Source organism: Cylas formicarius, unplaced genomic scaffold (assembly GCF_029955315.1).
Source record: "Cylas formicarius isolate icCylForm1 unplaced genomic scaffold, icCylForm1.1 PGA_scaffold_10__41_contigs__length_53128322, whole genome shotgun sequence".
NCBI lineage: Eukaryota > Metazoa > Arthropoda > Insecta > Coleoptera > Brentidae > Cylas > Cylas formicarius.
In genome coordinates this window covers 25,418,719-25,534,673 of record NW_026844214.1, presented here as the reverse complement: position 1 = coordinate 25,534,673, position 115,955 = coordinate 25,418,719, and the positions used below count along the sequence as shown (strand labels likewise).

Genomic DNA, 115,955 nt, shown 5'->3' with positions numbered 1-115,955 from the left:
CCTGGTATACCACTCACAAAAATGTCTACGTCGTTCGTCGTCACCCGGTTTTAATCCTTGACATATTCTGAATTCATTTTTCCTTAAAATAAACTGAGATTTAGCTACCCCATTCTGGTCTTCAATTTCTCTGGTAGAAGTTTGTGGATTTTCGATAACAGATTGTAGAACAATGTATTGGTTTTCTTCATTGGAAGGTTTTTGTCGGGATAATGCAGGCTTCTTAAATGATCCATATTCTTTTAGATTAAATAACAAACGCCGAAAAATACTCTTGTCAGGTTGTCTCCGCTCTGGGTATTTGTTAGAATACATACGCTCGGCTTCCACACAATTTCTTTGGCATCAGATGTAGCAAGACAGCATATCACATTTTTCTTCATTTGTAAAATTACCTCCCTCCATTGTAGAACAAAATAAATTAGAAAAAGACAACAACAATAAAAATACAAAAACAATAACTAAAGGAATAAACTTATGATCGACTGATAACAAAGACAAATAACATTAATGTGTCATTGAAATTGACTGGATGTCATTTTGTCATGGCCTACTCCATTTAAATGCTGAAATGTATTAAAAATCCATTTTTCTGGATAAAAACATAAGTAACCATATTGTATCGTACATCGTTGAATTCGCAATGAAAAACACAACCTAATACTGTGTGTACTTTTTTTCCGTCCCATAAGAAAAATCAAAGTTGATGGTGGTTCCATGGAATCGAAACGCTATAATGAAAATTTGTTAACGTCAAATTGGAGAGATTAAAAAGTGCCAATGGAAAAGTGTTTTCCGTTTTTTCATATCTTTTCAAATAGCTTTAAAAAATAATAAAAACGAAATCGCAATATTTCGGTTTTTCTCGGATATTTCCGGAACGGCTTGGAATTTTCAAATTTGTAAAACGGGATCTTGTTCGGTATCAAAATGCGCAACTTTTGTCCAATTTAACCGACACTGTATCTCTTATAGTTTCCGAGATCCCCATGCTGTGCATCCTTATCTTGGACACACTGTATATATATATATATATATATATATATATATATATATATATATATATATATATACATGTATATATATATATATATATATTATATATATATATATATACTATATATATATATATATATATATATATATATATATATATACTATATATATATATATATATATACATGTATATATTATATATATATATATATATATATATATATATATATATATATATAGTATATATATATATATTATATATATATATATATATATATATATATATATATATATATATATATATACATATACATCTTGGAGCGTCACCCTCGTATGTCCTTCTCAAAGCCCGCCATATAGCGCCAGTACACTTGATAAACATTAGGGCGTCACTGGTATACGTTTTTCCATATATATATATATATATATATATATATATATATATATATATATATATATATATATATATATATATATATATATATATATATATATATATATATATATATATATATATATATATATATATATATATATATATATATATATAATATATATATATATATATATATATATATATATATATATATATATATATATATAGATATATATAGATATATATATATATATATATATATATATATATATATATATATATATATATATATTCACGACTTGTGTAATAAGGTAAGATGACGATTTACACTACCTTACCTATAGGAAGAATTTCATGACACTAATGACCAATTTAGATGATAAATTTGTGATAAATTTACATATATATATATATATATATATATATATATATATATATATTCAAATCGATAAAATCGAGACTACTTTAGCTAAAAGGGCGGGATCACGCTATTTTTCTCTAAATTAGATGCAAATAATAGGTTTTATAAAAATCAAAATTAAAAGAGAATGCCAAGTTTTGACAACTTTCATTACAACTTTTGGCAAATTCAAATATATTCGTTTACCTTTCGGAATTAATTGCACTCCGGAATATTTCAGCTTGAAATTTAACAAAATTTTAATCGGAAATTAAAGGCGTTGTTCCGCATATCGACGATATTTCGATTTAAGCGAGTACACTGGCAGAACACGATAAGATATTGAGACAGATCTTGACTAAGGTTGCTTGCGAGGAAGTCACATTGAATAAAAGTAAATGTTTCTTTGCGGTTTCAAGAATCAATTTTTTGGGTCACTGGATTTCTGAAAAAGGAATAGAAATTGAACATTTTAGAGTGGAAGCTATTTCAAAATTCCCTAAGTCAACTTGCAAAACGTGAATTACAACAATGGCTGCAATGCTATTGCAAATAAATCGGAAATTTTAGCTCCTTTAAATGAATTACTTAAAAATAACATAACCTTCACTTGGAAATCAATTCAAAAAGAGGCTTTTCAGAAAATAATATCTCTACTAAAGCAGGCACCTTGTTTAGCTTTTTACCATTCAAATAAAAAGATTATAGTCAGTTCAGATTCAAGTTTAAATGGCTTAGGTGTAGCACTTTTTCAGGCTGACGACTCTGGAAACAAAAAAATTGTGACATGTGCATCCAGAACTCTTACGCAGAGTGAGCAAATTGAAAAAAGAATGCTTGGGATTAACTTGGGCATGTGAGAAATTTAGGGAGCATATTTTGGGACTTCCAAAAATATATTTAGGAACAGACCACAAACCGTTAATTCAAATTTTGTCTACAAAAAATTTAGACGATCTAACTCCGCGGTTACAGCGTTTCGAATTCGATTAACGCGATATACTTATACTGTTATCTATACACCGGGTAAAGATTTGACTGTGCCTGATGCGTTAAGTCACAATCCTCTAAAGTATACCTAACCAGATGAGTTGCGAAGTGACGCCGACACACATGTTTCTATGATAATAAAAAATTTACCAATTAAAGACCAATTTTTAAAACTTATGGCGGGGGAACAAAGGAAAGATCCGGTTTGTAAAAAATTGATCGAGTACTCCTCAACGAGTAGGCCTGAGAAACATCAACTTTCACCCGATTTGACTTCTTATTATCAATATAGAAATGACATTTCTATGAACGAAAATTTCTTACTCAAAGGTACGCGTAAAATCATTCCACTCACACTGCAAAAGCAAGTTTTGGATTTTATTCATTTAGGCCATCAGGGCATAACGAAATGCAGAGAGAGAGCAAAAATGAGTGTTTGGTAGGTAGGCCTTTCTACACAAATCGAAATTTTAGTAAAAAATTATTCAAACTGAAGAGAGAATTAATATTAAAGAACCGTTTCAAAAAGATACAAATATCGCGACTAGACCCTGGCAAAAAATTTGTGTTGATCTGTATAAATGTCACGAATAATAACAGATTATTATTCTTGCTTTTTTGAAATTAGTACTCTTGGACAAAAGAGGTTTTTGCTCGCTAAGGGATTGCTGAAGAGGTGCGAAGTGACAATGGTCCTCAATTTTCGAACGAATTTAATGAGTTTGCTAATAAATGCAATTTTAAACATATCACTTTGAGCATTCGGTACCCACAATCCAATGGAAAAGTCGAGTCTACTGTCAAAATTGCAAAAAATGTCATTAACAAAAATAAAAATTCTTTTTTAGAAGCTTTGCTTTCATACAGATGTATTCCTCTTGGAAATGGTTTTACACCGGGAGAACTTTTAACGTTGCGCTCAACTTTACCGATGTTGCCAAGCAAATATGAGAAATTAATTGACACCACATCACCCATTGAATTGGGGGAGGAAAGAAAGGGAAAAGAAAAGGCAATTTAAATATTAAACTGAGTATTTAAAATGATCAAAGAACGATATACATTCCTACAGTCTTTTGTCGGAACTACATCATTCATTATCATTGTTCATGTAGTCGAAATTGCTGACGTTTCGCCAATCATCCTGTTGGTTTCTTCGGAGCAGAGCAGTTTCAGTCAAGCTCTGAAGAAGCCAACAGGATGATTGGCGAAACGTTAGCAATTTCGACTAAGCAAAAACCGACGAAGGAGGAATCCAGAAGTTTTCTAAAAAGCACGGGTTAAAGATGTCAAAATGTGTTAATTTCAGGTGCGGGAAAATTTGGACCCCTTCGAAGGTATTTTAAATATCATTTCGCATCTTAAATAAATTTTATTTGCGAAATTTAAGATAGACAGTAATATTGACCCATAAAGTGGAAGTATTGTCCAAAATTAAACTTTTTTTACGTTCTTATTCATATTTTAGGTTAGGATAAAGATATTGAAATGCGGTTTCGACTGGGTTGTTGGGCCCTTATTTTATTTTCTAAAGAGGTATGAAAAGCGACAACGTTGCTTTTTTTTCCAAATTTTATTGCAATTGTGTGTGGACGCAAACCGTGGGACCATCGCGGTCGTCGGTGTGTCAAATTATATCTTATTTGGTTAGTTTTGGTCAGTCGCTGTTGTTGAATTGAGAGGAGAGAGCATAATAAGCACAATGGAAACTAACTAGCCAAATAGTTACCGGAAAATAGAGTAAATAGAGCCAGTAACATTTGATTACATTAATTACATTTAATGCCTCTTTGGAGGAAAACGCCATTTATTAAGAAAGTGAAACTATTTAAACATAACTTGTATTAGAGGAGTTGGAAAAGTGAAACATTAAATTAAGAGTTTGAACTAAAACTATATCATAGGGGGAAAAAGTCTAGTAGAGACGAATGAATTTCAAGATTGTTGGGGATTGTCCGATTTGTCATAAGTCGCTTTAAATCAGTCTCTTGTTATATGAATATCTGCCTATAGTAAGTCTACACCTTGCTACATAAGCTGTGAATTTGTCAGAAGTTGGTCCAAATCGGCCTTGCTATAAATAAGATGGTCAAAATCGCCATTTTGTTCTATTCCACAGGCTATAAATTTGAACTAAATCGACCTCTTATCTCATGGAATTCTTCCTATTGGTAGGCTGTAAATTTATCACAAGTTTATCATCTAAATTGGTCATTAGTGTCATGAAATTCTTCCTATAGGTAAGGTAGTGTAAATCGTCATCTTACCTTATTACACAAGTCGTGAATTTGACATAAATTGGTCTAAATTTTATGAATTCCTTCATACATATATATATATATATATATATATATATATATATATATATATATATATATATATATATATATATATATATATATATATATGTATGTATGAAGGAATTCATAAAATTTAGACCAATTTATGTCAAATTCACGACTTGTGTAATAAGATAAGTTGACGATTTACACTACCTTACCTATAGGAAGAATTTCATGACACTAATGACCAATTTAGATGATAAACTTGTGATAAATTTACAGCCTACCAATAGGAAGAATTCCATGAGATAAGAGGTCGATTTAGTTCAAATTTATAGCCTCTGGAATAGAACAAAATGGCGATTTTGACCATCTTATTTATAGCAAGGCCGATTTGGACCAACTTCTGACAAATTCACAGCTTATGTAGCAAGGTGTAGACTTACTATAGGCAGATATTCATATAACAAGAGACTGATTTAAAGCGACTTATGACAAAAACGGACAATCCCCAACAATCTTGAAATTCATTCGTCTCTACTAGACTTTTTCCCCCTATGATATAGTTTTAGTTCAAACTCTTAATTTAATGTTTCACTTTTCCAACTCCTCTAATACAAGTTATGTTTAAATAGTTTCACTTTCTTAATAAATGGCGTTTTCCTCCAAAGAGGCATTAAATGTAATTAATGTAATCAAATGTTACTGGCTCTATTTACTCTATTTTCCGGTTACTATTTAGTTAGTTAGTTTCCATTGTGCTTATTATGCTCTCTCCTCTCAATTCAACAACAGCGACTGGCCAAAACTAACCAAATAAGATATAATTTGACACACCGACGACCGCGATGGTCCCACGGTTTGCGTCCACACACAATTGCAATAAAATTTGAAAAAAAAGCAACGTTGTCGCTTTTCATACCTCTTTAGAAAATAAAATAAGGGCCCAACAACCCAGTCGAAACCGCATTTCAATATCTTTATCCTAACCTAAAATATGAATAAGAACGTAAAAAAAGTTTAATTTTGGACAATACTTCCACTTTATGGGTCAATATTACTGTCTATCTTAAATTTCGCAAATAAAATTTATTTAAGATGCGAAATGATATTTAAAATACCTTCGAAGGGGTCCAAATTTTCCCGCACCTGAAATTAGCACATTTTGACATCTTTAACCCGTGCTTTTTAGAAAACTTCTGGATTCCTCCTTCGTCGGTTTTTGCTTAGTCGAAATTGCTAACGTTTCGCCAATCATCCTGTTAGCTTCTTCAGAGCTTGACTGAAACTGCTCTGCTCCGAAGAAACCAACAGGATGATTGGCGAAACGTCAGCAATTTCGACTACATGAACAATGACAATGAATGATGTAGTTCCGACAAAAGACTGTAGGAATGTATATCGTTCTTTGATCATTTTAAATAGTCAGTTTAATATTTAAATTGCCTTTTCTTTTCCCTTTCTTTCCTCCCCCAATTCAATGGATGATCTGGTGTCAATTAATTTCTCATATTTGCTTGGCAACATCGGTAAAGTTGAGCGCAACGTTAAAAGTTCTCCCGGTGTAAAACCATTTCCAAGAGGAGTACATCTGTATGAAAGCAAAGCTTCTAAAAAAGAATTTTTATTTTTGTTAATGAGATTTTTTGCAATTTTGACAGTAGACTCGACTTTTCCATTGGATTGTGGGTACCGAATGCTCAAAGTGATATGTTTAAAATTGCATTTATTAGCAAACTCTTTAAATTCGTTCGAAAATTGAGGACCATTGTCACTTCGCACCTCTTCAGCAATCCCATAGCGAGCAAAAACCTCTTTCATTTTGCCAATTATTATTCGTGAAGTCATATTTTGTCCAAGAGTACTAATTTCAAAAAAGCAAGAATAATAATCTGTTATTATTCGTGACATTTATACAGATCAACACAAATTTTTTGCCAGGGTCTAGTCGCGATATTTGTATCTTTTTGAAACGGTTCTTTAATATTAATTCTCTCTTCAATTTGAATAATTTTTTACTAAAATTTCGATTTGTGTAGAAAGGCCTACCCACCAAACACTCATTTTTGCTCTCTCTCTGCATTTCGTTATGCCCTGATGGCCTAAATGAATAAAATCCAAAACTTGCTTTTGCAGTGTGAGTGGAATGATTTTACGCGTACCTTTGAGTAAGAAATTTTCGTTCATAGAAATGTCATTTCTATATTGATAATGAGAAGTCAAATCGGGTGAAAGTTGATGTTTCTCAGGCCTACTCGTTGAGGAGTACTCGATCAAATTTTTACAAACCGGATCTTTCCTTTGTTCCCCCGCGATAAGTTTTAAAAATTTGTCTTTAATTGGTAAATTTTTTATTATCATAGAAACATGTGTCTCGACTTCACTTCGCAACTCATCTGGTTAGGTATACTTTAGAGGATTGTGACTTAACGCATCAGGCACAGTCAAATCTTTACCCGGTGTATAGATAACAGTATAAGTATATCGCGTTAATCGAATTCGAAACGCTGTAACCGGGGAGTTAGATCGTCTAAATTTTTTGTAGACAAAATTTGAATTAACGGTTTGTGGTCTGTTCCTGAATATATTTTTGGAAGTCCCAAAATATGCTCCCTAAATTTCTCACATGCCCAAGTTAATCCCAAGCATTCTTTTTTCAATTTGCGCATAGCGTTCCTCACTCTGCGTAAGAGTTCTGGATGCACATGTCACAATTTTTTTGTTTCCAGAGTCGTCAGCCTGAAAAAGTGCTACACCTAAGCCATTTAAACTTGAATCTGAACTGACTATAATCTTTTTATTTGAATCGTAAAAAACCAAACAAGGTGGCTGCTTCTAGAGATATTATTTTCTGAAAAGCCTCTTTTTGAATTGATTTCCAAGTGAAGGTTATGTTATTTTTAAGTAATTCATTTAAAGGAGCTAAAATTTCCGATTTATTTGCAATAGCATTGCAGCCATTGTTGTAATTCACGTTTGCAAGTTGACTTAGGGAATTTTGAAATAGCTTCCACTCTAAAATGTTCAATTTCTATTCCTTTTTCAGAAATCCAGTGACCCAAAAAATTGATTCTTGAAACCCCAAAGAAACATTTACTTTTATTCAATGTGACTTCCTCGCTAGCAAGCTTAGTCAAGATCTGTCTCAATATCTTATCGTGTTGTGCCAGTGTACTCGCTTAAATCGAAATATCGTCGATATGCGGAACAACGCCTTTAATTCCCGATAAAATTTTGTTAAATTTCAAGCTGAAATATTCTGGAGTGCAATTAATTCCGAAAGGTAAACGAATATATTTGAATTTGCCAAAAGTTGTAATGAAAGTTGTCAAAACTTGGCATTCTCTTTTAATTTTGATTTGATAAAACCTATTATTTGCATCTAATTTAGAAAAATAGCGTGATCCCGCCATTTTAGCTAAAGTAGTCACTGTCATTTAGTGTTCTATAATCGCAACACAAGCGGACCCCTTCCCTTTAGGAACTACAACAATGGGCGAAACCCATGCAGTTGGTTTGTCAACTGGTACAATTATGCCCAAAGATTGAAGTCGTTTAAGTTCGGATTCCTTTAGGTCACGTTGGTCTGGGCCCGGGTCACACCGGTATCCGGGGCCATGAGGCAGCGGACGCCTTAACCAGGGAGGGCTCCTCGCATAGGCATGTGGGACCTGAGCCTCGCTTGGAGATCGCCCCGTGTGTGAGGCGGGGAGCTCTCGAAGCCTGGGCGAGAGACCGGACCTCCGTGGGCTGGAGAGTTACTCCGAGAATGAGGCAGGCGAGGCTTATGATGGATAGGCCCGCCCCCCCTCGGACCAGGGAGCTGCTTAGACTGACCAGAAGGGAGTGTAGAGCACTAACAGGGGCCTACACAGGACATTGCAGGCTTAAGAGGCATCTTTGCTTGCTAGACATTGGAGACGATCCGCAGTGCAGGTGGTGCATGGAAGGGGAGGAGACCCCGTATCATCTGCTCACTGAGTGCCCTGCTTTGACATGGACAAGATTGGGAGTCTTCGGAACGGCCCTGATCGATCCGGACTCAGTGCACGATATTGGGCTAAAGGAGTTGCTGACCTTCTATAGGACGCCCTCTAGAGCGGCCTGGGGGCACGACGGGCCCGTCGAGTGGCCTGAGTGCTTGGACGCCCGCGAGGGCGCCCCCCTTTAATACCAATACCAATACCCCCTTCCCTTCGGGAACTACAACAATGGGCGAAACCAATGCAGTTGGTTCGTCAACTGGTACAATTATGCCCAAAGATTGAAGTCGTTTAAGTTCGGATTCTAATTTAGGTAAAAGTGGTAAACGTACTACCCTAGGAGCTGTCTGAACAAACGGTTTTGCTCCCTCCTTAACTTGAATTTCAATTTCTCCCTTGAATTCCCCCAGACCGTTAAACAAGTTAGGAAATTCAGGGATTACATTTACTTTTGTTTTCTAATCTGGTAATATCTCTTGAAGCCTCACCTGACATGTGCATTTTAAGATCTCTAGATGAACTGCCTAAAATAGGAATTTTTTTAAACATATACTTTAAGTTGAGATTTTTTGTCTCGATATGTGATTTCCAACTTTATGATATAAATCAATATGTCGATTTTATCTTTGTCGGGCTTGGTATTAAGCCTAGTTACCGCTAGATACCTTTCAAACCTTCTTTTCCATATTGTCCAATATGCCGGTTCCCGGAAATTGAATTTTTCTGGAGCTTGCACGTGCACAATTTGATTTGACATTGTCGAAGTTTTCGTGGTTGGCGCCATCCCTTTCTACAATGTTACCTCCTTGGCTATCGGTCCCAGGTTGTTATATATATATATATATATATATATATATATATATATATATATATATGATGACACTATATTCCGGGATATCATCCGTTCGCTCGTTGAACTCCGACTGGAATCCTGCATCCGACTGGAATCCTGCAAATCTTGCATCCGACTGGAATCCTGCAGACGTTTCGCCAAAATCTCACTTGGCATCTTCAATGCTCGCGCTCCGAAAACACTTCGAACACTGGGAGGTTATCGGCGGTGCGTGCGGTATTTATACTCTGCGCCGGAGATGGTAACGGTGCTGCTTGTGCGTGGGGGGAGGTGGCTCCGCCCCCTGAATTGTCGCGTTGTTAATTTCGCCCGATCGTAGTTGCGATGTCCCCGTTGGCTGCTGCGCATCGCTCTGCTGTTTGATTATCGTTCTCCACGTGTTGGATAAATGCAGAGCGTCGTCTCTCGTATTGAGGTGTCCGGACTTTTCTATTTCGATGGCCTCTCGTATAATCCTAGTCCTAAAATCAGGAATATTAGCTATTTGTTTGCAAGTGCCGAAATCAATTTTATGGCCTGTCTGATGTTGGTGCTGAAACAAAGCAGATGTTGTTTGTTTGTTTCTTATGGCTAAACGATGTTCCTCGAGCCTGGCTGAAATCCTTCTGTTGGTCTGTCCCACATACGTCAGGCTGCACGATCCGCATGCTACACTGTATACTCCTTGGTTTTCGAGAGTAATTTTTTGTTTTGGGTTTCTTAGTATTGCTCCGATGGTATGGTCAGGTTTGTATGCCGTTGATATGTCGTGTTTCCGTAATATTCGGCCGATTTTGTCAGTAACCCCCTTGATGTATGGCAGGACAGCGATCGATCTTCGTTGGGTCTCGTCCTGCACTCTCTGCTGCGGCTGTTGTTGTTTACTGATTGCCTTGCTGATGGTGCGCCTTTGGTATCCGTTTTGTTGAAGACAGGTACTAATTTTCTTCAGTTCTTTATCTCTGTTCCTCTCGTTTGTGAGCCTGAAGGACCGAGCAATTAATGTATTTGCCACTGTCTGTATCTGTGATGGGTGGTGATGAGATTTAGCGTTCAGATATCTATTAGTGTGTGTTGGTTTTCTATAGACAGTGTGTTCCAAGTGTCCATCTTCGGTCCTTGTGATGTGCACATCTAAAAAGGGCAGACTGTTATCCTCTTCAAGTTCTATTGTAAATTGAATCCTTGGGTGAATGGAATTCAGATGATCTAGGAATTTCAAAAGCTCCTCCTTGCCAAAAGGCCATACAACAAATACGTCATCAACGTATCTTGTCCATAGTTTTGGCTTCAGATTTGCCTTCTCTATTGCTTTCTTTTCGAAGTAAATCATGAAGAGGTTGGCAATCACAGGTGAGAGAGATGATCCCATTGCTGCTCCATCTATTTGTCGGTAAATTTTCCCGTTGTGCATAAAGTAAGCGTTTTTCAGGCAATGTCTTGACAGATCCATTATGTATGGCGGAAGATCTTCGTTTTCTTCTATAAGCAAGAGTGCCTCTTCTGCTGGAATACTCGGGTAGAGGGATTTGACATCGAAACTTGCCATAATGTCGTCCTTGTCCATCCTGAGAGAACCTAAAATCTGAGTGAAATGTTCTGAGTTTTTAACATAGGAATCTGCCTTTTCCACTATAGGCTGAAGTGCACTGGCCAGATGTTTTTCCAGCTTGCATAATGGTGAGTTAAAGGCGCTTACGATTGGACGCAGGGGAACCCCGTCCTTATGGATCTTTGGGAGCCCGTAGAATTTTGGGCAACGACTCGATTTTTCCCTCGGAATAAGTTTCTTCTTTGTATTCTCGTTTATTGATGAATCGAGAATTTTGGACTTAGTTGTTTTTTCCAAATATGTCGTGGGATCTCTGTTGACTAGTTTGTATATTGGGTCGTTCAAAATATCCTCCAATTTTGCATTATAATCCGACGTATTCATGACGACAGTGGCATTTCCTTTGTCTGCTGGCATTATTAGAATGTTTTCGTTTTTGTTTAGATTCCTTAAGGCTTGCATTTCTTCTCTGCTTAAGTTTGGTTGCGGTGGTTTTGACTGTCTTAAGACTCTGGCGACATCTTGCCTAATTAACTCCGCATCTTGTTCGTCTATGGTGGAAAGACTTGCTTCGACGTTGGAAACGATCTCTTCGACGGGTACTCTTTTTGGAGCTATTGCGTAGTTAAATCCTTTATTCAGTACGCTGACTTCTGTATCGGAAAGATGGTATGCTGAAATATTATGAACTGTACTGCTTCGGTTTGTATTTGGCACTTGTCCTGATTTTTTGGAATTTGACTGAAGGATTTCTAATTTCTTCCACAGTTTTTTTTGACGTGATGTCCTTATCTTTCTCAGTGCGCCATGATGTTAATAATTCTATGCGGTCCCACAGCAACTGATGAATCTTGTTGCTCAGTTTCAGGTGGAGTCTGAAAAGTTGTAGCTCAGTCTCACTAATTTCGTACCGGGTCCGCCTGATCTGGTCTTGGAGTAGGGCCTTGCTAGCTTTGTCCAGGATAGCTTGTGTCTTTCTGGTGCGTGTGTGATAAGACAACCTTGTAAATGTTGGCAGCAAGTTCTGGTTGCGGCAGCTTTTAAGAAAATTCAAGTTGCACAGCGAAATAACCCTCCTTTGTCTTAGTTTTTCATAACACTTGGTGGCTGTAAAGATCTCCTTCCCGTAAAGGTGTATGATATTCTCACGTATTGATTCACGGATGGAAAAATGTGATGACACTATATTCCGGGATATCATCCGTTCGCTCGTTGAACTCCGACTGGAATCCTGCATCCGACTGGAATCCTGCAAATCTTGCATCCGACTGGAATCCTGCAGACGTTTCGCCAAAATCTCACTTGGCATCTTCAATGCTCGCGCTCCGAAAACACTTCGAACACTGGGAGGTTATCGGCGGTGCGTGCGGTATTTATACTCTGCGCCGGAGATGGTAACGGTGCTGCTTGTGCGTGGGGGGAGGTGGCTCCGCCCCCTGAATTGTCGCGTTGTTAATTTCGCCCGATCGTAGTTGCGATGTCCCCGTTGGCTGCTGCGCATCGCTCTGCTGTTTGATTATCGTTCTCCACGTGTTGGATAAATGCAGAGCGTCGTCTCTCGTATTGAGGTGTCCGGACTTTTCTATTTCGATGGCCTCTCGTATAATCCTAGTCCTAAAATCAGGAATATTAGCTATTTGTTTGCAAGTGCCGAAATCAATTTTATGGCCTGTCTGATGTTGGTGCTGAAACAAAGCAGATGTTGTTTGTTTGTTTCTTATGGCTAAACGATGTTCCTCGAGCCTGGCTGAAATCCTTCTGTTGGTCTGTCCCACATACGTCAGGCTGCACGATCCGCATGCTACACTGTATACTCCTTGGTTTTCGAGAGTAATTTTTTGTTTTGGGTTTCTTAGTATTGCTCCGATGGTATGGTCAGGTTTGTATGCCGTTGATATGTCGTGTTTCCGTAATATTCGGCCGATTTTGTCAGTAACCCCCTTGATGTATGGCAGGACAGCGATCGATCTTCGTTGGGTCTCGTCCTGCACTCTCTGCTGCGGCTGTTGTTGTTTACTGATTGCCTTGCTGATGGTGCGCCTTTGGTATCCGTTTTGTTGAAGACAGGTACTAATTTTCTTCAGTTCTTTATCTCTGTTCCTCTCGTTTGTGAGCCTGAAGGACCGAGCAATTAATGTATTTGCCACTGTCTGTATCTGTGATGGGTGGTGATGAGATTTAGCGTTCAGATATCTATTAGTGTGTGTTGGTTTTCTATAGACAGTGTGTTCCAAGTGTCCATCTTCGGTCCTTGTGATGTGCACATCTAAAAAGGGCAGACTGTTATCCTCTTCAAGTTCTATTGTAAATTGAATCCTTGGGTGAATGGAATTCAGATGATCTAGGAATTTCAAAAGCTCCTCCTTGCCAAAAGGCCATACAACAAATACGTCATCAACGTATCTTGTCCATAGTTTTGGCTTCAGATTTGCCTTCTCTATTGCTTTCTTTTCGAAGTAAATCATGAAGAGGTTGGCAATCACAGGTGAGAGAGATGATCCCATTGCTGCTCCATCTATTTGTCGGTAAATTTTCCCGTTGTGCATAAAGTAAGCGTTTTTCAGGCAATGTCTTGACAGATCCATTATGTATGGCGGAAGATCTTCGTTTTCTTCTATAAGCAAGAGTGCCTCTTCTGCTGGAATACTCGGGTAGAGGGATTTGACATCGAAACTTGCCATAATGTCGTCCTTGTCCATCCTGAGAGAACCTAAAATCTGAGTGAAATGTTCTGAGTTTTTAACATAGGAATCTGCCTTTTCCACTATAGGCTGAAGTGCACTGGCCAGATGTTTTTCCAGCTTGCATAATGGTGAGTTAAAGGCGCTTACGATTGGACGCAGGGGAACCCCGTCCTTATGGATCTTTGGGAGCCCGTAGAATTTTGGGCAACGACTCGATTTTTCCCTCGGAATAAGTTTCTTCTTTGTATTCTCGTTTATTGATGAATCGAGAATTTTGGACTTAGTTGTTTTTTCCAAATATGTCGTGGGATCTCTGTTGACTAGTTTGTATATTGGGTCGTTCAAAATATCCTCCAATTTTGCATTATAATCCGACGTATTCATGACGACAGTGGCATTTCCTTTGTCTGCTGGCATTATTAGAATGTTTTCGTTTTTGTTTAGATTCCTTAAGGCTTGCATTTCTTCTCTGCTTAAGTTTGGTTGCGGTGGTTTTGACTGTCTTAAGACTCTGGCGACATCTTGCCTAATTAACTCCGCATCTTGTTCGTCTATGGTGGAAAGACTTGCTTCGACGTTGGAAACGATCTCTTCGACGGGTACTCTTTTTGGAGCTATTGCGTAGTTAAATCCTTTATTCAGTACGCTGACTTCTGTATCGGAAAGATGGTATGCTGAAATATTATGAACTGTACTGCTTCGGTTTGTATTTGGCACTTGTCCTGATTTTTTGGAATTTGACTGAAGGATTTCTAATTTCTTCCACAGTTTTTTTTGACGTGATGTCCTTATCTTTCTCAGTGCGCCATGATGTTAATAATTCTATGCGGTCCCACAGCAACTGATGAATCTTGTTGCTCAGTTTCAGGTGGAGTCTGAAAAGTTGTAGCTCAGTCTCACTAATTTCGTACCGGGTCCGCCTGATCTGGTCTTGGAGTAGGGCCTTGCTAGCTTTGTCCAGGATAGCTTGTGTCTTTCTGGTGCGTGTGTGATAAGACAACCTTGTAAATGTTGGCAGCAAGTTCTGGTTGCGGCAGCTTTTAAGAAAATTCAAGTTGCACAGCGAAATAACCCTCCTTTGTCTTAGTTTTTCATAACACTTGGTGGCTGTAAAGATCTCCTTCCCGTAAAGGTGTATGATATTCTCACGTATTGATTCACGGATGGAAAAATGTGATGACACTATATTCCGGGATATCATCCGTTCGCTCGTTGAACTCCGACTGGAATCCTGCATCCGACTGGAATCCTGCAAATCTTGCATCCGACTGGAATCCTGCAGACGTTTCGCCAAAATCTCACTTGGCATCTTCAATGCTCGCGCTCCGAAAACACTTCGAACACTGGGAGGTTATCGGCGGTGCGTGCGGTATTTATACTCTGCGCCGGAGATGGTAACGGTGCTGCTTGTGCGTGGGGGGAGGTGGCTCCGCCCCCTGAATTGTCGCGTTGTTAATTTCGCCCGATCGTAGTTGCGATGTCCCCGTTGGCTGCTGCGCATCGCTCTGCTGTTTGATTATCGTTCTCCACGTGTTGGATAAATGCAGAGCGTCGTCTCTCGTATTGAGGTGTCCGGACTTTTCTATTTCGATGGCCTCTCGTATAATCCTAGTCCTAAAATCAGGAATATTAGCTATTTGTTTGCAAGTGCCGAAATCAATTTTATGGCCTGTCTGATGTTGGTGCTGAAACAAAGCAGATGTTGTTTGTTTGTTTCTTATGGCTAAACGATGTTCCTCGAGCCTGGCTGAAATCCTTCTGTTGGTCTGTCCCACATACGTCAGGCTGCACGATCCGCATGCTACACTGTATACTCCTTGGTTTTCGAGAGTAATTTTTTGTTTTGGGTTTCTTAGTATTGCTCCGATGGTATGGTCAGGTTTGTATGCCGTTGATATGTCGTGTTTCCGTAATATTCGGCCGATTTTGTCAGTAACCCCCTTGATGTATGGCAGGACAGCGATCGATCTTCGTTGGGTCTCGTCCTGCACTCTCTGCTGCGGCTGTTGTTGTTTACTGATTGCCTTGCTGATGGTGCGCCTTTGGTATCCGTTTTGTTGAAGACAGGTACTAATTTTCTTCAGTTCTTTATCTCTGTTCCTCTCGTTTGTGAGCCTGAAGGACCGAGCAATTAATGTATTTGCCACTGTCTGTATCTGTGATGGGTGGTGATGAGATTTAGCGTTCAGATATCTATTAGTGTGTGTTGGTTTTCTATAGACAGTGTGTTCCAAGTGTCCATCTTCGGTCCTTGTGATGTGCACATCTAAAAAGGGCAGACTGTTATCCTCTTCAAGTTCTATTGTAAATTGAATCCTTGGGTGAATGGAATTCAGATGATCTAGGAATTTCAAAAGCTCCTCCTTGCCAAAAGGCCATACAACAAATACGTCATCAACGTATCTTGTCCATAGTTTTGGCTTCAGATTTGCCTTCTCTATTGCTTTCTTTTCGAAGTAAATCATGAAGAGGTTGGCAATCACAGGTGAGAGAGATGATCCCATTGCTGCTCCATCTATTTGTCGGTAAATTTTCCCGTTGTGCATAAAGTAAGCGTTTTTCAGGCAATGTCTTGACAGATCCATTATGTATGGCGGAAGATCTTCGTTTTCTTCTATAAGCAAGAGTGCCTCTTCTGCTGGAATACTCGGGTAGAGGGATTTGACATCGAAACTTGCCATAATGTCGTCCTTGTCCATCCTGAGAGAACCTAAAATCTGAGTGAAATGTTCTGAGTTTTTAACATAGGAATCTGCCTTTTCCACTATAGGCTGAAGTGCACTGGCCAGATGTTTTTCCAGCTTGCATAATGGTGAGTTAAAGGCGCTTACGATTGGACGCAGGGGAACCCCGTCCTTATGGATCTTTGGGAGCCCGTAGAATTTTGGGCAACGACTCGATTTTTCCCTCGGAATAAGTTTCTTCTTTGTATTCTCGTTTATTGATGAATCGAGAATTTTGGACTTAGTTGTTTTTTCCAAATATGTCGTGGGATCTCTGTTGACTAGTTTGTATATTGGGTCGTTCAAAATATCCTCCAATTTTGCATTATAATCCGACGTATTCATGACGACAGTGGCATTTCCTTTGTCTGCTGGCATTATTAGAATGTTTTCGTTTTTGTTTAGATTCCTTAAGGCTTGCATTTCTTCTCTGCTTAAGTTTGGTTGCGGTGGTTTTGACTGTCTTAAGACTCTGGCGACATCTTGCCTAATTAACTCCGCATCTTGTTCGTCTATGGTGGAAAGACTTGCTTCGACGTTGGAAACGATCTCTTCGACGGGTACTCTTTTTGGAGCTATTGCGTAGTTAAATCCTTTATTCAGTACGCTGACTTCTGTATCGGAAAGATGGTATGCTGAAATATTATGAACTGTACTGCTTCGGTTTGTATTTGGCACTTGTCCTGATTTTTTGGAATTTGACTGAAGGATTTCTAATTTCTTCCACAGTTTTTTTGACGTGATGTCCTTATCTTTCTCAGTGCGCCATGATGTTAATAATTCTATGCGGTCCCACAGCAACTGATGAATCTTGTTGCTCAGTTTCAGGTGGAGTCTGAAAAGTTGTAGCTCAGTCTCACTAATTTCGTACCGGGTCCGCCTGATCTGGTCTTGGAGTAGGGCCTTGCTAGCTTTGTCCAGGATAGCTTGTGTCTTTCTGGTGCGTGTGTGATAAGACAACCTTGTAAATGTTGGCAGCAAGTTCTGGTTGCGGCAGCTTTTAAGAAAATTCAAGTTGCACAGCGAAATAACCCTCCTTTGTCTTAGTTTTTCATAACACCGCCGATAACCTCCCAGTGTTCGAAGTGCCAAGTGAGATTTTGGCGAAACGTCTGCAGGTTTCCAGTCGGATGCAAGATTTGCAGGATTCCAGTCGGATGCAGGATTCCAGTCGGAGTTCAACGAGCGAACGGATGATATCCCGGAATATAGTGTCATCACATTTTTCCATCCGTGAATCAATACGTGAGAATATCATACACCTTTACGGGAAGGAGATCTTTACAGCCACCAAGTGTTATGAAAAACTAAGACAAAGGAGGGTTATTTCGCTGTGCAACTTGAATTTTCTTAAAAGCTGCCGCAACCAGAACTTGCTGCCAACATTTACAAGGTTGTCTTATCACACACGCACCAGAAAGACACAAGCTATCCTGGACAAAGCTAGCAAGGCCCTACTCCAAGACCAGATCAGGCGGACCCGGTACGAAATTAGTGAGACTGAGCTACAACTTTTCAGACTCCACCTGAAACTGAGCAACAAGATTCATCAGTTGCTGTGGGACCGCATAGAATTATTAACATCATGGCGCACTGAGAAAGATAAGGACATCACGTCAAAAAAACTGTGGAAGAAATTAGAAATCCTTCAGTCAAATTCCAAAAAATCAGGACAAGTGCCAAATACAAACCGAAGCAGTACAGTTCATAATATTTCAGCATACCATCTTTCCGATACAGAAGTCAGCGTACTGAATAAAGGATTTAACTACGCAATAGCTCCAAAAAGAGTACCCGTCGAAGAGATCGTTTCCAACGTCGAAGCAAGTCTTTCCACCATAGACGAACAAGATGCGGAGTTAATTAGGCAAGATGTCGCCAGAGTCTTAAGACAGTCAAAACCACCGCAACCAAACTTAAGCAGAGAAGAAATGCAAGCCTTAAGGAATCTAAACAAAAACGAAAACATTCTAATAATGCCAGCAGACAAAGGAAATGCCACTGTCGTCATGAATACGTCGGATTATAATGCAAAATTGGAGGATATTTTGAACGACCCAATATACAAACTAGTCAACAGAGATCCCACGACATATTTGGAAAAAACAACTAAGTCCAAAATTCTCGATTCATCAATAAACGAGAATACAAAGAAGAAACTTATTCCGAGGGAAAAATCGAGTCGTTGCCCAAAATTCTACGGGCTCCCAAAGATCCATAAGGACGGGGTTCCCCTGCGTCCAATCGTAAGCGCCTTTAACTCACCATTATGCAAGCTGGAAAAACATCTGGCCAGTGCACTTCAGCCTATAGTGGAAAAGGCAGATTCCTATGTTAAAAACTCAGAACATTTCACTCAGATTTTAGGTTCTCTCAGGATGGACAAGGACGAGATTATGGCAAGTTTCGATGTCAAATCCCTCTACCCGAGTATTCCAGCAGAAGAGGCACTCTTGCTTATAGAAGAAAACGAAGATCTTCCGCCATACATAATGGATCTGTCAAGACATTGCCTGAAAAACGCTTACTTTATGCACAACGGGAAAATTTACCGACAAATAGATGGAGCAGCAATGGGATCATCTCTCTCACCTGTGATTGCCAACCTCTTCATGATTTACTTCGAAAAGAAAGCAATAGAGAAGGCAAATCTGAAGCCAAAACTATGGACAAGATACGTTGATGACGTATTTGTTGTATGGCCTTTTGGCAAGGAGGAGCTTTTGAAATTCCTAGATCATCTGAATTCCATTCACCCAAGGATTCAATTTACAATAGAACTTGAAGAGGATAACAGTCTGCCCTTTTTAGATGTGCACATCACAAGGACCGAAGATGGACACTTGGAACACACTGTCTATAGAAAACCAACACACACTAATAGATATCTGAACGCTAAATCTCATCACCACCCATCACAGATACAGACAGTGGCAAATACATTAATTGCTCGGTCCTTCAGGCTCACAAACGAGAGGAACAGAGATAAAGAACTGAAGAAAATTAGTACCTGTCTTCAACAAAACGGATACCAAAGGCGCACCATCAGCAAGGCAATCAGTAAACAACAACAGCCGCAGCAGAGAGTGCAGGACGAGACCCAACGAAGATCGATCGCTGTCCTGCCATACATCAAGGGGGTTACTGACAAAATCGGCCGAATATTACGGAAACACGACATATCAACGGCATACAAACCTGACCATACCATCGGAGCAATACTAAGAAACCCAAAACAAAAAATTACTCTCGAAAACCAAGGAGTATACAGTGTAGCATGCGGATCGTGCAGCCTGACGTATGTGGGACAGACCAACAGAAGGATTTCAGCCAGGCTCGAGGAACATCGTTTAGCCATAAGAAACAAACAAACAACATCTGCTTTGTTTCAGCACCAACATCAGACAGGCCATAAAATTGATTTCGGCACTTGCAAACAAATAGCTAATATTCCTGATTTTAGGACTAGGATTATACGAGAGGCCATCGAAATAGAAAAGTCCGGACACCTCAATACGAGAGACGACGCTCTGCATTTATCCAACACGTGGAGAACGATAATCAAACAGCAGAGCGATGCGCAGCAGCCAACGGGGACATCGCAACTACGATCGGGCGAAATTAACAACGCGACAATTCAGGGGGCGGAGCCACCTCCCCCCACGCACAAGCAGCACCGTTACCATCTCCGGCGCAGAGTATAAATACCGCACGCACCGCCGATAACCTCCCAGTGTTCGAAGTGTTTTCGGAGCGCGAGCATTGAAGATGCCAAGTGAGATTTTGGCGAAACGTCTGCAGGAGTCCAGTCGGATGCAAGATTTGCAGGATTCCAGTCGGATGCAGGATTCCAGTCGGAGTTCAACGAGCGAACGGATGATATCCCGGAATATAGTGTCATCACATTTTTCCATCCGTGAATCAATACGTGAGAATATATATATATATATATATATATATATATATATATATATATATATATATATATATATATATATATATATATATATATATATATATATATATATATATATATATATATATATATATATATATATATATATATATATATATATATATATATATATATATATATATATATGTATGAAGGAATTCATAAAATTTAGACCAATTTATGTCAAATTCTTCATTCTTAATAAATGGCGTTTTCCTCCAAAGAGGCATTAAATGTAATTAATGTAATCAAATGTTACTGGCTCTATTTACTCTATTTTCCGGTAACTATTTGGTTAGTTAGTTTCCATTGTGCTTATTATGCTCTCTCCTCTCAATTCAACAACAGCGACTGGCCAAAACTAACCAAATAAGATATAATTTGACACACCGATGACCGCGATGGTCCCACGGGTTGCGTCCACACACAATTGCAATAAAATTTGAAAAAAAAGCAACGTTGTCGCTTGTCATACCTCTTTAGAAAATAAAATAAGGGCCCAACAACCCAGTAGAAACCGCATTTCAATATCTTTATCCTAACCTAAAATATGAATAAGAACGTAACAAAAAAAAGTTTAATTTTGAACAATACTTCCACTTTATGGGTCAATATTACTGTCTATCTTAAATTTCGCAAATAAAATTTATTTAACATGCGAAATGATATTTTAAATACCTTCGAAGGGGTCCAAATTTTCCCGCACCTGAAATTAGCACATTTTGATATCTTTAACCCGTGCTTTTTAGAAAACTTCTGGATTCCTCCTTCGTCGGTTTTTGCTTAGTCGAAATTGCTAACGTTTCGCCAATCATCCTGTTGGCTTCTTCAGAGCTTGACTGAAACTGCTCTGGTCCGAAGAAACCAGCAGGATGATTGGCGAAACGTCAGCAATTTCGACTACATGAACAATGATAATGAATGATATAGTTCCGACAAAAGACTGTAGGAATGTATATCGTTCTTTGATCATTTTAAATAGTCAGTTTAATATTTAAATTGCCTTTTCTTTTCCCTTTCTTTCCTCCCCCAATTCAATGGATGATCTGGTGTCAATTAATTTCTCATATTTGCTTGGCAACATCGGTAAAGTTGAGCGCAACGTTAAAAGTTCTCCCGGTGTAAAACCATTTCCAAGAGGAGTACATCCGTATGAAAGCAAAGCTTCTAAAAAAGAATTTTTATTTTTGTTAATGAGATTTTTTGCAATTTTGACAGTAGACTCGACTTTTCCATTGGATTGTGGGTACCGAGTGCTCAAAGTGATATGTTTAAAATTGCATTTATTAGCAAACTCTTTAAATTCGTTCGAAAATTGAGGACCATTGTCACTTCGTACCTCTTCAGCAATCCCATAGCGAGCAAAAACCTCTTTCATTTTGCCAATTATTATTCGTGAAGTCATATTTTGTCCATATTTTTTACTAAAATTTCGATATGTGTAGGAAGGCCTACCCACCAAACACTCATTTTTGCTCTCTCTCTGCATTTCGTTATGCCCTGATGGCCTAAATGAATAAAATCCAAAACTTGCTTTTGCAGTGTGAGTGGAATGATTTTACGCGTACCTTTGAGTAAGAAATTTTCGTTCATAGAAATGTCATTTCTATATTGATAATAAGAAGTCAAATCGGTTAAAGTGATAATCGTCGTCGGCCCCGTCGTTTTTCCCTGTTCACGCCGGTATGGAGGCCGGATGGGCCCGGATGGTCCTTGGTGGAAGCGGGGGGAAGCCGATTTTTTTGGTATCGGTCAGAATCGTTTTTTGCTAGCTGAGCAAATTATTGGTTATTCTTCTTCTTTGTACGTGGTGGTCATTGACCAGAAGCGAAAGTCCTCGACGGAAGTCGGCAATGGGCGAATGATCCTAGCAGTCGAGCCCAACATTTTTTTGTGAAACGCATAATTGAATTGAATTGAAGTCAAATCGGGTGAAAGTTGTTGTTTGTCAGGCCAACTCGTTGAGGAGTACTCGATCAATTTTTTACAAACCGGATCTTTCCTTTGTTCCCCCGCGATAAGTTTTAAAAATTTGTCTTTAATTGGTAAATTTTTTATTATCATAGAAACATGTGTCTCCACTACACTTTGCAACTCATCTGGTTCGGTATACTTTAGAGGATTGTGACTTAACGCATAACGTTCCTCACCCTGCGTAAGAGTTCTAGATGCATATGTCACAATTTTTTTATTTCCAGAGTCGTCAGCCTGAAAAAGTGCTACACCTAAGCCATTTAAACTTGAATCTGAACTGACTATAATCTTTTTATTTGGATCGTAAAAAGCTAAACAAAGTGCCTGCTTCAGTAGAGATATTATTTTCTGAAAAGCCTCTTTTTAAATTGATTTCCAAGTGAAGGTTATGTTATTTTTAAGTAATTCATTTAAAGGAGCTAAAATTTCCGATTTATTTGCAATAGCATTGCAGCCATTGTTGTAATTCACGTTTGCAAGTTGACTCAGGGAATTTTGAAATAGCTTCCACTCTAGAATGTTCAATTTCTATTCCTTTTTCAGAAATTCAGTGACCCAAAAAATTGATTCTTGAAACCCCAAAGAAACATTTACTTTTATTCAATGTGACTTCCTCGCTGGCAAGCTTAGTCAAGATTTGTCTCAATATCTTATCGTGTTCTGCCATTGTACTCGCATAAATCAAAATATCGTCGATATGCGGAACAACGCCTTTAATTCCCGATAAAATTTTGTTAAATTTCAAGCTGAAATATTCCGGAGCGCAATTAATTCCGAAAGGCTACCGGTCCCAGGTTGTCCACCTCCAGCGTCTGTTTGATTACCAGCACCTGGTACTTGACCGCCTGTTGTGTGTGTGCCTGGTCGAAAAACGTCGACGTTTTCCTGGTCCACCATCTGCTTACATCCTCTTCACAACTGTACAGACTTGTTGCACATTTACAGCTGCCACCATGTCGTATTGGAGCCTTACAAGGCACTACAAGTCTTCTTCTTTTGAGGTTGGCGCTGCTACTAGGCAATTTGCCAGCACTATTTGGAACTGCCCCAGATTATCGAGAATGTTTTCCTGGGGAAGTTTACTTTTCAGACTTCTGGTTCTATTTAAGAGGCATCTAAAGCTGCTAAGGAGATAGAGTCAGTTAGTAGGCAGGTTCAGAGCTTACAAAAAACACAGACAAACAGGCAAGACTGTCACATCTAAAAACAAAAAAGGACAAACAAATTCCAGTACTTGGGACGAGCGTTCCTGGCCTAGGATCGACCATGGGACCAGGCTCGTCAGATCTGAGACAAAACAACAGAATCAAATACATACAATTTAAAATTCCCTGGTATTGTTACTAGGGAGAGGCTGTCCGACCTCGACTCCTAACTTAAAGTTTTATCCTATTATAATCTAAAAAGCATATGACCATTTGTATGATCTCCGCACTCGGTGTGCTTAACATATTTTCAACACAAAGTGGTAAGTTAAGTCCGAAATTTCTAAAGTTTAAGTATAAATCCACACCAGGGACCCTTGTTATAGGGCACACGAAACATATATGATTAAGTTTCTCAATCCCGCCGTACTCGCAGAAAGGAGAGTCCCTAACCCTTATCCGGGCCAGGTGTTCCCCCACCGCGCAGTGTCCAGTTCTCATTCTAATTGTAGTAGTTATATGGCGTCTGTCTATGTAGGCAAGCTCAGAAAACCATCTTCTATTAGGAAAATTACGTTGTATTAACTTTCTATATCTTTTACCTTTGTCTTGTATTGGGTTTTTCCACCGTTCACGCCATGTATGTCCAGTTTGATATTCACCCTGTTTAGAGGCATCAGTAAAAACCAGACAATGTGTTTGGATATATTTCTTTATTTTCTCTCTAAAATGCGCTTCCGCATTTTCTCTATTTATATTTAGCTTAGCTATTTATATTTAGCTTAGTGGTTCGATAGGGGCAATAGAGTTAAAAAGTCTACATTAAAGCACGGGAAAGTCGCACTCGAGTAAAGTCTGCTACGGTAAGGCAAATATATATTAAATGCCTGGACCAGGTAGGGGCACACTCTGTTCTATCATCATCTCTATATCACCTCCGTACCTACCAAAGTAATTTCGGAGATTCTCTATGAGGTCTGTTAAAGGGTGGTCCGCAATGGCTAGGACTCCAGCCAGAAAGAACGCTGCCAGTTTTCTCCTCCTACCAAAGTTCCGATAGGTGAAAGAAATCATTTTGTGTCCTCGATTAATAAAGTTTCCGTTCTTGAACTCCACGACAATCGGGAAATGGTCACTGTTCCTGCAGTCGTTCAAAACCTCCCAAGCAAGTGAGCTATATTGTTAGGTACTATTGTTAAGTCGACTGTGCTAACTGGTGATTGCGGTGGCTAGAACAGGGTTGGTGAGCCGTCATTTACAATTACATAATCGTTAAAAGTAACAAAATCTGCTATCAGGTTTCCTCCCCTGTTCTGAGGAGCTTCATCCCATAATGGATGGTGGGCATTAAGGTCACCCATAAGGACTGCATTATCTGTGAGTCCTTCGAAAAAATGGTTTGCTTTATTGCTATTAGAGTTAGAATAAATATTAATTATGTTTAAATCGCTTATTTTGATTATAATGTACTGTGTGCTTTCGTCATTAAAAGTTTTTACCTTAGATAAAATTATTCCTAATACATGTTGCCACACCTCCGTATCCGTCCTTCCTATCCTGTCTCAAGATATTGTATGATTTTAAATACAAACTGGATTCCGTCTTTAGCCATGTTTCGTTCAAACATATTATGTCTGGTTTTTGTTCTCTAACTAGCGTTATTAGGTTCGATCTATTGGCTTTAACACCTCTAATGTTCCATTGAATAATTTTCAGGTTGTTGAATTGGATGGTTATTTTTCTTCTTTGGCTGTCCGTGTTAGAGGGCACTTTGCTACCAATACCTTAAGGACTCCCAGTCCATATAACTATTGTTACTTAAGTAGTTTAAAACAATACTAAAATAGAATTTACCAGTGAAGCTTCATCGATAGGTGAGTTCTCTTTTGATCCATAGCTCTGATTCAAGGCACTATTAGTAGGCACTTCATTCGACTGAGAATAGTCATTTATAAATGAATTCCAATCACTTTTTTCTGTTCTTGCGTTTCGGAAATATAATTCTTTGTTGTGTTCTACTTTGTCATAAGATTTTTGTACTATTCTCTTTTTATTTGGATCGGTTGAAGCTACTTGTTGATATGATCTTTTGTTCCTACCTGTATTAAAATCAGTCACCCTTCTCTGGGAAGGAATGATCGTCTCCTGCTCTGGTAAACTTCGCTTCGCGGGTCGGTCATGATTTGGGAAATTTCTGGGGTCATAAAGGTATTCATCCTTTTGAATATATGTTTTTGGACACATTTTTTCTGCAAAATAGTAAGTCAAATTTTCAAAGGCCATCAACTTCTTATTATTTTACTGCCTTATATATTCGGGACGTCTTACTAGTGGTTTTGTGGTTACCCCTACAAAAATAACATTTAGTGGGACATGAATGGGAATCATCATCATCTTTGTCATGTTTCTTATCCCCACAGTTGTCTTTTCCTTTACAGTTTTTTTTGTATGCCCGTAGAGCAGACATGAGTAACATTGCGTCACTGGTGGTATGTAGACCAGCACCGGATAGGGTAGGCCATATAAACTAACTGGTTTCGGTAGAATTGTTCCTTTAAATGTGAATAAAATAGTTTTTGTTGGTATGAATTCTGCTTGTCCGTCTTTCACGACTTTGCGATTATAGCGTTTAGCATAGAGTATTTCTACATTTGCCCTACAAAATTGAGAAAACTTCGTTATGTCTTCATCTAGATCAACTTTTCTAACAAGTCCCTTGCAGGACTCAAAATTTCCAGGAACGTATGGGTTATAACCCCTCCCCGCGAGCGCCTCATTTTTTAAGAAATGGTTTGCCGCTTGAAAATTATTAAATTCCACAGAGATTCTGTTAAGGCCCTTATTATTAATTTTAAAAACATCTTTTAGTTTAAGATTAAATAATTCGCGAGCAATTTTTAGACTGGAGCATCTTCCCACATTACTTTCCTTTTGTGTGGATTCTATGTAAACTACAAATGGTCCACAATCTTGTAGGCCATAAAAGAAACTTTGTTTTAATGCATGATTGTTGGTATCATTCTGCTTATTATTATAGCTTGCATTGTCTTTATTTTTTTGTATGTCTTTATTAATGTGTCGAGAATTAACGCCTATTACTTCGAATATCTTTTCCCTTGAGGCATTTTCGGTCCCCCGGAGGAACCCATTTTGTGTTGTTGGCCAACGGCTACCGTGCCGTACCGAGATCGTACACGTTAAAATTCAAAACAATGAGTGTCAATGAAGTGCGTACAACAAAAGAATTCGTTTTAGTCAGATCCGACTCACCTCCCTCTGGGTTCGGGTAGTTAGTATGATAAAACAACCCTTCTCCGTCGATTCAGCGCACATAAATACAACATTCTAACTTCTCAAGACCATAGAATGGAACACCACAAACCACCGAACAAAACCCTGAGGCAACAGTTTTATCTAGTCACATTTTAGGTCCTTATTTGTCTGACGTAAAAAAGACGTATTGCACTTCACGATAGTAGTGGAAAAACCAACTTTAAGTTTATACATTTATATGTTAAGCCCTTTTGGAGTTATCTACATTTATTTCCGAAGATGTCTGAACACCTTTTACAGATATTGTATTTGTCTCAGTTTTAAAACGATGAGGTAAGACCACAATTACGCCTCCTGTGGGCCATTTTAGAAACTCGAAAATAATTTACTCAATTCTTTTTTTTTTAATTCTAGGACCGTCCATTGACTTAATACCACGTTGCCCTTACTAGGGCAGTATAATGTCATTCATGTTAATGATTATTGTTGCGTATAATCATAAAATTTAAATGTAGGCGCAGCAGATTCACGATATTTTTTTTTACGTGCGCGAGGATATTCGCTTGATTGAATAAGAGACCTGCCACCGACTGACGTACGCACGTGTTCTCAAGTAAACTCCTCGTAATTTTTAGATTTCCTGCCTATTTATACACCCAAGTGAAAGCTTATTATGTACCAGATGGGATCACACCTTCATAAAGGGTCTCACTTAGGGTAGGCTTTTATTATATCTTCCCTACCCGATTTTCATAGTTCATTTCTTACTAACTCTTTTTTCCCCTTTCGGAAACTTGGGTTACACAGCGCAAGACTTATGGTTTGTCTATAACGAAGTTGCCGCTGTTATATCCTATATAATTTAAGTCGAATTAAAACCGAATAATTTTATTTAAAAAATATCAACTTCCCGGACTATGATGCACCATATAACTATGTAAAACTAAAAAGAAAAAAGGTCCAAAATAAAATCATTAATAAAATATTCAAAGTATTTCCACTATTAAACATAATAACTCGGAGGCACCAACAGATCACTCAAAATTGACAACTCCTCTTCGGTAAATTTCAACTTGTGACATTCCCAGTTCTCGTGATGGGTTCTTTTAAATTCACTCATGGTTTTCCTTATCGTAGCCTGAAATTTTCGGCCATAGACAACAAAATGCTCTCGGTAGATTTTACTCACTGGTATAGGCTGAGGATCGCTTAAATGTGATCCTAAATCTGCAAAAATGCCGGGCAAGTAGTCAGGTACGTCGTAAGGATGGGCGCTGATAAACGAGCACAATCCTAAGACACCTGCATGTCTAATCAGCAGGTGCTGCTGCATTGATTTCTTTTCTTTCATTTTGTTAGTCTTCAACTTCGTCCTGGCCTTTTGTTTGAACGTAGCCTTAAATTTTTTGCATATTTTGAAAAACAACACAAAAATTATTTTAATGCATCAATTATGCAACTAACATCGTAATCATTTATATATTACTTTAAGATTTATTAAAAACAAAACTTTTATAATATGTAATTAATTCGATAATACTACAGTAAAATAAAACTGTAATAATAGTAGTGACTTTTGTTAATGATTTTCAAAGAAAAAAAATTAATTAAATTGCTTCTTTTTATTACCGCGACAAAATTAAAACAACTTTCTGTTTTCAGCAAAAAAATTGGTAATGAGACCTTACAGTTAATATTTGGCCAAATATCATTTATTTGCAATCACAGCTTGGCAAATGTCGATTTTGGTATGCAACTAATAATCTTGGATTTCTGGTTTTTACTGAAAAAATTTATAACATCTGGCTACATTGTTCAAGAATAGAAATTTATATATAGTGTTGAAAATAAAAGAAAAAAACGAGGCAATTTCTAATAAAAGTTAAAAATCGGGTGGATTTTTTTTTAAATCAAGGGTATATGCTTTGCACTGTGAAGGGGTTCACCAACATTTTAGTTTGGTGGAAAACTACTTGGAGAGAGTTGTCTTCAAATAAAAATGTCCATAGTTTTAGAATCTTTATAGTTTCCTGAAAACAGGGCTCTTGATTTGTTTTAATATACCTCTGTGAGTGAGGAGGCGAGTGATTTTCTATTTAAAATTTATGTGGGTCAGGTGGCTTGATATAACAGTTATATATTACCAGCAAGTCAGACGGACTAGGGATGAAGTGGCAGTGCAGCAAATTGCTAAAAATATGAGCGGCGGCAATTCTAACTTCTACTTGGTCATCTTCCAGAAGCTCCAACACAATATTTTGTATCTGAAAAGGATAAAGTAGTTCATATGAATGTCAGGTACTCTTCCGGTTTAATTAAGTGGATGTAATATCAATATTTACCTCTTCTACGAATTTCTTATTCTTATTTATCGTGGCCATATTGTAGAATATAAAAATTGGGATAAATTCCGACCCTATGGACCTCGCCGACCATAATGGACATTTCGATATAACTTTAATTGCTTCAATGGCATATGGCAAATACAGTTCCTTGGTCATCGTTTGGGCCAATACTACGATCAGGTTTGTGGCTAAATTCGACACCTCTTCATCCGTCTCGTATGATTGCAAAATGGCTGCCAGCGGTAGTAACTTGAAAAATTCTGGTCTTGCTGCAAAATTCGCTCTCACCATGCTCGTTGATACAAATTTGGATACTAAAAAAAACTATGAATTATAAAAAATAGATGAAACAATAAGCCAAAAAAGTGGTAAAATAGATTGGATTTAAAAACTGCGGGATGATTTTCAACCCTACAATTATTGAAAATTTTCAATAAGGAGACACAGATTACCTACTTTTTCAAAATAAAAATAACTAAAATTGCTGCACAAAAAAAAACATTTGATTAAAATGAAAACTTATGTTTTAAATAATTTCAAATTGAGCGTTTCCCAACCAGACTCACAAACCTATATATAGGGTGTTTCAACAAACATACCCCAAAGCTCGGCTAAACATTCATCATCAAAAAAAAAGTTCAAGTACAGAGTGTTTCAAAACAAATGCGGGGCTGATTCCTTGTTTAAAATAAATAGTGGTTTACTATATGTATAAACGTCGGGTCGAAAGCCAACTATTAATATGGCGGAAAAATAATTGTTAAATAACTGTTACTTTTTATCGTATACGAAAATAGATAGAGCAATAAATTATTACTGTTATAAAATACACTTTCTCTAAACTTTTTTAATTCTATTAAAATGAATAGAGATTGAATTAGACTATTCCAATCCCAATTTGTTCATAAAACTTCCAGTTTTCAAATTAAAAAAAAAGTAAACCTTCCAAGGAATTTCCATTTGTACGACAGTACATAAGATGCATATCCATTTCTGCATTAGTGTAATTCAATCTTATTATTGAACAATCAAATGTTACATACCAAATTATTGATTAACTTATTCATATTTAAGCAATATAAGAAACGCCTTAAGTGACAGCGGCCCACTAGATTTTTTTATCTAATACATTTTTCATACTGTTGTGCATTGCTTTGGAATTTGTTTTTTTATTTTCAAACGGTAAGTATTATGCAAAATTGCTGGAGGCAAGAGTTTCTAAATAAAACAAAAAATAACATATATTTTGTTGCTGTTAATTACCTCCATTCGTTTTAAAAACATAAAAAATATGGACAAAGTCATTTCGTCATCCTCCTATGATATATTCCGTTGTCTCGAGATTAAGTTTTAGACCTAGTTTTTGTACTCCTCTAGTAATTTTCTCAACATGTATGGTACGTCGCCTGCACCATTTGCAATAATCACCTGATCATCAGCAAAAAGTAAGTAGTTATCTACTTGACCACCCATGACATATTCTGCACCATCTTCATAGGGCTTTCACGGCGTATAATTTCAAAAGTGTAGGTGAAAGGAAGCATCTTTGTCTTAAGCCTTTTTTTATTTCAATTTGTTATTGTACAGCATATCGAGTTTTTATAATGATTAAAAATATAACTAAGGTATGCTGAATTTAGTGAACCATTACAATATTTCAAAAAGTTTGGACAGGGGAACCTGTCATAGGCCTTTTACAAATCTACACTAAATGGGTATTGACATTTCTTGCTATTCTCCTTTCCAAAAGTTGTCTTAATGTGAATATATTATCTAAGACCTATCCGCTCTAAAGCCACTCTGTTCTTCATTATCGAGATATGAGTCAATGAGCTTTTTTAATGCGACCATACAACCTTTCAACCAAACTGGGAAAGTTTATAGAATTTGTCAATTTTTCTTTAAGAATAAATTGGTCCTTGCTTTACAAATTCTACTGGGATCATCCAGATCCTGCAGATTTGCCATTTTCCATTTCATACAGCGACTTTTCCATTTCTTCTATAGTAATTGGAAGTAAATTCATTCATTTTTATCTGACGGTTCTTTAAAATTCCATTTAATCTTCTTTTAGTTTCATTCTGTCACTTTTGCTTTCACTTCTGTATTTGTACTGGGGTAGAGTTTTCTGTCTTCTTGATAGCTATTTTTGGTACAGCAATTTCTTAATTTTTATCAAGTGTTTGTTCCACCATTCTGGATGACTTGACGATTTTGGTCTTTAGTAATGATAATACTCCCGTAATATTTTATTGTTCTATCTATTTTAGATTTTAAGAAAAAAAAAAATGTTATTTTTCCGCAATATTTGTAGCGCGACATCCCCGATTGGTTGGATTTTACCGATTATTTTAAACAAGCAATGACCCTCTGAAGTTTTTCGCATTTTTTTTTAAATGCCCTGGAAAGGTACGTCTGCAAATGCTTAGTTTCCAATATACGGGAAGTTAAAAAAAGACATGCGAAAATTCTTAAGTAGTAGTGTCTACAACGAATTTAATGGCGATCATTTTCATCATTTTGTTTAGTACTAGCAATTTTTTTGAACTAAGTTGAACTTATTGATTGTTACTGTTTTCTGTTTTTTGTTCGAAAACGCGAAAACAACTCAACTGTACTTTTAGTGGTTAATACAATCGTCAAGGTTAAGATTGGAAAAACGACATTATCCTAAGTAGTATGGTTCCAGCATCCAAAAATCTGAAAAATATAGTTCCATTTAAAGATAACTTTTAGGTACCGCAGTTTCCGCTTTCACTGACTTCATAGTGTCGAAAAATTGTATGTGTGGTTTATATTAAGCCACCCAAATTTCAATTTTCAATTGGTTGCGTCAAACCGCTTACAGAGTGTTTCCACTTTCTTGTGTCACCTGGTATATCTCAAACTTACCAACTTTAAACAATCTTATTAGCTCCTCCTTTTTACTGGCAACCGAACTACTGGCAAGTGCCACTTCGGAGCTCGATTCCATTTTTCCGACATTATCCGACTTGGTCAGCATGTATTCGTACAGCCTCTCGAGTTTTCCGAACACTTCGTCGAAAAATTCTTCGATCTTCGGCCCCCGAGTCGAATTACCGCTTGGGAAAACAAGATCCTTGCCAAATATGAACGTCAAAAACGAACTGATTTTTTCCCTAACGTTCTGAAAAGGGTGGGCCAAATGCGGCTTGAAATAATTGAACATCCTATTGAATATTTCCGCGTTGCGCCATGACTGTTGGCTGACCGCGATGGACAACAGGTGAAGTCGCGCGCAAGTCACGAATGAAGTGGAATCCTTCAGTGGCTCGTCCATAAGAAATTCCAACAACCAATGGTTTCGATTGGGATCGCGAGATTGTAAAGCCATAGATATGCAAAGAGCCCAATCCGTTTGGGTTTCGTTGAGCATATTCACAATCGCTGTATTTATTATAGGAATGAGGTTTGTCCACATTTTCTCTACCTTGCTGTATTGCCAATGTTTCGATCCGCGAATTAAGGCGCTTATCATTTCGGCGGCGCATCTCTGGCTCGCCTCTTGGTTGTCCTGCACTAGACGTTCGATATGAGGCATTAATATTGGCAGAAATGCATCCTCGAATATTTTGAATAAGTTCTGAAATAAAAATTCTATCTGAATTTTGTAAATTTTTGAGGAATATGTCAGAAGTTCTATAAGCTAGAATTTATAACGTAGGTGTCCCGTAAGAGACTTTGCGAATAGAAACATCAGATATATCAGGGAATTTATAAAGAATAGGCAATCTCTAAACTGGAAGTACTAGATACCAACGCATTATGAAATTCCAACATTTGATATCAAGTTTTTGTCACTACTATTACCAAAATTGCTATTGTTAAATATCAGTTTTTTATTATACCTTGAACTTTTTAAATGCAAATAGGTCAAAATTCTAGCCTTTTCATGAAAACTTGGAAGTTCTTTCAGATTTTCACTATAAGAACTGGATAGATAGAAAAAAAAATATTCCGTTTATCTAAATAATATGGTAGAACTAGCGCGGTCTAGGAGCAACGTCCAAATAAGTTTCAAATTTAAAAAAACTCCAGTTTAGAGGTTGCCCATTCTTTATGAACTAGCCTATATATCTAATGTTTCATTTAGTATTGTCCCTTACGAGAGACCTGTCAGAAATTCTTACTTGATTTTTAGAAATTCTGACTTATTTTTCACAACTTATGTTAGAAATTTAATTCTGTGTCAAGGTCCAATATTTCCTTCTAGCTCCGTTAGGGGACGTTCCTCGACAAATGTTTATATAGAAAACTAGGGCTTCTTTTAGACGTAATCCTCCTAAATTTTCCTTTTCACGGATAAATCGCGGTTTTGTCGGGAATGAGTGTGGAGACGTCCAAATCAAAGATTAGTGGATTGTACAATTTCAGAACACGTAAGTTGTAATAGAGATTCTGTGATGGTAACTTCGAAAACGTATTTGTCACCGACCTGCTTTACCCAAGAGCCTTCATTCAGTAAGAATTTGATGCCATTTCGCAAGAATAAATATTTATAAAATTTCTGGATTCCTTTTGCGTCGGTTCTTGCTGAATTGAACTTGCTGACGTTTCGCCAATCATCCTGTTGGCTTCCGCAGAGCTTAACTGAAACTGGCTCGTATTCTACTCTGTATCTGCTAAGATATATTGTTTGAGGGGAGAGGAGCTAAAAGAGGGACATAAACATTCTCTCGGATGATTGATTCCCATATTGGAGACAGGTAAAGACCTGAGTCGCGGTCAGTTGCTATAGATTGTTTGCTTATAGATTTCTATAGATTCGTGGATTTTTCGTTGGTGGAAGAATTTATTACATACAAGAATTTTAGTAAAATTGAACTGAGGTGGCTTTTACTTGATGAAAATCCATTTATCAAAATAAATAAGAACTAAAAGTTCAGATTTTGACGAAACTATATATTATGACATGACAATTGTTTCGACAACACCGTGTCTTTATCAAATGTTACATTTGATAAAGACACGGTGTTGTCGAAACAATTGTCATGTCATAATATGTAATTTCGTGAAAATCTGAAGTTTTAGTTCTTATTTATTTTGAAGAATTTTAGTTTTATCGAATAAATTATTTTTTATGTCCAGTTTAGTGATTGTGTTCTGCAAATTCTGATGAGTCTATTTATCTTAGTCCTAAAGCTCTTTCATGTTCTTTGAGTCTAGTTGATATTTTTTGTCCGGAATGCTGTAAACTACTGGTATCTCAAACGGAATTTTGTCTTTTGTCGAAGATGTTGAGAGATTTTTGGACAAGTGATAAAGCTGGGTTTGATGTTATATTTCTTAAAAACTTTTGAAATGCGATCAGTGATGTTTGCTTGAATTGCTTTTAGACTTATTATCTTTGGAAGGTTTTGAAGATATTTTGTGATAGAACACTTAATATCTATAATTTGTAAGTAATTAGAGAAACGAGCAGATGTAAGGTGGGTTCAGTGACTCGGGCTGAGATAGTTTTACGGCTCTGCAAATAAGAGAGTTAATAACCGATGATTTTTGGGCACGATGGTGATGTGACAATGCATTAAGGTATCGGTCTGTCAATGTTAGGACTGATTTTCTAAACGTAAAACCTATATTATGGTGTCGAGAGTTTAAATGGCTAAGAAAACCTAGTCGGGATTCTTGACCATCAGCTCAAATAATAACAGTAACATCAACGTAGCGTTTTCATAATTTTGGTTTTAGATGGAAGGCTTTCTTCTCAAACGCCTCCATAAGTATAATCGCGATGACTGGTGATAATGGAAAATCCATCCCTGTTTCCCCCCACGTTTGTTAAAAAATTTCACCATTGTAGGAAGAATATGTTTGAGACAAGCATTTTTTAATTAAGATGAGAAGGTTTGGTTCCAGATTCTCGGATTTTAATATATCTGAAATAATGTTGAAACTGATCCGTCGAAGACAAAATTTCGTTTGTAGTATCAGAAGTTTACAGCAGATCTTTACCTGTCTCCAATATGGGAATCAGTCATCTGAGGCAATGTTCATGTCACTCCTGTAGTTCCTCTCCCCTCAAACAATATATAAGCAGGTACAGAGTAAGATTGCGAGCCAGTTTCCGTGAAGCTCTGGAGAAGCCAACAGGATTGGCCAAACGTCAGCAAGTTCAATTGAACAAAAACCAATGCAGGAGGAATCCAGAAGTTTTATAAACAGTAAGACCTTATTGATTTGATGCAACGTCGACCGAACGAAGTTATTTTGGGACGAAGGCACACCAGATATTTTTTTGTTGTATTTGTGTTGTAATTTTTGTTTTTTGGTTTTCTGACGAAATTTCAGTATTGAGATTTCTTTGTTGCGCCTTGGCAGCTTTATTCGAGGCGTTCGCTTTGAAACCTAGTCTGCAATAAAAACAGAGGTAATGTTGTTCCAATTGACAACAGCTGCCCCGGTTTTGGATTGTACAGGGTGTTCCAAATCTCTGGACAAAAAACTTCGTATTATTGTTGCACCTTGCTCAAATTCTAATCTGAATAAAAATTTCTGACGTAGCATCGTCATGAGAAAGCCAACTTTGAAAATAAAGTAAGCTTTTTTTTTGGCCGATGGTTGTATTGCTTTATTCTGCAAATCAATAATACTTACGATCGTCAAATCTATAACTCTTCTCTATTTTTCAGTAAATATAACGACTACTTTCACACAAGTTTTTTTTATAGTCACTTAACTAACCTTGAAAGCCAGAAATCTGTAGGCGTTGAACTGATCCTGTCCCTTCCTGTCCTCCATAGATAAATACTTAACTAGCTGATCTACGCTGGAAGCATCGCTGAAAAATCCGTATAACTCTTTCTCGCATTGACTCAGCATCTCCATCCTGGAGGCCGCGGACTTTTGTTGAGATGGAGGTGCGTACACTTTCATTTCTTTGGGCCACGCATAGTAACCCGTAATCTGATCATGGACGTATCTCAACTCCTCCCATTGGCTCACAGTTTTAGGCAAAGTATTACTATTGTATAATAACCATAGGTTGTCTTCCCGCTCGCCCGGTACGAATTTGGTCTCGTAGGTGCAATTGGAGTACTTGAAAGGATTGAAATCGATTTTTTTAAATTTCGGTTTGTTCTGGATGGTAATAAAGACCAGAACTTTCATTGCATTCTTCCGAATGTTAAGCGATTCGCTTATAGTCGCTTGAAGGAAGTATTTCACCACTCTAGGATTATAGTGGACGTCGAAGTGTACTAGACTTTTAATAAAGGTTATAGCCATAGCATTGTAACGCCAGTGCCTGGAACAAATGATGTACAATTCGCTAGTGCGAGAAATATCACCTAAGGCAAAAGCACACCAAGAATTGTTGACAATTTGAGATTATGTAATTAACAGAACCTTGACCAACAAGATGTCTTGTCTTTGATATGTAAATTTAACTTTTTTTTTTTAAATATGAATTTTTAATAATATTAACTTGATTTCATAAGAATTATATTAAATACATTAGATTTACATTTACTTACAAATTTCCGCTTTCGCAAGCATCCAACAGGTTGTTGATGGTCTGATTGTAAGCCTGCTCCCTCTCGAGCGATATTTTCTTTAAGTAAATCTTGCCGTCGTCTATAAATCTTTTAAAACTACTTAAATCGCATGTAAAAGGCCTTGTATCCGCCAAGCGGTAGGCAGCTGACAGCGTCCTCTCGGGTATCATCAATTTAATCGCTATTGTAGGAAAATACTTGTAAACAGCATCAGTCAAACCCGTAACCAGTTTCACGATAGACGGCTTCTCCGAAGGCATTGAACGAATGACCAAGGGCCACACCTCCTTGATGAAATTCCAGTCGTGTCTGGCGATTATGGGAGTACCTTTGGGACCAAGCAAAATATATAAGCAACCCTTGAATTTTTCGTGGTTTTCTTCCGAATTAATCAGAAGAATTTCTTTGATCTTGTTCGTTAGGATCACCGAACAATATGGAAAATAAGATATCATCCGGTAGAGCCTCGATTGGGCCGCTATCCTAACCTTGAATTGAATATTGAATAAATGATGGTATGTGATCATAATGAACAACAATTACTTCACTGTATTGAGATACGCCTAGTTCGAGAAAATCTTCAAGGATTTGCTTGTGAGTTCGCGTAAATGAACAATTTCTACTCGCGATCCTGAATTCCTGCTGAAGCATCACCCGATCAATCAGCAGGTGTCGGAGGTGCAACTTTTTTTGCTGCACCCTGTCCTCTAACAGTTTCTTCGCCATATGGAACGTTTTCCAATGGAACTCAAAGTCCTGATTTCGTGTTTTGTTAAACAGTACGATATTATATACCTTAAATTGTTTTGGACTGAGAACCATGTCGGATACACTTAATTCAATTCATATTTACATCAATAATCATTTTGATACTCTGTGTGTCACCTTCGTCAGTGGTCAGTAGTTTTTTCTGCAGCGAGTGCATTGTATTTACTATAGCTTTCCTGATGTTGCTTCCATCTGGCATCGAAATAGATACGTCGTTTGATACCCTTAGATTAAACGCCCAAGGTTCCAATACCGACTCTACTCTAAAATAATATATTGTTACAAATTTTATGAACGACACTTTAGTCACGAGTTTGTTTAGGAATGAGCGGAGCGAGTATTTGATAAACCAGAGAATAAAGACGTTTATCAAAGTGTCACATACTTTACATTTTCTGCAGCAATTTGGCAAAACAGCGTGAATAACATTCACACCGTGATGTGTGACGTGACAATGAGAACTGACAAATGTCAAAATACCATCAGTGTTATAAATGAATGTATTCCTTCGACTTGAACTAATGGATTCTATCGGAACTGGTTGTGCGATACTTTCGTTTTAAAATCACTTCCCTCATCATATGTGCCAAATGATTGAAATCACTTTAATCTTCACCAAAGTGAACGCAATATTTCCGCGTTCACTTTGATCACATCAGATAACAACCTCAAATCATAAGTCTTTGTTCGATACAACTGAAGCCACTTAAGGACAAAAGCTAACGCAAAACCTATTTTCAAAATTTTCTAAAATGACATCTGCCATGTGTTACTTGTTAATAAACCGAAAAGTTGTTGATAAATTTAGTAAGTGCAGATCATCTATACGGGGTTGCTCAACTCGACCGGTTATTAAAAGCATATTGACATTTAAACATTGGGTTGCCAACACTCAATCGTATTATCCAAAAATATACATTTCAAAAAATTTAAATTTGGTTTATTTCTCGAAAATAATTCTGAAATAGACTTCTAGCTTCTTTTCAAATTTAATATTGGCTCACATATCTGGTTTTGACCTTTTATCAAATGAAAGTCTTAGGCTAGTATTAAAAACAACCATAGAGTATATTTTTGAGATATTCTTGACAAACTCTATCGTATTATCCGAAAACATACAGGTTGACCCATTTAAAAAATATATGTTTGATTTATTTCTCGAAAATAATGGAAAAAAATTGAATATGCTATTAAATTTTCGTAAAAAACGAGATGCGAGGAATGTCCCAAAATGCAAAGCTTGCAAAACCATCCCGTATCTTAAAAATCAAAACGACTATCATCAAAATTCTCTAGTTGTAATAACTTTGGTTTCTAGAAAATGTAGCACAGCACTTTAATAATAAACGAGATACCCCATAAAACGCCGCAAGGTCACAAACATTTTGACAATAGAAACGATAGCCTCCTATCACCACAACCCAATTTTTAAACCTCTATCTTTTTCACTCCCGCCCTCTACCACTTAAGAACTTGTCGGAATGGCTTTTTGGAGATTTGGTAATGTAGGATAGCGATACATTTGGTTCACGCTCTCCTAATGGAAGTCACTATTAGTTTGACTGGTGTTCTGAATAAAGGGAATATTTTTGAAAACGTCGGGAAATAAATTCTTTTTACAATAAACGGCTCATTTGGTAGGACAAGCTACATTGAAATATTTTTCTTCCGTCTTTTAAAGCTAAGAGATCTCGGTTTTTGTACAAGGTGATCCGTTATAAATGTCCACCCTCTAACTTTTTTCCTTTAGAAATTAGAAAACGAAGTTTAATACAAAAGTTGTAAGGTATAGCTGAAAGTTTTTTTCCATGTTATGTTTACTTATACAGGAGGGTAAAAAAAATCAGGTAACAACCGGTTCTTTTTCTCATAAAATGCCATACATATTATACCCTTATATGAGAGCCCTTTAACGATGATGTCAAAATTATATAACAAATTATGGTTATTTTTGATATTTAAGATGCAAAATCGCCATTTTTTTATTCGTCGCTTCATGATTTGTTTTTACGTCTTTACTAAGCCATTTTGACAGAAACACGTATGATAAGCTGTTTAATATTCAATATTTACTATATAAGCAATAACAATAATTATTAATATAATTATATAACATACCCGTAGCTAACAACATTATTCAATTAATATAGTATGCGGTCAAATTTCGATATTCTTTTTTTAGTATTTCTATAGCTTGATTAATCCATTTAGCATGATCGGTGTTTATATTATTCATTCCAGTTCTAATTCCTTCTTTTATTATAATGCTGTCCAGTAAAATAAATTTTATTTTTTAAATTACTCCATAAAAAAGTGTCTAGAACCGTTAGGTCTGGAGGATTAGCTGGCCATATCGTTGTTCTCTATCTTTATTGTTGAGATAGTCCGTTATTCAAGCAATATTCTAAATAATTTCGGCAGCTTCACTCAGTGGCATATTCATAAAATAGCGAGCTTACAATTTGGATCTGTTAATTCCACACTAAACATTAATAGAACGACGCCCAGAAGGTTTAACTTCAAAATATTTGTCTGGATTTTCTGTACACTAATAGTGTAATTTTTTTGTGTTGGGTACTCCTGGTGTTATAATAAAATGATTCGTATATCCATAAAATCCTATGAGAAAATAGAGGTTGATTTCAGGTCTCTCTACCATAAGACTACAAAATATTAGATTTTTTGGCTTATTTTTTGCAATTAACTGTTTTCGAGACATCCTGGTTCATTGCCAGTATCAGAAAATAACAAAAAACAATGGTTATCTCAACGAGCAGAGATTTTTGAAATACGGAAGTATTTACAACGTAATAAATATAAGACGCTTCTGTATTTTACCAATACAAACAGACGTATAATTCTTCATCCTAGCTTGAAATGGTTTGCGTTTTTCGCATCTTTAGGTATTTATTTCTCAGAAGTGATAAATAAATACGTTTAAATGCATTGCGAGATTGATAAATTTAGAACAAAGAAACTACTTCCGTAATAATAAAATAAATAATGAAACAACTAATAAAAAAATGGTGACCCGTGAAATTTAAATTAAATTTCATAAAACCATATTGTATTATATATAAATGCCCATCTCGTCCCCTCTAACTTTTTGCGTTCATAAGTTGTAGGTACAACTGAAAGTTTTCTTCCGTGTTATATTAACATGAACGCACAAAGTTAGAGCGGAGGGGATGCGCATTTATAATGGATCACCCTGTACAAACACTACTTGAAAACTGAGAGAATTCCAAATTTAACGTAACATGCCAATAGAGAAAATCAAAGTCTGAATCTTTAGTTAGTATCGCCTTTTCCCGACATTTTATTCAACGTTTAATTTTACGTACAATTGGTAAGCTGGCTCGTCCCACATCGGCAACAACAAGTGACAAGATAATATCGAGACGAGTATTACCAATGACGCTTTAAGTTCCTGTCTAGTCAGGATGAGCTCGCCTCCAGAATACTTCGTTAAAGTATTTAGTTCTGGCAATAAATACCTCCAGACTAGCATTTCTACTGTTTTCACTTCATTCGCCCCCGGGACATACCACGATAATTTAAGATCTTTGACGTTCTGAGATTTCCCCCATTCCCTACAAGTCTCGAAAAGTCAGTGCTGCAACAAATATATTTAAAGCAGATTGAATACCTAATAGCCAAAAAGTTCTTAACTGAAGTGGAGTAATCCACTCCGCAACTTCGATTTTCATTGGGACGTATATCTGTTAGAGAATAAAGCAACAACTCAAGCATGCGAGATGACAGATAGTTTACCTCTTGGCAGGTCATATGCAACGTCTTATCTAAAATGGAGGTGAGACGGTCTAAGTAATTGAGCAGCTCTACTTTACCATCGACCAGCTGAAATCAACGCAATTACAAAAATTATTAAATGAAAGACCACAAATTACCTCAGATAGTATTAACAAATTGTACAAAAATTTTGCATCGACGTGTTCCTCGGTAGAAATGTGTGGATTTTCACGTAACAATTCTTCAAGTATGTCGCACAGGTAAGGCACAAACAGCTTCAAAGTCTCCTTCGGATTTATCATTGAAAAGCAATGACACGCTATTGCTACCATTTTTCCTGAGACTTGCACCTCCAATATTCGACTAATTACAAAATTGTACATTTTTTTTAAGGCGACCTAAAAATAAATATTACTCCTTTGTGGTATATTTATTTATATCTTCAAAATTTAGAAGAAAGTAGTTTGAAACAAACGTAAACAAAGGATCTTAAAATAAAATGAAAATTTATTTAAACAAGTAGAAGCAAAAAAAAAACAAAAGTCAATCGAAAAGACGACACACAGAATATTTTTCCTGTAAGTAAGCATTATAACCCCCATTCATAAAAGTGGTGTAAAAATTGCTCGATAAATGCCTTCCATTCCTTTCGACACTGTAATTGTGACTGAAGTTTTACATGTAGTGTACAGTAGTGTGACCGTCAGACCGCAACTTTGAATAAAGTTGACGTTCGCTTTCCGCACGGTTGATCCGTGCATAATTGTATATTTTAGACTAAACAGTAACTTCTCAAATTGCAAATAATGTCAGAAACCAAACCAAGAAATATCAACGCGATGTTCTGTACTCTCTGTGCTATCACTTTCAATGTTCATACAACTTTATCATATTATCGTTTGTATAATGGCAAAGATTGTGCCCAATGGTTCACAACCTCTCTTTGTATCGACATTTTCTGATTTATGCTTTTTAAACTGAAATTTGATGAAAACAAGTAGATATGATGAAGTGTAAACGCCACTTCAACTGCGATTAAATATATTGGCACAACCTTCTGTAGTAGACCTCTCGATAAAAACACTCGCTTTATAAAACACTAACTTTAATGGCAACATAACAGAACTTACAAGACAAAATTAGTACCGGCATGCCTGGCACATTACGAGAGGCAAAGGGGGAGCCGAGAGTCCAAAGGACTATCTGACTATATGTGGTCGATCCGAGGATCACGCAGCCGTGGGCCAGATATGGCTTAGATTTCCAGGGTAGGAGTCGGGGGCCTGAGGGCGAGCAGACCGTAGAGAGTAGTTGCTGGGGGCAGAGGGCGAGCCAGTTAAGAGAGGCAGCAGTACGAACACAAACCGTCAACCAAGCTAACAGGTGGGTACCCGCCTTCCGGGGTTCATACGGAAAATCGTCGAACCAATGGCTGATGGTCGTTTGGATGCAGCGACTTTAAATAGCCGAACTTGCGCTAACCAAGTGCTTGTACGGTAACGCATGACCCAGGTAATTGTTAAATACTCGCATGAATTAAAATACACTAAATATGTTTGATATGATTGTAGTCAACTGTATGGCGTTATGGAGATCATTCCTATTGCTAATCCATCTGCGGTCTGTGTGGTGTGTGGGGTCTATTTATTTGCGAGTATTATTGTACTAAATATACGTGTTAGCAAAATCCTCATGTTTTTTTTTTATTATCTTACAAGTCAGAAGTGGGATAGAACTTGTTATTTTATGAGTAAGTACGTTTATTTCGCTAGCTGGCAAGTGCTTGGGAAAAGCAGACAGTTTAGTTTATCTACAAGAATGCCATTATTCCTTTTCGACAAATTTAAGGATAACGGAAATATGCAGATGTGGCGAACAATCGTTTTTTGTGAGTTATTTCGGGTTTTCTGCGGGTCATTAACCATGTTCTGCATAGGGCTGACGTTAACCCACAGAGAAGGAAATTATAGTGGGTTCTTTCGTTTATTTTGGTAGCATTTAGGGCGCCCATTAAAATGTATCTTGATGTAATGTAAATTTAATTTTTGCACTAATACATGACTATTATAAAAGCTTTTGTAATTTCTAATCGAAATAAACTCATAATAGAAAAGGGTCATCACTGTGAGTCAACATTTTGGTTTGACAATTAACACAAAAAAAAACAAATACATGATTATAACAAAAGAAAAATGGCCTGCAAAAGCACCTCCATATAGATGGAGAACAATTACACAGGGTTACAAGATATAATAACGTGGGTACAAACTTCAGCTGCTGTACCGTCGATTATTGCTCCGAAATCAAGATCTGCAGAAGTGTTTATCAGAATGAACAAAAACGGTTACAAATGTTAAAAAAAATAAAGATCATCTTTCTGGGTCACATAATGCGGGTTTCAAAATATGAGATACTTCACTTGACAATCCAGTGAGAATCAACATGAAGAAGAACAATGTTGATTTAGAAAACTAATAAAATTTGAAAATTTACAATTATTAAAATTCATGTCATGTCACTCTCAATTCTGACAGGCAGAATGGTGAGAAACCAACCTTAATTTTATACCTCAGTGCACTTAAAACAATTTACCTGGAATATATCAGGAGAACACTGAGTCAAAATAACACTAACAACGGATCCAATAGCTGTCTCCGTAATAGTTTCGGTTCTATTTTTCATGTTGTTGTTGTTCGTCATCTGCTCGAGTCTGACAAAATCCAAGGAGCTTGACTCTACCCACAGCATCAACCTGTCGAAAAATTGTAACACGAAATCTTCAAAGTTCGCAGTAGCCTCGCAAACTATGTGCTCCTCTTCAGTCATGTCATCGTAGTATATGTACGCGTCGGAAGTATTGATCAAGGGGATCATGTTGACGAAATGTACCATAAAGTTGAAAGTCACATAAGATTTTCTGATATCGTTCGGGTCTATGCCCGGCAAAAGGGCTATTAAGAGTGGTATAATATGGGTGGGTCCTTCTGGGTAGTCGTTTCGAGGACCTTGAACCATATGCCTGAAAATCAGCTCTAAACAGCTTTAAAATAGAACGCACATGGTTAACATTAGAAATTTTTGTATAAACCGAGTTTTAAAATTCAAGATAACAATTACGCCTCCTTGGTGGATATTTTAGAAACTCGAAAATAATTTTCAGCATCATCTTTTGGCCGATTTACTCAATTTTTTTTTTCAAATTTCTAAGACCCTCCGTTTCCCCAATATGGTACCTCGTTTCACTAACTGGGACACCTGGGACAGCATTTTTTAAAAAATCATCATAGCAAATTACCTAATAGAATAATCAGTATTTTTCATTCTTAAGTAGATTTATAGAATTTTATATATAATATACATACATATACATGGTTAAACTGATACCATTTTGTCATGCGTACCCCATTTTGTCTATTCGAGGATATTACTTTGCGCTCTTTTCTTGTTGATATACTTCAAATAATACTTTAAACTCCAAAACTACTTACCTTCCCACCGCGATAACACCCATCATGGAAGATGTCAACTTATGAGGTTCAGTTAAACTATCCATGGACGCGTATAGTTTATCTAACGTCATTGGCACTATAATTTTAGGTCTCAGTGATGCCAAATAAGACAGAGCTAATGTGACATCTTGGGAGCCAAGCCTCGAAAACATAGCTTGTTCCACGCACGGTTTCAAAATCTCGACAAATCTGTCGATGTCCTCCTCCCTAAGCTTATAATCCTGTGGAACCTGGTAGTCCCAGGACGGATTTTTATGACGTTCATTGTGCACACGTTGAACAAAGTAATATGAAAGTTTACGCAACAGTTCCCTCAGTTTAAACGTCCACCTAAAAAATGTGAAAACCATCAACGTAATTTTTTCTTATGCATATTGATTTTTTGTGGTTTTGAATACCGTAACCTAGTAATTTAGACTATAATTCGTAACCTGAATAGCGAAAAAATATTCTTACCAGGCTACAAACTCTTATAGGTAAGAAATGAGCCAATATACTTTATTTATTCTCAATATTACAGGGTTACAGAGTTGAGTACTCTGAAAGTACTTTATGAAATTTAACGCAGCAAGTTGAAAGATGGTGGTGGAGAGCAGTGAAATGTATAAGTTAGTTCAAGTCACATTTTTATGTTCTGGTATTAATACACAGGTAAGTAACATTGATACAATTGATACATAAGTAACTCAAATAATGGATAGTTGGGTAGGTAACAAAGAAAAATACCTTGAACAAAAACTTTATTAACTATATTTTAGCAATTTTTCACAGAAATTTCCACAGGCTACTGCAATACTATTTACCTTCTCATTTTAATTAAAAAAAAAAACGCTTTGTTTCTTGTAATGCTCAAATTTATGAAGAAATATCAGCAACTGCAATGGGTCATTATCGCCACTCAACTATCCATCTAAAACTAAACTAATCCTTTTATTTTGCCTCATGTTCAAGAATCTCTCTTAACCATTACAAACTAATAATGATCTCCTATTCTTAGATAATCTTATTAATAAAAAATCAGATCTAACATTGGGTCATTAAGTGTAAGAAAAACCTAAACTGGATAACTTAATACACATTCATCCTGCCCAACAATTGGTTATCAACTCTCTTGGTTACAGAGCCGAAAAAATATCTCAAACGATTCCGTTATTCAACTGAACCCAGAATTAAAATACTTATGCTCTTCTCTCTATTAATTTCCACGTTAGAGATATTAAGTGTTCCATCACAAAATACAGGAGTTTACAGTATTCCATTCATATTGGAGAAACAGGTCGAGAAATATGAACAAGGCAATAAAAACATTAAAGAACCTTAAGATTACAACAAATAAATTTTGCCGAATACACTCATGAAACCAGATATCAAATCCTATTCGACCAAACTAAAATTCTTGTATGTAATCAATTCTTCTACAAAAGAAAAATTCGAGAATCCATAAAAATCTCCAAACAACTAAACTATCTTAACTCCGACTTAGGTTTTTATATTTCACCAATATGTCATCCGAGACAACACTCATGTCCTTCCTGTAGCCCCCCTAATAAGTTTCATCAACGTAACTGTTCCATAGTTTTGATTTTAGGTGGTAAATGTCGAGGGCTTTCTTCACAATAGCTTCCATAAATATATTTACGATGACTACTGATAGGTCGAATAGGTCGAAGAGGTAATTCTAGTTTGTGAATCTTAGAGAGTCGGTAGAGATGAATAATTTTAGAGTCGCGAAGGACGACCGATTTTTTCGCAGATTCTAATGAAGAATCTTTTTTAAGGTGACGAAGTTCAATTAATCAGCAACCAACGCAGGAGGAATAGAGAAGATTTTTAAATAGTATTACAGTAGCTTGTGAGAAATCACAAAATATGCTGCAAATTGTGGGTATAATATTGTTTATAATGATCATGCAATAAGTTTTATAAACTTCACTTTAGTTAATTTTTCAAAGAAACTTCCACAGGCTACTGTAATACTTTTTACAAAACTTCTGGATTCCTCCTGCATCGGTTTCAGTCAAGCTCAGGATGATTGGCGAAACGTCAGCAAGTTCGACTCAGCAAAAACCGACGCAGGAGGAATCTAGAAGTTTTGTAAAAAGTATTACACTTTAGTTACGAGTTTTTTCAGACACGAGCAGGGCGAGTATATGTGTGTATAATTGTATATTTTAGAGCAGGGAGTACGAAAATTATATTTTGCAGTATATTCATGTCATGTATGTTGATTATTACATATAAAGCACCCTCACTGAAGGAAAAAATATAACGCATTCGTTCCGTTGAAGTATCTGATAAAAACTAATTTATTTTTCATACTTAAAAAACTTACATCCATGGACCGGGTTCAAGCCTGAAAGTGTCGAGGAAAAATGGAAATCATTTCGTGAACATGAGATTAAGATCTTACAAGAAAATAAAGTGAAAACTAGACACAATAAACAACAATGCAAGAACAAAGCCCAGAAATGTTAAAATCCGAAGTTCTGCATGCCACAAAATAAGTCAAAGTTAAGAAAGCAACTGATCCAGACAACATTCCAGTAGAGATCTTGCAAATGATCCACGAAGAACCAGATCCGTACTTGGGTTAAGTTTTTTAACAATGTGTTTTTATAATCCTCCCGAAAAACGACGGGTAAAGAGATGTGACGAATACAGATTAATTAGTAAATCATACATTGAAGGTTTTTTTTCTTTCCTAATACTTAGAAGGATAAAAAGTAGATGCGAGGGGGAACAGAATGAGACTCCGTTTGACTTTAGAAATACATTTATGTATGTTTCATAGATTATGAAATAGGTTTCGACAGGGTACAGCATAGAACCCTTTTGAATATACTAAGAACATCGGAAATCGATAGTAGAAAACCTGAAAATTAATAGACGAATGTTGCATTCACGGAGGCGTTAGACTACCCGGATATAACGGTGCGGGATCTTGTGCAATCGTATTCGGGACCTTTCATAGTTGTTGGATTGTGTAAACATGACAGGATGGGACATCGGTCTAAAAATTACTGTTAATAGGACAAAATTCATGATATTCAGTCACGCAGATGCTTCTCTTCAGATGGATTAACAAAATTATTCTTCTCTAAACACAACTTAAATGTAAAATTGAACCAAAGAAAGTAGAATTTTATATATGCTCCATGTTGTTATATGGAGCTGAGAATTGGACTCTAAAGACTGTTATGATCAATCAATCACCTAGGAAACGTTCGAGATGTACCTGTATAGAAGAATTTTTCAAAGAAACTTTCATAGGCTACTGTAACACTATTTACAAAACTTCTGGATTCCTCCTACGTCGGTTGTTGCTGAATCGAACTTGTAAACCTGTTGGCTTCAGTTTTTTCAGTTAAGCTCTAAAGAAGTCTACAGGATGATTGACGAAACGTTAACAAGTTCGACTGGGCAACAACCGACGCAGGAGGAATCCAAATGTAGGGGCATATTCTTAGAGGAGATCGATAAAAAATCCTTCAGCTTATCAATTCACCCCAAGTCTTTGCGACTATTACTTGTCAACATAGTGTCGAGAGCCTTTCTTAATTGACCACCCGGAATATGGTATTAGAATGACTTAATTCGTGAGTATTTACTTTTACAAAAGGATATGAAAATTTAAAAATAATCGGCAATATTTATAAGGAACATATATTTAAGTTACTCACCTACCGACATTAGCTGGATAAAAGTAAGATTCCAGAGTTCGCATAAACTTTTCTAAATGGAAAAAAACTGAATTATGGTCGCTGTGCAGGACGCAAACAATCCACAACGCCATGGCCGACACGTCGATTTTGTGTTGTTTGCCAACTTGTCGCTGTTTAAACTTGACAGGCAACTGTAACGTTCTTTGAAATCTTACGAACATTTGCGCTATGTAGGGCTCCCAGTCGATATGTCCAATTTGAAATCGAGCCAGTCCCGTCAAAATCCACATCATGTGCTGAAACGACCAAACCGTTTGATCTGGCTCGTACATCTCATTCTCAATTATTATCAAATACAGAGTGTTTAAAAAAGACGCGGCAATATTTAGGAGGGTCCTTCCTCAGATCAACTTATAAAGAAGGTGTCCATAAATGTAGGTCCGAAAATGCATTGTTTGCAAGATACTGGGTGTTAATTTTTTTAAAATAATGTTCTTTAAATGAAATGAAATATCTTTTTACGAATTTGTTTGAAATTTGACAGCTTTGTTTCTAGGGGCAGATTTGGACTTAACTAAACTAAAAACCTAAACAATATTAAATAGTGGGGTAATGTGTAGAATGGAGGGGGGGGCAACTTTATTGCGTATCAATCTCATTGATAAGTACGGTACACTAAGATACGGAAATCGGTGGATTAGTTAAGATGAACCTCACGTATCACAACAGAATATTTGTTGGCTCTCTGGGCCATCTGCTGAAACCAGAAGCAACCATGTGCTTGAACTAGTATTACAACCATTCTTGTCGATAAAGCACACTAATTACGATATATAAAATAATAATAAAAAAATTATAACCGCCTACCAAAAATGTTCATAACTGCAAGTTTATTGTTTGTGAATAATTAAAATCGCGAGACGTTCGTATGAACTGCAAACCAAAACATAATACACATGGATAATCCTAAAAAATAACTTTAATTTTGATTCGGTTAGACACAGCTATCTAAAAAAATACTGTTTTTGGAAATTTATTATAAAGGGTGTTTCAAAACAAATGCGCAAAACTTAAGGGGACGCTTCCTTGTTCCTGGGTCAAAATCCAATAATTATGGAGATATCGCACTACAAACAAGACAGAAGGATGATGGTTTTATTTTTTATCTTTAAAACGAAAATAGATAGAATAATAAAATAAAACGAAAAAATTGCTGTTATAAAAACACACTTTCTTCATGTGTTTTCATTTTTTTAAATGAGTGGAGGGGACTCAATTAAACTACCCCTAATATTCTTCTCAACTACATTTAAGGAAGAACTTATGCAATGACAAAAAATATATATTTTAGTTAGAAACTTTTGTGTCCTGCGATTTTTTCATAAAAATTACAATTTCCAAATTAAAAAAACAAAATTTGAAGCATATAACGACATAAAAAATTATTAGATTAAAAAAATCTAGTGGCTGCTGTCCTTTTTAAGGCGTTTCTTATTATTTGCTTTTTTTGACATTGCTCAGTTAGTTTGGATAGAAAATACGATTAATTTAATCAAAAATTGATTATCTAATCATTTAAGTGATCAATAATAAGAGTTTTAATTTAATAATTCTGAATTAAATTAGCGCAGAAATGGCAGATATATATTCATTTTATGTACGGGAACGCAAATGGAAATCGGTTGGAACCTTGGAAGCCACATGAATTTGGAAGTTTGGAAAAAAAAGTTTTCATACTGGCAGACACCCGGAAGTATGAACACCCGGATTGGAAGTTGATGCGCTAAATATTATTAAAGGGCAACTGAAGAAAAGTCCCAGGAAATTTTCATCAGAATTAATACTGATGCATCAACTGTACGGAGGATATTAAATGAACAACAGTTACCACGCATCACGCACAGAGGGTTCCTGCTCTTTTACCTGAGTATAATAGATGAAAATGGAAATAGAAGAGCAAGCGGGGTTTAGAGCTGGAAGGTCTACATTAGATCCTCTGTATACAGTGACACAGGAGTTAGAGAAAAAACTATCAAAAATCAGGAGGTACATCTCTTCTCCATATTTTGAAGCAACTTTTTCAGTTTCTTTCGGCAACACAATTTTTAGCATCAAGTAGAAGGACACACATTGACAATGGACACCAAGAGATTGGAAAAAAGTTTTATTTTCCGACGAATCAAAATATTGTGTAATTGAATTAATTAATTAAATGATGTTTCAAGTTTATTTTTTAAATTTGTTTATGGCAATTTTTTAAATTTAATTCCTTACTTGTATTTCTATAACCAATCTATTGGTGAAACGTTAGTGTGGTGATGTTGCAATTTAACTCAATATATTTATCTTTCTGTACATTTCAATAATTATCTTACATTTTCCCATGTGCCGGCGTTATGACACACCTCCCAAAGGTTCATAAATTCATTGAACCACAAATTGTAACTAATATCGGCCTCTTCCGGTTTCACTGCGGATGGCAGAAACAGTTCCATATACTGAATGGCGCTGGAAATTTCGGCGCTATTAAACGGACATAACTTTGGTCTGAACTCATCTAAGATTTCTTGGGTCGATGACGCGGGAAAATATCTGAAATCCCCAACAATATAATACGCTCAGTTTTAGTTTTGTAACTGGCACTTACATCCTGCACACCCTTATCATACTGAACAAATTACCCTCGAACGTCGTAAAGTATCTATACATTCCTATGTCAGTTTTACTTTTTTCTAATGTTCTCAAGCAGAGGTCATACAATGGCCTCCACTCCAATTCTAATTCATCTCTTGTGATCAAGTATTTTTTCCTAAAAATTGATATATAATAATTGGTAAGTCTGATGAGTCATGCTTCAAAAAGTGTGCTGAGAATTCTACAAACTGCATATACACACTTTGAGAGGAGAGCGATTTGGGTTTAGCAATGCCCTGGACAGTCAGGACGCCTTAACTTGCATGCGGTTACAAAAATGCGTGAGTTTCAGAAGAGTGTCTATATATGTTTTGTGAACTTTGGGAGGGCTTTCGACAGGGACTATTGTTCGATTATATGGAGTTGGTGGGATTCTCTATCATCAGGTAGATACAGTTAAGGTGGATAATAACCAATAAAATGCTCAATTGGGAACAAATATTTCGGGAGGCTATGTATAACAGGACAGAAGGTGTAGAGATTGGAGGAAAAGTAATTAATAATATAAGATTCGATGATGACACCGCCATACTCACAGAGAATTTGACGCATTTTCAGAATATCCTAAATTTAATTAAAGAGGCTAGCCGCAGCAGAGAAGTTAACATTAACATAAGTAGGACCAAATGGATAATAGTGGGAAAGGCGAAAGTATTGAATGGCGGCATTGTGGAACGTGTAATTCACTTCTAATATTTTGGCAGCTTGTTGAATTCCGAGAGAATCTGTGATGAAGAGATTCTAACAAGAATTGAAATAACCCATAAAACATTCACATCCTAGAAACCAGTCTTATGTAATGGAGACCTATCCATGTGCACACGGAAAATGGTGCTTGTATGCTATATATGGTCAGTTTTGCTCTACAAATGAAAGCTGGAGGCTTTTGACCTATGGTGCTACCGCAGAATGTTGAAAATATAGAGTTAGAGGATCTCTTTAGAATGGCTGCAGACAGAGATAGATTCCATGAAATGGCGGCAACGATGATTGTCAACGCCTGAACTCAGACAGGACACTTTGTATGTGTATACAAGATCTATCATGGTGGGGAAATAAAATTGATATAGAGTATAGTTTGTAAGAATAACATCTGTTTTTAAAATTTGGTCACGAAAATTTAAATCATAAAAACGTTAAAACCTTTAAGCCCGGTAGACACGATGCATGTATTTTTTCATGTAAATTTTGCAAAGTATCTACCAACAAATTTAACCAAGTTTAACCTCAACGAAAAGTGTAAACAAATTCGAAAATTCAGAAGTTTTGTAAATAGTATTATAGTAGCCTGTGAAGTTTCTTTGAATATTTTTTATTTCTTTTTTATAAATATGGATCGTTTTTCGAACAGACGATTAGCAGATATTCATTTTAATCATGGTTATTGCAATGGTAACGAGCGTGCCGTTGTACGGAACTACGCAAAACGTGGATCGTTTATTCAATCTCAGGAGCAAGAAGGCCTACAAAAAATTATGATTGTGAAGGAGTGGTAAACAGATATGATGAAAATACTCAAATAGCACTAGAACCCTTGCCGATATCGCCAATATTCTTAAAACAATTGTAAGTCTACTGATATGAAATTTCCATCTCTTCACATAGACATTTTTCTATAATTTACGAAAAGAAAAAGTTTCACCGTTATTTTCCACTTTTGTAAAGTGAACTAAATACATTTTTCGCTTACTACTATTATCTAAAAGTACAAAATTTAAGACAGACTTTTTAAATCGTTTAGAATTTTGCCAGTGGATTTTAATCCATCAGAATATTTTGTACAAAATCTTATGGTCTTACAAGGCGACACTTTCAAGAGATAAAGCTTTTAACACTCATTAAGCTTTGTACAGTGGACTTCCAGAGTGTTCCGTCTCTCAGATTACTGTTCTGCTCCCTCGTGCGTCCACATCTGAAGTAATGAGAATTCCAGGGTTGTTCAACGAACCAACTTTCAACATAGGTTTTTTATCAATGTTTGGGCAGCTATCATAGGTACTACGTTAATAGCATCTTTTATTTTTCCAAACAGATTAATGCTTACTTAAATTTCGTTACAAATCATCTAGCTGAATTGTTAGAGAAAATTTGGATATGTACTCGCTTGGAGATATTTCTTCAGCATGACAGAGCACCAGCACTTTAAACAAGGTGTTAGAAACTGAACAGATGAAAATTTTACAAATTTTGGATAGGTCGAGATGGCCCAGTAAATTGGCCAGCTTAGTCGCCCAACTTAAACCCACTACATTATTATCTGTATGGTAATATGTTTCATTCAATTTATACCACAGAAGTAATTAGTCCAGAAGAGTTACCAAGGAGACTTAATTTAAGAAAAATCGCTGAGATTCTTCGTGCATTTCAAAACATTAAAATAAAATCGTGACTTTGTATTCAAAATAATGGAAACGTATTTGAGAACTTAACGTAAATTAATGATTTTTATTGTTAACCATTCAATATGGAATTATGAATTAAATTTACTGGTTATTGTTATTTTTTTTTAACATTTAGTTTTTATGAATCTTAATTTACCATCTGGCAAAATAAAATATGTTAAATGGATTTCTACAAAGAAACAAGTGAATCTAATATCCATAATAATTACCTTATACCTTATATAAAACATAAATGCATAAACAAAAGGAAAATATCAAATTTTAGTAATTTACGAGGGGCAAATCAACATCCACAGATCATTTTTTCGAATATGTATAGTAACGGGGACTGTGTCTCTGAAGATGTACTATCTTCTGGAGATGTCAACCCCTCACACTTGAACATATCAATTTCATCTATTTACGAGAAACTGTCGACTCTAGACAAAAACAAAGGATTCAGTCACGATGGCCTCCCACCATATCTTATTAAGCATTGCAGCTTCATACTTTCCAGAACTTTTCCAAATTATTGGAAATCAAGCTTCATTACCCCTATCCTAAAATCCGGCGATAACTCGCAAGTCAACAATTATAGGCCCATCAGTATCCTGAGTTGTTTTCCTAAAGTGTTCGAAAGTTTAGTCTGCGACTATTTATCTGCTGGCTTTAAAGGTTGCTTCATCGACCAACAATTTGGATTTCTCCCCTATTGCTTCACAGAGCAAAACTTGCTCACATTCACAGATTTTCTGCTGAACTCATTAGAGGGGGGGTCTGACGTTCATGCCATTTATACACACTTTTCAAAGGCTTTTGCATTCAAATTCCCATGGACCTGAGCTTTTATGTAAAATTGCACTTCTCATTCCCCCCCGTCAGACCAGAATAAACCACTCCTTCCAGATGGAGTTCCACCATACTAACTATCGGCAGAGTTCTTTTCTTACTAGGTCAGCTGCACTGGCGAATCGCTTTTTGGACCAACTTGACTGCTTCCAGAGTAAAAAAAGTACTTAAAGACTGTCGGTAAAACTATTTCGTTTTTTCTCGCAATAGTATTGTATACCATTGTGTTAGTGCTTCGCTACTCTTATAAGTGTCCTTACTGTCGTGTCAACTAACTATACCTATATTTAATATTTTGGAAAACCAATGTTTGTCATATCAGGGAAGGTCTTCATCTATCTATTTCATTCTGTTTTAATTTTGTTTTATTTTATTTTATTTTGTTGTTTACTATTTTGTTTATGTGAATCCTATTTTATATTGGGAGATTGGCGCGTTGATAATTAAATAAATAAATAAATAAATATTTGAAGAACACAAAATACTTCTTACTTAAGCAACTGAGTCAAAGTTAATGCACATTTATTAACCCGTGTAGGTTCTAGGTCAGGGATTGTCACCAGCTCATAAAATAACTTGATTAAAGCTATATGGTCTTCCTTTGAGAATTTCATTCCATATATCTTAATATATCTAAAATAAAAATAAAGGGTTCTACCTCATTCATCAACTTAAGATCTACTTACTTATTCAACCTCGAAGTCCATAAGGCGCATCCTGGTCTCATCTCCTGTGCCAATATTGATTTAACTAAGTTTGTTTTAATGTCGATAAATAATTTCGTGGATTCCTCATCAAGAGATTCTGAGTAGGGCAACAATTCGTTGTAAACATTTTCTCTTTGAGGAAGAAACCCTAGTTTCTCTTTCCTTCTTTTTTTCCAACAATCATCCATTGCTGAAAAACAATGACAAGACAACGTTTTATGAAGGAATCCGCACAATTCTAATATTCAACGCGAGTCAAGATATCGTCCCTACTTTTTTAATCAATCAATTTAAGACAGTCATTACAAACAGCAATTTTTCAAATGATTGGTTATGTCTAGTTAAAAAATTTAAATGTCATTTGATGATCATGTTCTTCCTAACCTTTTCTATGACAAGTTTAGTTAAGGTCAATGAACCAGTAAAACCCATTTTCTGTGTGAAACCTTGCGTTTCATTTCATTTTCATGTTATCTTAACATTAAAATTATCCTATACCTTTTGGAATTTTTCTCCGAATTTAAAATTTTTCTAAATAACTTTGACAAGTTGAAAAACCAATCAATGTTTTTGATTGACAGCGATGTAAGTCGGACCAAGGTGAAGAGCGAAAGAAGAAGAATCCTTGTCCGATTTTAGCAATGAGCGAGTGTATAGACGTGGTGTGGTTACATAAATTGTTAAGAAGAAGCTTTCTTTGAGTTTAGTCAAGGTGACAGTTTGGTAGTGGGGTGTTGCATTCTATTAATGCCATAATAAAATTTTGCTGTTATTGGAGTGAGTCGATTGAAAACATGAAAAATTTTAGGCCAAATCTTGGTGTAAAGTTCCTTCAAATGGGTAATTTTCGGTGGTAACTGTTTTGGCGGTTCGGTGGACAATTCAACTTAAGTCCTTTTTTTCCGCTTGGATTTCTATTTAGAAATCAACATGTTTTGCTTTAAACAGGTATATTTCGTGAAAAATGCCCGTTTGTTGATTTCCACGTGTTCATTGCATATTTAAGGCTGGCGGTCCCTAATTTTGTCTCCATAATACAATTTGATAAAATCTGGGCTGAGTTCAGCCTTTGCAAAAGCAAAATGGTGAGTTAAAAGTTTGTTGATTGCACAAGTTTCTTAAAAAATGTATAATTTTCAGCAAGTTGACGATCCCCCGTATTTATCAGTTGGGACTGCAGTCAGTGCTAAATACAAGGGGGCGTTTTGTGAAGCTAAAGTCAGTAGGGTAGTTCGAATGGTAAAATGTAAAGTTAGTGATGGATATAACACTCATTTCCTATGTTTTATATGTTTTTTTTTGGTTAGGTTACATACAAGATGGGATTGGGTATGGCTACCATTAATGATAATGATATCAAAGGAGCTCTCAGAGTAGGGCAGGTGGTTCAAGCTAAACATCCAGATCGGAAAGAATATGTTGAAGCCACAGTTACTAAAATACAAGATTGTAGTCAATACACAGTAGGTGAGGGGATGTTTGACAATTAACTGAACTGCGAAATATTCTTATTGGGTTTCTACACTCGCATCAAATTTACTACATTTTATTTCTCACTATAGTATTTGATGATGGGGACATAACCACTCTCCGGAGAACAGCCTTATGTTTAAAAAGTGGTAGGCACTTTAATGAAAGTGAAACCCTGGACCAATTACCTTTAACTCATCCTGAGCATTTTGGCAATCCAGTAGTGGGTGGTCGGAGAGGCAGAAGAAATAGACATCTAAAGTAGGCATTCACATTAATTGCTGTCACGTCTCATTCATATTAAATGTTCAATTTTAGAGATGACAGCAGTGACGAAGAATTCCAAGAGGAAAATAACCCCGATCTCGAAGGTTATTCCCATGATATTGGAAAGGTGGTGAGTATTGAAACTTCAGAAAAGAAAAGAGGCAAGGACAGTTGGTTTCCTGGAGTTGTGGTTGTTCCATCACCCCAGCTTACCGTAAGGGTGAATATTAAGGATGAATATTTAATTAGATCATTTAAAGATGGACGATAGTAAGCCGAATCAACTTTAAATTAAAAATTGGCATTATTGGAGAATATATTGCAGTTATACAGTTCCCAAAAAGGAAGTGTCAGAATTTAATAGGGAAGTAGCTCAAAAAGCAGAGAACCCAGCCCTAATGGAAGCTGTCCAGAAGGCAATACGATTTTTGGATTACAATGATTTGCCCTTGCATTGGGATAAAACCTCGTTATTCAATACCCCTGACAGTTTTAATGAAGATAATGCATCAGATGTGAGTATATAAATTAATTTTAATCAAGTTTTGCTCCTTCTCATCCAGAGTACGCTTTTTCTATAAATATTTGTCTATAAAGTTTTTAAGATTTTAACAATTTCTTTGGTTTGCCTAAATTGTTGCCAAGTCTCTTGTTTTTCTGAAATTAGGGAAAAAAACATTTGCAAGCCTGATCTTGCCTGTTTATAATAGTTGTAACTTTTCACAAAGGAAAACAAGAAAAATAACAAAATCAATTCATTTTTATATTTCATTTAGATATAGAACTAATGTAGCGGAAAATACAATCAGATACAGTGCGTCCTATTTTAAATATCAAAGAAGCTGCTATTTTATCGCAAGTTCGAAAATAGTTCAGATCCATATATAGTTGCTGCTTAATTTAAACTACCAAGTTTTCAGATTGCTCCAACTCTTTGTTTTCAATTAGCGTATAACCTGCTATTCACCTTTTATAACCACTCTCTCTCTGTATAGTAAATTTTTATGAACTTTATTGTACTAATTATAAAATTTTCAAATCAGCGGGAAACTTTTTGACCTACTTCAGTGATAACAGAATCCAAAAACTTAACTTTAATTTAGTCAATAACAACTATAATTCTTGAGCCTCTCTTATTCTCAGTACACACAGGTGAGCCAACAATGCATATAGGTCATAATTGTTCATAGATTGAAATTAACTCTGCAACAAAATTGAAAGTTTGATAAGATCCATGTACTATGAGGTATACTGTCTATATGCTATATATACTATAATAATAATTATCAAATAATATAAATAATAATAACAATAAAAATAATAACAAAATAAATAATCTTACATTAACAATCAAAGTCAAATATGTTGTACTAATTCTTGCTGTTCTGCGGGACAACCTTTTTGTTTACTGTATTATGTGTGTTAGACTCTTGATTAATATTTGATTTATAATTATGTTAGCATAAATGTGGCAACAGCTTTAATGTATAATCAATTTATCGTTTATTACATACTATCTTTAAAGCAAGTAAGTACAGTAGAATATTTTTATCTTTATATAATAAAATTTCCATTATCCATTTTTAAACTACATCTAATTTTTCAAAATGTTGATGCCATAATCCTCCCCGCTTATGCGGCTGCATCATCCCCGACGCAAAATTAAACTCCCTCCCCTCAGTGAACCCAGTAGGAACAATTAGCCATCATACATGAAAAAGTAGTGTGCTCTGTGGGCACCTCTACCTCAAGATTTTGACTGTCCTCATCTCAAATTAATGTTCTTTGTTTGTTTGTATGTCATTCAGTTGATCAAGAAGGATTGGCTGATCTAGTGTATCACAAGCTTTCTGCATAGCTAAGATGTTAATAACTTTCTTACAAAATCTTATCAAATTTCCAAATCTTTTACTATAGTTTAAGCTACTTTTTTTAGGTTTTTACTAAGCAATTTTTTTTGCTCATTATAAATGCAGTGCAATAGGCGGATAATTTGTGACCTTGTTTTTTCAATCAAATAATTATTGTGAAGACAACATTAAAAATAGTTCTATGTTAATTTTTTTACTTTAGAGTTAAGTGAGTACTTACTCTCTCAAACTTATCCATAGAAGTTTAGAATTGGGATTATGGTGTTTCCATATACACTCACAAGTTATTATATTTGTGGCAAAAACAATTTTACATAAAGTTTAGTTTATTGTATAAAAATTTAAAAAACAACCTTAAAAGCAAAATTCAACCAAAATTGCAAATTCTAGTTAAAATACTATACTAGTTAAAAATACATACACATACTCACAGCAATTTTTATCTATTAGTAGAGAGAAATAGTGGAAATTGCTACATGCCTTTCGGGCTTTATTAGTATCTGGTAAATGAACCAAAGGATGTACTTCAAATTAACCAAGGTGATATAAAAGGAGGCTCTAAAATATTTTCAAATATGCTGTGTTGAAGCTTCTATATAAACGTGGCAACATCTTGCTTAGTGTAAATATAAATAGAACCTCGTGTATATCATTTCAAAATAAAGTAAATTTTCTTAAGGCTTTCCCACATATGTCTCACCGTCATCGAAATAAAAAATAATTTCCCAGATTTTTAAGTAATTTTGAGCCCTTGAAGAAATCTTAATAGTTCCATGCTTTAGTTAAACTGAAAGCCGAAATTTTCCAGTCAATTCCTTGAAGGACAGGCATTCTTTCCTGGCATACCATTTAAGATGAAACATACAGGCTACCTCGAAAATAAAATTTTGTACGGGAGTTCAGAAATACGGATTATTAGTGAGATTTTTTAACTCTGTATATTCTTTTATTTTCAAATTTTATGAAAGAAATTAACCAAATTTTGTGCCCGTTTTTGAAATTAAAATTAATTTATATAATTTTTACGTGATACCAACATTAAACGCAGTTATTTGGAAGAAAGAAGAAAGCTTCGCACATAGGCAGGATGAATTTTGTAATTACATTTAACAAAAGACAAAGAACTCGAAAAATAAAAGGAAAACAAAATATTGAAATCAATTTTTTGTTGGAATCCAGTTTCTCTAATGATCTGCGGATTTTCAGAGGCCCAAAAATGATTATTTGTGCTATTACAAAGTCCATCTCTGCTAAATTTTTATTCATCTGTCCATATGACTCTGATTATTTATTTTTATTTTCTTGGCATTTAATTAAAAGTAAAAGCAGTTCAAACAATTCTATTCGTTTTTGAAAATTTGTGATTGAAAGCTTGAACATTTTGAAACTTATAATCGTGATTTTTATTTATCTACCTGTGATACCTATTTTGTGTTACACAACGTTGACACTACTCAGGATAAGCGTCAAAACAAGCTGGAATATTAATTTCGTTTTCTGATTGTCGCAGGGTTTGGCAAAATCCTTGATTCTTTTAATGTGTATCCAAAACTTATAAAGTTCTCTTCAAATCTTATAAATAGGGTACTTCTCATTAAAACTTCTACTGGTCTTTGGTTATTAGATGGGCCATAAATTATAAATTAGTTAATAATTCGTTTAGACATCCGACGATGAACCCAGTGAAGAAAAGGACAGGTTCGTCGCTCAACTCTACAAGTTCATGGATGATTCAGGTACACCGATGAACAAAACCCCGTCAGTGTCTAACAGAGACATCGATCTTCACCGGCTTTTCCGATTGGTTCAAAAAATGGGCGGTTACAATCGCGTAACTAATCACAACAAGTGGCGGCTGGTGACTGAAAAATTGAAAATGCCCAACAGTCAAAATGTTGCCAGTCAAGTAAAGTTGATATACAAGAAATGTCTGCAGAGTTATGAAACGTTCTATCGGGCGTTGGGAGTAACTATGCACAACCCTGTAAGATCAACCAAAAAATCCGTTAGTGCAGGACGTAGCCTGATTCGAGACAAAGATAGAAGCACACCTGGTAAGATTTAGGTGGAAATAGTAAAAATGTGGTTTTAATTTGTTTTGATAGTGAACAGTCCAAAGCCCGAAAAGGAGGAGGAATTTGTCGATAAGCTTGAAGAAAGAAAAGAAGCTCCAACTGAGAAAATTGATCCAAGAGTCAAAAAGAAAACTGATGTAAAGGAGAAGAGAGCAAGAGGTGATGATACAAGCGACACTAACGGGGATACCGATACGTCGGAGTTGAACCCAGAGAATTTAACTAGTCGGCCAAAAAGGAAAGACAGGAAATCGAGCAAGGATAAAAAAGGCAAACCCATTGAAGTGCCGAAACAGTTATTGAACAAAGTTGTGGAGGAGGCGGATAAAAAGGAAGAAAAAGTAAAGGTCATTGTACTAAGGTTTGAGGTGTGTTTTATTTTGTTCAAATTTAGGTGCAGCAGACTAGATCAAGATCCAAGGAACTGAAAGATCCTCCAAAATTGATTAAAGAGGGCACTCCAAAAACGATTGCCAAAGCAACCAAGAAGCTTTCTAGTAAAGAGGATGTAAGTTTGGCAAATCTTTCCTCTGTTCATGCCTTAAGAAATCTATTTTTATTATTTTTAGGATAAAAAGACCAAAAGTAAAAAAAAACTGTCTGGTGAGTCGTCCTCAGATAACGCCACAACCACCGATAGCCTGTCTTGCCATATTAACATTGGGGACAAATTGAGTGTGTATTACGGGCCTACCAATGAATCTAAAGTGACTTACGAGGCCAAAGTGGTGGATATTGATAAAGATCAGACCGGCACTATTTATTTGGTACACTATACAGGATGGAACACAAGGTATTTGCACAATAGGCCTGTCAAAAAGTCAATATCGGACATAATTTGTGCTACGAAAACTGATAGAAATAGGTTTAAACGTCTCTGAGGAATTATTTAACTTGATTTAAGATGGTAAATTTGGAGATATAGCTCCACGTTTCTGGAGTTCCAAAAATTCTTTGGCTACAATATTAGCTATTCTGTCTGTTAATAATAAGTAGTTATTTATGCCCTGATAATTTTCCACTCTAAAATTTACAATAAACTCGTCTAGTTTAAGATAAGAAACATGGCTAACCGAGTCTCTAAATGATGTGTCAAAAGACTTCAAATGGTTTACAGAACTATAAATAGTAAAAAAGGAAACCCAGAAAAATGTTTCTATTATTTGGGATTTGCTAGAGTTGAAATAAAAGGATCATGAGGAGGCACTGTTTTGAAGCACAAATACTTTTTTTGTTACCTGTCAATTTCAATATTGATGTTTTGTTGGAAGGGTTCTTTATTATTATATTATTTTATTTTATTTATATTTTTTATTTATTATTTATATTTCGCATATGTTGCGTCAAGTCCGGCATTTCGTTTTTCATTCCTTGTACAAACGGATCTTAAATTACGCTGTTACTTTTATTGTTATTTCCATCTGCTTTTGCTAAACTTTGAACCACTTTCTAGTGTCCATATCTTAACAATATTTAAATGAACAATATTTCATTTGCTTATAATAAAAATCTATACTATATTGTATTTTTATTAGATATGACGAATGGATACCGACTACTAGAGTAGCTGAAAACTTGAGCGCCAACACTAAAGCAAAGAAGAGTAAATCTTGCACACCCTCGATAAGCAGTAAAACAATTCCAGTGGCCACCTCGTCCAAAGTTACCGCCTCCAAAAGGGCGAGAGGCGGTTCCGTATCCAGTCGACTAGCCTCAGACCAAACCCCAAGGTCTAGCAGTCCAGCTAGTGTCACCTCTTCAAGCAGTCGAACAAAAAGTCCTGCCGTGCCCATGACTAGGTCCAATAGATTGGCAGCGAAACAAGGTTCTTGTCTTAACACCAATTCTACCGCTGGAACTCTATGTGTCTTTTCTTTATAATCAGATTTTGGGAAGAGACGGATATCTGCTCAAACAGACATATCAGTACAATCGGACAGCGAGAGTGACATATCTGAGAATGAGATGGAATTGCCACGCACAAGAAGTGGTAGCATTAAGACTGAAGATACATACAAAAACAGAATTAAGCCATTATTGGTATGTGATTTGTTCCAATTTGGTAAGGTCACTCTAAAGATGTTTGCTTTTCAGCCAAAAACTGAGAAGAAAAAGGAGCCTGTTAAAGGTGTCGAAGATGCAGAAAAAGAAGAGGGGGCAGAGGTTCTTCCAAAGAAGGTAAAGAGAATGAAAAAAACCGACAAATCTCCCGATGAGAGCGAGGAAGATAGTCTAACCCATCCCAAGGGCCGCGACTTTGATTTGAATCAAATCCGATCAGAGCTCAAGGGTTTCACCAAAGTGCTAAAAGTGTCGAGTGGAGAAAACTCTGAAAAAGAAAGCTTAGAGTCATCTGATGAATATGCGTCATCCCCGCCCATAGAAAAAGAAGACAAGTCCGAAGGAATTGTAGATCCTAAGTTGGCTGAAGCGGAAAAGTCGTTAAATTCTGACGACATTTACGAGTTCAAGGAACCAGAGCCATTTGAGTTTGAAAGATCCAAATTAGTGGAAGAAAAGAACGTTAAGAAGCGTCTGCCTAGGCTTTTCGAAGAACTGGAAAATTCATCAAAAGCCAAGCTCATTAAGTCCAGTACAGATAAATCTGAAGAAGGACACATGGAGAAGAGGACTTACAGCAGGATTCCCATAAGGGAAATCTTGGCAGATTCAGAAGATGAGGAGGAGGAGGAGAAGGAGGAAATTGAAGTGGAGCAAAATGTTGGTGCAATTGATGTTCCTAAGGAGGTGGATCCCTTCGATAAGTTGGTGGAGTCGCCCAGTTTTAATTTAATCAAGTGCAGCCCCGAAAAATCGACCGACAATAAACCTGTAAATGCGGTAAGTTTTAACAAAGTTGTAATGATGCGAATTGAGCTTTGTGATTCGTACCGTGGGATTGAAATCTTTTCAAGAAATCATGTGGAAAACCATTTAAAAAATGAATAAAACATCTTGTTCGACAGAAATCATACATTGAGACTCGCAATATCAAGATCAAAATTTGTTTTTATCTGACAAAAAAAAATCGTTCTGCAGATCTATAAGTAATAAATGATTTTAAATGGTTTTCAATAGAAGGAAATACAATAATGCAAACCTTTTAAAATAGACTTCTAGAGCTTCTAGCATGTATTTTTCAAAGTTTTAAAATTTAATATTGGCTCACATTTCACAATTTCTGAATGTGACGTGACTGTTATTTTCTTTTTAAAATAACCGGTCATTGTAAAGTAACAAAAACGAATATTTTTCAAAAGTTAAATCATAGGCTTAATATTAAAAACAACCATATATTTTTAAGATGTTCTTGACAAACTCAATCGTATTATCCAAAAATATACAGCTTGATCCATTTAAAAAATATATGTTTGATTCATTTGAGACACCTTTTGTTTCTCGCATGGCACTATCTTTGTTAATAAACGAGATACCCCTTTTCGAAAAAAATGTTGTTGTGGTACTCGCAGCTCATTTTTCTCCTGTTTATGATGGTCACATTATGAGCATACCTTTACGTTTTTAAATTGACAATTATTGTTCAGCTTCCAAAAACGCAGGGGTGCATTTAAATTTAAGCCGCGTTCTAGTTAAATAAGGCTGAGATACTAATTGATACTTCCCAATTGTTGTTACCATTGCTCGTTAATTGGAGGCTTGTTATTGTAGACTCAAAATGTGTTGCAAGAACCACTAAGCTTATTCAGAGAATTGCCTGAAGTGGCGGACGAGTACAGCAGAGATATGGAGCTTTCCGATTGCGAGTCCCAAACCCAGATATTTACCAGATCAGAAAATTTATTCACGTCGAACTTTTCGAAGCCGTCACCTGACAGAAACACTCTTGACATGGAGTTTTCCAGCGGGAAAACGGACGAAGGGAAGACCATGAATAGCGACGAAGACGATATGCTGCAAGCCCAGATACAGAGAGTAATAGCTCAGAGTTCATCGACAGACGATGACAGTTGTGATACGTTGCTTGCGACGCCATTGATGTACCAAATTAAACCCGAAGAAGAGGCGAAAACGTTATCGATACTAGGCATTTCCGCTTCGAGTCCCGTCATCGACGGTCCAAGTGAGCTAAAAGAGGAGATGTTGGTCGTAAGTATATGATTATTTTTTCGTTGAAAAATCTAGAGGCAATCACTATTATACAATGACGCAAAAACTTAAATAACGCAACCAAAATCAGAGAAAGCGGAAAAGTAAAAAAACAAAAAACAAAACCATAAAATTATTTTAGGAATAATCTTCTTATTAAGGTGCCTTATCTTACATTTACGTATTTAATCTTATTTGTGGCTCCTCTAAATAATTCTATGGAGGGCATATCTGTCTATTGTGGCAGGTTCTTAAGCCAGGAGTTGATTATTCTTTCTGGTCCCCTCTTGATATTGATTTTGCCTTCCCTGATAAGATGGAGACATATATGAGGATATTCTTAGCATTTTATGATATGACTGTATTTTTTTTATGTTGCTTCGTCAAAATTACTTCTAAGGCTGGAGATTTCCACGCGTCTAGTGGTGTAGTATTACTTTTAAAAAGCGGTTCATTATACTACATATACTGATTTATCTCTACAGAATTTTATTAAACTGTCTGTCTCCTGTCTTATTCCTTTTTCCAAGGCGAAACTTACCCACTATGTTATTTTTCTCTATCTTTCTATCTTGGCATTGAAGTCTCTAGTATGTTTGGTACCATGTTTCTGTTTAACAATTGTTATATTGCATCTGTACTTACTTTGACTTGTTGGGGTATATATATATATATATATATATATATATATACCCCAACAAGTCAATTTTATTTTGTTCGTTTTTAACTGCGGAATAATACATTGCATTTTTTCCCATAACACATGTACATACCCGCATTGGGCCACGTCGCTCACTTTACTGCATCCCAGAGTCTCTCCATTTATTCAAGTTAGCAGCCTTACTCAGTTCTTACATTCCATGTTCCTATTCTCTTTGTAGTTTTCTACCCGGAGATTCCTCGCATGCTCTCCTTATTTAAGAGATGCTCGGGACTGACGGCCGTTATGTTTTGGTTCCAAGTTAGTGTAGTCGTTTCCCGTTCCCTTCGGTATAGTCCAACACACGATAAACGGGCATGACTAATGACGTCCGAAGTTTTTTATAATTATTTTCCCCTTTGAAAAAGTTTTATCATTCGCTTTAGTTTTTAAAATTTCAACCCATTAATTTTTCCTTCGAAATAAAGATCAGATATAAAAAAAACTGTTCTCCATGATACCCGCTGCTCCTCTATTAAACTGAAAAGTTTTCAAAATACAATGAAGACTAAAAACAATGTACGTCTTTGTGTAGGAAAGTTCTGATGACACCCAACTAGAGATGGAACCTGAACCAGCTGAAGAAAAGGACACCAATTTTGCTGCAAAACTAATTTCTCCAGCCTTACAGGAGACGGACAGCTCGTTATTGGAATCGATAGTATCCAAACCACCGATGATCCTAGACCCAAAAGTGGACGACACTGGAAAGGAGCTTACTGTCAAAACTGGTACGAAAATCGCCGATTCAATTCTGCAGAAGTTCAGCTTCATCAAAAACAATATCGAGACCAAGAGCTTCGTCAAAACGGATCCTCCGGACACATTTAATTGCGACATTAACGCGGATATTAAAATCGAGCGGGGGAAAAACGAAACCACTCTAAAGGTGGAGGAAGTGAAAATTGAGACAGAAAAGACGGAAACCAACAAAGAGGAGGAAAATAGTGCTTCTTTGGAGACAAAAGTTGTAACCGAAGAATCGAAAACGTCAGCAATAGAGACAAAACCTCGAAAGAGCAAACGAATTCCCAGCAAAACTTTCGATGAAGATTTTAACAGTGACAGTAGCGATTCTGAGCAGCTTATAATAGTGAGATCGGATGACGAGTCCCATACGGAATTTTCCCTCAAGCCCTTATTGGACTCGAAAGATAACGACATCAGTAATGTGTCGTTACCAAAAAGAACCGACGAGGAGATTGAATCCCAATCGGAAGAGAGGAATTTCAAATTTGATAGTATTCAGGACGAGGACTGCGACATGGAAATCGAAGACCCGATTGAGCCTCAAGTTCTGTCTAAAGAAGTTGTGATCGAAAGTGAGAAACCCGGCGAAGAAGACCAGCAGGAGTCGAACCTGCATTCTCTTTTATTTTGCGAAGAGGAAATACCCCGAAGTCCAGCACCGGTGCCCGAATTTGTTGGAAAGAACGACGTTCAGAGTAGTTCATCGGTAAAATATCTCGTACAGCTTTTATAAGGTAGTAAACAAATGATAATTTCCTGTTAGGTTCACGAAATTCCGTTTGCCAGTGCCCCAGGTATGAGCAACAGCAAAATGTTGTTGGAGCAAAAGAGGATATCGCCTGCTCCTTCTACCCCGGTCGCAGACAATGAACGAAGAGGCAACAATGTCCAGGCAGTTATTGATAATACCCCGCCTACCACTCCAGAGACTACCGTCAGCAACTTGTCGCCTAGAGAGTAAGTTTTAATTTTCCTGTATAAACATTTTTGCGTCCTGACTTTATCGGGAGGGTACCTATAGAAATAAATGTGTTTCTATAACTTTTCGCTTTTACTCGCTGTTGATCTTGTATTGGGTCTTTCTGGATATTTTGTGTTAAACGTTGAGTTCTCGTTTTGTGTCCATATCCAATAAAAATTAAATTTTCAATTCTCTGAATTTCATATAGAGGCATATTTCATATATAGCATAATATTCACTTTCTTTACTGAAATGTGATGTAACTGTGACAATTTAAGAACTTTACTGGTACTAGCTACTTACCCGTCATTTCAAAATTACATTTCTGTTTTTTTATTCTTTAACTCATAAAAAAAAATAGGTTTAAGATATGCAACATGAATTATGCGTGAAATTTGACACAGAATTCAAAAATGGATTTAGAAAAATATCGTTCAATTAAAAAAAAAGTAACTTGGTATCGACATCTACTTTTTGATCGACCCTGTATATCTACTGTCTATTTACTGCAGAAAAAATGCCCAAAATAAAATATGATGGACGTGTGAGAGCATTTTTATTGAAATTAAATACTTGATTTTTAAATGAATTTGTTTCATATTTTAGCCATATATGCAACATATATATAGAACGTTCTACTTCGTTTACCGATGCTCAACCTCCTCTTTCTTTCAATTCTTTGTGTATTCCCTCATTCTCTGGGTCTTCCTCTTTTAATTTCTCTTCCACTGTCCATGGTCCTCTCGGTATTTGATTTTTGTGCATTCGCTGTACGAGTATAAGCTGTTTCCTTATTATGTCGTTGATTATTGCTGTGTTTTTTAACTTTTTTTTCTTTGATCTTTCAGCGGATCTGCTCCGAAAGTCCATTTCAGTTGCTAGAAGCACGTTTTTAGTTTTGTTATTTTTGTCATACCTCACTTCCATATGTGTTGTTATATAGTTTTTTAATTACATTTGGGGACACTTCGGTTCCACAGAACCCCATTTAGCATGGATATTCCTTTTCTGAATTGTATTATTAATTTCTTTGTATTGCTCATCTAGTGAGTCGTTACATGCAATTTTTACCCTCAGATATTTATACTCTTTGCAATTTTTCATTTTCATTTTTCCATCTTCCAATATTATATTTTTCGACTTTCCTCCTACTGTCATACTTTTCGTTTTTTTTCTTTCATTTTCCATAGTCTTCTTGCTCTAGGTGATCATGATCTTGGACTAGAAGTATTTGCTTTTCTGCAAGGAAAAGGGTTTATAAAGTATTTTTATTGTTACACCATGGGATTCCCATTCCTCTGCATTTGCTCAACGATTTTTGTAAGGCTTCCTGGAGATATATTTTGAGTAATACAGGCAAGAGGCGGAATCCTTGATTGTTATTGGTATGGTTTCAGATAATGAGTTTAGCTGTTATGTTTTCATATATGTTTTTGAGCGCTCCCACAATTTTTGCAGAGGTATGCTGTAATATCCTAAGATCTATATAGAAGAGATGTACCTCCTGATTTTTGATAGTGTTTTTCTCTAACTCATGTGTCACTGTATACAAATGATCTGATGTAGACCCTAAAGCTCTAAACCCCGCTTGCTCTTTTACTTCCATGTTTTTGTATTCAGATTCTATTTTCTTTTTTAAAATTTTCCTATATACTCGTTGGGATTAACCTCTGTAAATCTCTTCCTTTCTTAAAGATGGTTGTGATATAAGAAATTTTTCAGTCGGTAACGCAGCGCCGTCTGTGCACCTGTGAAATAGTGTTGTTGAATGACAACATAACATTCTATTAAAAGAACTGTCAATCTATACATTTCAAAATTTGACCAGTATATCTCTAATCTGATCATGATCAGTATGTTCATTTCAATCCAAAAAGCATCAGGTCAAGTATGGGGTCCCTCGTTGTTAAGTACAAGGGAACAAACTTAACACAAAACATTTTATAAGTTATCATCCTTCAGTTATTATGAACCAACTCTCATTGATCAACTTTACATTATCAAAAAAGTTATCCCGATAACTATTTCTAGCTCTTCCAGGGAACCCGTGCTAACAGCTCATCATAGTAATTTTCATTCTCACCTATGTCATACTATTCTCGCATGGTTGGCATTCCTGTAATATTGATAAGCCATTTAGACAGAAAAGAAAATGTGTTCGTATTGTCGCCATTAAAAAAAACTCACCCTGTATAAATATAATTTAAACTTTAAATTTAATTACTTTGGATTTTTGGCAAGTTGTAACAATAATTTTAAAAAATATGTTTTTTCTCTTTTGATCTGTAACAGAACTTTGTATAATTTTTTACCAATAAACTGTTTAATGTGCAAAATTGAAAAATGATTTTAAACAATTTCAGTGAGCCCGATGACATTTCACCAAACACAAATGATAGCGGAAAATCTGTCGACTGCGAATCGGAATTTCCCGCGACTCACTCTAGAACCTCATTGGTCAAACTGTCACCTTATAGTGAAGAAGGTAAGTCCGGTATTAACTAGTTCTGGCTGTGATAGTTCTCAAATCTGCTTTCTCAAAGTGTGTGGGTCTTATTATTTTGAAATCCAATGCACATTTTTTTTTTATTTTATTAATCCTATAATAAGTTCAAATATTTACCCTATATTCACTATAAATCACTTCAGCTAAGATTTAGCGTAATTCACTAATCTGTAAAATCTGAAAGGCTCAGAATTTAAGGGTCGACCTAAAAAAGTCAGTTCTTAAATTAAGTCGGAGTATTTAATTATCCAATCTGGAATATTTCCATTGTTTGTGGTTTTTAAGCCTTCTGTTTTTAAATTTTCAAAGTCACATAGGGGGTGGGGCTAGAAGGACGATATGACTGATTCCCGTATTGGTGAGACTTTCTTCTTCTTCTTTAGAGATTTCTACGGATTTTCTGATTTTTCTTTGGTAGAGGAATTCATTATGTGCAAGAATTTTAGTTTGGTCGAATAAGATTTGATGTTGATCGAGTTTATTTACCATAGAATAAAGGCTCTTTCATGTTCTTTTGGCATAGTTGATATTTTATGTCTAATCTCTCCAACTCTTACTGTCTCAAACGGAATTTTGTCTTTGACGTGCCGAAGATGTTGAGAGTGGTAAATCTGGTTTTAACATTATTTCTTAAGAACTTTGTTATTAACTTTTAAGGCAAATTGTTTTGTTTTCATTGGTTTCTGATCTGTTGCACTTAAATAGGAAAGGAATAAGAAGTAATTAAAAATCTTCAATAACGAATTATAAATTCGAAATTACTTAAAAAAACTTATATTAAGGATAAAATGGTATCAAGGTAACCTGGAAATCTCGGTTGATCTTTCCTGATGACTTAAAGTTATATACAGTGTTCTAGTAAGGGCGACGAGGTACGATATTATGGGAAACGGATGATCCAAAAAATTTAAAAAAAAAATTATTAAGTAAATGAGCCAAGACAAAATACTGGAAATTATTTTTGAAAAAGAAATATATTGATCCTCATTGGAACTGCAATCATATCGATAACCTTATGTGAAAGTGTTAAAGATCATATTTCGATCATATTCCGGATGTAATATTAAAAGCTCTCAAAATTGATGTAACAAAAGTTGTGTTTTTGGTCGCTTTCTGTTCCCATTGTGAAATGGGCACACAGATCAAAACTCATTTATACAATAAAAGTTTTTGCAAACTTATAACACAGTCGCTAATTACCTAATCTAATTTTTTTTGTATGTTGTTATTCCTAACAAAATTATGAACTGTAAGTACTGGGTGGTCCGTTTATTATAGGATGACCCTTATCTCAGAACTTGTAAAAGATATAAAAAAAACCGTCGAAAATAGCTATACGGTAAGTTATAGCAAATCGATTGAAAAATTGAATTTTTTTGACTTTGAAAATAATCTAATTGGTTGTTCAATTTTTTGACAAAACAATTATCAATACGGATTTCAAAAGATTACGCTCCTGCTATTTTTGACTCCCTATATGCGGTAAATCAATTTTCAATACGGATTTGAAAAGTATTACTCTCCGTTTGTTTGTTGCAAAAGCATTTATCATCAATCAAAAATTGATAAAAGGCCCACTGTTAAAAATAGGGATAATCTGTAAAATTTTTCAAAAAAAAATCACGATATCTGAGAAACAGTATAAAGTTGGTAGGAATCCCTATTAAATTAATCATAAACTTTCTTCAGAAAGCCATAAATAAAATAATATACATTTGAAATTAGGATAGGATATTAATGGTGACTTCCGATATATCTGGAAGCGGAGTGACCTCAAAAATATTAAATGAAAAGAAATCTTGAATAACCCAAACTCTGAGAACAAACATTTCTAACAAATGGCTTAAGTGATACATGATTTGATATGAGATACAGACAGATATTATAATTATTGTTATTGAAGTGCTGCAAATGGTTGATCCCCTCAATTTAATAAATAAAATAAAATTACTTTCCCACTCTGTTTCAGATACACAGATGACACTCGATTACACCATCACGAAAAGACCGTCTGACCCTTGCGGTCCGCCGCTAGGCTGCCGAAAGAGAAGGCGTTCCTTGCGCACCTCCGAAGACACTCAGATGCCCCCGGCATGCGGAGCGAAACGCGGCCGGAAGCCGCTGACCAGACATCGACGAGATAGCGACAGTGACGATGCGTCTGAACATTCGGCCGGAGGAAGCGTAGGTGGCACAACTCCCGGAAGCACCACTTCCGTTTATGATAGGTCATCCAGATCGCCGAGACCCTCCAAGTATAATTTCTTTGTGGAATTCGGTAAGTGATACCAAATAAACATTTAGTCACGTCATCAAACCCGACCAATACAGCATACCTATTTTTTAGTAGAAAGATTTTACAGATTTCATTGATTGATTCCGCCGATTTAAAAATTTTTTTTGGGTTATGTGGAAAATTTATATATTATGTATTGGGTCGTCTCGGGAGGCTATGATATTTTCGTAGAGCCCTACTCCGGTAAAAATTGATGCGCCGCAGAGAAGGGAATTATTTTCCGCGCATGCCTCCACATTTCCCACACTAACCTGAACAGCAACAGCTATTTCCACACACCTAGGCATATTTTGAGAAAATACAGCAACCAAATTTATTAACGATCTGTTAGTGAACATGTTGGTTGTTGATGTTGGTAACCTTCTCATTTTTTTTTCAAAGTTGCTTCATAAGTTCCTGTATTATCAGCATTAGACAGGTCCTCTATATCTCTAGTAGCCATATGGAATGATCTACGCATGCCTCTTAAATTTCTTGAAAAAATACTGCCGTAAAAAAGGCTACAGGTTGGTTTGAAATGACGTTTGGTATTGGTTAACAACCAGATTCCAAATGACCGCGGATGCGCATATTAGTGAATAAAATATATAAAAATTACTCATAAGGCCTCTTTTCAAAAACTGTGAAAGGGTATTCTGAGTGGCAATGTTAAATTAAAATCTAAATATAAAATAATTTATTATTTAAAGATCTAGTGTGGCCTGAATTTTAAAAATACTCATAAATAGCGGCCCAAAACAACAAGAAATAATATTTGTTTACTTTTTGTTGTTAAGCATTTATTGATCTGGATTGTCTAGAATAAATTCTGAATTTTTATTTGTGAATAACTACATTCTTTTCAAGAAGCGATCTTCATAAGTAATAGTTTTATTAAATTTGATAAGTTTAGTTAACTATTTTCCTGAATTCAGCTAAGTTTCTATGTGCTTTTTATGGGAAAAAACTGGGCCCTAGTTTTTGCACCTTTTTGGTCACAATGGAAACAATTGGACCAGTATCTGAAAATGTTTGCAAATAATTCATATTTTGTCTGTCTTTCCTTCTTCTTTTTTTTTCATGTGGGTTGTTCTTCTACAGAAACGCATCAAAAAAATTTGATCATAAAAAAAATTAACAAACTTAGTTACTTTAGAATTTCAGAAATTTAGTTATATAATTTATTATTATATTTCAAAATCAGATGCATCTGGGGCACAGACTCTGACGAAATTGTAATTCATAAAAACAAAGTAAATTTCTTCATTCAAGTAGAACTGCAAATTGTACGTTGTTACTAATGTTTAGTTTAATCATATTTTTCTTTCATAGTTTACATTAGCTTATAATTTTTATTATTCATGATATTCAGCGACTGTTTCATAAACGAGTAACAAGAAGTTTACCAAACGTGTTACTAATACAAATTACCATTACTACACAATTAACTTTAACAGATCTAGGTGTAATTTGAGAAAATACTGACGTAAAAATGCCGCATCTAAACTTATTAACGATCTGTCAGCGGCCATGCGGGTTATTGAATATCGCAAGGTCATTGGTTAGAAACAGACTTTAAATCTTGCGCATGTGCGTGTCGAATGGAACTTGTCAATTTTTTTTTTCATAGTTGCATCATAAGTTCCTGTATTATTGGCACAGACAGAGCCTCTATACCTGTAGTAGCTATATGATTATTGTTTATAAACTCAGTATTTAAATATGAAGCTTTTGGCAAAACTTCGAAGCAACTGTCAGCAGTCAGTAGTCAATCGGATAAAGTTTACGTCTTGTTGATTGTTAAATAGTTATATTTATTGTTATATTATTAAAGAAATGTGTGAACATTATCAAAAATACGACATGATTAAATGTTATCATGATGCCAAGGAAAGTTCTAACGCTGCCGCTAATTTATACGTTGATAGGTATCCTGAACGTAGGCAGTCAGCTGCAGTTATTTTTAAACGGTTAAAGTTCGGGGAAATAATCGCAAAATCCTTGAGATAGTTCCCCGCCTCTCAGGAATTTATGTGGATTGGTCGGTTTGCAGGAATAGGACTAATACAAGACTTTCCAGATATTTATTGGTAACTAATTCAGTTACAACTTAAATAAAATACAATGTTGCCGGCGAGTCTCTCGGACTCGGCAAGCAAAGACAACAAAATCAAGTATAAACAATCGTCCGGGCACTAGCAAGTCAAGTCGACTTCGAATTCTCGAACCACCACATCCTAAATGCTCTACAATAAGTTTCGAAGCTTTGGTTGGAGTTGAGATTTTCAGCGAAGCGAATATTAAAAGGATGATTACTACAAAATCTACAAAACTAGGAAAATGCATTATCTACTACCAGACGACCATAATAGAAAAATAGTATTTGCAAATATGAGGGAAAGATCGAAATTTTGGCCTAAATTGCATTTGGGTCGATGAGGCAATTACCGATCTGATGCGTCATACTAATTTGAAACCGTAATTTTTAAAATATGTACAAAATTTAGATATTTTCTTATTTTGCATAAAAATTTGCCTAGGAGATGATTTTTTCAAATTTCACTTATCTTTAAAAATAAAAAAGTTACGTAGACTTGTTTAAGTTTCAAAGTTTTGGCGGACAAATGGTTGCAGATGACCAATTTTCATTTGAACTAGTAAGTTGCTCATAATTCGAGTTGACCCACCCTGTAAATAAACAAGTCCGTCGCAAGTGATGTAGATTGGAAAAGAAATAAAGGGACAATGTTCACATTACGTTTTTGCATTATTATTTCGTTCCGTTTTCTTCAGATTTCTGTTTAATATTTTAGATCCCAGTTTAGACAGCACCCAGAGAATAGCCGTACTACAGCAAAAGCTGTCCGAGTTGCGGAAAACCTATGCCGACGTAAAGACGGAACTCGCGGCCGTAGAAAGGCGGAGAAAGAAAATCAGAAGGCGTGAGAGAGAAGGTAAATAACGAAATTTGCGAGCAAACAAAATATTATTTTTTGGGTTTTAAATTTCAGCACTCAAAACTGCTAAGCAGGAAATGGCTTGCGCGTGACAAAAGGACTAAACTAACAGTGTTTTCTCCAAAAGATAATGGTTTAGGTTTAATTTATAAAAAATAAGATAAGTGACTTGAAAAGTTGATTTAATTTGCTAGTTAAGTTTCATGATGGTTCGCGATATATTGGTAACTGTACAATAGGTTTGTGGGGAAATCAAGTGATCGCCAGGTAAAACGTGTGCAATATTTAACATAGTGTGGAGTGTGTAGCGCCTCTGAAAAAATTTTGAAAAAAAAAAATTGCTATACAGAGATTTTAAATGAATGGAAGCGAGATGGAAAATGTTACTGTATTGCCAAGTCTAAAATTTTTCTGTGTGTATTGAACCACAGATTAAAATATACTTCAGAGGTGCGTTTGTTTAATTTTTATACTTTTTGATAAATATCCAATTTTGCAAATGAGGAAGCATTACATCATTTTTGACCAGGACGCATTGAATGAGATGATTTTTGATTCTCTACCTTTCTAATCGCAAAAGCAACTTTTACTCCTCCAACATGGCGGTATTAAATTTGACGTCCGTATATGCATGCCATCATTTCCTTTTTAAAAAACAGTCCCGCATTTTTATGATAGTGCAAAAGATTATCGTTTTTAGAAAGAAAAGAAGAACTGAAGGAGAAAATAGGTCTATATTAAAAAAATCGAAGCTGATGATGGTTTCTCGGAAACGTAAAAAATGATAAATGTGTTAATCTTCTTCGATGGAAATGGGAAAAACCCGCCTTTTATTTTTTTTCAACACACTGTATATTAAAAATTGATCTATCAATTATATATATATATATATATATATATATATATATATATATATATATATATATATATATATATATATATATATATAGAAAGGGTGGGATTTTTACATATCTTAAGTGCAGTTCTTCTACGTGGATTTAGTGCTTCCTCAATCTAGTACAAATTTATTTTATATCATTTATACTCTCAGATTTTGTTTTTCAAACGTTATTTCTACAATAATATTCCACTATAGTTGTCTAAACTTGTAATTTTAATTTTATCACCAATTTTTAAAAATAAAGTAATTTGATTTTTCCCCATCTCAGTTTCTTCAAGACCCACTTGATTTCTATGTTCGGTCAAATATATTTGTAATTTTTTATTGATTATCATGGATTTGCGAATACATATTGTAGTAATATTTGTACATTCGAAAAATTATTTACTGAAAATATTTATTTTTATGCTGTACATAATATTTTCTTTTAAGAATTGAATAAAAGCTAAAATTAGATCAAACCATGTGTTTTTTTTAATTAATTGAGTTGTGTCACCTATCATAACCGAATGTTTGGTTTTGACGATATTGATTCTGATTCTGAAGAAGAATAACTATTAAATGATATAGGGGTCGTAAATACATTTGATGCGGCTCATGCATCTATGACAGTTTCGTACAAAAGGGAAGGGAAATGGTCTTCCACGCTGTAGCGAAACAAATTTATGACATGTGTGTCATATATATGTTTTTATTCGTGGCTGCGAGTTGAATTATAATTTGATAGAGGACGCTCCTACAATTATAGGATTATAGTATGGAGCAACAGCCGGTAACGCCCGACAAGAAGATAGTTGTGGGCCAGCATCCGACCCAATAGTGCTTATTTTTCTAGAACTTGTGTAATTTGAGATATTTCTCATATCAAGAGAACCTGTGGACTGTTATATCGCCGTATTGTGTCAATACACTTCACCTGATGTTTGCCTGATCTTTTGTTAAGGTAGGTTGGGTACTTTTGTATGGCAAAAGCCACTTATAGATTTTTCTAATATAAAATAAAGTTTCCCAATGCTGATTGAGAGTTTTTGTGCCGGCCTATCCACACACCGTTTCGCTAAAATGCAGGTCCCTAAATTTCACGCACTTAACTCCTTTATAATATTTTTAAATTATTTGGAAACTCCATAGAAACGAGAAAATTCACAAACCAGGATTACCCATTCCACCTATTGTTCTCCAACCTATTTTCTAGCAAAATATCTCGTACTATATTAAAAACCTTTACAGCGGAAACTGATAGTTTCGTGGTTAATTCTCTTTCACTGTATTATAGCAAGTCGATGCAGAATTGAATTCTGCATCCTGCTATCCGAAAATTTGCCGGGTGAATATGAATTAATCGGTTAGTATTACTCTCCTGATTTAGTCTATTGCTGAAGGGTTTATCAGCAATCAAAAATATATAAAAGCTCTACTGTTAAAAATAGGAATAAATCTGCAAAATTTTTCAAAAAGATCAAGTTATCTGAGAAACAGTTGAAAATAGGTAAGAAACCTAACAAAACTCATCATAAGGTCTCCTCAGAAGTCCCCGAATTCCAAACTTATCGTGGGAAGTTTTTTAACTTTTTTCGATATATTTTCGTTAATGCAGTGTTGTCAGATCTACACGAAACCAATAGCAATTTTGATTTTTCGAATGGAGCACCCTGTATTTTATCTCAATTCCCACTGAAAGATTGCAACAACTTTTATTATTAATTATTTATAACTGTCTCCTACGCTTTTCGTTAAAAAAATTGCAATCAGAATTGTAAAGTTACTCTCAAGGAAGTATAGTACCTCTTTCATGAGAAGTTTGGAAACTTCTTCCAGCTCAACGAATTGAGCTCCTAGTAATCTTAATCGGCTGCCTCCTAGTGGCGAGGAAATTGGTGTTTTCGCCTCTTCTAAATTCAGCTACATTTCTGGATCATGACTCTGCCGGCGCTATATTTAAAGATGGTGGTTGGTTAGGATGATTGAGGAGGGGGGGGGGGGGGATAAAATTCACCGAACTTCACGATCCAAAACCGGATATCCAGTGTTTTTCGCGGTCAATTGTCGAAGGAATCAATTACTCACGAGATCAATTCTGTCTATCTTCGCCTTCTCTAAATGGAACTACGAGATCTGGTGCTAAGAGCCGTCCAGTGAACATCTTGAATAAATTGGCACATCCTCAATCACAATGAATGCGACACGGTAATATTCGATGGGCAGTTCCTGTGTTCTAGTTAAAACAACAAATTTGCTTGAATAACTTGATAGTATGGAACTCTACAGTGACCCAAACATCAATCAACAGCTTCCTGAGTACGACAGCATAGCACGTCTATGGCCTCGGTGAGTTCCGTTTCCTGTTTAAAAAACTGCTGGAAGGGCTTGAGGATCGCCATGTTGCGATGAATCATAGACCTAAATGAACACTAATCTACAAGACTTTTAGTGCGACTTCATAAAGGAGGCAGACGGACGCCCAATGTTTCACGTAGAAGATGTTGGACACAGTGCGATAAAGATTGTCCACACGCACACTGAATAGGGGTAGTCTCTAATCATTTGACGAGAACCCGCCTTTGTAATTCCTATGTTGTCGGTTTAGAAGTTTCTTAGGTTTCTGATAACTGCAAAATTCGGTTGCTTTGATGTATCAACAATTTTGTCAATATTGGAGTAGACAAATGTTTCTTTAAATTCTGGGCCTGAAACGATGAGTATTCGTCCAATACTTTTTGCTCCTGGAATAGGAACTTTCTATCGGGGCGCTTTAGTGGGGTGTTACATTATAGATGCTGCTGTCAGAACGCTCCGATTTGACGAGATGGTAAAATTACATGGTCCTAAATGGCATCCGGTTGGTGTGGTAACGGCGCACATATGTGAGTCCTCTCATTTAATACCGCGTGATCTTTCTACTCTTGCGTTCTTGTTGTAGCGTTAAAAACACGTATTAAACACCGAGTTTCTCAAGAAGTTTATCACACTTTCTCTACTGCTATTCGTTTTTAGGTACATTTTTTCAGAACTACACGAATATATTCACTGAGTGACGTATGACATGACCGTCAGAATTACCAAACTTCAAAATTCGAGCCGTGGGTAATATCTCCGAAAACATCCGATTGCACCCATACCCATGGGTAATATCCCAGAAATGTCCGAAGTGGCTCGCATCCGTAGGTCCTGAGTCACTTGTTTTGGCACGGGCGGAGCGATTATGCAAGTCCATTTTACATCATAATTGGGGTACTATGTAACACCCCATCTTCATTTGCATATCTTTCTGTAAAAGTAATTCCAGATGGTTTCATTCGCGTTGTGGCCGTGAAAATGCCGAATGAGTCAGTGTTCAAATAGGCAATGACAAATGTTTGCGTCGTTAAAAACTGACCCCAAGTTCAAAAAAAATTCTAAAAAATTGGCACGTCTTACTATTTAAAAATCTTCTCGATTCCTCTTGTGTTATTGATTAATCGCTCTTGTTGACGTTTCGCCAGAAGCAAAGTTTCACTAAAGCTTTGAAGAAGCAAACAGGATGATTGGCGAAACCCAGCAAGTCCAATTCATCAACAACTAATGCAGGAGGAAGGCAGAAGATTTATAAATAGTATTACAGTAACCTGTGGAAGTTTCTTTGAAAAATTAATAATTTTCTCCTTGTTAGAAAGTGCAGTTTTATAAATTCTTTTCTAATTTCTACAACTATATTATTCATTATGTGGATATAGTCCTCTACACAATATTATAAAATATTTTTTCTACTCCTTTCTGTAAAATACCTAATTATACACCGATCTAGCGTGCGGAAAGCGTGACTTTACCACGTCAGTTTCTTTTCTCATGGATCCGAGCCACTTCGGCCATTTCCGCGATTTCACCGCACGGATTTGGGAGCAATGGGATGTTTTCTGAGATTTTACGGCACGACTTAAATTTTGACGTTTGTCAATTTTGACGGTCATGTCAGTGAATTGTATTCGTGTTGCTTTGCAAAATCTAAACTTTTTAATTCACTCGTTTATTAAACAATTGCTTCGCTGCTCGTGCCAAATAAACTCGTGATTCAAACACACACACACACACACACACACACACACACACACACACACACACACACACACACATACACACACACACACACACACACACACACACACACACTCACACACACTCACACACACTCACACACACTCACACACACTCACACACACTCACACACACTCACACACACTCACACACACTCACACACACACACACACACACACACACACACACACACACACACACTCTTGTTGCATAATATACTATTAAAATTACAACGCTTCGCAATAGTTCCTTCTTTTAACACATATCTAATTTATGCTAATGTATACAACAACAAAAAATCAGTATTCAAAAATCTAACCAAAAGTAAGTCAAAATTCCCCAATGGTTTTCGAAATTAAAAGCAGTTTTCTAATAAATTCAAATTATTTGGGCATATTTGTGAGTATAACAACAGTCATTGCATTGACAAAGAAATATTTTATTAACGAGACTAATTGAGGACGATAGAACTGAAATGGATAAAAATTTCTTCAAATGAAATTACGATTTTTTTTGTTATATGTGGAAAGTGGCGACGGATTAAAATGTAGAAAACGTAACCAAACGTATCCTGACTTACACGCCTTTAATTTAATTTATGCACATTTTCAAAGCTTCTTCTGAATTTCACGTAATAATGTCCATTTCAATTTGTTTTTTTTTTTCAGTTTTTAAATCTCGATTATAAAAGAGCCACCTTACCATTGAGGTATAGGCACATATATGAATTGAAAGCGATTTTAACTAACTATGAGAATATTTGGATAATTAAATTAAAATTAGAAAAAATACTTTTTTGACTTTGGTTTTAGAATTACCGCAAATATTTTGAAAACATTATCTTTTAGAATTTTAAATAATATACAGGGTGATCCATGTGAAAAAAAAAGTTTTCACAGTTTTTGTGTATCACGTCAGAATCATTAATTTTAAACTACCCTTTATACTAAATGGAAAACAAATTATCTAGATAAATCTAACACAAAGGACTGTCGCAAACTATAACCAACCAAATATAGGAAGTATTATAAGCACATACGCCAGTTTAAAATAACATTAACAAATATTTTAAATTTATCAAATGTGTCATCATCAATGTTGTCGAAACAATTGTCATGTCAAAATACAAAATTTCGTGAAAATCTGAACTTCTTATTTATTTTGATAAACGAATTTTCATCCTCAGTTCAATTCTATTTTAAATTTAAATATCTACCATTTTTGTCAAGTAAAAGTTGTAATAGTATATTAGCGAAAAGTCTGATAAGCGCCGCTTTATTTTCGTCTTGTTCTATATTGGTTTTGATTCTTATCAATTCAATATTAAATAAGGAACCTATGCTATTGGAATACTTTATGCGACGAGAACAGGCATATTTTAAAGCGGGACAGATGAAAGTAATAAGTAGTGTCTGGGGCGTCTTCTTAGTTGGTTCATATTCTACAATTTCATTGAAATAAGAGCTGGTTTCAGAAAACTATAAAGATTCAATCAAACTCCAAAGCCAAGGACTCAAAAATAATTATTGATAAAAACCTGCACCTGTTTCGCCCACACGGGCATCATCAGACCTATAAAAGTAACTTTCATAAGAATAAAATAATCTATAAAACGAAATAAAAAATGTTGTTATTAAGAAATATAAAAACCCATAACAATCTTGGACCGCAAACATACACTTAATTAATGTCCGCTCAAAATTCGAAGCATCATTAACGCAATCGAGAATAGGACTCCTTTTGGATTTGGTGATTTCTAATTTACAATTTACAGAAGATCAAGTTTTTTACTCTTTGGGCACTCATGTAAAATACTGACATGTATATTCGTAGACAAATTATGCTCCGTGCTACTCGTGTATTATAAAATAGATGAGTAACGAAAGCAGATTTGGTTTCCGTCATATATCCCTTCTCTGGAATGGCAGCCAACAAACGCTTGCTGAATTTCTAACGTTTATCAATTTATCAAATAGGAAATACCGTTTCTCGATCTTATTAGTTAAGAGGTGAATTCAACATTTTTAGCATATCCATATCTACTCTGTTATAATTTTCGTCCTACTCTCCCTATTCCTCATAATTTGCCTCGTTTAATTCTTTGTTCGATAGGCTTTTTAATATTAATATAAAAACACAAATTGTTATATTATATAACCATATCATAAAATTAAAAGTTGATTTTAATCTATTTCAGGAAGGTGTAGAGGTTTTATTACTCTACACTGTAGAGTAATAAAACCTCATTAGGCAAGCCAGTTGACTACAGAGTGACCCAACGAATACTTTGACAAATTTCGTTGCAAAATTCTTTCTTGTCGTTCCTGGAATGCAGATAGTGCCACCCGAGTTTGAGTCAAATTATGGATTTTGTTTGTTGTTACAGATTTATCAATACTGAAAATGCCGTGCCAAAGGAGTCCTCGTAAAAAAGAAACGTATAATGCCAAATTTCTTTTTTTAAATCCATTTTTCAATTTTGCGCAAATTTCAGGCATAATCCATGTAGCAAACCTCTTTTTTTAATGAACAGGTCAGTAGCTAGTACCAGCAAAATTCTTATATTGTCGCAATTACATTTCTGTCAGTAAAAAAAGTGAATATAGCGCAACTAAATGAAACTCAGAGGATTGTTGCTGGATATGACCTAATTACAAGTGAAATCCTAAAGTATCTAGCAAAAAAGTCATAGTCAAGGTGACACTTATGCAGCTTTCAGACTCAAGTATGTACCTACCTTATGGAGAGTAGCTGAAATCATAATGGTTCCTAAATCGGAAAAAGTGCCAAACGAAGTTTCCTCGTATCATTATTACCAGTGATATCAACGCTATTTGAGAACATACTATTCAAAAGACCCCATCCTATAGTGCAGGAAAGAAAGGAGAGAAGGATACTTCACAATGGACCAGTTACTGAGGATAACTGATAATCTGATAGAAAAATCATTAGAAGGAAAGAAAGAGTGTCCTTCCGTCTTTTTAGACGTGGCTCGTACATATTAAAACGAGTCTTTAGAATAAAGCATGAAGGTCATTCAGTTATAACAGAAGTACATGAGGATGTGCCACAAGGTAGTGTATTTCGATCAGTCATATACCTGGTGTACACTAGTGACATTCTTCAACTAGAAAATGACACTATTGCTACATTGCTGATGGCACGGACATTCTGGCGATAGGCAATAATCATAATAATCAGCAAGAAGCAGTAGATAACCTGCAGATATCAATTAATAAAATTAATAACTGAGCCATGCAGAATTACCTTAAACAGGAATAAATCAATCAAATTAATTCAAAAGATAACGATTGACAGACCACAGATACCACATGTTAACAGAGCGAAATTTTGGGACTAATCTTAGATGCAAAGCGTCGCTGGAAAGCTCATATCAAAAGGAAACGAGAAGAACGTGAAATCGGATACAAGAAAATGCGGAGGCGAAAATACACTCTGTCAACACACAATAAATTACTTATATATAAACAGATCCTTACACCAAGAAGCACTTAAGGGATTCAACTATGGGGACGTGGTAGCACAAGAAATACCCAAATCATGCAGAGAATCTAGAATAAAGTTCTATGGCACATTGAAGCACACTTTCGAAATATTGACTTCCACCGAGGCCTGGAGATGGGTACTGTCAAACATACGTAAAATGCAAAAATTTTAAGTTCAGTTTATCATCTAAGTAATAAATTTAATTGGATATGTAGACAAAACGAGGACTCAAGAAGAAGACCATTCCAAGAACCACAGTGAGTAAAAATTATTAGAAGCTTTGCGTGTATTGAAAAAAGAGAAATATCATCCGTACAAGATTACATTGCTACAGCAGTTGAACGAAGATGATCTCGACCGCAGACTACAGTTTTGTGAAGCTATGCATTTTTTGATGGTAACCACGTTTTGTTTAAATGGTACGGTAAATAATAGTATATGATCAATGATTGTGGCAAACTGCATTTGAGTACCAGTTTATTTGGTACGAGCAGAGGGCAGCGGAGCGAGGATAAACGAGTGAGTACTTTTTTTACGACTGTTAGTTTTAGTTTCGCAAAACAATACGAATACGAAGGCATGAACAATATCTCCAAAAACATCCGATTGCTCCCAAATCCGTGCCGTAAAATGGCCAAAATGGCTCGGATCTGTGGGAAACGAAACTGTAGTAGTAAAATGACACTTCCCACACGCTAGATAAGTGTCCAATTAGGCATTTTACAGATGTTTGAGCAGCGATTTTGAATAACAACATTGTTGGACCTTATTTAAATGACTTAATTCTTACTCTCGCCGTTTCTTTCTCAATTCCAAGTCAGCTTGATATGCCAGATAGACAGATTTTGTTGGTGGATGGTAGAAGGGGATCAATGAAATGGCTTGCAAGAGGTTTCAGATATTACTCCACTGGATTTTTTCCTCTGGGGATATTTAAAATCAAAACTGTATGAGGAAAAATCATAAAATTTGGATTATCTGTAATTAGATAAGAATTAAGGCAAATGAATTAAAATATCTTGAGTAATGTTTTGAAGTAGCATTTAAACCGATTAGCAGATCGTTAAAAAATTCATAGTGAGCATTTTCAACAGTAAATGGGTCTTTCTGGATATTTTGCGTTGAAAATTTACAAATTTGTTTTTGAGTTCTAGTTTTGTCTCGATATCGAAGAAAAATTTAATTTTCAATTCTTTTGAGTTTCATTTAGATGCCATATTCACTTTCTTTACTGATAGAAACGTAATTATTACAATTTAAGAACTTCACTGGTACTAGCGACTTATCTGTTCATTTCAAAGTAAAATTTATGTTTTTTATTATTTTGCTTTTAAAAATAATCCACTAAACACAATTTACTTTTTTATCCACCCTGTATATTTTCTGCTTACTGCAAAAAAAAGCATCGTGGGAGCATTTTTCTTGAAACCCAATACATGATTTTTAAATGAATTTCTTCCATATTTTAGCCGTTCAGTATATATTTAATTTCTACCAATATAGAGAATCCACTTTCTAGGGCTGAAGTGGGCTTTCCAAGTAGCTGGTCATTTCCGATAAGAAATTTTCTTGCGCAATATTTTCTTGTACCATTTCATGGTGACTCGCCAAGTTTCCATTTTTGTGTATTTTTAATTTGTAATTGAAATTTTTAGCAAAACTTCGACGCAAATTCTTCAAAATATCGATGATTAAATTCAACAAACATCGATAATTATCGCCCACGTCTAGTATGTGGCCTGAGAAAGTTCATACTGTAAATGTGGAAGGGCACCATTAAGGGTAACTCTGCCTATTTGACGAAAGTTTAAAACTTAACATTAAACGATGCCGATAACTGAACAGAAGTCGCTATTCTGATTTAATAAAATTTCGGGCTCCGTAGATTATCGTCATTAACAAAGCAATCTTGCGAGCGCGGTCGCGCTTGGGCACGAAGATGCGAGCGGCGCCGATCGTGTTCCCGTTCGCCTCCTCTCGTTTTTATTGCCCGCGGCGCCCTTTTTCAAACCGCGTCCCCCCGTTTAAAAAAAAAAATCCGGTCGCCTTTTACGCACCGCCGCAAAAATTGATAAAATTTTTGGCGGCAAATACGAACCGCGGTCCCAGCTTACGTACGCGCAAAATTTTGATTATCTTATTTCCATTATTATGCCTGAAATACAGAGTAGAAGTTTCGAAATTATCCATTCCATGGTTATATGTAACTAGCGAAGCAGGCCGACGAAATAGTCGACCTGTTCGGCTTTGTTTCGTGGACGCTTTCGTGCGCCACCCGTCTGGTCGACTGCAGAGAGAAATAGACTGGAGGGTCGCTTGTGTTGTTGCTTTCCGTGAAAGCAGCACAGTGTAGCCTAGCAGTGTGCTGTGAAACAGTGACGTCAGCCGATAGGGACGGAGAACGCCGGCCGCACGCGGCCGACAAGGACCCGACTACGAGAAACTTATTAGAGTAGGGAGAACGAACGACCCAACCTAACCAGACCCCGGCCCGTTCAACGATCGCGTCGAATGCCGGAATAGACGAGGACAGACTATGTTTTATGCATGGGTGTGAATTGTGAACGGGCCGGCAAACGGCTGAGTCACAGTAATTGATAATAACTTAGGCATTGCTCTTTGCTATTAGAACGAAAACTGAATTGAGCTGAAAAGCGGCAGAAAACCACTTCTTCCGAGGTCCTGCGATTCAAAAAGTCGAGATACTCGATGACCGACGTCGTGGGCTGTCTTGGCCGTTTCAAAAACAATGGCTTTTTAGATGGTCCGTTGTTCGTTTATTTTTACTTGGATTTTGGGACCGTGTAGTTAAAATATTTTTAAAATCTAATTGCAACAGGTCTGCTGCATATCCAAGCGACTCCCCAAGAATAGAATTAACAATATGCGCGCGTGGAGGCATACTCGTCGTTAAATTGTTTCTCAATTGAAGTCCTCGTAAATACAATAATCGTTATCGAAAGTTTAGATGATGCGCTAATTTCGCAGAAAGCGGAAAAATTACCATTTAGAGCGAGAGATCCCAATGTAAGGCAACTTGTTTTGAACTTTGTTTGAACACGTAGGCATGGAGATTTTACTCGCGATTGAGCCGGGACATTATGTAGCTACATGCATGTTTATTCGAATTCAATTGATATTCTTCATTTGACTATTTCCGCAAGCTAATGTTCATATTTTAGACAACAATATTTAATGGTTATTTAAAATAAAAATGCTACTACCACAGAGAGTAATTTTGAAAATAAAAGTAGGCATGCAACATTCGATAGGTTAATAGGAAACTTAAGTTTCAATTTAATTAAAATTTTCCGACCAGTTTAATTTTTTTCATTTAGTGGTGGCAGTTCTATTTCGTATTTTTGACTTTGGCTACTTGACGATATTTTTTACAGGTATGTACTTAGTTCTTTACAAATATTGATATATTTGTCGTAATCTGTTTTCATATACTTTGTAATATCTAAAGGTCTCGCAAAGGCAGATCTGATTAGATCCAAGTAATAATTTCTTCATATAATCATCGGTTCCCCATCAATATTTTAAAGCAAAATTTAATTAGCAAAATGGTCGAAGTAGGATATATATTTTTCAATGTGATCGCGAAAAATTCCGCTGTTTTGTTTTACAATTTAGAAAAATTACAGCTCAAGGGGTGTGGCGATGACTCAAAATTTCTTTATATTAAAAAATTGCTTAAAAATCGTATTATTAAATTTAGTGAAAAATGGAATCAGTGCATTTTTGAAATCTCCTGAAGGTTTTTAAGATTTGTTTATAGTGACTCTACAGAGTGTTTCAAAAAACATGTGCTATCGCTAGAGACTGATTGCCTCAAGTAAAAATAATACTTTTCTCCTTTCGTTTCGTAGGTGCAAAATGTAAACGAATTTTTATTTTTTTTATTTACTGCAAATTTATCCAATTAACTAACCAAAACGACTGTAGCAATTCTTTCTAACAAAAACCCGCTCGTTACTGACTTTGTTTTTGAATAACAACATTAAGAAGGATGTTTAGTACCTGTTAACGGCTACCTCTTGTACGTTTGTTGATTTAGATTTATTTAATGAGATCAATGCATTTATGTTGTGTTATATACTGGATTGAATATCATTAATTTTTAAATATTTTGAAAACCCTTAATTTAAAGTAAGTATAATTAAACGTTTCTAAATAAAATTGCGGTAGGTGGTGAAAATGGCTGCCTACAGCTTAAATATCTTCCATCCCGGGCACAAATACTCTTACGAATGTTAGTTGAATGGGTTCTAACAATTCTTCAATTGTTTGTCTTATAAATAAATATCTCCATAAAAAATAACCTAAGGGATTCAATTCAGGGGATTTTGGTGTTGCCATACTACTGGACCTCCGTGACCAATCTACCGTATGTTTCCGAAAGATATTCCCTAACACAGACAGCACAATACGCTGGTGTCTCATCGTGTTGGAAATACATACAATTTCTCACTAAAACAGGCTATATAGCTCAGGCAAATGATTCCTCAGAAAATAAATAAGAACTAAAAGTTCAGATTTTCACGAAATTATATATTTTGATATGACGACAACACCGTGTCTTTATCAAATCAAATCAGTTTGATAAAGACACGGTGTTGTCGAAACAATTGTCATATCAAAATATATAATTTCGTGAAAATCTGAACTTTTAGTTCTTATTTATTTTGATAAATGGATTTTCATCAAGTAAAAGCCTCCTCAGTTCGATTCCTCAGAAAATTTAAATATGACACCTGATTCAGTCTAAGTGGTAGAATAATTGGCCAATTCTCAGTAAATCTCTTGGTAAAAGTTCTTGAACACTTCTTTAATGGTATGGTTTTAATTATAATCGGGATCTCTTGATAGAAGTTCTTGAACACTTGCTTAGTGGTATGGTTTTAATTATTGCTCTTGCCAGACTCTATGCCGAAATATTTTTTTATTTCGTTAGAAACTGATTCTAGTACTTGTAGTAGATATAGGGAAAAGCTTAACAAAACTTGTTGCTCACTGTCTCTGTTAAACCCTGAATATATTTTTGTCTCTCTTAACAGACTCTTTCATTTTAAATTCGAAATTATTACTTTCTACAGACCAATTTGGTTAGTTTTGGTCGAAAATCATTTTCAGTATCTCTCTCGAAATGGAATTTTCCGTATATGACATTTTCGAATTTGAAAATACTTTTTTACGCAACTCTCGACGAAGAATCCGGATAAATGGCTTAAAACGATCAAATATCAAAGACAAGACGCCATCTTGGTTTTTGACGTAAACAATCCATTGACGATGACCAAATTTTTCAAAGTTTCATTTCTTGCGGTCGCCGTCTATAATTCAGTATAGTTTTTGTTTCTTTTTAGAAGATATAGAAAATGTTAGTTAAAAGTGCCCGAAACCTCAATTTTTCAGTTTGGAATTCAAATATCTGTTCCATGAGATAAAAATATGCAGTTGGTTTACGTCAAAAGTCAAAATTGCGTATATAACTTTCGCATTTGACAGGTATTATCTTTCTGAAAAGAGTGCGCCTCTTATATTTATATTGAATTGCTCCAGAACAAAACTGGAATATACTGTTAGCCCATACATTATAAGCTAAAAAAACTGAAACAATTTCTAATAAATTATTTGAAGTGAGAACGGACTAAAGAAAACTTTTTTTTTATCATTTACTTAAGTCGACACTTTTATACAACAAAATATTTTTCCTCATCACTTGTATTTCATGACAGTGTTATAGGTAGTTCTTGAGATATTGCCAAGTTGGATCTTGCGAACGGTTTGTTAAAAAAAAATGATTACGAATTTAAGAAAAATCAAATACGTACATATTTTTATTTAACTTACGCAATTTGAAAAATCTGTATTGTACGTATTATGTTTTTTTTTTAAATAACCACAATAACTTGATAGAAAATATCACAAATTAAGGTAAATCATGATTAACTGTTTGCTTTAAAGCACAATTTTCTGCAAACCAGCAAAAATGCAACCAAATAGTGGTCGTACCTATAGCCATAACAACCACACAGGTTGGTAATGACTTGAATGGTTTTTTTTTCTAGATTCTGCTTTTAAAATGGTCCATCTAAATTTTGTTAACAAATGTAGATATCCTATTCAATTTTAAACAAAAATGGTCGAACAATTAGAAGTTTTACGACCTTCAAATTAATAGAGAATCTTTAGTAATTCTTTAGTATTTCAAAATTTCAGAAGTTTTTTCTAATACTGATTTTCTAATACTCGTTATTATATTATAATGAATTTAAACATAATTTGGAAGTTCGCATTTTTATCACCTTTGACAAATTTTTGTGAAAAATTCAACTGTGCAGCATTTGGTTTTATTGAAAAAAAAAAGAAAATAAAAATTACCCCCGCCGCCATTTTAATAAAGGAATCCATCATCAACCTCAATTTTCTGAGAAAAAAGTGTGTTTAGGAGAGCTGATTGCAAAAGCTAGCTTAGTAAAATCTGTTCATAGATATAAGAAAGTGACTAACTGATACGAATTAAGGAAAGACCCGGGCAAGCTGTAAGAATGAAATATGGCCGAATAGGTCTGTACTTTGCTTACAATTTAATTATTTAGGGTTTTGTTAGGAAAGGTACTAAACAATATTTATTTATTTATGTATGTATTTATGTCTAAATCTAAAATAAAATTACAAATTATTTTTATTACCTACTTAAATTACGTAAAATTTCTAATTATTATTTGTTCTATATTATTTGCAATATGAATATACTATTGTTCTGCTTTTTCTATATGTTTAACAGAATTTGCCCAACTAAAACCCATGTGTTGAATACACTTCCATAAGGTAGTTCTGCCACATTTAACATCGGTTTTATCTTTTTCAAGCCTCCTAATTAAGATATCTAATGTAGACACGCTTTGTTCCTCGTATAACTGGTAAATTTTACGCCGAATTATATATTGATCACTTTCATCTACACTCTAGAAAATGTCAGCATCGCTTCTTTTTTTCCTCGCTGAAATGGGATTATTCACAATTTTCCATACAGTTGATGTTGGAATTTTCGTCAATGTGGCCGTTTCTTCTAAAGATGCTTGCTTGTTGGCACCACGTTCAATGAGAGTCAAATAAACATTGTTTATAACTCAGTCTCAATAGAATAGTTTTTTCTACATTTGGGCGGGAGAATCTCCTGAGATACACTAGACTCGCACATATTTTGCATAATTCGCACACGATTCAGCACACGCTGTATTACACACGAAATAAGAATGGTTACTAATAAACTTAAACTAAGTAGTATACCAAACCAAAGAATATTAAACACAGGTAGCTTATAAAATTATTTTCTATTACGGACCACAATTTTACCTGAATGTAAATTCCGAAACTTTAGGTAATAATCTTGTTGCGTTGTATGTTAATGACCACCCTTGGATAATCCCATTTAAAACCAATTGGTCATTTTCTTATATCTATGAACAGACCATACCTGTTGGTTTATATCATCGCACTCTACCCGCTCGAACCGATCGAATGCGGCTGTAGAATTCTAGAGTGCAATGTACAGACCTTTCAGATTCTCTCAGGTGGTTGTAGGGCTCTAGGGACGGACGTGGGTGTATGTGCCTCCAAAAACGCTAATGTGTATACAGAAGAACGTCACGCATTTTACTGTACCCTCAAAAATTAAGACGCACATTTCAATCGCCGACAGAAATTTTTGTACGCGAACACGCAACTTTTGCCGTTGCAGAAGCCCAATTTGTACAGCACACGTGGCAGGTTTTATTTTTTTATTCTTCATTTTAAACACATTAGTTCAAACTAATGCTGCTAATGCTAAGTCTGCCACTTCTTTAAGGTTCCTACAGACGGACGTTGATTGAATAATTAGCAGAGAGTACAGTGGACGTCATCGGTTCCTGAGCAAAAAGCGTTGTTTATCTTCCTGAGACCCCTTCGTTCTGTATTCGTGTATATAAATTACGTAACCTGCACATTGTTTACAAACTATAAGGCCCGTACAGACGGATGTTGATGTCCGCGTTGCGCTCATGCAATAACTAGCAATAACGCTCGTATAAAATACGCAGTTTTGCTTATTGCCGGAATGATGCGCAGGCTGATGTTGATGCCAGCGTTGATGAATGCGCATTTAAAAACGTTAGTGTGTATGTAGAAAAATGTCACATATTTGAGTGTATATAGTCCGACACACGATAAATAAATTTATATTATTGGGTCTAATTTTTTTTTATTCGGCATATGTCATTTCATTTCTATAGCAGTGATTTTTTTATGATCTGGTCTATGAAATAGGTTTTATCATAAGATTTGGTTCTTAAAACTTCAACTAATTGTTTTTTTGTATATCTTCAAAATAATGGTCACACTGATTAAGGAACTCTCTCAATACCTCTTTTTTGCTGTTGATCGTTGGTAGTTTTTTAGCTAAAAAGTTGTGATAAGTAGCATTATCATAAAGCATTACTTTGCCTGATGGGATAATTCCCAATTACCCAATTTTCCAAAATTTCACTTGTTATGTTCTGATGGTAGTCTAATGAGCAGTCGTCTTTTTTTTGCTGAAAGTTGTTTTTGTCTCCATTACATCAATTGTCGAGTTTTTTTAATGCAACTACGCCTATCAATATTTTTAAATCTAAATAAATAAAGATTAAAATATCAGTACTATATCAATTTACTCTACTTAAATCGGTTCTCTTGCAGTACATATTCAAATAATACTTTCTTTTTGGTTCCTTACTCTCCTCCATTCCGTCGTCGAAATCTCCTTCAACGCACGGTCTAAACATAACAAATAAGGACATTTTTGAGGTGTCCCTAGTAAAATCAAAATATCTCTTTGTACTCATAAACGCTTGTAAATAGGTTTTTTATTGGTAAAGGGTGTGTGGTAGGACATTTATTGTGCCCTGGACTATATGCAAATATGTGACATTCTTCTGCATATAAACTATCGTTATAAATAATGTTTCTATATTCTCTTCTAATTATTCAGGCAGTTTTTCTATTTCTATATTTATATAAACGAGAAACGCCCGCTAACAGAGATACAAGTCCTAAAAGGAATGAATCTGATTTTTTTTTTAATTTATATTTCCGAAACAGATTGAGATAAAGATTAGAAATTCCAGCGTTTTAGTAATTTTGGCGTTTTGAATCTGATTAGTTTAGTAGAAGAATTGATGACATGCAAGAATTTTAGTTTTATCAAATAAAATATTATGTCCGGTTTCGTGATTGTGTTCGGCCACTACTGATGAGTTTATTTAGTTGTTAAGGCTCTTTCATGTTCTTTGAGCCTAGTTGATATTTTTTGTCCAGTCTCTCCAATGTACTCCTTTCCGCATATGCATGGAATGCAAACTCCTGGCATCGAAGATGTTGAGAGATTTTTCGACAAGTGGTAAATCTTCTTTTGACGTTACATTTCTTTATAACTTTAGAACTTTAGTTGCAAGTGTGGGATTGCTTTCGGCCTCATTGCTATTGGAAGGTTGCGGTGAAGTGTTTTCTGTGATGGAACGCTTAATATCTTTAATGTGGAAATTATTAGAGAGAAGAGCAGAGGTAAGGTGTTTTAATTCTGGGTTCAGTGCCTCGGGCTGAGATAGTTTTACGGCTTTGTAAATAAGAGAGTTGATAACCGATGATTTTTGGGCCGGATGGTGATGTGACCATGCATTAAAGTATCGGTCTGTGTGCGTAAGTTTTCTGTAAACACAATGACCCAATGTTAGGTCTGATTAACTAGAATATCTTGTGCATCTAATGTAATGCTTTTCAATTGTTCATAAGGGGTGACAGACTTTTTCACAAAGTTTGATTGAGAAGAAGCCTTAATAACAGATTTAAGGTTGCATAGATGACTTAGGTTTTTTTTTGAAGTTGACGATATAATCGGTCTGTAAGAATATCTTGATTCTTTTCCTGATATTCATTTGTGTTCATGACCTCAATATATAAGCAGGCACAGAGTAAAATATGAGACAGTTTCAGTTAAGCCTTGAAGAACCTAACAGGATGATTGGCGAAACGTCAGCAAGTTCGACTCAACAAAAACCGACGAAGGATGAATCCAGAAGTTTTATAAAAAGTACTACAGTAGCCTGTGGAAGTTTTTTACAAAAAATAACATCACTAGTTTACATTAAGTTCTCATTTCCATTATTTTGAATAGCCACGATCTTATTGTAATATTTTGAGGTGCACGAAGAATCTCGAAGATATTGTTCCTAATTTGATTTCCAGCCACATGAATTCTCGTAGTAACTCTTCTTTAAGTCAGGTGACTGAGCTGGCCAATTTACTGGGCGAAAATTTTTTATCTAATCAGTTTTCTTATACACTGTCCAAAGTGACGGTGCTCTATCATGCGGAAAGATGGTCTCCAAGCGAGGACGTATGGGAATTTTCTCTAACAATTTGGCCAGATCATTTGTAAGGAAATTTCAGTAAACATTAGCATCTAATTCATTTGGAAAAATAAAAGGCCTGTTAATATTTACCTATAATACCTGCCCAAAGATTGAAATGTTGAAAATGTTGCCCCGTCAGACCATAAAATTTTGTCTCAAATATCTTGATGGTTGAGCATCCACTGGTAAAATTCTAGAAAATCTGGAAAGTCTTCGGGTCATACATTCGGTACTTTTATGCCTTCTTTATCGTGAGATAAACGATCAACGTCCTGCTGGATTGCTATGTATGTTAGAATAATCTAAAATTTGGTTGTCGTCTTTCGAGAGAAATATTTTGAATCGCTTCCGGTCAGCAGTTGGTATAAACTGTATTTTTCAGAAATTTCCACAAAAAGGAGTAAGACGCTGTAAAATTGGCAATCTTGGGGGTTAAATCACTAAACATACCGGATATATTATTCGAAACGTTTCATTGTTGGATTTGAGTTGCCAGTTTTGCACCATATCACCAAGAGTGGAACAAATCTTAATAAAAAAAAGTTTCAAATTTACTGAATAAAAACAAGGTTAAATCAACTCTCGTCTCAAACCAGGGTGCACTTGATAACAAAAATAATTGTGCTAGAAACAATAAAAGTGGCTTAGGTATACGTTCGGTCACTCTGTGTTTCCTTTGTATATGCCTAATGAAGTTTTATTATTCCCCACCTTTCTGGAAGCCGTTAGTATCACAAATATTTGAAAAAAGTTATTTTCTAGTTTATTGGGCACAATTACTAAAATAAAAAAAAAACATACGAACTGAAGAAATCAATAGTTCGACAGGACATCAGATAACCCATGAATAGTAAAACTTCGATGGGATGCAACTCTATTCTTTTTCTTTTTTTCTACGAATTTTGGTAGAAGAAGTCGCCAAAAATTTAACTTCAATCAAAATTTTCTAATCGAAACTATAAAAACTATAAACTATAAGTATTTTTATATTTTTCAAAACTTATGTTCTACTCAGCTTGTCTTGCGCTTTTCACCATTAATGATACTTTCTGTTGGCTTGTATATCTTGCCGAATTTGCTAAAATTGCTTAGTCTTTTACTTATACTGAATTTCAAAATTATCCGTATTTTTCTATTTGATTTATTTATGTAATTTGTTTGTAACTTCTATGACACAGAAGTACAGACTTGAATGTTACGCCGAACACTAAACAGAACAATAAAGAGAGCGCGTTCGGGATGTTATAATAAAACTGTTTTCAGTAATTCGTGATTCAAGGTGAAGCATTGCAGCATGGATCATAAGAAAATGTTGGCACACATTATTTTTATACTCAATTGAAGTTTCAAGTTGTGACAAATATTTATTGAACCACATAGCTCCGAAAACTTAGAGGGACATACTTCGCTACATTCAATTCCAACAATTAGAAACATTTTATTGTTTATACTGATTCTTTTTGTTATAGTCTGAAACACGATAAAAGGTCATGGGGCCAATAAATCAAACCGGTCCAGGGTAGTAGTAAGGAAATTGAAACACAAAATATATGAATACATTCCGTTGTATTGCGTACTGTATAATTAGAATTATATAAATACATATTAAATAGAATTAGTAGTCAGAATAGTTTGAATCTGTACTATCACTATCATCCAAGGATGTAATAAGTAGTTTTACGTTGTCCCAAGCATTTTTATAATTATTTTTCACTTCAAGCGCATGATTTAATACTTTCTCTCCAACTGTTCTCTGGTATTAATTCAAACTGAGTTTTAATTGCGCCATTTACATGGACGAACGTTTTTCGGTTTATATTATTGCTTCTGACATTAATTGATCCTATATGATTGGTCCCTATATGATTCAAATCGCAGTGATACGGTAATTTGCCATGTCTTTAATGTCTTTTGTTGAAGATAGCAAAGCGTTTGGCACCCAACATCAGTGTAAAATGGATATTCTTTTTTCTCTAGATGCATTCAAAATGCAGTTCGTTGAAAAATTTTGGCGTCCTTTCTTTATAGTATTATGGGTGTCGATCCATTTACGCTTGTGAATATTTTTAAATCTAAATCCGATTTTGTGCAGAAGTTAGCGCAATGTTCCATGACTGCCAGTAAATCGACCATTTTATATTCAATTTTTTTTGCAAGGATTCCTGATTATGACCATTCTGTTGCATACAGTTCCCAGCGAATGCGATCTGCATTACCATTCCTAAACTCTTTCATTATGCCTTTGTCACATTATTCCTTTCTTTCTAGCAAACCACTATCAAGAAATCAACGTAAGGTTGACCTTTCAAAAGACCTGCAGACAAATTTTGCATTAAAAAATATAAATTAGCAATTTTTTTATTTGCTATTTTAAAGTGTCAGGAATGTTATAGTGAACATTGACTAATCTCTTATCAAACAGTTTTATATATCAGTTTCCCTAAAAAAAGAATTTTGGTGCAGCAGATATTCAAATGACACTTTCTTTTGGGTTCGTTACTCTCCTCCATTCAATGGTCAAGATTTTCTTTTTCTTCTTGTGGAAAGTGTCATTTCACCACGTCAGTTTCGTTTCCCACGGATCTGAACCACATTTCCAGAATATTACCACACGGCTTTGGAAGCAATTGAATGTTTTCGGAGATGTTACCGGCTTTAATTCTGGCAGTCAAGTCAGTGAATTGCAGCCATGAATGTGTTGCTTTGCAAAAATGTATTTAAAAACTCGCTCTGCTCGTGTGAAATAAACTCTTGACTCAACTGCCATTTACCACATTTTGGGCCCACCGATGCCCTTTTCTGGAGCTATGAAACCTTATCACTGTGCCTTTAAAAAAATCATTTAAAATTAGTGATAGCTCCGAACAGTCAATTTTCGTATAAGAAAATGAGTGCTTAATAAATTGCATAGCAGTTTAGGAATGTTAGATTCATTCTTTCCAAAAGTACTAACTGCTCAATATCCATTGCCGGAAACACCCAATCGATTTTAAAATAAAAAAACTTTACAAATTTTCTTTGTTTTTAGTTCCTCTATATGTTAAACGTAAAAAACGAAACAAATTATCGCACAGTACTCAGGCTTGGATTTGTTGGACAGTGTTTGAAGTGTATTGCAGAAAATAAATCTTTTCATAACAGCGTTTCATAAATTTTCTATGTGAGCCGCAAAAGAAAGTTTGGAGTCATACAAAATGGCAAGGTACTTGAAAGATAATTGAAAAATACGAAATGTGTTTTGTTCAAAAAAGTCAGGATAAAACATTTGTCTCGATTCAAAGTAAGGTTGTTAACCACACACCAGTTACCAATACAGTTGCCCTGTAGAGTTATAAACAGCTTTAGATCATCAGCAAACAATATGCTTGAAATGTTAACAAACAAAAGAAATATAGGGGGCGCAAGGCTATTACTCTGAGGCGCTTCATTAGTAAAAAAAGATTTAATGAGTGATGCCCATGAATCTCGATATACTGGCACCTATCCGACAAATACGATCTGAAAAAATCTATTAGTGTGTCGCTAAATCCCAAAGCCTAATTTTTTCTTAAAAAAATAGGATGGTCCACTTTATCAAATACTTTCGAGAACCCATACTGTTTCTGAGAAATACAGAGTATTCCCTGGTGTCACTTCCTCAATAGCTTAATCAAACAGTAGCTTAAGGTCTTTCATGTTGAATGTCGTGCTACAAATCCTTCCACTTTCTGATTTAGTTTCGAATGATACCGTGCAGCATAATTACACTATGTTATATCTGTCACAGCTTATTTCAAAAAACAATATCTTCCTACATTAGATTCAAATTTAATATTTTTGGTGGTTAAGTTTCTGGATTTTTGAACATCTTAGACCCTTGAAAAAATCTTAATAGTTCCGTGTTTTAATGAAACAGAACGCCAATTTTTCCAGACAGTTCTTGAAAGAGCTCAGACATCCTTTTCTTGCATATCATTTTATATAAAACAATAATTAAAATATGGAGATCTAGGAACTCGTTTTTTTTTTGAGTTTTTTAAACAGCGCCTTTCAACTTTTGAATTATAGAAAATAAACTAACACAAATTTGCGCAAGTTTTCTCTATACCTGTCTCCTACCGTCTTTGATATAAAAATTAATTTTCATTACTTTTGACATCGTTTCGAAGAAAGTTTGGCACATCGACAGAATGAACTGAACTATCTTACACTTTTTTGAATGCCAATAATCAATCAATCAAGCCAGGATAATAATTTAAAAGATCAGGCTTTATTAGATTTCATGAAATTATTATTAAAGCCGATGGCCGATTGCCGAAAAAACGCAAAATAGAAAGGAACTAAAATTACACGAAGTTTTTTCTGTCCATGTGCGAAACCTTCTTCGAAATAACAGTGTTCAAAGTTGCTATTATGTAAATGTAAGTCATGAAAATTATTTTTTATTTCAAAGCTGACAAGTGATAGGTATAGAGAAGCTTGAACAAACTTAGGTTAGTGTTTTTGGAGAATTCGAATATGAAAGAATAATGGTGTGTTATTAAAAAAAACGTAATAAACCCATTCTCTAGAACTCCCGTACGTAATCTAATATTTCAGACACTCTATATGTATCTAAAATGGTATGTCAGGAAAGAATGCCCGAACCCTTCCAGGTTTTCTTTCATAAAATTTGAAAATAAAAGAATATACAGGGTTAACAAATCTCACTAATAATCCGTGTTTCTAGAACTCCCATAGAAAGTCTTATTTTCGAAACAGCCTGTATGTTTCATCTCAAATAGTATGCCAGGATAGAATGCCTAGGTCCTTCCATGAATTGTCCGGAAAATTTCGGCTTACAGTAAAGCATTTAAAAATTAAGATTTCTTCAAGGGTTCGAATTACTTAAAAATCTAGGAAATTATTTTTTATTTTGATAACGGCAAGGTATAAGGAAAACTTCACAAAACCTACTTTGTTTCACGATTCGAATCTAAAAATGAAATGAATATGAATGAACTTTACTTGGCCATCCACTGTGCCCCATGACTATTTCCATTGCATATAACATTTTCATACGACTTTTAAATTTAACATTTTGCGATAAAACAAAATCATGCATATATAAAAGAATACTGCCGTAATCACTTGCCCTGTATAGCAGCTGTGGTCAACCTTATTCAAAGGAAGTGAGCAATAAAGAAGTTTTACAGTATGATGAGTGCATGCTTTTTATTAGCTAGGTAGGAAAGAGAATAAAAATAAACATATATTGGTGTTACAATAACATAAAATATTTACTACTTCTCTCTAGCAAACTTTAAATATCTACACAACAAAGAAAAATATAGAAAGTGGGACAGACTATGCAGCGGCATCAACTGATGTATAAGAGGCTCGAGTTCATCTGAAGCGTGAGAAAAACAAAAGTAACAAAACAAATAGACTAAACATCCCATTAATAAATATTAATAAATGGCGCCATTTCCAAAAGCCTGTCGGGTGGAGGGAACACCAGCTGAAATAACAGAGAGACAGTATGAAAGGCACTAAAACTTATGAAAGATAATAGAGTCAGTGGTCCGGAAGGAATACCGTCAGAACTTCTGAAGTAGGGTTTTCCGACAATTGCCACTAACCAAAATTTGTCAACACCTTTTAAAGTAACAAAAGGACTAAGGCAAGGATGCTATTTATCACCATCGCTTTTTTAAAATTGATCTGGATCGCTCACTGTTCCACTACATTTCGTATGATCGTACATGACAAGGAAGATCTGAGATATATAAAATACGAAAAATGGGGACTACTGGTAAACACTGAAAAAAAAAGTATATGTGTGTTGGATGGCCAATGGAGGTTCGAACGATCAAAAATCAAATAATACTATTCTGTACTAATACCATATATATCTGGGAGTAAAGATTGACAAGAGAAAATGTGAAAAAGAAATACAGGATCTCATAAGTAAAGGGAAGAAAGTGATCGGTGCTTGAATCCCATTCTATGATCTAAGAACATCACGACAATTTGGAACCAACTGATTTACAATGCTATTTTTGAAACTATTATGTTGCATGGCTCGGAAGTTTGGAAATTGAATCTACCAAAAAAAGAAACTGCTAGCAAGAGAAATTGATTCTCGAAGATCTGCAGGAATTTTACTACTAGAATGCATTAGGAATTGAAGGGAAATTACGGGTGTTAAGGAGGATGTCGTAGGAAAAATTGAAGAAAAACAAGTGTGTTGGGATAGTCATGTGGAACGGATGTAACTAGGAAGAATTCTCAATTCTCAATCTAGGAAGACAAAAATGCTCATGGATACGAGACATTCAGAAAGCTGTCAGAAGGATCTCCGATAAAATTCTTCACGTAGGGAATTGGAATCATCGGGAGACATGGGAAAGGGAACCGGAGGGCACAAAAGATCGCTAAATGCTTTATTATAGGACCAATATTAGATTGCAGTTTTTCCCACCCCTTTTTAAATTAAGTTTTGAACGCACTGAGGTATTGAAAAATAAGACCTATTTCAGGTTTCATATCGATGTTCATTGGATTGAGAGACAAAGGCTACGTCTGCTGCCAGAGGATCAAAACAAATATTTAGTATTTTATTAGAACAGTTTACCTCGCGCTGAAAATTTGAATTGGAAAACCAATAATTTTTGTATACAATAGTAATATTTAATTTCGGTTTTTATTATATTATATAACCCAACTCAACTAATTACCTACACGCGGAAGACCAAAAAAAATTAAATGAGTGTTATCGACGGTCACAGCAGAGAAAACCGTTGCGAATCTCGCGAATACCACGGACTTATCGTCATCGATAAGTCCATGGTCGATAAGTCCATGATCATGTCATGCCTAGACTATCATAAACGGAAGGCTCTTTACCCTTAATAAACCCATCAATAAACCAATAAAAAACCCATTTACAAGCGTTTATCAGTACAGGGAAGTATTTTCATTTTAGAAGTGTCGATACCTTAGAAATGTTAAAATCATCTGCGCTTGCCATTAGTGCTGATACAGTCATTATTTGTTATGTTATTATTGTTTCTTATATCAGGACCATGGGTTGAAGAAAATTTCGCACAACTAGATCACACAGCAAGTAGCATATGGACATTATAAAAAGAGGTGATAAACCAAACCAAAAATATAGACAGATTTAAATCTGCAAACGTTACTTTTCACAAAATATATAAAATATGTTGAAAACCATAAAACTTAAATATAGGATATTATACAGTGTGTCCCAGTAAGAGCAACGAAGTACGATAAAAAAAAGTAAATCAGCCAAGACCAAATGCTGAATCTGAATCTGAAACGAATGATTAATTAATAAAATTAGTCTCTAACAATTGATTAGTGACCAAGTTAGTGATTAAGCGCAATTTTAAATGGAAAAGTAAGTGAAAATACAAAATATTTAAAAACAGCTAAGCATATCAAGATATAAAAATGTCAGCTACGGATTTGTGAAAAGGGGTAATAAAATTTTATTTGTATTTTAAATATTAAAATTGATTTCATTTGATCAATTCGAGATAATAAGACATTAATAATAACCCGTAAAGTGGAATTTTTTACCAAAATTCAACTTTTTATTAATATTTTAGGTTAGGATAAATAAATTGCGATGAAGTTTTCACTACAACCTAAAAATCTCATATCGATCGAAAAATCTCGCATTTGTTTAAGAAAACATTCGAACACCATTCACCACTTTCTTCGCATAGAGCCAAGCATTAAACAAAATAAATTGGAATTTGCCTTAATTTTAAAATACCCGACTTTAACTACGGCTAATATTAAAAAAAAAATAGAAACTGCATTTTAAAATTCAAGATACCATTAACTATACTATACTAACCAATTAACACCCGTTGGTGGCCATATCAGAAAATAACTTCTACCATTTTTTTTGTCTGATTTACTTAATAATTTTTTGAAAAGTTTCTCGGACTGTACGTTTCCATAATACCGTAAGCTCGTCGCCCATACCGGGGCATTCTTCTGAGGAATTCGAAAATGCCTTAATATACAGGGTATTGAATTTAAAATAAGGAACTTGTTATTTGTCCACCCTAATACCTGTATATATAACATTATAATATTTTAAATTAAACAAGTTTTCTTGCTATTTTTTTTACGGGATCTGAGACAAGGTTTCATCCTGTGATAAACGGGCAGCTCTATACAAAACGATGTTATAACTTTCAAAGTTTTTAAATTAATCAACATATCTGAGAATCTAAACTCGCTGCCACCTGTACCTTAAAAAATTTAATATAGCAAAATTTTTTATTTTTGACTTTATTGTAATGACTTTTTTCGCTGGACGATAGATCAATTCTTTAAGATTGCGATGCAATTCTTTCTGATGAATTTTGGTTGCTTTAATGTTTATATACCAGGGTAAGTCAAAATAAAATGATGTTTCTAGTCCTAAGTTTCAAACACCTTGTCGAAAAAGTACGCGAAATAACCTTGTTCACACCATGGTTTGGAAAGCTGAATGTGTTCCTAGCAGTTTGTTTTTCGTACTATCGAATCAATGAAATTGATAATTTCTTCTTCATATTCATATTCTTCAATTAATACGAACCTGAGCTGTACTGAAGTTGCAAGCTTGTTGGAATGGCAGCGAAAGCGCATTTTTAATGCATTCTAAACATGCTTAATTGGATTCAGATTAGGGCTACAATGTGACCATTCTAACCTCCGAATTCCAACTCGTCCCAAAAAAAAATTTACTACATGCGCAACATTAAAGGTACAAATGAAAAGACAACTTCCTGTAGTATCTGTTCAATATTTTTGGGGCATTTTAGCGGTCCATTTTCCACAAATATTAGGTTTGTACGTCCTCCGTTACATTCCTGCCCAAACCAAAATTTCATCAGAAGCAATCTTAAATAATTGGCCTATCGACCAGCGAAAATTATATTGTAATAAAGTCAAAAATAAGAAAATTGTGATATATTAAAATTATTTCAAAAATTAGGTGCCGATTTTTTTTGTCGGTGAGTTTATTAAATGTAGGGAAACCTTAAGAGGCCTAGCGTGAAAATTTCTTAGAAACACAAAAATTAAACGATATACAGAGTGTACTATTTAAAAAAGAAAGTTAGGTGCTTTGAGATACTTATGAGATACTCTGCAAAATTGCCACTATTTAAAACGCATCAAACAACTTTTGGATTTAAAATAAATTATTAAGGAGACATAAAAACTCCGCATTATTGAGCTACCCTGCTTATTTAGCCAATATATCTCCAAAAGATAATAAAACCGGGCACGAAAATGTCGAGAATGCTAACCTTTTGGATCGCGTTCAACGTGTTTCCCAAAAACGGTACTACAGGACCCAAGGGACAAACTCAAAAATAGCATAAGCTCTTTTTACACGATATTGATTTTCTTCGGTCGCGTTTAGGATAGAAGCGGCATAGACAGAGTCGCAGTCGAGGCGGGGCGATGGGGCGACGGCCCCGGCCGAGGATAGGGGACGCCGAGCCACGTGAACGGCAAAACCAGAATGCGACCCGACCCGGCGGTGCTTTCTCGGGGGACATGGACGGAGGCCTGCGGGTTTTCCCTCCATTTTCAAACTGTGTAAATTGTACGAAATTTGAGCCAATTTTGAAAAATAATTAATAGAGGCCGGTTTGATTTGATTTGGTCTAGTGCGTCGAGACCAAAACACAGATCCTTGAGGATAATGGGACGAACAAAGCAGTGGCGTACTCGATTGGATCTATCGTGTGTCGGACTATACATGGTCATGACTTATGACTGTAACAATGCTATGAACGTTTTTACGTTTTTATGTGCTCGTAGGCATTTTTGAGTCAATAAATCAAACCATTCCAGGGTAGTAGTAAATAAATTGAAACACAATATGAATTACATTATGTTGTATTGCGTACTATATAATTGTAATTATGTAAATAACAAATGTGTATTAAATAAAATTACTCTTCAAAATAGTTTGAATCGGTGCTACCACTATCATACAAGGATATAATAATTATTTACTAATGGTTTTAGGTTGTTTCTAGTTTTTTTTATAAAACCAAGTTTCGTCTAACTAATAAATAATACGCGAAATTGATGAATTAGAGCTAAATATTTTTGTCTCCATTCCACCAATCGTCGAATCTCTTTAATGCAACTACGCTAGTCAATATTTTTTAATCTAAATCAAATTTTGTTTCACGGCTGCCAGTAAATCGATTTCTTTTAATTTTTGTTGCAATTATTTAAGTGATGCAATCTGATTGCCCTCATACATCGCATACACTGCGAATCCACTATACATCATCACCATTGCTAAAGATTTTCATTATGCCTTTGTCACATTGTTCCTTCTATTTCAGCAAATTTTTTAGTTGCTATGTCAAAGTTCCAGGAATGTCTTTTCATAAAGTTTTCTTATTAACTTAAGCATATAATAATTGCAAATACATACATATATATATATATATATATATATATATATATATATATATATATATATATATATATATATATATATATATATATATATATATATATATATATATATATATATATATATACAATACAGTTAAAGCTGTTACTGTTAAACCTGATCCAATGATGGCAAACCATACATAACAACTTGAGCCGCTCGGTCCTTGTTGAGCCGTATATGTGGTTCAAGTTTATTATTGGCGTTTGCCAATAGAATAAACGCTGGTGGTTTAGGAAAGGTGGCTCAGATTTGTTCCAAAAAACAGAATTTTAGTTCCGAGCATATGCGCGAGTAGCGCTGCGAAGGAAAATTGTATAAAATTAAAATATCGGAGAACCATACAAATCTGAGCTATATAAATTCGGCAACACTGTCCTGTATGCCTTTTTAGGTTGTGATGAGCTAATGCGTGTTAAGTGGTGTAAAAATGTCTCAACGAACTCAAAAAATATTGTGTTCGAGTGCAAATCAGTTTGAGAAAGGTAGGTATAAAAAAACATATAATAAACAAACATATTCACACTAAAATATTAACCGGCCAATCTCAAATCACACCACCAATATACTTTTGGCAGGAAATATCAAGTACCTATTTTTGTACCTAAAATATACAGGGTGTAGAAGGATGACAACAGTTGTTAAAGAACTATTTTTTTAAGGCAAAAAATATATCTAAAGTAAAAGGTTTTGTTTTTTAAATTAAAGCAAAAAACGACGCAAAAGTCGCCTTTGATTTTTAGACTGCGAATTTGTACAGACCGACGCTGTGCACACTTTGTTTATATGCGGTAATAATATGTATATTCCTATTTTATATGTTCTATGAAAAAAATTGAAAAGCATATCGAAAATTGTTTGTTCGTGTAAAAAGCAAAAATATACCGAACCACTTAGTTTTTCAACAGTATAGCTTTACTTTTTGTTCAGTGCCATCAAGTTCTCTGGAAGGATTGATTTTATTTACTCTTAAAACGAATTTATTTGTCATCAACGCAGAAAACACCATTACTGTAACTCCTAACAAGTCAAATAGGTTACGCCTTACATTTCACTTTTATTTTCATAAACTTCCAGCCATTTAAATATAATTTATTCTTATTCTTGTTCAGAAAGCAAGGTTTAAAAATAAGATCTAAATGGAATTGAAAACTAAATTTTATTGACAAAATTTAGTATGTCTGTCTGTCTAATAATGTTCACTTTTACCCGCCTGAAACATCGAATCAAGTAATTTTTGCCATTCAAAACCCCAGTTTTTAAATTCTGGTCCTTGTTTTTTGTAGAGACTTCAACAATTTCTAATTGCAACAACATTGGGAAAATTAATATTTTGTCAAATATAGCACTTCGAACAATACCCAGCAATTGTTCTACAGTAACAACAAATAATACTTTACCACTCAGCATTGTTCCACCAAGAGAGGCTGTTAGTCTTTGGCCTGTAACGGATCAATCTTCAACTACTATAACAAACGATATTATTTATGATTTTGGGAATAATGGAAGTAAGATTAGTGAAGCACTTTCTCACTTTAATGAGAAGAAAATTTATCATTACTTGATTATATATTTTAGGTTACATTTCGAAAAGTACTTTAGATAATCTTGAGATTTTTTCAATTCCAAAATCTAAAGAGGCAGTTAGTCATTTGCCTGTAATAGATGAGCCTCCAGTTATAGCAGACGATGGTATTTATACTTCTGGGGATACCGAAAGTGAAGTATGCGCTTTTTTATACTTTAACAGAAGAATGTTAGTCATTATTTTTTATATTTTTTAGGTTACAAAAGGTAATTTAGATGACCTTGATATTCTTCCTATTTCTCCGATTGAAATAAAATTGGAACTTTTGCAAAATAATTTGTAAAACATTCGAATTAAAGGAAATGACTCATTGTCTTTTGAATATAAAATAACGGCAATTTTTGTTATCTTCATTCTAGTTTGTTATTCGAGGCGACTAACTCGTTTTTTTTTGGTATTATCTAGAAAAAGAACTGCTAATTAAAACCAGAAAAAGAAATCTTGGAAATTTTAGGTTGGTTGGGATCATAATTCGTCATAAAACCTTATTTTGCATAATGATTTTTAAAACAATTCCCTTTTGAAATAAAGAAAATATTATGTATTTTGGTGGGTATTACATAATTTATAGCTTTTGAAAAAATTGAAAATTTTACATTTTTGTATTGGAACAATCCTAGACGGTGGTCAAGTTTCGTTATATTAAACAATAAAGGCTCCCATATAGGAGACATCGCAAAACGTAATTTTTAACATAAAATTCATAATATGTCAAAAACATAAGGCTAGCAGATTTATTAAGATTAAGCAAATCGACCTCTGTTTCCGGTGTAACTGAAAATAATTTAGTATTTTATCAAATTTTCAAATTCTTGCTAATTATACCAGTAATTCGATACTGAAATTGGCTAAAAAATTGTTTTATTAAAAAATGTATGAACTCCGAATTTTTTCATAACTTACCGCTTTTGAAATCAGTATACGAGGTCCCTACTATTGTAAACTGATATGTCTTAATTTATTTTTCGTCGTTTATTTTTAGGATAGCCTGGAACACACTGCAAGGAAGAACTATAAAGATAAAAACTTTTTGCTGTTTCTGTGAAAAATATGTAAGTCACTTTTCAAGGCACCTAGCTTAGTGAAATAGAAGTTCAAAGGATTTTGTCCCTTGCAAAAAAATCCAAAAAAAGGAGACAGTTACTGAGAACTCTTGGCAAGAGAGGAAATTATATCAAAAATAGGTCTAGCAAATGTTTAAGGCAGGTTCGGAGATTAAAATCCTCTGATGAGTCATTTTCTGATGATTTTCTTTCATGCCCATCTTGTTTAGGATTTTACAAAAGAAGATTTCTTTTTAAACACACCAAACAACCTTTATTGTTGGGACTATTTAAACATGACCAACTATTACAAAAAGAAATATTTCCGAGAATGAGGGCAGATAAAATATCGTTAGTAGCAAAAAAGGATAGTTTAATATGCAATTATGCTTACTCTTATATTAAAGGCACAAAAGACAAAATATGAGAAGATTAGCAAAACTATCAATGTATGCAAAATACGATAACGTCGAAATAACAGAATTAATAGACTTGTTACGTCCCACATATTTTAAGGTTATAGTTAAGGCGGTAAATAAAATAAGAGATCATGATTCCATTACTGATATGTATGAATCACCTACAGTAGCCATACATTTTAGAACCTAGAGTCGCAGTGCCCTAATGAAGTTTCTACCCAAGCTGGAAGCGACTTAAACGCAAAAAATGGAATAGAGAAGACCTTCTCTCTCTCCAACTCTCTAGATTTATGGGTCACACTCTAAAAACTCATATGAATTTTTATAGGTTATCTGATAATGTAAGCAAACAGCAAAAATTTCGAAACTTTTACTTCTTGCAACAAAAGGGTGAATAGAGAAGTATAAAAGGAAAAGACTTAGATTAAATAGATATAGATCTTAACCCAATTCCTGAAGAATTTGATTTAGAAGAAATACTTATTGGCGAAGGCAAACTTTCGAATAGATCTTCATTACTTTTCGATGCAGAGAATAGTAATGATTTTAGTAGAAATCTAAGTAGTAGCAATTCAAACAAGAAAATGAAAAAGGACGATTCAGATGAAAAACCAACCACAAACAAAAAAAAAGATAACAAAATAGCTAAATATTTCGTGGACCACATTAAACAAAAGAAGGCACCCAAACAATATGAAAATTTAAGGAGCAGTACCCAGGAAAATATGACAACAGAAAATATTCGTATTTAAAAGCTGTCGTCTACAACACGTACACACAAACTTTTAAAATTCTGTCCATTTATTCTTCAGCCATCTTTATGGGTTTTTATAAATTTATAAGTCTTTGCTCAGTTTAGGCAAATTAAATGTATTTTTTCTTTGTTAAAAACCCAAAAATTATATTCTTAGCATATAGATAAGTTGTGATCTATATATTTATACCCACATATTTGTTGGTCTTTAGTTAAAAATATTACGATTTAACGAAACTTACCTTAGTCCAAAAATTGATGATAACCGAGATACAGTGAAATAATCGAAAGTTTTGCACCAAATTTCCGTGTATATGATACTTCGTGACTTTTTTGCGTCTTACACCTTTTTTACACAGAAAACCTTTTAAATTTCACCCTGAGTCGGCGTTTTCGAGAAATTCGCATTTGAAATCAGAATAAAAGAGAGTAAAATAGTGCCAAATAGGCTCTAATGAAAACAGACACGATAAAATAAGTGCAAAATTTTTGAAAGTAAGCTTTGACGAAAACAAGTGCACTTAACTTCTGGTGAATTTATTTATTTTATGCTTTGCTTGGGTGGGTTTTTAAAATGTTTCGATTAATTTTCCCATAATGCCAATAGATAACTTTGTATATACGTACAAGAAAATTATAATTGGCGTCGCGCTCATAGACGTTATTTGGAGATATTTCCAAACCGAGGGCGTCCAGATTTTAAAATTTTTGAGAATATTTATGACAAACTAGGCGAAACTGGTTCGTTCGTTCCGCGACCAAAAATTACACCGAAACTGGAAGAGGCAATTTTAGTCCAAGTAGATGAAAATTCAGAAATAATTACAAGACCAATGGCAGTAGGAACCGGAGAGACTAGATCTCTGTTTGTAGAGTTCTTCAGCAGGAAAAGCTTTATCCATATCACTTTACTCCTAGTCAAAATCTTTTAGAGGATGATCCTCTAGCCAGATTGGAATTTGTTAGTTTTTGTCGCGGCCGTCATAGCGCGGACCCAATGTTCATAAATAAAATAATGTTTACACATGAAACAACATTTACACGCAGAGGTTAACTTTTAACTTCAGAAATAAACATGCGTGGGATCTAGAAAATTCTCATTTGACAAGTGAACGCTATTTCCAACAAGAATTTAAAATAAATGTTTGGTGCGGAATAATTTAAATGACGAGCTTTATCTCAATTTTTTGCAAACTTAATCCATCGATTGTCTGGATGATCTTTCCCTAGAGTTAAAATTTTCATGATATGTATAACATGTATTTCCTTATTGTTGGATTGGTCGTAGGAGTCAAACACCTTGGACGCCTAGGAGTACAGATTGCAATCCTATTGATTTTTGTGTTTGGGGGTATATGGATTCGTTAGTATATGAAGAAGTAGTTCATACTCGAAATGAATTATGGCACAGGACTTAAAATACCGCTGAATCGTTTCGAAACGAGGATTTATTTAATATAACGTAGTTGCATATTGCCGCAGAGTAATCTTTTTTTTTATGAATAGTTTTAGTATTTTACTTTAGTTTAAAATTAAATTTGAATTTCTATAAAATTGTTTTCATTGACGTTGAAGTTTTTTCGACCCTCTTCTTGTAACAATCTCAAAATAAATAATATTAAAATCGCTATTCAGGTCTATACTAGCGGATTAGTTCGGTTATATGCATTATCTATTTTTTTTTATTTTAAATTTTAGGTAATGATGTACTGAAAATTTCAAACCCAAATTTCTCGAAAACGATCACTTGCAGCGAAATTTAAAAGGTATACCTTTTTTGTGTAAAAATGGTGTAAGAAGTGATATCTTAACATCTGCATACACTAAGGCGCAAAAAAGTTTAGGAAGTATTTTAAAAAATCAAAAACTAAATTGCAAATTTGACATTTTAAGTTGCGGTTAAGATTGTTTGGTTGTTTGGATTCTCGATTTTTTTTTGCTACAACAAATTCTTTTTTTTTTTTCACAAATAGAATTAAAATATGTTCTTGAAAAAAGAAAAACAAAACACTTAATAACAAATAATAACGATCACAATAGTGAAATTGTATCCTACTTCTACAGCAGCTTATAGCTACACGTCATAAGGAGCTATTCTTTAAGCTGAACGTTACACCCAGCAAAAAACAGACCAGTCCAAACTAGCTTGGACGCATTTACAGTCCGCACGCGTTTGCGAACAGATTCTCATATTCTAACCGTTTGGAGAGCTACTCAAATCTTTTCCATCACCTGTTGGAGAGGAGTGAGAGATCCAGTGATATTTTTAAAACAATTAAGAAAAAAGACGCCCGAAAGAAATTTTCTACCATTTGAATATTATCGAAGAAGTGAAAAACCGAAGAACAAAACACGATGTATAGTCCAAAACACGATAAATGGTCATCACTTACCTGGCGTATCGTAGACCGAAGACCCTTTACTCTCAATAAACCGAGATATAAACCTATAAAAAACTAATTCGCAAGCGTTTATCAGTATAGGGGAGGTATTTTTATTTTAGTAGTATCGAAATTTCAGAAATCTTCAAATCACTTGTGTTTTGCCATTAGTAGTGTTACAGTCATTATTTGTTATGTTGGAACCGTGAGTTAATAGTATATGCGGACACGTGCGGACAAACGGCATTTGAGTTACGAATTAATTTGGCACGAGCGGAGCAAGTTTTAATAAACAAGTGAATTCAAAAGTTTACCAAACGTGTTGCATACTATACTTTTTCTACGACCATTACACACAAATGACACGTCACTCATGGGTTAATAAACGAGTGAGATAAAGAGTTTACCAAACGTGCATACTATTCTTTTTCCACGACCGAAAAAATCACAATTTAACAAATTAAAAATAATAACAGATTATGGGATTACTAAATTTCGTAATAAAAAGTTTTAGGGATTGCTGCTGAACCGCAATATATTCCCGTCAAATTAAAAAAATTAATATCAAACGCAATTTGTTACATACGTGCTATAACAATTAATGAAGAACATTGACAGAATTATTTTCCATATTAATTGTAGTAATAATATCACTCTTCTGCTATTTGATGATTTTCATTCTTTAAAGGAAAGCAAGATAGATTTTCCAAGTCATTTATTATTATTATGTTATAAATTCTTTTCTTTATTGTAATAAGTTATCTTCTAGGTCATTAGCTGCTCTCTTCTCGTTTTCCTTGTAATTATTGCCTGATGCGATGCAAGTTATGGGCATATATATATTCACTTTAAATACGGTTAAATGGGCCAATTTGTTTCATAAATTATAGTACTTCAGTTTTTAAAGTTGGATCACTGTTTAAAGATCTACCCTTTGATTTACTTATAATTTCCAGGATAGTAATCGCAATCGATATTTGTATTGCCGATTCTTAGTCGCGACTTTATAGATATTGCTCTAGCTAGTTACTTCGGGGACTTTCTTGTGGTAACATTTGGAAATATTTCTTTTATTTTCGCGTCGATTTGATACCGTGCAGATTGCCGGAATTCCATTATTTTTCCTTTAACTTTCTTACCTTACGTTCCCTAATTTTGCTGCTACATTGACTGATTCCATGATGTTTTGAGCCATTGCACATGGGACTGATGGTCAGTTCTGATAATCCGTAGTATTGGTGAGCGGCGCAAAACTGATGCCTTTCTCAAGCTACGTTCAAGACAGTTCTAAATATGTATCTGAAATCTACTACTAACTTGTGGTTGCCGCCTTGTCATAATTTAGAACAATGAAGAAATCCCAAGGCTGGCTCAAGTCGACCTTCATAACGATACCTAAACAACCAAATCCGAATAAATGTGAAAAAGCGGGGTAAGATAGCTCTGCAAGACAGTGAAATTGGAATTCTTATAAAAATTTCAGAATTATTCGCAGATAGCCTAGAAAGTTTACAGACGCTGATTACGCAGTGTAAAGAGTGCAAGCAGCAATATTGTCTTGACTTTAACACAAACAAGATAAAATACATGATAATTCGAAAAACTCGTATCCCTTGGAGCCCACTTACAGTAAACAAACAACAAATAAAAAGAGTAAGCAGCTATAAATACATGGATAGAAATATCAATGAGATCACTCAGTTGAAATGAAAATTTGCAGAAAGTGATCGAGAAAAGCCATCCAGCATCCTGGAGTCGAATCATGGACCTTAACTAAAACATCGATGAAAAAACTTGAAGCTTTCAAACATACATATTGAGTATATCATGGATGGACCGACCAACGCCGAAGTATTAGGAAGGCTTAATCATGGATAGTGCAAGGTCAGCGATAAAATTAAACAAAGGAAACTAGAATACTTGGACCATAAAACAACGACAATTGATATGATCTGCTGCGAGTCACTCTTCGGGATAAAATATACGGCCATAGAGGACGGAGAAGAAACTATTCAGCATCGGGGACTCTAAGGCAGTAGCCGCCACTATTTACTACTATAATCTTTCTGGAAAACTTGAGAGATAACCAATATACAACTCTTACTGCGACTCACGACAATTATTGACTTATTAATTAAATAATTAATAAGTCACAAAAGCGCCAGTAAGGATTTGCGTAGTGGGAGATTTCTTTAGTCACATCCACAAGTCAAGGATAATACCATAATAGTGGCTGACATCAACCTTTATGATGCTGTCAATGCTAAACTAAAGGCGTTCTTAAAAGTGATACATTGTAAAATATCCAGAAAACTAGAACAAGATATCACAAAATAATTTGGATTTAGAATTAGTTTGGGCACTTATGAAGCACTATTCGTATTAAATATTATCTCCCAAAGATGTGCTTTTTAGACTTTAGAGATATTAATATTAATTCAAATCTCTATACTATGGTCAGAGAGCTGTAATTCAGATAGAAGAAAAAACAACTGAGGAAATGGATGATACGGTGCTGATAGCCGAAACACTACAAGACCTACAGGCGTTGCAGATGCGGGCGTTAAAGTTAGTGAGGAGTGTGGACTACGCACAAATAAAACTCAGCTTATGCTCATTACAAAATTGACCAGGAACAACGGCTAACCTATTGAAAGACCTAGAAATTAAAATTACAAAACTTCTGGATTCCTCCTGCGTCGATTGTTGATGAATCGAACTTGCTGACGTTTCGCCAATCATCCTGTTGGTTTCTTCAGGGCTTAACTGAAAGTGAAACGGAGAAAAAGTCAACAATATGATGGGCGAGACGTCAGCAAGTGCGATTCATCCACAACCGACGCACGAGGTTGCATGCATTAGCCTTGTAAATAGTATTACAGAGTCTGTGAAAGTTTCTTTAAAAATTACATATTTAATCAAAATGAAAAGGCCTGGAGGACTTTTATGATCTTAACGTGAAACTGAACATATGAATCATGAGATGTTACGTCTTATCAGTGCTGTACTGTGGCACGGAATCTTGGACGCTAAAGCAAAACGATGTGAATAAAATCGAAGCTTTGGAGCTCTGCGAAAAGAGAGGGAATTTGTAATGACTATTAAAAAAAGGAAACTGCTATACATATGACACATTAGGGGGGAAACAAATATCAAATACTTCAACTCATAATGCAAGGGAAAATAAGTGGAAGAAGATCAGTGGGAAGGAGAAGACATTTCTGGTTCAAAAATCTGCGCGGATGGTTCAACACTGCCAGTACCAATCTTTTCAGAATAGCAGTCTCGAAGATACGTATAGCTTTGATGATTGCCAACCTTCCAGACGAAGACGGCAACTGAAGAAAAAGAATTAATGAATTAATAATTAGTGAGTTTCAATACTTATATTAGAACGAAATACATTTTCAAAATTGAAATAATTTTAAAGCACTAACGAAGAATTAGTTGAATTCGAAAGAACACCAGTGGAATTTTGTGGTATTTCGAGGAATTATACAGTACTTATTCCCGCCGGGGTCTCTAAGAGGTACACCATACACACAATAATATTGTTATGAATTCAAATTTTACACAATATACGACATTACCAATAAAATAACGAATAATTCCTTTTTTAACAGACGATATGTCTGTAGGAGAGTTTTAACCTCGATTGCTTTTGTGTGAGAAAAGTGAGTTTTTGAAAGTGAAAAGATGTTTTTGGATATTGCTGTTACAATGACTGGCAAATTGAAGATGTATTTCATGAGCGGGTGCACTTTTTTCTTGTTTTGTTTATTTGTGCTTAGCATTATTTATTGTAGATTTCCAAAAATCCCTCAAATGCATTGGATGGTTTGCATTATATATTATTCAGTAGAAATACTAAAAGGATGTCGAACTTCCATTGTCTTTATTTTTAACTTATACAACGTTTCGGGTAGTTGTATCACTACCCGTTATCAAGTGTAAACTAAACTTAATTCTAAGGCTACAAGTTTTATATACTAGGCGACGGCGCTCAACCATGACGGAGTCGGGTGTAGTCAAGCGTGATGTTGTTCAACTAGAACGCCAGCATTAGTGCGCCTTATTAGAGGTTGCCAAATTGTTGGTATATCCACGCTTGGATTGCTGAAGATGTTTTCATTGTTTCTAATGAAAACTGCTTCTTTAAATTTGCGCTTTCTCCAATGCTGCTCTCTGTGAATAACCCGCGCTCTGGACCATTGGAAGTTGTGTTGCTTGGTCCACACATGTTCTGCGATACCTGATTTTTGTATTTCACCCCTGATTGTATAATTCTTATGTTTTTCAACTCTTATTTTTAGAGGTCGTTTGGTTTCGCCAATATATGACTCTCCGCATTCACAGGGTATCTGGTAGATATACTCTTTCTCTTGAGTCGACGTTGCAGGCTTTGTTTTTGTGAGTACACTTCTTAATGTTGATCCAGATTTAAATACAGTTTTAATTTGATATTGATATTGTTTAGCTATTCGCCTAATCTTTTCTTATATTCCTTTCACGTATGCGATCGTCAAGAGAGAAAGAGTATCTACCTCACATGGTTCCGGTGTTGTTTCCCGCTTACAGTTTGTTATTATTTTGTTTATATATTTTTCGGAGTAACCATTCTGAAGCTAATCCTTTTTAATATTATTCAATTCTGCATCGAGAGATGCTTGGTCGCTACATATTGTGATTGCTCTTTTGCACAGTGTCTTAATTATTCCTAGTTTGGTTGCTTCAGAATGGTTAGACCCAAAATTTAGATACTGTGCTGTGTGGGTAGGTTTCCTATATACAGACGTGTTAATAGAACCATTATTTCTACTTATTAGGACATCTAGAAACCGTAGACAGCCGTTCTTTTCTTTCTCCATAGTAAATTTAATTGATGTTCGCAAAGGATTCAGATGATGGAGAAAAGAGTCTAGCTGTCTATCGGTTCCACTCCAGATAATGAGGGTATCGTCAACATATCGAAGCCAGATCTTAGGTTTAATAGTTGCAGTGTTTATGGCATGAGTTATCGAACGATTCCTCCAAGGGCACGTTGGTATATAGACTTTCAACGTCAAAGCAAATAAACTTGTCTGAAGGATCT

At 35.3% G+C, this 115,955-nt stretch overlaps 2 protein-coding genes across 4 annotated transcripts; one reads left to right on the top strand and one right to left on the bottom strand.

The window, feature by feature from the left end:
* Positions 1 to 28,024: 28,024 nt before the first annotated feature.
* Positions 28,025 to 55,951, bottom strand: LOC132702092 (proteasome activator complex subunit 4-like). 2 transcript variants are annotated; one of them, XM_060670526.1, is made up of 20 exons: positions 55,849 to 55,951; positions 55,330 to 55,540; positions 55,136 to 55,276; positions 51,367 to 51,528; positions 51,095 to 51,311; positions 48,738 to 49,015; positions 45,037 to 45,387; positions 44,141 to 44,567; positions 41,707 to 41,946; positions 41,445 to 41,656; positions 41,140 to 41,388; positions 37,881 to 38,058; positions 37,571 to 37,822; positions 37,007 to 37,515; positions 36,216 to 36,777; positions 32,403 to 33,114; positions 29,508 to 29,824; positions 29,310 to 29,429; positions 28,355 to 28,561; positions 28,025 to 28,303 (listed from the first exon to the last, which is right to left on the bottom strand). In XM_060670526.1, the coding sequence occupies exons 2-20, from the start codon at positions 55,536 to 55,538 to the stop codon at positions 28,169 to 28,171; spliced, it is 5,478 nt and encodes a 1,825-aa protein (XP_060526509.1). In that variant the 5' UTR covers positions 55,539 to 55,540; positions 55,849 to 55,951; the 3' UTR covers positions 28,025 to 28,168. The 2 variants fall into 2 exon arrangements, with proteins under 2 accessions (XP_060526509.1, XP_060526500.1); XM_060670517.1 differs by lacking the exon at positions 55,849 to 55,951 and having other exon boundaries at positions 55,330 to 55,693.
* A 123-nt stretch (positions 55,952 to 56,074) lies between these two features.
* Positions 56,075 to 76,651, top strand: LOC132703037 (AT-rich interactive domain-containing protein 4B-like). 2 transcript variants are annotated; one of them, XM_060672074.1, is made up of 20 exons: positions 56,075 to 56,435; positions 56,491 to 56,596; positions 56,658 to 56,817; positions 56,913 to 57,081; positions 57,139 to 57,357; positions 57,413 to 57,602; positions 60,622 to 61,012; positions 61,064 to 61,374; positions 61,428 to 61,541; positions 61,603 to 61,826; positions 62,569 to 62,858; positions 62,919 to 63,073; positions 63,128 to 63,874; positions 64,703 to 65,140; positions 66,376 to 67,296; positions 67,354 to 67,547; positions 69,915 to 70,036; positions 72,027 to 72,335; positions 75,146 to 75,286; positions 75,344 to 76,651. In XM_060672074.1, the coding sequence occupies exons 3-20, from the start codon at positions 56,670 to 56,672 to the stop codon at positions 75,379 to 75,381; spliced, it is 5,121 nt and encodes a 1,706-aa protein (XP_060528057.1). In that variant the 5' UTR covers positions 56,075 to 56,435; positions 56,491 to 56,596; positions 56,658 to 56,669; the 3' UTR covers positions 75,382 to 76,651. The 2 variants fall into 2 exon arrangements, with proteins under 2 accessions (XP_060528057.1, XP_060528048.1); XM_060672065.1 differs by having other exon boundaries at positions 56,491 to 56,601.
* The last annotated feature ends 39,304 nt before the right edge of the window (positions 76,652 to 115,955 follow it).

What these genes read in the sequence shown, in the direction of transcription:
- LOC132702092 (XM_060670526.1), bottom strand. Translation starts at nt 55,538, where the DNA reads ATGGATGATTGTTGGAAAAAAAGAAGGAAAGAGAAACTAGGGTTTCTT. An exon ending in GGTGTTATCGCGGTGGGAAG is followed by an intron (nt 44,568 to 45,036) that starts GTAAGTAGTTTT and finishes GCTGATTTTCAG; the next exon opens with GCATATGGTTCAAGGTCCTC. An exon ending in GACGAGCCAGCTTACCAATT is followed by an intron (nt 38,059 to 41,139) that starts GTACGTAAAATT and finishes ATATTATTTTAG; the next exon opens with AGTAGAGTCGGTATTGGAAC.
- LOC132703037 (XM_060672065.1), top strand. An exon ending in TTCGAATGGTAAAATGTAAA is followed by an intron (nt 56,602 to 56,657) that starts GTTAGTGATGGA and finishes TTTTTTGGTTAG; the next exon opens with GTTACATACAAGATGGGATT. An exon ending in AGCTTTCTAGTAAAGAGGAT is followed by an intron (nt 61,542 to 61,602) that starts GTAAGTTTGGCA and finishes TATTATTTTTAG; the next exon opens with GATAAAAAGACCAAAAGTAA.